We start from the raw sequence: 123,021 nt of genomic DNA on the forward strand, positions 1-123,021 counted from the left end.
TCACTCAGAAAAGAAATCCATTGTACTAAAGCGTATTCTACGATTGTATAACATTAAGAAAAGAGTTAGAGACGTTTAAATCCGCTCTAACAACTTTGTCAAAGAAGGTAGGGAAGGTGAGGGCGCTTGTTTACCAACAAAACATGCAGGATTCGTTACTGAATCGGTGAGTACATAATTCTCCTAACACTTAGAAAAGAAATCAATTGTATTAACGCTTAGTGTACGATTTCACTAGCCCGTTTTGCTGAGAAATGCTGCGACTAGTTCTTTGTACGATTCTTACGATTCTCTCAACTTCATCGTGAGAGATCAGATAGTTTTACTTGGTTGCAATACATCTTGCCTGGATCACTGCATTAAAGAGAAATAAATACCACGGATTCTTGTATCGTTATCCGATCAGTAAAATAGCAGACTGTCGGAGCGGGTGGTGAAAAGCGACACTTTTTGTCAAAATTTTAAGAGAGAAGAAAATTAGTATATTGTACTGAATATTTCATTTTTTATTGATTTTTCATAACCCTTTGTCCAACCTAACTGATAATTTAAAATTTTAATTTACTATTATCGAAATTGTTTTAAGGACACGACCAAAAGTAGACCAAATTAGCTTGGACCTTCTATAGACTATACTCTAAAGCAGGGGTCTCCAAACTACGGCCCGCGGGCCGGATGCGGCCCGCGAGGTCCTCTCATCCGGCCCTCGGAGATCTTTATGTCCGCGGAAAAAAAAAATGTTTGTTGGAGGTGGCTGAGAAAAAAGTTCAAAACAAACTGAAAATGTAGAATAAGGTGCAAATAACATTGAAGTAAATGTGTGTTTCATAAGTATTTGCCCAACGAAGACTTTCCTAATATTAAAACTTTTGCATCAAAGTACCTTTCAAATTTTGGAACAACATACAAACTTTGCCAATAATGAAGTAGGCCTACGTGAAGAACAATTTGAGAACAAACTTGGACCTCGAGTGTGTTGTCGACAGTGTTTCTTTTAGACTTTTTTCTTGGGTGGGGGCACTTGAAATTTATATATATATATATATATATATATATATATATATATATATATAATTCCGTTGGGGGGGTGGCGTTCTTCGGGGGGAGGGGGGGGGGGCTCTGCCACCCCGCATAGATGCCGGGAAGAAACTCTGGCCCCCGAACATATATTTGATAGTTAATGCGGCCCTCGGGCTGAAATGTTTGGAGACCCCTGCTCTAAAGCGGTGGTGCTTATCTTTTAGCAGGTACCGAACCTCAACAGTTTCATATTCGCATTCGCCAAACTCTCTTTAATAGTTTTATTGTCCACACGGACAAAATCCGATCGTTAATCCTATGAGTCGGGTATGTACCTTGACCTCCGCGGAAGCCCTGATTTTTCAAATAAGTTTTATTATTTTCTCCGGACCGTCGCATTCACTTACAGGCACACACACACTCACACATATATATATATGTATATATATATATATATATATATATATATATATATATATATATATATAATTTATTTGTTTATGTATATGGGGGGAGGCAAACTGAAAATTCGCCCCATGCGCCGGTACTGGTCGCTACGCCTCTACTAAGAGGTGCAGATAATAGTGTCTTAAAAGAAAAAAGTACTGACAATTCGTTTAAATTTCAATATACAAGAATTATCTGTCTTTAAACGCTACATTTTAACAGAAGGGAAATTAAACAAACTGAAGCCAGTTAAGTTGATTTTTAATGGTAAGAAATTTGCGAAGGTGTATGAGAACATGGAAGTAATGTGACTTTTTACAAGCTTTTATTTTAATTTGCTTCCTCTGTCTAGATCGAAAATGGGAGAACGAAATTTCGGGCACTTCTTACCGATCAACGTCTCTTAAATTTGACACGTGGGCCAAGACCCAATGACAATGCAATAAGACATTATATACGACCTAATTAGATGACGTTTTAACTTTTTTATGAATTAATTAAAATTTTCTGAAATTAGTAGGCTATCTTGTCCTTTGAGGAACCTCAACTGTTGAAATTATCACAATCTTTGTTTTTTTTTCGCTTGACGCTAGACTTAGACGCTATCTGGTGAGCTTTGATCACGACGAATGTTTACAATCGCCTAGTCGAATTGGTGAAGACTATTAGGGGCAGATAATAAAGATTTTAAACTATTTGAAACTTAGGCAAAGTAGATCACGAAATAAATTATTAATTAGATACGGGTATCTGTCTTTTATAGAGAACATTTAGGTACCGTTTGGTATCAACTTCATTCTGAACAAATTACATAAATGGAAAAAAAGTACAAACAGCTTTATAAAAAAAGCATCTAAAAGCACTGAAAATAAACTTGCTTACTTAGATTCGGCTCGCTAAAATCTGTAGATGATCTCAAGAGCGAACGGAGATTTTATTAAAGTAAGCAGGTTTGGGTTGTTTTTTTTTTGGGAGGGGGGGGGGGGGTTCAGTGCACTGACGGCTTAAAATTATAATGTTTTTACCATGTTTTATAGATGTATCCGTTCAACAAGCTTTAGTATTAATTTATACATATTTACTCACCAAATTACTGAATAGAGTATGTAAATGTCAACCTACCCGATCTAAGGTCAAACATAGCAGTAAAGTAAGCAAAAATATAAGCTCTTGCTTTCGAGGAACAGAAACATCATTCAGTGCCTTGATACTAAAATAAACTGAAACAAGTAAAAAGTAAATAAAATTAGAATTTGTAGGCTTGTAAAATGAAACGGTGGAAAATTAATACGAATATCAAAATTTATATATATATATATATATATATATATATATATATATATATATATATATATATAATTTAGAAATTAGTAATACTTTTCAATCTTTTAAACAAATAATACATTGGAGTTACAAAACATTCGAGAGGCTAAGTTATAAGCAATTATAAGACTAAACTGGGTGGAACAAAACTAAAGTGTTGTATGATGTATTCCAACATTTACCTAACATTTACTTCACGAATATCAATGATAGATTTGAATGTTCGTCGTATATCATATGTAATTGATTGACGTACTAAATGCGAACTGTAACAACAGTAATATCCCTTGTCGTTGTGGGTTCGTTTTTATACAAGAACACGAGCAATAGTAGTAACTTTAAACTATAAACTTTATTTACACTTTACAGAGTGAAATGATAAATCCATAGTAAATACATAGTAGAAGATAAACAACTGGTACAAGTACAATCACGAATCAAAGTGACGTGGTGACATCCTACTTCAAATTCACAGCCACAGTCCAAGCCCCCTTTCGTTCACCTTGAGCCCCTTTTTATACGGTCCATTCTCTCCCCTTACGTCAATGAGCGATCTCACCCAAAAGCATGGAAAAATACATGACGAGTCGCTCAGACAGTCCTTCCGCTAGCCAGGTACTCTACATTCAAGCAACTTCATGTAAAACACAATATAATAAAGATACCTAATAATACAGTCTGTGAAACGAACACCAAATCGATGTACTCATAGCGGTAGCGTAGATACGCTCTTTATTGCCAAAGATAGAGATAGAAAATGTTTATATCTATTCATATCCGAATAAGCCAATCAGCTGCCCAGCTTTTGTTGCTAATCTTCTGAACCCGGCAAAATTGCTTTTTACGACAATTGGTGGGATGATGACACATACCTCACACACAAAAAAAACAGGCTTTCACGTAGACATTTTTTTATCCGGGGTGGGTGGGGGAGGGAGGAATTTGTGGGAGTAGAGATTAGTGGTTACATGAAGCCATATATAACCTAACCTAACCTAACCTAACCTAACCTAACCTAACCTAACCTAACCTAACCTAACCTAACCTAACCTAACCTAACCTAACCTAACCTAACCTAACCTAGCCTAACCTAGCCTAGCCTAACCTAGCCTAGCCTAGCCTAGCCTAGCCTAGCCTAGCCTAGCCTAGCCTACATTAGCCTAGCCTATCCTAGCCTAGCCTAGCCTAGCCTAGCCAAGTCTAGCCTAGCCGAAACGAACCGAACCTAACCTTGCCTAACTTAACCTAACCTAATCTAACCTAATCTAACCTAATCTAACCTAATCTAACCTAATCTAACCTAACCTACCCTAACCTAACCTAACCTAACTAACCTAACCTAACCTAACCTAACCTAACCTAACCTAACCTAACCTAACCTAACCTAACCTAACCTAACCAAACCTAACCTAACCTAACCTAACCTAACCTAACCTAACCTAACCTAACCTAACCTAACCTAACCTAACCTAACCTAACCTAACCTAACCTAACCTAACCTAACCTAACCTAACCTAGCCTAGCCTAGCCTATACTAGCCTTGCCTAGCCTACCCTAGCCTAGCCTAGTCTAGCCTAGCCGAAACGAACCGAACCGAACCGAACCTAACCTAACCTAACCTAACCTTACATAACTTAACTTAACCTAACCTAACCTAACCTAACCTAACCTAACCTAACCTAACCTAACCTAACCTAACCTAACCTAACCTAACCTAACCTAACCTAACCTAACCTAGCCTAACCTAGCCTAGCCTAACCTAGCCTAGCCTAGCCTAGCCTAGCCTAGCCTAGCCTAGCCTAGCCTAACCTAGCCTAGCTTACATTAGCCTAGCCTATCCTAGCCTAGCCTAGCCTAGCCTAGCCTAGCCTAGCCAAGTCTAGCCTAGCCGAAACGAACCGAACCTAACCTTGCCTAACTTAACCTAACCTAATCTAATCTAACCTAATCTAACCTAATCTAACCTAATCTAACCTAATCTAACCTAACCTAACCTAACCTAACCTAACCTAACCTAACCTAACCTAACCTAACCTAACCTAACCTAACCTAACCTAACCTAACCTAACCTAACCTAACCTAACCTAACCTAACCTAACCTAACCAAACCTAACCTAACCTAACCTAACCTAACCTAACCTAACCTAACCTAACCTAACCTAACCTAACCTAACCTAACCTAACCTAACCTAACCTAACCTAACCTAGCCTAGCCTAGCCTAGCCTATACTAGCCTTGCCTAGCCTACCCTAGCCTAGCCTAGTCTAGCCTAGCCGAAACGAACCGAACCGAACCGAACCTAACCTAACCTAACCTAACCTAACCTAACCTAACCTTACCTAACTTAACTTAACCTAACCTAACCTAACCTAACCTAACCTAACCTAACCTAACCTAACCTAACCTAACCTAACCTAACCTAACCTAACCTAACCTAACCTAACCTAATCTAATCTAATCTAAAGTAATCTAGTCTAGTCTAGTCTAGTCTAGTCTAGTCTAGTCTAGTCTAGTCTAGTCTAGTCTAGTCTAGTCTAGTCTAGTCTAGTCTAGTCTAGTCTAGTCTAGTCTAGTCTAGTCTAGTCTAGTCTAGTCTAGTCTAGTCTAGTCTAGTCTAGTCTAGTCTAGTCTAGTCTAGTCTAGTCTAGTCTAGTCTAGCCTAGCCGAAACGAACCGAACCGAACCGAACCGAACCGAACTTAACTTAACTTAACTTAACTTAACCTAACCTAACCTAACCTAACCTAACCTAACCTAACCTAACCCTAACCTAACCTCATATAACCTAACCTAACCGAACCGAACCGAACCGAACCTAACCTAACCTAACTTAACCTAACCTAAGTTTACCGTCTTCGTTTATTAACTTTAGTTGGTATCTTATACTTTATAATTTGTTGTTTTAAAATTATACAAAAGCTTACATTTGTCAAGAAATGTGTTACTGATTGTCTTTGTAACACCATGCATTATTGTGTGTTAAGTTTTACTTTCATACTAAACTGAAACAATGCGTAATGAACATGCCCGCATTCGATAGCCCATCCCTCCTATAGTCTATATATATATATATATATATATATATATATATATATATATATATATATATATATATATATATATATATATATATATACTTGATAAGACCTGCACTAATATGGCCTTATTCTGTTAATCCTGCATGAGAGAAGTAGAAAATATTCAACTGCAAAATTTAATAACGCTTCCAAAAACAATTTTCCGCTACTTAAACAGAAAGGAGATCAAAGCTCTCGTAGATGCAGTTACACGGAACGATTATATATTATTTTTTTATTGATGAGTCTTGTCATGAGTTCGTCGTTTAGAAAATCCAGTGCATAAAATTGTTTTTTATCCCTATGCAGCCAATGCAATAGGTAAGGTTTGGTTTCGTTTCGTTTGGATTAGTCTAATCTAGTCTGGTCTGGTCTGGTCTGGTCTGGTCTGGTCTGGTCTGGTCTGGTCTGGTCTGGTCTGGTCTGGTCTGGTCTGGTCTGGTCTGGTCTGGTCTGGTCTGGTCTGGTCTGGTCTGGTCTGGTCTGGTCTGGTCTGGTCTGGTCTGGTCTGGTCTGGTCTGGTCTGGTCTGGTCTGGTCTGGTCTGGTCTGGTCTGGTCTGGTCTGGTCTGGTCTGGTCTGGTCTGGTCTGGTCTGGTCTGGTCTGGTCTGGTCTGGTCTGGTCTGGTCTGGTCTGGTCTGGTCTGGTCTGGTCTGGTCTGGTCTGGTCTGGTCTGGTCTGGTCTGGTCTGGTCTGGTCTGGTCTGGTCTGGTCTGGTCTGGTCTGGTCTGGTCTGGTCTGGTCTGGTCTGGTCTGGTCTGGTCTGGTCTGGTCTGGTCTGGTCTAGACCACTCCGGTCCAGTACAAAATAATATAAATTTGACATATCTATTGTAATTTAGCGACTTCAATTGGATCCAAACAAGCATCAATATAACCAGGTTGAATCTGAACAAGAAAAAAATAATAATTTAAAAATTTAAAATATATTTTTGTATTTATCTTATCAATAAATCGTTTGATGAGGGTTTTTTCCTAATGACTCATCTTTGTGTATTACTACACCTTTTATAACGTTGTAGTACTAACTCACAGCCGGATTGTAAAACCAAGTTAATTAAAAAGTCTAATGACAATTTAAGCGCAATTTCCATATGTTATCCATAACAATTTTAAATCGTCATCACGTTCAATAGATGCGTCATCACGTTCCATGGCTGCGCCATCACGTTCAGTAGGCGCGCAATGGTTTTTAGTCATATAACTATATTGCTATATAGTACTGTAGTGTATTATGTATAATGTAAGTTTGAAAAAAATTTTGTGACCGAACGAAAGGATATTTTTGAAAACTTTCTTCGGCAATATTGTTCTAAATTATGGCAGAAATTGATAGGTAAATGTTTCAAGTCGCTAAGTTGTATGGTTGCCGAGATATGGGCCACAAACTGCATTTTTTCGAGTTTTTTTTGCTTTTCCGTGAAATCCAGGAAGGAATTCCGGAATTTTTTTGGCCCACTATCATCCTCGTAACTTGCTTAACATAATTGCTTTGGAACTAGTCCTCGATATTGCTTCGTTGAGGAGGAGATACGACTTAAAGCTGCGAACACACATCCATCCATCCAGAAATGACGGGTTAATAAACGCAATTCTCCAGAATGGAAATTGCGCTAAAAATGTCTTGTTTTTTTTTTTATTTAAAACAAGTTACAACAACATTTCATGTGTGTGAATGCACTAGTCTGTTTTGAAAAGCTGTTTTATTTTTAATCTGCCGTAATACTTCTTAAACTTTGAGTCGGTCAAAAGAATATGAAACATGAAATCTTTTTATGTGTAATGATTTCTCGTGTTATCTCTATTTTTATGGGGGGTTTTTTGTATTTGTATTATCAATTTTAAATACATTTCTTTTTTATACTATGTCATTCTCTAGTATGTGTTTTAATTGCTTTTTATTTGGTTTTCTAAAAATCTTTTAAAATTAGCTTATGAGCACTCCTATTTGACTATTTAAAAAAGGAAAATAAGGATGCGCTTCTTTTGCGTACTGTAGCCAAAAGTTGCCTTCTCAATGTTGCCGTCTGTTTTGTGCAGCTTTACATAGCGTTGAAGGGTCTTATAATTAACCCCATAGTTGTATACAGCTTTACGGAGCGACTTTCCTCTAAATTTGGTTGCATCTGCCATCTCAATGGCATGTTTTGTAAATGTTCCTCGTGTTCCCATGCGCTGGTATTGTCTTGGCACTATTATAACAAACGCTGCTCTGCTAGGTGTAAAGCTAGCGAACGTACCGGATTCTTTTTGAATGGTTAGTAACAGATGGCAATAACTAAAGAGTACCAGACACAAAAACTCAACGAGGACTCGAAAATAACTTTTAGGGGAAAGACACGATGAACTCTTGTGACTAACAACAACTTTAATCTATTAATAACCTTTTAAAATGAGTACAAGTATTAAAATATGACTCTAGTTCTATACAAAATATTATAAATATACAAAATGAGCCAAAACCCAACTTAGGCGTTGAAGAAAAAACACTAGGTAACAAACATCACAGATATGGCACTAGGAAACCAACACAGCTTATGAATGATACTAAAAGCACAAATAATAGGGGGGAAGTGCTGCTTTAAACTATAGAATACAATAAGGCATCACACACGGCACTCTCTACCGGGGTGGCTGGTAAGCGGCTGCCTAGAAGACGCGTGTTCTAGGTTTTTATATCACCTCAGAACCAGGGAGGTCACTCTCAAAGTCATAAGACTATTGGTTGGGACATCGCCAAAGTTCGAAATAATCAATTAAAATTATTGGAAAATTTCACCAGATATTGTGATGGAAAAAATGCTGGCGATTGCACCACAGACCTTCCAAGGTCGATTACATAAATGAAAAACTAAACAATAAATAAAATAAGACCTAAGTTGGTCACACGATTCTGTAAAGTAATAAACCGGGAGTGATCTCCCCCAAACTTTCTAAAATACTCTTATATAACACAACTCGGGATATAGACATTATTTTTAATCCATTTTTAATTGCTTAAACTTTTTAAAATATAATAGTAAAAAGAGTTGTGCACCAAGTGAACGCCAAACAAGCTGTGTATATAATATTGCGGAATATTATTTTTTTTTTGAGAAATCTGAAATAGCGTAAATTACTACTTCAGGTCAATGGAAATTAGTCAAAAAATTACAGAACGCAGAGAATTAGATCTTTTACTTATTTGTGAATTTTCGTTTATCTATCTGAAATAGTTGTCAAGTTACAGGTTTTGAAAAATCAAAAGTAGAATAAGTTCCACTTTCGTTTACGGGAAACGACTGAATAGTTTATAAAGAACTAAAAATTTGATACAATACTTGTACATGAAGTTTCATCAACCTAGCTTTAACAGTACTCAAGTTATCGTGTTCACAGACATACATACACACACACAGACATACGGACAGAATTGTAAAGTCCAGTTTTTCTGAATCGATTACGCACAGAAAGCTGAAATTTTAATACATCTACATTTATTATTTTTGTTCGATTGAAATAAGTCCCCTATATTCCGCATATCATGAACTACTGAGGTGTAAAACGATGAAAACTGTGTGCTCAATTTCAATACTTTCTCAATACTCTGTATGCGAGAAAGTAAAAATTACCTAATAATTAATAACTTTGCGTAGCTATCTATTTCGGTGTTCAGGACAAACTATCATTTTTGCGCCCCTCTTCAAATTAGGCCTATAAATAGTTAACCGCGTTGGTGCAAATGCGCCAACTCGTTCCCTCGTTTGGACAGGTTGGGCGCTTTTACCAGTCACTTTGCCTTTTTATTTTGGTGTCACACAATTGATGTAGAAAACAAATAAGTCAACATTCTTTATTTCGACTGTATATAATTTAGTAATTAGCTTTTTTTATATAACGAGCCGACCCGCAGCGTATCATACGCCGCTATTTAGTTGTTTTATTTTCTACTTTTCAGTAATTCATAATTTGTGAATTCGACAGTACCAATGCTTCCACTGGAAATATTTGCTTTAAAACACTAACATCCCCATCCCCCCTTTCCCCTAACCCCGACCCTACACCCCCCCCCCCCCCCGTGAAAGCAGCCTCCTGTTAGTTATTTCTTGGTTACCTCCTGTAAGTTTAAAATCGAACTAAATTATCTGCCCCTAATAGAAACCCGGCTCTACGGCTCTACGATTTGTAAACATATAGCTTTGTAAACATTTAGCGTGACCACAACTCACCAGACCATTTGGGGTGGGGTGGGGGTGGTAGTGATAGTGATAGTGATAGAGAAAGAGAGGGGACTGCAAGGAGGCGCTTGCAGCTTGTTTTCTAACGGCTCCCAGAAGCGAATTATATATATATAGATTATCTACCACATTTGGCGCCCCCTTTGGGTCTGCGCCTATGAGGGATTTTTCTTTTACCTTGATAGACTAGTTAAAAAATAAATCCAATTCTGCAGTGGTTGTTCTTCAGCAAGTAACACTCACCGTAGCGTAGAGACTAAAAACTACTTAAGTTGTAGTATGAAAATTAGAAAAACATTTTAACCACTTCCATGACCTATTGCTCTTCTTTAAATAGTCGAATAGTGGTGCCGATAAACAGTATTTCTTTCAGCCTTTTTTATCAGTGGAGGGGGGGGGGGGTTGGACTCTGTTAAAAAATATTTTTTTAGAAACTCGGCCGATTAAAAAATGTAAATAGTTTTGTACAAAGCAAATTAAAACGAAATACCTTCTCTTGAATATTATTAAACAAAAGCATGATTCCAATTTTTTGACCGAATTACTAAATAAGAAGATCCACTATTCAAATTTTTTGGCGGGCATTAATGAGATTAAGGTTTTTTAAAACTCGATTATTTCAGGCCAGAGTTAGCCTATCTCTGTGTTGTTTGTTGTCTAATCAGTAGCGTAGCGAAGGGGGGCGGGGGTACACATGTCCCCGGGCGCCGACCTTAGGGGGCGCCAAAATGGGTTGGAAAAATAAATTGAATGGTTGAGGGGGGTGCAAATTTAAAGTTTGAGGGGGGGGGGGGTGCAAATCGAAATCTTGAGGGGGGTGCAAATCGAAAGTTGGAGGGGGGTGCAAATCGAAATCTTGAGGGGGGTGCAAACAGAAAGTTTGAGGGGGGATGCAAATCGAAAAGTTTGTCCCCGGGCGCCGGGAAGGGTCGCGACGCCTCTGTGTCTAATGATGGATATACTTTGCAATGATAAAGGTTAAATGGTTATATATATATATATATATATATATATATATATATATATATATATATATATATATATATATATATATATATATATATATATATATATATATATATATATATATATGTGTGTGTGTATACATATATATATCTAAAATATAGGAACTCGAAAAAATTGCGGGGGTGGGGGGGGGTTGGGGCGTTTAAATAAGTTTTGCCTAGGGCGCAGAATAACATGGCGCCGCTACTGTGCATGAGCATGATTCTATTCCGCCTGTTTTAATTATTTTTGAGATACAAACGTAAACGTTAGCGGGCGGGGCTAGGAGCACAGATTTTTTTCTGTCAACTGACGTCACCAGCCTGGAACCGAACTTGTAGTTAAATTATGTTTTAAATATAAGCATTAAAATTATATCCTGTCTAACTGATTAAAAATGTTTACGAACATAATGATACTTTCTAAGTTGTCCTAGTGTTAATATTTCTGCACGGCATCAATCAACATACAATATGTGTTCAAGTTCATCAAAAATACATCACTTATCTCAAGTTATTATGAATAAATAGACTGATTATAAAGTAACTGACGAGCGTGTTAGTTTCTGTTAAGTTTCTGTGGTGACGAAAGATAATGACCAGAGTAACGAGGAAGATAGTACAAAAAAATAAATTTTGGGCGTTGGCTCTAGTGAATTAAGTAACATGCTCAGGTTGGGGGGGGTGGTGGTTGAATGTCCCTTATGTCATTTTCAATTAATTAATTATGTATCACATCACCCCTCAATTACCAAAGTATCAGCGCAGATGTCCAACAACGGTTACACCCATGTTGTGTATAATTTATTAGCTGCTAATTTCGCTGATGTATGCACGGTACTATGTTGGGGAGTATAGTGTCATGTTGGGGAATATGGAGTTATGTTTGGGAATTTGTTGTCGTGTTGAGAAATATTATGTCAGGTTTGGGGAATACGGTGTCATGTTTGTGAAAGTTGGTGTCAGGTTGGGGAAGCTGGTCTCAGGTTGGGGAATATGGTGACATGTTGGGGAATACGGTGTCACGTTGGATAATATGGTGTCATGTGGGGGAATACGGTGTCACGTTGGATAATATGGTGTCATGTGGGGGAATACGGTGTCACGTTGGGTAATATGGTGTAATGTGGGGGAAGATGGTGTCATGTTGGGGATTATTATGTCATGTTGGGGAATATTGTGTCATGTTGGGGAATATTTTGTCATATTGGGGAAGATAGTGTCATGTTGGGAAATATGGTGTCATGTTGGGGAATATGTTGTCATATTGGGGAAGATGGTGTCATGTTGGGGAATATTGTGTCATGTTGGGGAATATGTTGTCATATTGGGGAAGATAGTGTCATGTTGGGAAATATGGTGTCATGTTGGGGAATATGGTGCCATGTTGGGGAATATGGTGTCATATTGGGGAAGATAGTGTCATGTTGGGGAATATGGTGTCATGTTGGGGAATATGGTATCATGTTGGGGAATATTGTGTCATGTTGGGGAATATGTTGTCATATTGGGGAAGATAGTGTCATGTTGGGAAATATGGTGTCATGTTGGGGAATATGGTGCCATGTTGGGGAATATGGTGTCATATTGGGGAAGATAGTGTCATGTTGGGAAATATGGTGTCATGTTGGGGAATATGGTGCCATGTTGGGGAATATGGTGTCATATTGGGGCATGTGGTGTTATGTTTTTTGAAGACGGTGACGTGTTTGGGAATATGTTGTCGCGTTGAGGAATAAGGTATCATATTTGAGAAAAAATGGTGTTATTTGTTGGAATATTGTGAAATATTAGAAAAACATGGTGTTATGTTTGGGATTATGGCGCCCACCTATCTATATAATGTATGGTTTTTGAACGTCTAACACTCAACAAGGTAAATAAAGAGGTGTAATAATGTATGTAACTATTATGGACTTATTTTCCTAGCTGCTATGTAATTTTTAGGGCAGCATGCATAGTTGTGTGAGAATTAAGGCGGTAGTTGAGTTTAGAACAACCCCCATTCCCCCCCCCCACACACACGTTACAACAAAAACACAACTACTTAAACTAAGTTACCATAACAACCGATGCCGTGTTACTGGCATTGCGGTATTAATACCACGCCCTGATACTCTTTAATAATTCAGATACTATTCAGATATAGTAAATAGTAATACTCCGAATAGGGGCGTAGCTATGCGTTTGATAGTGTGTGGAAACCTTCATGTGCTTACACGTCTATAAAACATATGTCTGGTGTAACACACGGTTTTTTTAATTAACTAAAATAAACTTCGTAGTTTTAGAACAAAGTACAGTACAGTACACTATCGTGTAAATATTCCAAAATAATTGTTTGAAAATTGTCATCAATCAGTGAGACGAGTTGGTCTGTTTAGACTCTAAATAGTAGCAAGTACTTTAAGTTTTCTTTTTACAATTGGTGAAATCATTGATATAATTGAAATATTTATTTAAAAATTTTAAAGTGAAACTAACCTCGCTATGATTTGTTGGATACAACACAACCACACAAACAACATGTAATGGCTTAATGCGGGCTGATATTTTATTGTACATTTTTTAATAAATACTTTTACCATTAAATGCTGTAAAAAATAACTGTTACCCAGTCAAAAACACTTATATAAAGTAATTACTCATCGAGTGAGACATAAAAATGGCTAGATACAGTTTTGTATTTTAACAATGTTGCGTCTGTGAACGAAACCCAGTACTGAGCAGTGGTGGATTGAAGGGGAGGCTGAGAGGGCAGCAGCCAGAGGCCCCGTAGTATTAGAGGGCGTCAAACTTTACTCTTTGAAACAATGGTTAGTTTCACTTGACTACATAAACAAACATTTTCTAAATATATTTTTTAAAATGCCAGGCCTAATGAGTGACTAATCTCTTTATTGCTTAAAAATATAGCCACTCTTGAAACCGAATCAGTGATTTTCGTGAACTCTTAAAACGACAAAAATTAAAATCGTTATGTTTGATTTCACTAACATTTTAATTAAGCAACACCTAAATATAATACAAATTACCTAATGCTCAATGCTCAATGCTACAAAGTGATTTTGCAGTTTTGAGGTGTAAAACGATGAAAACTGTGTGCTCAATTTCAATACTTTCTCAATACTCTGTATGCGAGAAAGTAAAAATTACCTAATAATTAATAACTTTGCGTAGCTATCTATTTCGGTGTTCAGGACAAACTATCATTTTTGCGCCCCTCTTCAAATTAGGCCTATAAATAGTTAACCGCGTTGGTGCAAATGCGCCAACTCGTTCCCTCGTTTGGACAGGTTGGGCGCTTTTACCAGTCACTTTGCCTTTTTATTTTGGTGTCACACAATTGATGTAGAAAACAAATAAGTCAACATTCTTTATTTCGACTGTATATAATTTAGTAATTAGCTTTTTTTATATAACGAGCCGACCCGCAGCGTATCATACGCCGCTATTTAGTTGTTTTATTTTCTACTTTTCAGTAATTCATAATTTGTGAATTCGACAGTACCAATGCTTCCACTGGAAATATTTGCTTTAAAACACTAACATCCCCATCCCCCCTTTCCCCTAACCCCGACCCTACACCCCCCCCCCCCCCCGTGAAAGCAGCCTCCTGTTAGTTATTTCTTGGTTACCTCCTGTAAGTTTAAAATCGAACTAAATTATCTGCCCCTAATAGAAACCCGGCTCTACGGCTCTACGATTTGTAAACATATAGCTTTGTAAACATTTAGCGTGACCACAACTCACCAGACCATTTGGGGTGGGGTGGGGGTGGTAGTGATAGTGATAGTGATAGAGAAAGAGAGGGGACTGCAAGGAGGCGCTTGCAGCTTGTTTTCTAACGGCTCCCAGAAGCGAATTATATATATATAGATTATCTACCACATTTGGCGCCCCCTTTGGGTCTGCGCCTATGAGGGATTTTTCTTTTACCTTGATAGACTAGTTAAAAAATAAATCCAATTCTGCAGTGGTTGTTCTTCAGCAAGTAACACTCACCGTAGCGTAGAGACTAAAAACTACTTAAGTTGTAGTATGAAAATTAGAAAAACATTTTAACCACTTCCATGACCTATTGCTCTTCTTTAAATAGTCGAATAGTGGTGCCGATAAACAGTATTTCTTTCAGCCTTTTTTATCAGTGGAGGGGGGGGGGGTTGGACTCTGTTAAAAAATATTTTTTTAGAAACTCGGCCGATTAAAAAATGTAAATAGTTTTGTACAAAGCAAATTAAAACGAAATACCTTCTCTTGAATATTATTAAACAAAAGCATGATTCCAATTTTTTGACCGAATTACTAAATAAGAAGATCCACTATTCAAATTTTTTGGCGGGCATTAATGAGATTAAGGTTTTTTAAAACTCGATTATTTCAGGCCAGAGTTAGCCTATCTCTGTGTTGTTTGTTGTCTAATCAGTAGCGTAGCGAAGGGGGGCGGGGGTACACATGTCCCCGGGCGCCGACCTTAGGGGGCGCCAAAATGGGTTGGAAAAATAAATTGAATGGTTGAGGGGGGTGCAAATTTAAAGTTTGAGGGGGGGGGGGTGCAAATCGAAATCTTGAGGGGGGTGCAAATCGAAAGTTGGAGGGGGGTGCAAATCGAAATCTTGAGGGGGGTGCAAACAGAAAGTTTGAGGGGGGATGCAAATCGAAAAGTTTGTCCCCGGGCGCCGGGAAGGGTCGCGACGCCTCTGTGTCTAATGATGGATATACTTTGCAATGATAAAGGTTAAATGGTTATATATATATATATATATATATATATATATATATATATATATATATATATATATATATATATATATATATATATATATATATATATATATATATATATATATATGTGTGTGTGTATACATATATATATCTAAAATATAGGAACTCGAAAAAATTGCGGGGGTGGGGGGGGGTTGGGGCGTTTAAATAAGTTTTGCCTAGGGCGCAGAATAACATGGCGCCGCTACTGTGCATGAGCATGATTCTATTCCGCCTGTTTTAATTATTTTTGAGATACAAACGTAAACGTTAGCGGGCGGGGCTAGGAGCACAGATTTTTTTCTGTCAACTGACGTCACCAGCCTGGAACCGAACTTGTAGTTAAATTATGTTTTAAATATAAGCATTAAAATTATATCCTGTCTAACTGATTAAAAATGTTTACGAACATAATGATACTTTCTAAGTTGTCCTAGTGTTAATATTTCTGCACGGCATCAATCAACATACAATATGTGTTCAAGTTCATCAAAAATACATCACTTATCTCAAGTTATTATGAATAAATAGACTGATTATAAAGTAACTGACGAGCGTGTTAGTTTCTGTTAAGTTTCTGTGGTGACGAAAGATAATGACCAGAGTAACGAGGAAGATAGTACAAAAAAATAAATTTTGGGCGTTGGCTCTAGTGAATTAAGTAACATGCTCAGGTTGGGGGGGGTGGTGGTTGAATGTCCCTTATGTCATTTTCAATTAATTAATTATGTATCACATCACCCCTCAATTACCAAAGTATCAGCGCAGATGTCCAACAACGGTTACACCCATGTTGTGTATAATTTATTAGCTGCTAATTTCGCTGATGTATGCACGGTACTATGTTGGGGAGTATAGTGTCATGTTGGGGAATATGGAGTTATGTTTGGGAATTTGTTGTCGTGTTGAGAAATATTATGTCAGGTTTGGGGAATACGGTGTCATGTTTGTGAAAGTTGGTGTCAGGTTGGGGAAGCTGGTCTCAGGTTGGGGAATATGGTGACATGTTGGGGAATACGGTGTCACGTTGGATAATATGGTGTCATGTGGGGGAATACGGTGTCACGTTGGATAATATGGTGTCATGTGGGGGAATACGGTGTCACGTTGGGTAATATGGTGTAATGTGGGGGAAGATGGTGTCATGTTGGGGATTATTATGTCATGTTGGGGAATATTGTGTCATGTTGGGGAATATTTTGTCATATTGGGGAAGATAGTGTCATGTTGGGAAATATGGTGTCATGTTGGGGAATATGTTGTCATATTGGGGAAGATGGTGTCATGTTGGGGAATATTGTGTCATGTTGGGGAATATGTTGTCATATTGGGGAAGATAGTGTCATGTTGGGAAATATGGTGTCATGTTGGGGAATATGGTGCCATGTTGGGGAATATGGTGTCATATTGGGGAAGATAGTGTCATGTTGGGGAATATGGTGTCATGTTGGGGAATATGGTATCATGTTGGGGAATATTGTGTCATGTTGGGGAATATGTTGTCATATTGGGGAAGATAGTGTCATGTTGGGAAATATGGTGTCATGTTGGGGAATATGGTGCCATGTTGGGGAATATGGTGTCATATTGGGGAAGATAGTGTCATGTTGGGAAATATGGTGTCATGTTGGGGAATATGGTGCCATGTTGGGGAATATGGTGTCATATTGGGGCATGTGGTGTTATGTTTTTTGAAGACGGTGACGTGTTTGGGAATATGTTGTCGCGTTGAGGAATAAGGTATCATATTTGAGAAAAAATGGTGTTATTTGTTGGAATATTGTGAAATATTAGAAAAACATGGTGTTATGTTTGGGATTATGGCGCCCACCTATCTATATAATGTATGGTTTTTGAACGTCTAACACTCAACAAGGTAAATAAAGAGGTGTAATAATGTATGTAACTATTATGGACTTATTTTCCTAGCTGCTATGTAATTTTTAGGGCAGCATGCATAGTTGTGTGAGAATTAAGGCGGTAGTTGAGTTTAGAACAACCCCCATTCCCCCCCCCCACACACACGTTACAACAAAAACACAACTACTTAAACTAAGTTACCATAACAACCGATGCCGTGTTACTGGCATTGCGGTATTAATACCACGCCCTGATACTCTTTAATAATTCAGATACTATTCAGATATAGTAAATAGTAATACTCCGAATAGGGGCGTAGCTATGCGTTTGATAGTGTGTGGAAACCTTCATGTGCTTACACGTCTATAAAACATATGTCTGGTGTAACACACGGTTTTTTTAATTAACTAAAATAAACTTCGTAGTTTTAGAACAAAGTACAGTACAGTACACTATCGTGTAAATATTCCAAAATAATTGTTTGAAAATTGTCATCAATCAGTGAGACGAGTTGGTCTGTTTAGACTCTAAATAGTAGCAAGTACTTTAAGTTTTCTTTTTACAATTGGTGAAATCATTGATATAATTGAAATATTTATTTAAAAATTTTAAAGTGAAACTAACCTCGCTATGATTTGTTGGATACAACACAACCACACAAACAACATGTAATGGCTTAATGCGGGCTGATATTTTATTGTACATTTTTTAATAAATACTTTTACCATTAAATGCTGTAAAAAATAACTGTTACCCAGTCAAAAACACTTATATAAAGTAATTACTCATCGAGTGAGACATAAAAATGGCTAGATACAGTTTTGTATTTTAACAATGTTGCGTCTGTGAACGAAACCCAGTACTGAGCAGTGGTGGATTGAAGGGGAGGCTGAGAGGGCAGCAGCCAGAGGCCCCGTAGTATTAGAGGGCGTCAAACTTTACTCTTTGAAACAATGGTTAGTTTCACTTGACTACATAAACAAACATTTTCTAAATATATTTTTTAAAATGCCAGGCCTAATGAGTGACTAATCTCTTTATTGCTTAAAAATATAGCCACTCTTGAAACCGAATCAGTGATTTTCGTGAACTCTTAAAACGACAAAAATTAAAATCGTTATGTTTGATTTCACTAACATTTTAATTAAGCAACACCTAAATATAATACAAATTACCTAATGCTCAATGCTCAATGCTACAAAGTGATTTTGCAGTTTTAGCCGTATTTCAGAAGGTTAATGAGAGTCCACTTTAAATTAATTATCCTGATGTTTGTTGAACATTTTTAAATACTAAATAAATATTCAGTACTAATGTCTTGCGTTTGTGCCCACCCACCTAGCCCCACCCTAAACTGAAGACCGTCGTACATTTCCAGTGCCTGATTAATATGAAATCCTTTAAAAACTGTCAAATGTCTGTGATATTTTGTACAGAAAACGCCCAGTGTAACACGCAGATTTTTCACTGCACTATTCATGAGCTGTAAAGGTTTGACGATAGGGTATCAGAGAGGCGTTGGTCATTTTCAATAATGTAGCATGTTGGTGTTGCTATATAACTCAGACCCATTTCACTGCAGTAACAACTCAGATGGGATCTGATGGTGAAGTTTAGTGACAGACATAAACTTTTCAACAATGTCTTTAAGGTTTATATTGATGTGTTTCTTTCTGGCTGTAAAGACGAGCAGAGGTATGTACTAGATGGTATTACCGTATGTAAAACTATAGTTATTTACAATACATCTTGACTGTGTCAAACTATAAAAGCGATTATACATGAAACACACGAAAGAGATTACACATTACTATTGTGTATAAAATAGGACGGCGTGGCCTAAGAGGTAGAGAACTAGGCTACTAACCCGAAAGTCTCAAGGTCGAATTCGGTTCCAAGTGCGTAAACTTCCAAGAGCCTGCCCAGCTGTGATGAATACCTAACTCATGTTAGGAAAAGTAAAGAAGGATTGGCAAAGTGCCCTTCATATGCGAGGTCAAGAAACATATGAACTCCACTTCATCTGCCCAATGGATCGCTATGTCAAAAAAGGATTCATTACTTTAATGCGGGTAAACCTGATTAAACGCGGTCATTAATCTAGAAGATAGATTGATTAGGGTCCCAACTCTGATGCAAATAGCGCCAAAATAAGGCTCAAAACGATCCAGTTATTTAACTAAGTATTACTTTTGCTCGCTAAGAGCAACTCAGGCTTTGCGAATTAATTTCTGGGTGTAACTACCCTGTCTATGGCACTGTCGGCGTAAAAAGTGTAATACAAACAAAAAAGCGTTTGACCTAAACAAAAGTGTGGCAATTAGCTTAGAATGCATTTTGGGCTCGTTTTGGCCAGGTGTAACAGTAGTAAATAAAACACAATCCACAAAAAGAATCTTCATCATTTACGTGTAATTTTCACCAACCACAAGAAAAATATTTAAATAAAACTGACAACCACGTCAAAAATGGTAGAAAATGTCACAACTGTAGGTGCACATTTCTTAACAAGTTCACAATACGAAGCTTTAATCCGTAAACAAGGTCTAGAAGCTTCAATGGGCAAGCTACGGACCATGTAGAGGAACACCAGCCTCATTATATCATGTATCATTGTCGGCTGGGATGCGCCATGTAATACCTAGAACAGAGCTACATGTCCAAGGTTTCTGAATTCAATTTTACCCCAGGTGCGGAATTACCATATCGCCAAACGCAGGGAGGCACATACCGTTGGGGGGGGGGGGGGGGCAAAATCCAATAATATATTTTTAAACCAACAATATCTTTTTAATTTTGTGCCCTGATAAACTAGTGGTTTTGCAAAACAGATATGCTGCAGCAGTGCTAATTCTAGAGTAACTAACACAGACGCTGTTGCATAGACACAAAAAAACAACTCCATGAGCTGTAGTGTGAAAGATTGGCAAACCTTCAAAACACTTAATGTCTATTCGCTCCTCTTATAATAGTTTAATAGGGATGCTTAAACAGCTCATTGAAATAGTTTTTCACTAACAAATTAAAAAGCTATTTCTTCTCTTAATTATTATTAATATAAGGCCTAATAAAGAATGACACAGCTATAAAATTTAGTAAGGGTGCGAAATAAAAATTTTTTCGGGTGGGGGGAAGGTGGGGGATGCAGGGAGGGCTTTTTGTCTAGTTCTGCAAATAAGTGTGCCTGATGTGGTGTGCTTGTGAAGGGGGTGGGAGTGGGTAGTCGGTTACATAAACATGTTTTCTTTACGGTATGGGTCAACGTGTAGTTTGACAAACTATAATAGATCTCTAGATATCTGATCTATAGAATATATGTTGTACTTACCTATGATGTACAGTCATTTTTTTTTAAATTCTTGTTTCGCATTTCTTATTATCTATCTATTTATTTATCTATCTATCCATCTCTCTCTCTCTCCACACACACACATATATATATATATATATATATATGTTACGGTCAAAGCCCGAAGTGCGGCCAAACCCCGGATTGGCCGGCCAATGCGCGGATTGGCCGGCTCTCTTGGCCAAAGCCCGAAGAACTTAGAGCTAAGATCGTATTTCGTACATTGGCCGGCCAATGCGCGCACTGGCCGGGACGTACTGGCCAAAGTCCGAAGTGCTTAAACTTGACAGCATATTTTGTACATTGGCCGGCCAATGCGCGCATTGGCCGGGATGTCCTGGCCAATGTTCTATCTAGACTAAGTTGTGATCGCGTTTTCATTATTCTGGGTGCGGTTTCATTGTGAGTAACGTATTGTTTAGCTCTTGTTTGTATAGCATTCTATATGCAAGGTTAGATGGATCAAAAGGGCCGTCAGACCATGAGACAGATATAGCAGATGGCTGTCAAAAGAAAAAATGCAAATCCATGTTAGTTTCCATATATGGGCTACAACTGTATGTGACAGCCTCCTCCATGATGACGAGGTGAGAAAATCATCAAAGAACAAAATCAAAGACAGTCGGCGTCACCGACGGAACGTTCAAAAGACTTTGCCGCGTTCCTTGTAAGTTGAACAATAGTGTCCAAGCTACTTGAGATGGCGTGGGCGTCAGAAACCATATTTCCCCAACAAAAGGGGAATACCAAAGAAAGCAGACCCAACACCGTGCCTTGACTGGACTGCATGATAAATACCGACAGAATTGCATTCCAGATTTCTTTGCACAGCGGATTACTTGACTGTTTAACACTACGTTTGCTTGATTGTGGAGTCATTTGTGAATCAAGTTATTTCTGAACTAAAGAACATGTGGCCTGAACTTAAACTAGTTCACGGAAAACCAAGACATAGCCAAAGCCAAGGTTCAGTCGAACGTGCCAACCAAGATGTTCAAAACATGATGATGACATGGATGCAAACAAATGAATCAGCTCATTGGGCTGAGAGTCTCAAATTCATTCAATTTATTAAAAAATCGTTCTTTTCATCAAGGAATCCAACAATCACCATACGAAGCCTTGTTTGGATGCAAAGCAAAAGTGGGACTTAGCACTTCTATTCTACCAAGAGAGGCTCTCAATAAAATAGTTACTGAGGAAGATCTTGAGAACATTGAACAAGAAATGGAGGTTGCCATAAATGCAACTACATCCTAAGCTAACACTAAATTTAAAGATGGCGAAGTGGGTGACAATGTACGCATCCGTGTTCCAGATGTTGACAGAGGTCGCGGTGATCCCCGAAGCGTGATAGCAGTTGTCATGAGCGTCGAGGGCGGTTTCTACAAATTAGGAACGGAACATGGTGTTCTAAAACAACTGTATGCTAGAAGTGAGTTTTCAATTCTTCACGAAAAACTGCTCTTATTGTCGTCAGTTGGCACTGTGGAAAAATCACTACGAACCATTGCATATTCACAATTATTGACTGGGGGGCCAAGGCTACACTCGCTGCAATTGCACAACCAAGTGCACAACAAATCGCTGCAAGTGTAAAAATAACAAGCTGCTATGTAATTCTAAATGCCATAAAAGTTCAACTTGTTGTAACAAATGATAATATTAATTGATTGAGACTATAGTTCAATAAAAAATTTGAATGTTTCTGTCATTTACTTTAATTAATAATCAATAAAGACTTAATTTTATGATCCTTACGGCATTAAAAAACCCAAAATCTGCTCATGATTTTCTAATTCGGACTTTGGCCGGTCGTCCCTAGCCAGATGATCTTCTAATTAAGACTTTGGCCGGTCCACCATGGCCAGTCCGCGGACTGGCCGGCCAAAGGCCGAAATCAAGAGCTATTTCAGACTTTGGCCGATCCACCACGGCTAGTCTGAGGATTGGCAGGCCAAAGGCCGAAATCAAGCAAAGTTTCGGACCTATGTGAGGCGATATTGGCCAATGCGCGGATTGGCCGGCCAATCCGCGCATTGGCCGACTTCGGGCTTTGACCGTAACATATATATATATATATATATATATATATATATATATATATATATATATATATATATATATATATATATATATATATATATATATATAATATAAATTAATGTATGTGTGTGTATGTGTATGTTTCTTATGCATTGCTTCACATTTCATTAAACTTTGGGAAGTTGTTGAGAATACTCATAGGGTGGTTTCTGCCAAAAAAAAAATATTATCGATTTCGCAGGGGCGGCGTCCCGGCAGAGGGCAGTTCGGCACCCCGTTTTATCCCGTGTGCGCTATGGCGGCTACGTTCTTTTTAAACAGTGTGATAGACTATAGATCTAACTCTCATGACGTACGCTATGGCATGTAGGCTATACAACTTTCTCGGCCTAAAATAATAAAAATTACTTTAAAAAACAACATAAATACGATTTAACACCCGGGTTTTCAATGGAATAATTTAAGTTTTTTAATCAGTGTGTGCATTTAATATTGTATACAATTTGTTTTTTTATAGATATTGGTAGCCTATGTTACTTTAAATGTATCGGATTTTTAGCTATTTAGTTATTTCTGTGCTCTGTCACTAATTATGTTCTACGTGTAGTAAAGAACATAACTGTTTTAGAAAATAATTTTTCTCAAACAAGTGTACCATTATAAATATAGGCCTATAATTGACGTGAAATGGTACCGACGACTAATTATAAAATGGAATGTAATTGCATTACAACTATCTTATGCGCCATATAAAATTAAAAGTTCCGACAATTACATTGAAAAAAAATGGAATTTTTATACAAACTATACTGCGGTCCTCCATATACTTGCTGCAAAATAATCGTATAAGGAAAGAAAATAAGAAAATTGTTGATGGAATATAATGATTTTTTCTATTATTTTTCAGGTGTGTATTTGACGAACTGCATCGCTGAAAAGCACCATATATTGATAGTAAAATATAATGATGAGAACACAAAACAAGAGTACAGTTTTTTGGAAACATTTTTGAAGAGTTTTATATCAAATACAGATAACGACTTTGAGAGGATTAAAGTTACTTGCATGAAGTATGACCATGGAGATGAAGATTACTGCCCTGAAGGTTGCACGGGGATATTGCCTGACTATAAGTTCAATATGTCTTGTATACCAACTAAGAAAAAAGAATTGCTGATAAATCAAATCCGAGAGACTCAAACAATATCAGTTCACATTTTACCTCAGGATGGAAAAGAAATTGACTTCAATTTTTCAATACACTTGTTTTTGCTATCTAAACACACATTTATTTTATCTCATGTCACTGTAATTGATTTTTTTCAAGGCTTAACTTGGGTAAATCTGGAAACATTTCAACAACATTCTGATCGGCCTACACTGATATGTACTGACTGCAGACCAGGCTGGTCACCATTTATAAACCCCACAACAAAGGCACTTGAATCGTGTTATTTTGTTCAACATTTCAATGGAGGTTTAACCCAAGCTGGCGATCTATGTACAGCTAACCAGGGGAACATGGTGACCATAGAAACAGAAGAAGAGTTCCAGTTTGTACAAGACCTTCTAAAAAAAACACTGAATGCCTCAGGTCCAGAGACTTGGTGTAGACAACAAAACAACAGCGTGTGTCTGGCCTTGAACCTAATTCGGCATGGGAAACATTTTAGGTGGGGTCAAGGTCGACCACTGGTCATACATCCGCTTTGGTCATTAAGCCTTGAAGAAAGTGGAGATTGTGTCATGTGGGTTTTATCACGTGATGAAACTGGACACAGTGGAGTATGGCGTCAAGCTGATTGTGCTGTTCCAGATCGATATGTTGTCATCTGTGAGGTGGAAGCTTTTATAAAACATAACTTAAACTATTCAGTGATCGGGAATGAGTTTGTGGAATACAATCAGGACATTGTTTCTGTCGCAGCTTATCTCGAAGATGACAAATTCTACCATTGGTTTCTTGACAATATGTTTTATATAACCGAAAGATTCAGCTGTGGCGATGAATCTACCAAATCTATAGCTTATTCCTTTGTCTGTGATAACAAACACGATTGCCCAACTGGTAGAGACGAAGAGGGTTGTACAAGAGACAAAACCAAAAAATGGTCATACAACTCAACTCAGAAAAACTTTAAAAGCACAGACGGAAGCAAAACAAAGCAATGCGACACAATCAAATATCCGACTTGTTTTGATCTAAAACAGCTGTTACATGAAATGTGCAATTCACAATCAGATGAATACGGGTTGTTGGAAAACACAATTAACGTAACTAACTCTGTACCAGATTATTGTACGCTAACTTCACTATGGCCTGATATTCTGGCATGCAGTGAAGGTCCTACTCCTGTTAAAACGATTGGATCTAACCAAATTATAACATGCGAGATGGCCCCTAAATGTTTGTACATTAAATCATGTGAAGGTGACGTCATAGGTTGCCTAAATCTGACCCACCTACAGAACTGTACGACATACAAATGTCCATCTGGCTACTCTAAATGTCCACTGTCTTATTGTATCCCAGAGACTTACGTCAATGACGGGACACAGGATTGTCCACAGGGAGAAGATGAAAACAATCTGATGTTGAAGTGTTTCAATACGTCACAGTATGTTTTCTTACAGAACATTTGCAATGGCTACATAGATTGTCCTAATGGTTACGATGAAATTAATTGCAATATTGAATGTTCTAACTTGTTAATATGTGTTGCAGGTACAGCAATTGTCTCTGATACATATTTTTATTTTTCAGACGCAAAAACATATATAGGATTTATTGATCATTCTATTCGACACATTCGTTTTAAAAATATAATTACAAAACCTGAGTTGGCTTCAATAACAATACAATCGGGTAATAAATCAAAACTGACACATATAGATTGTAACTCAATGAATATTAAATCAGAGAACTTTAACTTCTTAACAATATCTGAAATAAATAATATTAAGCACGCAGACTTTAGTTATAATAAGTTTCAAGAAATTACATCAACAGGAAGTTTTTCTAAAATGACAATACTTAAAAGTCTCGACCTGTCACACAACACAGACCTAAAAAAATTTAGTTTGTCCCTCTCATTTCTAGAGAGTTTAGATTTATCTGACACAAATATTTCAAGACTAGATAGGGAAATATTTGAGAACATGAGAAAACTTAAAGTTTTGAATTTGGTAGGTACGAAATTAACAAACTTAAACTTTATCCCTGGCGGTTTTACGCTTGAAACACTTGATATCAGTGGTACTAATATGCTAGGGATAGGATCCAATTATTTTAATAACCTGAACATTACAGGGGTAGTAAGAACATCACAGTATAAACTGTGTTGTCCCCAGGCACTTGGCCCAAACATACCCGTTGAGAAGTGTCAATCTGATGACAAATCTATTTCTTCCTGTACAGACCTAATCAGGGGTGTTAGCATGAGAATTATTCTGTGGGTGATAGGTATTGCGGCCTTGCTGGGGAATGTGTTTGCTCTAGCATATAGGATGATATGGGATAGAAGAAGTTTACACACAGTGTACGGGCAGTTTGTGTCCAACCTATGTATCTCAGACATGATCATGGGCTTTTATCTCATCATTATTGGCGTGGCTGATGAGGTGTATCGGGACACTTATTTTGTCAGAGAAGACGAATGGAAATCCGGGATTGTCTGCCAAGTAGCCGGGTTTCTGTCAACCCTCTCCAGCGAGGTCACGACGTTCTTTATCTGTCTGATAACACTGGACAGATTTCTGACACTCAGGTTCCAAACTGGCAAGTACCGGTTCACCACGAGGACAAAACGTGCATCCATCATCCTCTCCTGGCTTCTTGGGTTCTCTTTAGCTTTGGTGCCAGTACTGTGCCCTGAGTGGGGAATATTCACATCCAACTCCATGTGTTTGGCATTTCCTTTAGACACTGCTGTAAGTGGCGGACGTTATTACGCTGTAGCACTTTTCCTAGGCTTAAATTTTGTTCTGTTTCTGTCTATCATAGTCGGACAGATTTTCATCTTACGTTCTCTCTCCGCTAGAAGAACTGTTTCTACTTTTAGTACCGTAAACAATTCAAGACGAATCCAGGACGTTCTCGTTGCTAGGCAACTGTCTCTTGTAGCCGTGACCAACTTCCTGGCCTGGGTTCCGGTGCAGATATTGGGGACACTTGCACTGGCTGGCATCGACCTTGACAACGACGTCTACGCGTGGACGGCTGTGTTTGTTTTACCCCTCAACTCGGCCTTGAACCCTTTAGTATACTCTTTTCCAAGACTCTACAACCTGTTTCTGTATCTTAAGAATTTTTGTTGTAAATAAAAAACTGCTGAGTCATTTCTGACCTGCGGCTAGTTAAAAATGTTACAGTTTTAGACACGCTTTTGTTCTGATTTTGCTGAGCCGCAGAAGTATTGCACATTTTACACACTATGGGAAAAAATGTGACTGAAACCTACCAATACCAATATCATACGTGTAACTTTTCTTATAATGTTATGAAAACATTAGGTATAAGCTTTCAAACAATAAATTTATTATTAGCTTTATAATAACAAAACAATGAATCTGACACCATTTTATGCTACATTGTTTTATAATATTTTATTGCACAGCGCAGCTGTCTACTAACATCTTTCTTCTACTGATATCGTTTTCATTACTCATCAATATACAATCTATATTATCTGTCATTGAATATATATATATATATATATATATATATATATATATATATATATATATATGTATATACATATATATATATTGTTGTTGCTTCTGTTTTTGTGAACACCCTGTGTCTCATAACAACAAAAAAGTTTATTAGCATATACATTCAGGTTAGCTAAGAAAAAATTGTGGAAATTTAACATTTATTTTTTTACAGCAAGTATTAAACCATTGGTTTTTGCTTAAGTCAAATATCTATAGTTTTAATGTAGCAAGACAAATATTTTTAACTTCTTAATCCAAGTTGGAGTTTCGTAAAACAAATATTTTATGATTTATGATTGATTGGTAACTTTAAATAATTACAAGTAGGCCTACAGTTTCACTCCTTAAACTAATAATAGCTAATCAGCTTTGTGGAGATTTAGGTCATAAGATTATACTTAGGATGTAGCCTATTATAATATATAAATATCTCATTAAAATTTAAATCCTGAAATGTTATTACATAATTGTATATATTTAGTGTTTTTATTGACTCTATTTTACATCATTTCTTGTTCATGTAACATTTTTATATATAACTATCCCATACAATTTTTGTTCCTTACATTTTATTAAATATCTGTATATATTTAGTGTTTTAATTGACTCTAGTCCACATTATTTCTGTTTCATGTAACATTTTTATATATAACTACCCCATAAACTTTAATTCTTTACATTTTATTAAATATCTGTATATATTTAGTGTTTTAATTGACTCTAGTCCACATTATTTCTGTTTCATGTAACATTTTTTTATATAACTATCCCATAAAAATTTTATTCCTTACATTTTATTAAATATCTGTATTTATTTAGTGTTTTAATTGACTCTAGTTCACATTATTTCTGTTTCATGTTACTTTTTTTATACAGTTTTGCGTAAAAAACAAAAATTGAGTTTCCACTGTTATGTAAACTTTAATTAAAGAGTAACCTTTATTTAAATAATATTGTATGTAAAGAAGTGGATGCATATCTCACTCATCATGAGCTTGTAAAATAGGAAATTAAAATTTTTACTCAGCTATGTGGTGGTTAAAGCTTTGATATTTTTCTAACATAATTTTATAACACATAAACGTACATGTAAAACAAGCAATGTAATATATATTTTGTTATCCATATTTCAATATTAAACTCTAAATCTAATATAAATGTTTCAACATAATTATATAAGCGATAATATACCACTTGTACTTACGCATCGTATTATTGTAATGTAGTGGCCATTAATATCTCCACGCCTCTGTATTTGTCCGAACCGATTGGTGTCACGTAAGGTGGGTGTACGCTAAAGTCTTCCTTATATCACAAGTGGCTTGCGACTGGAAGCATGGGTGTGAGAAAGAAGTAATTCTTTACCCCCATTCCAGTTCTCCAGGCTAAAGAGTACAGTATCAGCTAGTTGTCACCGTTCAAGAAGTTAATTTAAGAAAAGAAGATGAGTAAAAATGTAGATAAACGTCAATAATGATGGGTGTAGTTGGTTAAAATAGGGGTATAGCTAATATGGAAAGGCACGTTTTCTGATACGCAATGATTGGTGTTTGTCGATATCTAGCCATTATGTTGTGAAAAAAAATGCAATGGAATGTCTTGTTGAGATCAAGATCGTAGCTAGCGTCTATTATAATTTAGCTTTAATGAAATTCTATTTCTTGGGTGATTTTTTAAGGTTTTATTACAAATACTTAACTATATATTTAAATGTAACAAATAAATGTAATATAAATGTATACATACAATAATATAATGTATTACGCTTTGTTTCACAATAATATACGGTTCGTGTGCATTAATGTACACATTTTCTCTGGAACACATAGTCGTTGATTGTGAGACTCAATAAAATCAATGTGTACTATTTGTCAATCCTAAATTTCTTGATCTATAATAAAATTAATTGGTATTTGTACAAAACAAGTATGTAATTGACTTTCATTTTTAAATGGCTAACTACTCTCAATGAGTAAACTGTTTTATATTTTGTCACTTGCTCAACTTAAATTAGATAATTAAATATATCTAACATACAAAAATATAAATGAACATACTGATACATGTTAGTAATGGTTTGTGTGTGGGATACAGCAGATTTATAGGACGGCATTAGTATAATTTCACTTGTATTGGATATATCATAAACAATGTAGCTAAGTTATATACACAAAAGCACTATTTAGTCTGCAACAACATAGTCACCACACCCCAACTGATATCAAACTATTTCCCCTAACAACAAAATACTACTCTCACACGCCACATCGTTGTGTGCTTCGTAAAATTCAAATTCATTTATTAATATCCATAGGTGCTTTGACCACAGGTGCGTTGACCATAGGGACTTTGACCACAACGGGGCTTTGACCACAGAGGGGGTTAACCATAACATATAGATTTTAAAATAAAAATTGTAAACTGTTATTTGATTTAAATTTATGATACAATTAATACAATTTCATACATGTTTCCTGAGAGTCAATTAATATATATTTACTAAAAAAAGTAATGATTGATATTTTAGTCTCCACATAAAGGCTAGGCGACATAGATTTATTTTAAATATAAATGCAACACAAATAATGCTACAAATAACAAGTTTCACAAATAAATAATGTAGATGTACTTAAAAATACATAGCATATATAAAGTATAAAAAAGCATGCCAACAGTATAGTCAAAGAAATAATAATAGTATGGTTAACTAAATGACAGATGAATTAACAAATTAATATATCCTGCCGCAATTTAAAATATAATTACACAACATTTGAAATTAATCCTTACCATATATGAACAAAGCGCTTGTTTTCAAACGCCAGCATTGGATAAACCACCTGTGATCAAAGACCGTATATGAAACAAGTTAATAAAAAGTCTATTGACAATTTAAGCGCAATTTCCTTAATTAATTTTTTGTGACCGAACGAAAGGATATTTTTGAAAACTTTCTTCGGTAATATTGTTCTAAATTATGGCAGGAATCGATTGGTAAATGTTTCAAGTCGCTAAGTGGTCTGGTTACCGAGATATGGGAGAAAAACTGCATTTTTTTTGAGGTTTTTTGGCTTTTCCGGGAAATCCAGGAAGGAACTCCGGGAATTTGTTTTGCTCACAATCATCCTCGGAACTTTCTTTACATATTTGCTTTTGGAACTAGTCCTCGATATTGCTTCGTTGAGGAGGAGATACGACTTAAAGCTTCGGACACACATCCATCCAGACATGACGAGTCAGTATGGAAATTGCGCTAAAAACCACATGTGATTAAAGGCCCTATATGGACAAACCACCTGTGGTCAAAGCCGGACACAGCGCTTGTGATCAAACACCCGTTGACAAACCACCTGTGATCAAAGACCCTTTGCTGAGAAAACACCTATGGTCAAAGCCCCTATGGTCAAAGGTCCGCCACCCGTTTCCCAACACACATACACTCATGCTCATGCAGTACACTAAAATAAAATTCACAACAGTGTGAAACTCCGCAATAAACTCTTTGCGGGATAGAAAATAAGGGCACAAAACATAAAAGAACAGCTCTTTTGAAATTCCAATGAAAGAAAATTTATTAATTTTGCTAAATCATAAAATTGTTATCAAACGTGTTTACATAGGCCATAGTAAATTATTGTTGCTTCTTTTTGTTTAATTTAATATGAATACCGTATCGCAAAATTGAGTAAGCAATAAAAATATCTGCATTTACGCGTTCTAGGCATTCCAATTTTTAGAATAGACAGAATGCTATTATAAAGTAAATTGTACGAGGATGCTAAAAACCGACTACGCCCTATATATATATATATATATATATATATATATATATATATATATATATATATATATATATATATATATATATATATATATATATATATATATATATATATATATATATATATGTATAATAGGGGGTGTATATCTGTAGGGGTGTGTTTGTGTATGGGGTGTGTTTTATATTTCTAATTTAGCCAGTGCAATTTAATTTATTCTTTTATGTTTATGCCTTTGAAATGTATTCTCTGTACAGTCCTCTTTTGGTTAAGAAATTCTCGAGTTCATATGTCTTTTTAGCTTTCCTTAGTAACTACTTTTATTATGTCTTGATATTTTATAGTGCTAGAATAATTTCTTGTTTGGTCGAGTTACTATTTTCCTAATTAATCATACTAAAACATCGGTAACGGCACTTTTTCCACTTTTCGTTTTTTTTTTCTGCTGATCTTTTTGGGATTTATATTTTTGTTACCACTTTAAACTTTATTTTCATAGCTGTAACTACTGGATAGTGATCTTTCACTTCAGAAGTGGTCAATTTTATTTTCCTTTCATTTCGTATATTGTCAAGACTAGGTCGATTGTTTTGGATTGTCTGTTCAAGATTTATCGTTTTTTAGACCTAAATGACCCAAAAGTCACAGATCTGTTAACTTAACGATTTAGATGGTGTCTTCTATGGGAATTGTCCAATTGTTTAATATTTGATATATTTCATTTTTTTAATTGAATTCTTAGTTTTGTTTAAATTTTATTGTTGCCTTGGTCGATTTTTAAATTTTTATCAGCCTTATCCATTAAGATGTTTGGTACAAATTAACCTTAAGTCGGAAACTAAACTAACCGGGTATCTGGAGCCCTCTAGCTGACATTTGATTGCCGGCTCCAATACTTGAGTCATCACGGTCTTCCTCATCTGTTGGTTAAATACTGATCAATAAAACTTTAACTTACATTTACATTAAGAAGAAATTTGTATTTTTAAAAAATTCAGTACCCATCTTAAAACTGTATCAATTGTAAACTGTTAAATTTTTACTTGTTATCAACAAAAACAACTTAAACAGTTGAAAAAACATCACATTAATTGCTACTGGAATACAAAGCTACTATAACTATTTAGGGCTACAGGACATTACCCCCCCCCCCGTCAATTTCCTCCCCCCCCCCCCGGACATTCCCCCCCCCTTCCCAAGGTCAACTTAAGATCATAATATGTATAGGAGATTGAGAATGTCACTGCTTATGTGGGCTTTTTTCACTTGATTTATTGTGAAGGAGTGGATTTTAAAAGCGAATGACGAAAATGTAAGTCTTAAATAAGGTGTAGCTGTTTATATAGTCTTTTTATGTCCAGTCAGTTTTAACTTTAGAAATCATATAATTCTAATTTTGGAAGACACCATGTGTGGGGAGTGGACTTGTGTGGCAGACGAATGAAATTGGTTACACCCTAAATGTGTTGCCGCTGCTCATAGGGCTTGCGTTTGATGCCCGTCGGTTTGTCTTTTGAGTTGACCGTCGTGCCACCCACGGTTTCGCGTCAAACAAAAGGCGGCTTCTCTTTTGTTGTCTACTTCATAGTCTGTCATTACCGCGGTGTCGGGTATATATTTTGGGTAGACTCGTTCGACGCATTAGTTTATAGATGCAAGACATCTGAAATATTAGATCTCTCTATGATTCAAAATAAGAGAAACTAAATTTTGTGTTTTTCGTATTTAAACATGTATAAAGTTCTTGGTATTTGTGGGTTTCAAAAAGTGATGCACAATGGATATGTTTATGTTAAACAAAAAGATTTAGCAGGAGGTGTGGTTAGTTATGAATGTGAAAAGCGTCGAGGAAATGGAACAAAAATGTCTGAATGCAAAGATTAAAATTAAAAACGACACTGTTGTTGGATTTCCGCATGAACACACACATACATCAGATGTAACACACATACATCAGATGTAACACACACATACATCAGATGTAACACACACATACATCAGATGGAACACACACATACATCAGATGTAACATACACATACATCAGATGTAACACACACATACATCAGATGTAACACACACATACATCAAAGGGCACTGGAAACAGAGGAAACACTCAAACAGATTTTTGGTAGAGAGATGCAAAATATCAGCGAAGCAGCGTATGTGCAGATGGTTCCTATTCCACATATGCGGCGTCATATTCGAAAACAGCGACAAGCTAATCCTGTTCAACATCCTCTTCCAACCGATCGCTCTACCATTGAACTGCCGGATGAATACAAGAAACTATCTAGTGGTGAGAATTTCCTATTATTTGATAGTGGTGTTGGCGACAAAAACAGAATATTAATATTTGGCACTAATGAATCATCCTCTTTATTAGAACAATCTTTACATTGGTTTATGGATGGAACCTTTATGGATGGCGCTTCATCAATATTCTCAAACCCAAGCAAGGTTTTCACAAAGAGGTCATCGGTCAGCGGCTTGGTAGACATCCAGTAGAACCACCAAGAACAAAACATCGTAACATCAATTCTCGTATTTTTAACATCGTTAAGGACTATGCCAACAGAAATCACATGGACTAGTTAAGAGGGATAGCTTACAATATTCAAATTTAAATGTCTGTAAGTTTTCCTCCATTTTCTAATTCAGAAATGTACTATTTTATGTTCTCAGTTTTTTTTTTTATTTTATTCATGTAAGTTCATTTAAATTTTGTTGTATATATTTTTATGTTTGTAAGTTTTCCTATTGTTTTTTTTTTATTTCAGAAAATAAAAATTCAAAAATGTATATTTTATGTTGCTTATTTTAACCTTTTTTCATGTTTTGCATTTAGATTTTGTTTTATATATATATATATATATATATATATATATATATATATATATATATATATATATATATATATATATATATATATATATATATATATAGTTTGGGGGGGGGGGGGGGGGGGTAATTACATAGTGGGGTGAATGACAAGGGGGGTAATTGACAGGGGGGTAATTGCTCCGGGGGGGGGGGAATACGGGGGGTAATGTCCGGGGGGGTAATTGACGGGGGGGGGGTTAATGTCCTGTTCCCTATTATTCATTGTATATACAATTTTGAATTATAGAAAACAAATATTCAATTAAAAAAATTTTAAAAATCAATAAAAATTGAATTCACAAAACGATTTTTTAATCAATGTTTTGAAGAAATAGATTATTTCTGCAATAACAATCGTTGTTTTTGGAACTAGGTCAAGTGTATCTCCTCCTATTACTGAATCCTGCTTAGTATTTTGTTTACTTTAGTGTATTTCTATTTGATTATCTTCTTCGATAATTTTTAACGTCTTTATTAGTTTACCATGTGTCGCCTCTGCCTGCTTGCGCTTGAGCCATTTACTTAATAGATTTGTGATTGTGCTTTGGATATTGTTACCACTTGTTTCCTTTTGTTGTTGAATTTCTGTCCATGGAATGCCCAAATGGATAAAAAGATGTTCCCAGTTAGTCCCGACAACTTTTGAATAACTACTAGCGTCTTTTTCAGTTAGTGGTGTATGCCACACTTTTTCACAGTTTAATTTTTTACTCAGATCTGCAATAAAATTTATAAAACATTGAAAATGTCAACTTTTATATAATTTAATGTATAGTAAATTTTTCATAAGAAAAGGATATTTTACTGCAGTTGGCATGATATAAAAAGTTCAAATAATTTACCTTTTCTTGCTTTCATTTTCCTAGCTAAAGGATTACATCCCGTCTGATTCATTGCTGAAATGACCTTATCAAAGTGTGATTGAGAATCGTTCTCCAAAATTATTTCAAGCAGCTTTCCACAACTTTTCTCCCAGGAATCTATCTGTTAAATTTCATCAAAAGCTTGCGGTGTAATAGCTTTGGCTGCAAGTAAATGCGATGCAACCATTTGGGGATCTAGATTTTTAATCATCTCTTTATTATAAATCTTCAACGTCATCTTTGCTGAATCTTGATAATCTTCAAAATCTTGATCTGTAAGTGTAACTTGTGAGGGTTTATAGCAAAAGTTATAATACAGTAAAATCAAGTTAGGTCTTAAATTAGCATTGAAATACTCAACAATTTTAATTATATTTTTTAAATTTAGGTAAATCTGCTTTAAACATTTTATTTTTAAATATTGTCTAGTACATTTTAAACACTGAACGAACCAGCTCTTTTACTTTATAATGTTTCATAATATTTATATGTGCATATAAAAAACAAGGAAGTTTTTTTTTTGTTTCCATAAAATGTGTACGTTTCATACATCAATAAAGTTAATTTTGTGAAAATTATTTTTAATCAGTTTTTTTTATCTTTATACTTTAATTTGAAACCAAAATTCCAAATTGACAATAAAGCTGTAATTTACATAACGAAAAAAACAAATTGTAACTTTTATAATAATCGATGTATCGTTTTTTTTTTTGGAAAAACAAGAAGAACATGAAGCAAGTTACCCTCGGACAATTCTGTGTCTGAATGATCACTGCAATTGAGAACATCGAAGTCTGTAGATCCTAATTTAAAACATATACAATATTTTAGACATCTAACGTGACGGATCTATGATCACTTTACTCAATTCGTCATTATAGATATAGATTCTTGTTACATGATAAATTGCGTGCGTATGTCAAATATAATAATTTTTTAAAGAAAGTTCGCTTATTTGTATGTGTATGTCATGTACATCTACGTTTTTATGTTTGCATGTGTCTGTGTTTGTGATGATATGTATGTATGTTTCTGTTCACATGTTTAAATATTCACAAGCCAAGAAACAAATAGGCGTCAGCAGTGAAGAGAGAAGTTTCAGCGCATTTTGTTCGTCAATTTCTAAAATTGAAAAAAAAAAAAAAAAAAAAATTAAATGACTTTCTAAAACACTATAAACATTAGAAGATGGTCTGGTACAATTAAATACATAAATTACAGTTAACATTCATGTTAGAATTACATAGAGTCTGCTTTAATCTTGTGATAGACAAAGCGAACAGCTTGGCACACAATACGTAATAATAAATTTATTGGTAAAAACATTGTACCATCTATTACATATAGTGTTTTTAGAGCATCTACGTATTTGTAGTATTTATTATAAGAATTTTAGTAAAAAAAATACCTACGGATTCTGGAGTAGAGTTTACAGTTCCCTGTTCTGGTTCTTTGTGTCCTGAAATAGAATTCAGGCATTTGTCGCATTTGGGCAAGTGTCCATTCGGGCATTTGTCGCATTTGGGCAAGTGTCCATTCGGGCATTTGTCGCATTTGGGCAAGTGTCCATTCGGGCATTTGTCGCATTCGGGCAAATGTCCATTCGGGAAATCGGCCTTCGGGCAAACGGCATTCGGGCAAGTGACTTTCGGGAAAACGTCCGACTCCCACATATATATATATATATATATATATATATATATATATATATATATATATATATATATATATATATATATATATATATATATATATATATATATATATATATATATATATATATATATATATATATATATCTATATATATATATATATATATATATATATATATATATATACATATATATATATACTTTTTTACTTCATATATATATACATATATATATATATATATATATATATATATATATATATATATATATATATATATATATATATATATATATATATATATATATATATATATATATATATATATATATATATATATATATATATATATATGTCACATCTGGAGGGTCGCCGATGTTTGTCGTACCTCTGGGACGCTGTTCTTTCTACGCCTTAAGTTTTCATTCAGCACAGCCTGGGCCTTGGGCGTCTGGAAGTTGTGTGAACTAAACTGTTATAGCAAAATGCTTCAGAAAGTACTACTAATGCATTATAGTGTAGTTAGGAACTCATTAGAAATTAAATTCATTTTATGTTCTTTAGATGACGATCCAAACCTAAAAAGTACACAACTTACTGAGGAAGAAATCTGTAGATTTGCAACTGTTTTTGGCGGGACTGGGAAATATTTCTTATGGTACTTGGTTTCAGTTCAATACAAGTGGAGAATGAAAAACTTAACTGTGGTCACAATGTACAAAATACTATTGCGAGATGTTTAGGTATATGGTACAGTAAGAATCGAAACAAAGCAACATATCAATATATGATTAAAGTCTTGACCAAGGCACGTGATGAGCACAATGTCGACGTCGATATAGCCCTGGCGGAAAGTTTATTCTAAGCTAGAGTTATAAGAGTAATAAAGAGGGAATTTTTCACATGTAAAGAGTATAATTTTACATAGCATACTCTTATTTTAATATAATTTATTTTATTTTATTTTATTTTTTTTTAATTCTTCGTCACGTTTTATTCTTCTTTCGAAAGTATTAAAGTTTGGTAATCTATCGTTTTGGGTACGTAAAATCGCCCGTGGCTATTTATGTACGAAAACGTTACCTCATTGTCAAGGCTTTAATAGAGGTATATTGTCATACTTTTGTGTCATATATTATAGATAAATGAATAATAAACCTAAATCAATGGCTAAATATATCGATATAGGCCAGAAATTAACTTTAAACAGCAGTGTCTGAGAGCAAGATTTGCTATATAAACAGCAGCCATTTGTAAAATAGAGTGGCTTCCCCCTGAATCTGGCGCTAAAAGCTTATAAAAATAAAACTTAGACAAGATGGTTGCTATAGTAAATGAGCATGGTTGCATCTGTTGGAAACATCGCTAGTCTTCATTTATTACGGAAAAGTTTTAATTCAATTGTTTAAAAACAGGTACAAAAATGAATCAAAAAAACATTTTTGAATTTTTTAAAACATAAATCCTCCTCAAAATGTGAAATAATTATTAAAATTTAAGGAGTCACCTGTTTTTCACATTACAAATTGCGGGCGATTTTACGTACCCAAAACGATAGATTACCTAAAGTTTTTCTTGTTGAATTAATCCGTTGATATTCAGTTATTAGCGTTTATAAATAAAAATGGTACCTAATTTCCGATTTCTCAACAACCTTCACAATTTTACAATTTCTTATATTATCGAATCAGCATGTTCAAAGAACTGCTTGCCTCCAGACATTTTCTCGAAAAACGTGATGTTTTCTCACCTACTATTTCTATAGCCCGATTTCACTGGAAACACCATCTCAACTCTTACTGTTATATATGAGTTTAAGGGAGTCGACTCCTGTTTCATATAATAACAGTTTCTCTTAATAATAAATGAATCATTGATTTAGAGAACAGTGATAACGAACTGTGCTTAGTATTGTGGATTACATTGGTTAATGTATTTCCATTTGATTATTGATTTGAATCAAGTTCAATGTTTCTATAGTTTACCACAGGTATCTCCCATCTGCCTTAAGCATATAGTAACTACTTTTTTTTAAAACAAATTCTGTAATGGATCTTCATAAGAATGTTGTATTTTACATTTTACATAATTTTTAACAAATACATTAAAGCTGATTTTTAAAGACACGTTTTTTTTCTAATTTTCGCCTGCTTGGGTTGATGTTATGTTAATAGTGCGTGAGAATGTGTGAGAGATGAAAAGAAAAGTTGTCGATAGGGTGGGTCGCGTGTGAGGGCGTTTGTTTGTGTTTACTGACGATTTTTTAAAAATTTAAAATAAAATGTATTGCTACAGTAACAATGCGTGTATTTGGAAGTGTAGAGCCTTCGTGTTTTATCTCTCTAAATACACTCTTTAATAAACTACTAAAGGAAAATGCTATCAGTATCTGAATCTCGGTCTCTCCATTTCCATCTCTCATTTCCACCGCTCTTTCTCTCCCTTCCTCTATTACTTTCCCAGTCTCTGTCTATCCCTCTTCCTCTGTCTACCTCACCCACTACTCCCTTTGCAATTTTACTCACTTATTTTATGATTGAGCTTAATATCATATAGGCCTACTTTTAATGCCTTTTCGTCTTTCGAATGAACAAAAATAACTTCTTCATTTTCTGCCTCGATTTCAGGGTAATGTAAATTTAACAACGTTTCCTAAATGGGGCGGCGTGGCCTAGCGTTAGAGCAGTAACATTCTAACTCAAAAGTCAGCAGAAAATTCCTGAGACAACCCAGATCTGAAGGGTACCTAACTTACATTAGACGGCTGGGCATAGTGCTGACCACACTATCCCTTCATATGCAGACGTCACAGAAACAGTTGAAATCTATTTCACTTGCCCCATGGGCCGCAAGTTTCGAAAGTGAACTACTGCGTTTCCCGTATAAGTCCTTTATAAGTGAGAAGCTTAATAAATTGAAAAGTACTTTCAATTTAAAGAGTGCAACAGATAGATTCAATCACTGCTGAGTTGTCAGTGTGGTATTAATTTATTATGTTAAAATATGCATCTGAAACAATGTGGATTATGTTCTATAGTCTTTTACTTTGACAAAGACAAATACTAACATCAAAATAATGCCGCCCTTTATTAGGGATTCCAGCGTAAATAAAAATCAGAAAAATTAAAACACTATACTTAAAAAATTGGGAACAAACGTTATGGCGCGAATCGAAAATACGGCTGGTTAGTGTATAATTTTGGATTTGGTTCAACTTATATCACAATAAAGTTCACATTTATTGTGTGAGATTGCATTGGGCTTGTATGTAAATATCGACAGATATTTTTTACTTTTTGTATACTTTCACGTTTAATAAAAAGCATGATATATTTCTCAAAATCAATAGAAAATTGAAAATAAAGCAAAATTAAACCTTACTTGATAAAAGGAAATTTACATAATAAACTAAATAGCGAAACACTCTAAAAAAATAAAACAAAATATAGCATACAACAAGTAAGTATGAAAAGTGTTATTACAAAAGCGCTCATAAATGAAATATAATAGTTAATTCTTGCTTCAATTTTTTTCAAATTAATGATGTTCACTACTGTTTATTTGCAATAATAATATGCTTCAAAATATAATAAACTAAAAATGTTGTAGTTGAATAATTTGAAATATATGACAGGAATGTGAATGTAATAATATATTACACTTTTGAGGCATTTCTGTAAAACCTGTACCTATATTCCAACATAATAGACTACTTGTTTGTAAAACAAATAACTGGGAAATATTTTTTTTTAAATATAGCACACAAGTAAGTATGAAAAGTGTTATTACAAAAGTGCTCATGAACAAAATATGAAAGGTATTTCTTGCTTTTTATTCTTTGCAATTAATTATGTTCGCTACCATTTATTTGTAATAATAATATGCTTCAAAATATAATAAACTAAGAATAATGTGGTTGAAAATGTTGAATTATGTAACAGTAATAAGAATCAAAATATGCACCATCACAAGTACTAATAATATAATACACTTTTTTCTGCCACAACTGTATAATTCAACATGTTAGACAACTTGTTTATAAAAAATTAACTGTTATTATAAAAAAAAAAACAATGTCCCTTCTTTAATAAGCTAGAGAAAAGTACAGACATTTATGTTGTAGAGACACATGTGCATAGACAAATATTCCCTTAAGCTAGTCTTAAAGACCGAGCAATAGAGATTCTAAATATTTTATTCTCAATGCCTGCTTGAAACTTTTAATGCCTAAATAATATCAATCGTGAATTTTAATTCGTTATACTAAATAATTTATATTTTGATCTTTTAAAATTAACTTAAACAAGAGTACATGAGGAACAGGATCTATACGTGGCATGACCATACTCGTGACGACAATAAAATACATGTTTCAAAGGCAAAATCAGATCACAAATCTTTAATCAAAATGTAAATGTATGCTGTAATTTTAAAGCTAAATTCTGCCATGGATCTTGTTGAAAATACTTATCAATTGCATTATTTTATGTTAATAATGTACATGGACAGTGAATAATCAGAGTATCAGTGTCCCCTCTCTGTGTAGAATAAGGCTAGTTCATGTAAGGCACTTAAACATTATACTACTGTATGCTTTTAACTAAATCCGCTTAAGATCGTTTTTGACTAGAAATAAAATTTGATGCAGTTTTTGTAAAAAATTATACCAGCATATTATTTGCACATAAACGCTAGAGTCTTGTCATTCGTACCAGAGAGCTGTTCGTGCCACCCTCATTTCGCTACAGCTGACCGTTAGTAAATTGCAGAAATACGCTGAAATCGTTCTAGAATATTCTAGATGATGAAATTTGTGTGCTGACAAAAATGGCGAAATCGGTTTTTAAGAGAAAAGGTAAATCCGTTTGTGTGCGTTGCGAATTTTCGCTTATATGTCTAGACTGTCTTTATGGCTGGTCGTCCATCAGAAGATTCGTATAATTATTTTTTTAGGGTTCCCACAAATCCATTCTAATTAACTATTAAATCACTAGCCGTCGGTACCCGTTACACGTGAATTTAGGCTTATACATTTAATGTTATACATAATTGAGAAACATATTTTACAAAATAGTGATTGGTCAAAAAGCACACACTTATAAAGAGACTTAAATTGGTCCGTTAAAAACCCGGCTATTCAATGGTATTTATGTTATTTTTTAAAGTAAGTTGTATTACTTTTGGCCGAGACAATTGTATACATTTCATAGCGTACATGCTGATAAGTAGATCTATAGATCTAACTCAAATTTGAATTAAATAGTTCATTTTTTCATATTCTAAAATATGAAGATGACGTCATTAGTTTTGTGTTCTTTGCGTAATTTAAACATGTGACATGTGACGTCATTGTTTTATTGCGTTCTTGTCAAAGTAATAAACACTTTTCCGGTTGCATAATTAAAATTGTATTTCTATACTTGAATATTGATTTATTTTTATTTTTCTTCTTTCAATAAAATTTAGTTTATACATTTAAAACATTTAACATATTATTTTTAAAAAGTCAGTATCAAGTTCTCCATATATTGCTGAAGATACTGATAGTTTCTGAAAATATTTTGTGGACAGAGAGAGATAAGTTGCACATGGTCTTTTATATATTAGGATATTTCGGTAAAACAATATAACCCGTGGCAATCAATGCATGTCAAGACTCAAGCAAATGGAAGTAGAATAAAAGAAATCCCTTACAACGTCAGTCTTTACCTACAGATAACATCGGAAACAAAAGAACAAATATAACGTTGAGGAAAATTTTAGAGGACAAATAAATCACACTATGAAAACAGACCCGATTATTTTATCTAAATCTACAGATACAAAAAAAACAATCAAAAAACACAGCTCTAAAGAGAACAAACCACACAGGTAGGCCTACTTAGTGAGAAGGACCTTCAAGAAGATATGATATCATTTTTAATTTGTATAATATATTTATTGATGGGATATGGCTATTTATAGTACAAAGGTAATTTAGTACCGCTTGGACTCACCATATGTACTATTTGGCCGCTTTTGGGGTTAATTAAAACCGTTTGTTAATTTTTTTCTCTAACTTATCTTCCCTTTCCATATTAAAATCTTGAAATCATGATACTATTTTTTTCGTTAAATTAAGTTTGCTGTAACGTTACAAAAACACCTTCTAACAGCGTTTTTTTTTTACTTTCTCGTATACGAAGTATAGTTGAAGTATTATAATTGTGCAAAAAAAAAATCGATATTTTTACAAATCTCGACGATTTACACCTCCTTTAGTCGGTAATACGTAGTTTTGCAACTTTGTCCGTATGTCTGTGTGTATATGTGTCTATGCATGTGTGTGTGTATGTGCGTCTGTGAACACGATAACTTGAGTACCGTTACAGCTAGGTTGATTAAATTTCATATATAAGTATTATATCAAATTTCATATAAGCGAAACTTATTCTACTTTCTATTTTTCAAAATTGCTGTTTCTGATAGATAAATGAAATTGCACATGTAAATAAAACATCTAATTCTCTGACTTCTTTCAAATTTTGAGTAATCTCTGTTGAACGGAAGTAGTAATTTACGTGATTTCCGATTTCGCAAAAAATGAATATAAATTCATAAAATATTCCGCACTATTATTCAGATATGTTTGGTACGCAATTCTTTTCTTTCCGAGATTATATAATATTTTTTAAAGTTTAAGTAATTAAAAATGGATTAAAAATTGTCTATATTCCGAGTTGCCATCCCCCGTAGTGTATAAGAATATTGGCGAAAGTTTAGGGGAAATCACTCTCGGTTTATTTAATTATTCTACTTATGGGGTACTAATTACCAATTTTCCACCTAAATTTGTCTTTATAACTATCAGTAATAGGTGTTTATCTATTGATAAAAAATAAAAATATACATTGAATAAAAAATAACCATGTTTTGTTCTTCTTTCACCGATTTACAGAACATATTTACACTAGGAATATTTTCTAAAAACTCTACTGACATGCTCCAAATCAATTTCAATCTTGCTGTACTCGATTGTTGTGTTCAGTGTTTCTAAAAATTTACCGTGTGTCGCTTGTTTGCCTTCACGGTGAATCCATTTTATCAGAAGGTTGGTAATTGTTCGCTTTTCATTTTTCCTGCAGGCTTTTAATTCTACATCAATTTCGTTTTTTGTAAAGCCAAGATGAAGAAACAGATCATCCCAGTCTTTTCCCAAAGCGCTAGCGTAACGACTTGCATCTGTTTCCGTTAAAACTGTACTCCAAAGTTTAAGGGATTTCATATTATTTTGTAGATCTGGGGATAGTTATATTTTTAGACAGTAAATAAATACATTCATAATATAAAAATTAGGGTTTAGATTATTATTAGTATTCATCTACACTTACCACTACTTGTGCGCCTTACGTGCATGTTAATGTACATACATACATGTATGTGTACATGTGCATAGTCATGTACATTTGAATGTACATAGACATGTACACAAACGCAAACGAGCATGCACATGCCCATGCATTGCACATACACGGTCATTGAGTATTTGTATATTTCTAAATATTACCTTCTGTTCCTCTAATCTTCTTAGCAAGAGGTTTGTAGCCAGCTAACTCCAATGCTTTTATGAAGTGATCACAGTGTGATTGTGGGTTGTTTGCCATTATTATTTGAAGCAGCTTTTCCGTTCTTTTTGTTTTTGTAGTTTCAGCTTCAATCTCTTTCATCTCCACTTCCGTGATGACGCGATCTCCAAGCAAGTAATGCACTACTCTTCTAGTATCTACTTCGTCTACTATGTCCTTGTAGTGCTTTAGTAATGTGTTGTCTTTGACGGAGTAGTTATATTCGTCGTAAACATTTTCTGTGTTAGTAAATTTCTTTTTTAATTTAAGGATTATTGATGTAGCTTAAATTTGTTACATGTTTAGTAGACGCTGTCATGAATAGTATCGAATATATCGAATGGTTTATAAAATATTTTTGTTTTAAATCATTTGCGATGTTATAAAAATAATATGGTTATAAATATTTTTATGAGGTTTTTAATGGACTTTACTATAGCTTTTTGGTGTTTTTACTTTTTTAGTAATCAAACAATACTATAAAATAAAAGTCCAAAAACAATTTTTTTATAATTTCATCACTGGAAATGGCTGAACTATGTCTTGTTTAAAAAATTAAAAATTTTATCTAGAAAATTTTATCGGCAAAACTTTATTACAAATTACTATGAAGTTCTTCATGAAGTGTGGTATTCAGTATATTAATCACTGAGTCCCTTTACATCAAATCATCGACTGTCTTACAAAAGTAAAACTTCAGGTAATATTTTAGGCTTGAGAAAAATAAATAAAAGGTAGCGTTAAACTAAAAAATGAACTTCAAATTCTTTTGAAATTGTATTACATTGATTCTAAAAAATATTAAATTTCTGAATTCTTGTTTAGCCTTAAGTATTTTTTATTTTTTACGACTGTTTAGTTGACAAAATCTAAAATTAACACATCAACATCAAGGTCAATAATAATGATGATGAAACCCGATTAGTCAACTCGCTTATGTCCATTGTCATTATTTTGTATGAATTAAATGGATGTTATGTTGATTGCGTAATAATACATATAATACTAGATAATAAATTTCTAATGGTGTTATTTTATCTAATCAGCCCTAAAAATGAAAAATAATGCGATATATTTCCTAAGCAATTGTTATTGTAATTTATCTAAGCATTGTTTTTTTGTTTTTTATTTTGTTAAGTGGCTTTCAGTCACAATTTAATTTACAACAATATTGCTCTTTTATTTTTTAAGGAAAATCATAAACATTATTTATTTTGTGCAAAATACACTATGAGAACAAAATACAATGTATTTTATCTACCTTCGGGTGTATCTGAATACTCATCACCACTAACATTCACAACATTTAGAAAATCTGGAAAGTGTAACGTGAAAGTTATATTCACAATACTAAAAACGATAACTACAATAATTATTTTATAACAATAATTTTTCTTAGAGCATTTACAACATATTTTAGTGGTTCTTTTATTATATCATTTAAAAAATAATGAATTATAATACCCAAATTTTATTTATAAACGATCAAATAATATTTTACGTAAAAGATTCAAACGCATACCTTGAAATTGTGGGTTAAAAAAGTCACTATTTAGAAAACTGTACCCTTTTTCAACAATATCTTCTGATGAGCTAGAATCACTTCCATTAAGTACAGTTCCGGTGATTAATGAAATATCAATTTCGTCTTGCTGACTTTCTATTAAAAATTTAAAAAAAACAAGATGACAAAATGAACCTATTAACCGAACAATATATGTTCTTAAGTTTTTAATTCTAAACATTATTGATGTTACCATAGTATTTATTGAGTTATTTTATTTTAAAATATAATTTAGGTTATACTTCCGAGTGTTAATAGTTTTTTCTTCAGTTCCCTGGCAGTTGGCCTATCCGTTGGCTCAATCTTACACGCGTAGAAAATCAGATCCTTTAATTTTTGTGGGAAAGTTTCTGGTAGAGTAATTTCTAGCTTTCTCTCCTTTGCTGCAATGGGGAATTTGTGTACTGCTAAACTTTGAAATGGGATTTTTCCAGTACCCATCTGATAAATAGTGCAGCCAAGGCTCCTGATATTGGAAGACAACAACATTTAATAAATCATTAAAAGTACTAGAAATTATTGTGTAACAGGTTTCGTTGCATTTTATCGACATAATCTTTTACAATGGAATACGAATCTTAAAACAATTTTTTTTAAATCAGTGAATATTTTTTGTCCATGTGTTTATTTTTTTATTTTATTTCGGATATACTTTCTGCCTTAAAAAAACAAATAAATAGATTATTAATCCTAAACCAAATTTTTTTCATAAATGCTAAAACAAATATTGTTTTAAAAAAATATTGTACCATATGTCAACCTCGTAACTGTGTTTTACTTCTTGAAACAATTCTGGTGCCATCCAGTTGTATGTGCCTTTAGGATCAGTTCCTGCAATTGAAAGTGTTTGAAACATCTCACTGTGTCCAAAGTCTGCTAGCTTTATGTTAAATTCATCCTCCATTAAGATATTCGAGCCTGAAAAAAATAAAATATAATGCTCTTATTAAAAAGGGAAACATATAAAACTATTTTTTTATATTCAGCGAAAATTGTTTATTTGAGAGACTTTAGGCAAAAAAATGTTTAGTTATTTTAAGTTGTCTCTATGTAGCTAGCCATCATTACCCGTTGCACATGAATTATAGGCCCTTTTTTTAATTGTATACTTGTTTGAAAAATATATTTTATAAAATAGTTATTGGTCAAAACTCAATGTACTTTACCACACGTTTAACTATATTAGTGACAAGGCAAAGAAATAACTAAATAGCTAAAAATCCGACGCATTCAAAATAACATTAATAAAAACCAAATTATATACATTATTAATTAACACAACACCATAGTAAATTCCCAAACTGATTAAGTGACTTAAATAATTCAGTTAAAAACTCAGCTATTCAATGATATTTTTGTTCTTCGAACTAATTTATTTATATTATTTTTGGCCGAGAAAATTGTATAAATTACATAGCATAAGGCTTGGTAAGTAGATCCATAGATTTAAACCAAATTTAAATTATTAAAATTGCCAATCGAAATAGTATATTTAAAGATTAAAACTCACTTTCGGTAGACATTGTAAGTGGGCTTGTCGAATATAAAACAATCCTAACACAGTGGGTGGATCTATCTAGATAAAAGGGCTAGCTCATTTATAGATAAAAAGACTATAAAAAAACCTACACAGCTAGGTAGCCGCTCGCTTTGTTAGCCTAAGGGAGAAAACATCAGCTATCCTTGGACCATACAACAATCATCTAAAGTCAGTAGTTATATTTCGGTCACACCTCTGAACAGGTTACACATATTTAATTAACGACCGCGTACATTGTGGAGCAAAGTTATTGGTAGTATGCATGCAAACTAAGCACCATTACTGATAATAACTCATCAAAGCCTCCTTCGTTACATCGCAGAGAGGTAACTTCACTTTTAAGAATCAGTTTTATTTTATTTGTTTTATGCATTTTCATGTCTTATACTTTAATATAAAAATATTATTTAAAAAATTACGTTTACTTAGGTTTGTCTTTTGATGCTTTTTTAATTAAGTTTAACTCATTATGCCTACAAAAAAAGTAAATACAATCCATAATATGACATTCAAATTTTTTTAAATGTTAAAATCGACTAAAATCATCGTAATTATTATAATTATTCTGTCAGATATTTTGTCTATGATATCATTTGTCCTGATAAATTTTGTCCTGGTATCTTTTGTCCGTGAGATCGTTTGTCCTGAAATCATGTGTCTTTAAGATCTCTTATCTGGGATATTTTGTCTGAGGTCATTAACTCTGAGATCGTTTGTCCTGTCGCCATATATATATAAATATATATATATATATATATATATATATATATATATATATATATATATATATATATATATATATATATATATATATATATATATATATATATATGATTTATATATATATATATATATATATATATATATATATATATATATGTATGGATACATAATCTATATATAAATGCCTTTTATATCTCTGTGAATTATCCTCATATCGTGTAAGTATATTAGCGCCTCCAGGATTTGATGTGTAAATGTCAAAGTCTTTTCCTCTGAGAGAAAACCACCTGGTTGGTTTTTAATGTAGGTTGCCAAAGATCCCTGTTGTATTAATAGCATATTTTAATTTAAGTAATTTTAAAATAAATTATATTAGAAATTAGCGTTAGTTAACGACTATTATAGAGTGATACATATTTGTTTACAAAAATTTTATAGATTGCAATGCTTTTATCTTAATGAGCTATGCTTATTTATGTCAATTATTTAAAAGCTAAACATGGAACTTTTCCCTTAAAAAACATTAAGTTAAAAATGCCATAGTATTGTTATTATTTTTGGATTTTCACTTTACTTTTACGACTTTAAAAGACAAAAGATGGTTATCAGTATAATTTCGATTCTTGGGTTAGTTGTATTTTAATACAGTACTATCATTCAATTTAAAGACACACAAGATGATCGTATAGAATAAATGACCTTCGTCACTTTGAATTCTTTATTTTCTGTAAATGTATAAAAACCTAGCAGCCAGTCTCTAAAATATAGGTGCTTCCGACACATTATTGATCAATACGCGTTGCATGTTGTCATTATATTTCGTACCTGAATTATTTCTATATTACTGCATCGGTATGTGTATAAATATTGTATTCTTTCTAACACAAAATGTTAGTATGGTATATTTAATTATTTACGTTTAAATTGACAACTAGATGTTCTCAAAGCCTATATATATATATATATATATATATATATATATATATATATATATATATATATATATATATATATATGCATATATATATATATATATATATATATATATATATATATATATATATATATATATACATTAATGACAGAAATAACAGTTTTTTTTTACTATCTCACCTTTAGCATGCATTCCATGAACAAAGATATTGTGTGGTCAGTCTTGCTGTATCCATACAATTTAATAATTCTATCGTGTCTCACTTTTTCTAATCCTTTTATTTCGTTCATCACACTCTTCTGTAAAACAGAAAAATGTTATGTAGTGGGTCACTGAAATGTGTTTACTTAAAATATCGTAGCTTTTTAAAATACCCACCCAGTGGTGAATCAATTGCGTAAAATAGCTATTAGTATATTTATTTTTATAATATAAAATAATGTAATATAATATATACTATTTTATAGTTTATATAATTATTAGTTTTTTATTTCTCTAATCAAGTTGGCCAACAATCAACTTGATTATTTTTTGGATGACCACAACATGTAGACAATATTATATCTATTTATATAGATTTTCTACTACTAAAACTCAAGTTTGTTTACATGTTTGAATTTTTTTTTGGTCCGATTGGCTACAGGAGAGAATCTGCACTATGTGTAGAGCTGTAAAATAGTAAGTGGGTAGAGAACAATTTTTTTTTTCAGACAGACTGTTAATCACAAATTTATTCAAAAAAGTTAATCAATGTATTGATTTATTCATTTGTAGATGAACCACATTAATTTTGAAAGTTCTAAACATTGACTTGACCTAGAGTGAATAGTGAAGTCACATGATTTATATACTTTTGAAAACAACACTTGCGGGTCCATCGAAGATTGTGTTGCCTATTCAGATATTTAACGGGTTCTAAAGCAAATTTTCTGTCCGATATAACTTTAACAATACGTCCGTTTGCCTTTTTTATTTGGTTTCAATAGTATTATCAATTTTTTAACAGTTATTTTTGTTTTAGTAGGCCTATACACTACATTTCTTAATATATAAAGATCAGCTGTCGAAGGAAGAAAAAAGTTATGAATCTAGTAGGGTTGCCAGGTGTCCAGTTTTGAACTGGACAGTCCAGTATTTGAGCAGACTGTCCAGGATAAAATAAATATAAATACTGGACAAGTATATGAATAATACTCTGTTACCCCCCTTCTTCTGCTTTGCGGCATACCTGAGAAGGGAAGGATGGAAAGGTGTCCAGTATTTTCGGAAAAGGTATCTGGCAACCCTAGAATCTAGCTAGATCTATTCTAGATCTATGTCACTAGAGACTAGACTTAACGTTAGTTCTAGATATAGACTTAATGTAAATTCTACATCTAGAATCTATGTCAGGCCTTAATTATTTTATATAAATCTTTGTTTAGCTTCAATGATCATCTAATTCAAGAATGCATGTGATTTGTGTGTCTATCTAGGTTCTAGGCAAAAACTAGAATTTAGACTTAACGTAAATTCTACATCTAGAACAAGAATATAGATCTATATATACTAAACTATTCTAGGCCTTAAATATTTTATATAAATCTTTGTTTGTTTAGCTATGGAATTGGCTAATTTGGGATATAGATCTAGGCCCCTAATTAAATTTAAAATAATAGGACATATTCGCGTAATTGGTTTCTTAATTTGCAGCACAATATAGGACTAATTTTACATTGGTTATTCAGTGCACCTATAGCTAAGATGATAGTGGGATGGCTAACATGCGGATGGTACGGGTTCTAGAACACATCACGACAAAGTATTTTTTTTTTCAATTTTTTTTTTAAACGGTCCTGATGAATTTAACTATCAGGACCTCGCGGGACACAGGGAAGGTGAAGTAGAGTTCACCTGTTTCTTTGTCTTCAGCATATTAAGGGATAGTGTGGTCAGAGACATGCTCGGCCGGAATCGTTTTTTTTTTAAACGATAAAACCATGTTGCCTGAGACTTGGTGGGACACTAGGCAGGTGAAGTAGAGTTTAGTAGGTCACCTGTGACGTCAGTATATGAAGGGATAGTGTGGTCAGACCCATGCTCAGCGGAATTTATTTTTTTTCAAAAGATAAAAAAACGCCTTTTTGAATGTGGGTTCTGGTTATTTTGTGATGATAAGTGACAGACCTGATGTCATTTATGGATGACCCCCGAAATCCACAGTTATTTAATTAGATAACGGGTAGTCTAGTAATACATAAAAACATTAATTTTTAAACTAATCTTACCACGTGTAATGTTGAATAATTTCCATAGACCAAAGAATCCTTAAGACATTACCCACATTCAAAAACGATGACACAGATAATAACACTATACACATTTTATGGTAGGTTGGTATCTATCTGGTCACTTCTTTATTACTTTTCTTAAAGTGCGTACTATCTTGGTTCATTGAGAATCAGTAGCGTACGCAAGTAACCTTTGCTTGGTTTATCAGGCTCAATTCAGCCCTACCTCTTTTATACGGTAGGTCTATTAACTTCGGGTTTTAAGACCTGTCTAGAAACGTTAGATAATCCTTTACGTAAAGTGTGCCTCGCATAATTTGATATTTCAATGCTAGCAGAAAGAGATACTGCATGTCTCTTGCCTATCGGCTGATCTATAACATTTTCCAAAGGCATCTTGTACAGATTCTCTTATTTTTAGGTGGATTGTGTTAAAAACTCTATGTAAATAAATGACGGGGGAGGGAAAGCTGAATAAATGTACAGAAAAATAAGCACATTCTCACACAACTTCAAGACCGTTAGTATGAGTAAAGACGGCCAGTACGTACATATGTCCTTATCGAGCCAATGCTTAAATACTTCGGAAAATTTAGTTAAAACAATATAAAAACACCGCGGATAAGAGTAAAACTGACAAGAAAAGATGAATAAGCAAACTTCAAATAAAAATTAACTATATTTTAATTTATAATCAGAATTATAGCTTTTGAAACAGGTAAAACGGTGAATATTGTTTTTGCAATTACCAGTAAAGAGGTGTGTGAGCAATACAATCATCTAACCCATATCTTACCATTATGTTAAGAAATAATCTTAAAAGAACACAAAAAGCAGTAGATAATTCAAAAATGTAAAGATCAAAAAGTTTAACCCAATCCAGTCCTATTCAGAACCGTGACGACATTTAGAAAACTTTTACACAATTATTAATAAAGATAATAATTATTTGGTTATTAGTGTATGCAGTTTATAAACTAAAAGAAGGTTGAATTAAATACATCTTTGTTTTATTTAACACACAACATTTTATTACTACTATGCATATTCTATTATTTTTTCCTAATATGAAAACATACCAAATAGAAATACTAGACATTTTTTAAAGTAATTTTAATTTTTGTGAGTTATCAGTCTTGAAGAAAAATATTTAATTTGTACGATTTTTGTCATGAAAAATTATAACTTTTGTGATAAATTATAAGTTGATCTACTATAAACATATTGTTATTTGTACATCAAATTAATTTAAACGTTTAGTTGAAAAATTACCTATTATTTAAGCATTGATTAATCTAGAAAATTTGTAATCATATATTTAAATATATGTATAAGAATCAAAACCTTATGAATATAGCACAAATGATCAAGTGGAGATTTTTACTATAAGCATTTCCGCTTGCCACACAGTCCTTTCATCTTTATTATATAGTTTGTGTCAACCATACTTGAAATTAAGGTTTAAATAAAATTGAATCACTGATCCTCTTGAATTATGCAACTCTGTTTCGAAACGGTATAGCTTCTATAAGATATATTTTGTAGTGAAACTCTCACTGTAGAACTAATAGATATACTCCAGTCGTAATAATGTTATTCGTAGATTCTATTTCACACAAAGCCAACTCTAACAATCAAACACTGAGCTCGCCATCACAACTCTACCCCCCCCCCTTTGTATGCTGTGTTAGTTAGTTGTTATCAATTTATGGGGGACGCTTATGTATGTGTAAAGGAGATGTGATACGTGTGCAGAGGGAAGGTGGTTAAATTTTGTTTTTTATATGTAAACGTCATAAATGTATGATCTTGATAGTTTAGAGGCCCTTAAGTCCAAAATGCAATTGTGTGTTAACCACACTTGCCTGTTGTTAATAAATGGAAGTTTGGAGCTTAGTAATCTGGGTATTATGTTATATCTGCTATAGTGATTTTAGTAGCCCCACAAAATATTAGATCATGGTATATAGCCCAATTTACTGTCTCGCAGTAGCAAATAACAATCCGGAAATGAGCTAGTACTACTAGTTATACGGATTGAAGCTTGACTCAAGTTTTCTCTTGCTTCTGTGCATTCCTTATTGCCATTTTAGTTCTTTTACGTGAAAATGTATTAAGGTTGAAAATATCGCAAATATAAATTACGATTATTATAATACAAGTGATTTAATTTAAAACCATAATTAAATTAGGTAACAGCTTACCACCAACTCCGTAGGCGTATCATCAGAAATACTGAACTGTTTGGCTGCATATTTTGTCTCGCCCACTTGATAAACAGTTGTTCCATTACCACGACCAAGACATTTTCCTTTTCTCCAGTTAGACGACCTGTCCTCGCCATCTATGAGAATTAAAATCTTGAACTACCCTTATTTTTAAAACAAAATTGCTTCATTTATTAATGTGTAGGATCATACAACAATTTGGTTTAAATAATTTCTAACAAATGTTAACACTATTCTCATTTACCTCCATAAAATGGTCCAGAATGTTTCATGCTTTATAATACTCCGTTTCATAACAATTAATTTAAGTAATTTACTGTGACATATATTCGAAATCAGACATACAAAATCCGTGTATGTGCTACAATTTGTTAGTCTCCCAAAACCTACTCTAGTTTTGAGATCAAAGAATTTAGGAAATTCCCGATTGTTTCGTCAGATTGCGTGATAAGTAGGAGTAAACTTTTTTTATGTTGGTTAAAATAAACAATTAACAATTTAGTAAATAAAATCTATAAAACAAGAGTTTATTCATTCACATTGGTGTATGAAATATTTTAGACTTAGTTCTGCATTGCAATAAATTAAAAGTACATTTCATGACCAGATTTTTAAAACATACGTATTTTTTAAATATTAAATTTCAAACCTTCAATATAAGAATATTTCTTACAATAATATTTAATCTAAAATTATTGTCAAATGTCTGACACATTAAATTCCGTGCACAGTGTTTCAGAACATTTAATTAAAACTCTAGATTGTCGTTTATTCGAATCGCATGACAAATAAAAAGGGAAATTCAAATTCTGACTTAAAACATTTTCAGGAAATAAAATATATTACATATTTAATGGTAATTACGTTACGTTTAATATACTAACTATGTTTATAATTATAGGCATATTGTATACGTTAATATAGACTACCACTATTCAAAGTTGTTATATACACTACTATCGTAACCGTGACACGTCGTTGCGATGTAGTATTACACACCAAAGAGACTAAATATCAACGCGTTACAAATCATGTATTCTTGGTAATGATTAAACTTACTTTTTAAAGATTAACAGCGGCGGCCCAATAGTGAATCTTAGGTGTTGGGAGGCGGGTTTTTCCACACAGCCAAGACTCCCCTGTGTGCGCTGTATAAACGCCGTGGTGTTGCAAGCTTGAGTATCACCCCATATACCACTGGATTCTCCCCCCCCCCCATCCACACGGAGACAAATATGTATATCTATTTATATATTGCTGCGTTATCACTTGGTGCCTTCTCCCACTCTTCCGGTTGATAACTTTAAACTGTGCAAAGATATTAGTAACATTGTTCCTCTTTAGTCGGATGTAGCATGGTGTTCTCTTTAATTAGCTAGTTTACGTCATGATGCGCCCCCACCCCCAAAAACACACACTACTATTTAACTGTAATCATTAATTAAACTTTCTTCTATATATTTTACACTTTATTGCCTTGGTTGCAACCCCGCCAGCCACCGAATGGTGTCAACCACCTCCCCACTCCCCTAACACACCCCAGGTACGACGAGAAACGCTCTCGAAAGGCATAGGTTCCATTACTGCAGAGGCGCCGGGTTCCTCCCCTGGTTTGGTTAAGTCACTGAACTTGGGAAAGTAGGCCTCCTTTAAAAATAACACACAATTTATATATAAATACATGTATATATATATATATATATATATATATATATACATATATATATATATATACATATATATATATATATATATACATATATATATATATACACATATATATATATATATATATATATATATATATATATATATATATATATATATATATATATAAAGCAATGTATGTGTGTGTGTGTTTTTGTTTGTTTGTCTGTCTTTTATGCATATACCTTTCATCCGATCTCAATGAAACTTTGGTGAGTTGATAAGAACAGTCCAGGGAAGGGTTCTACAATATTCATATTATTATTAGGAAACTAAATTTTGAGACATGATCATGTTGTTAAATGTAAACTAGATAAATCGCCCGTTGATATAGAAATACAACGATAGACGTTCTTCAACCGGGGGGGGGGGGTCTCTGCTACCCTACCCAAAGAGATGCTTGAAAGAAACTCTACATGCAGAATACTTTTTTAAATTACACAAATAAATTTGGCGGTAGTGTCATTGTCTGTTTTTGAGTATCGATGACGTGACTTTTAATGTTCTTTTTCTTTTTCGTGTATCTTTGTAAAGTTTCGTTTTGTTTGACTGTGAAAGTTTGTTTTCATTTAGTTTCCTCTATAGCTTTCCGGACAGACAATCATACAGACAGACAGAATAGCGAAACTATTAGAGTTATATTATGAAACAACTATCAGATCTTGAGACTTATAAATAAATTAGAACAATTTACTCTCCGATAAAACTTTAATTAAGTTGGAAAGTGTTGCCAATGTTAAATCTAAATTTGCATATCAGATACTGGGTGGAATTGGCATACACATAATTCATTTATCATAGTTTTTTAGAAAAACGTTTCCAGGCGCTCCCAGTCAATATGTGCATTATTATTTTTTTCAGATTCTCGAAATATTTTAATTAAATTGTTGAATGTTGCGTTTCTCCCACTCCGTTGCTTCCATTTAATTAATGTGTTGCTAATGGTTCTTTGTGCGTTGGATCCATTGGATTGAAATTCTTGGTCTATTTGAGCTTTTCTGAAACCTAAGTTGTACAAGACACTTTCCCAGTTGTTGCCAAGAATGGTTGCTAGGCGACTGGCGTCAATCTCAGATAGGATTTTATTTTTTGTAGAATCTGGAAGCTCATCAAACCAAGGAGCTTAAAATAAACAATAATTAGAAAACATATGTTTTTACTGTATGTCAAAAAATAAGGTTAAAAATGAAAATAATTATATTTTTTTTTCCTCATTGAACTAAAAAAAAATTATTTGTTTCAAATTAATAATACGTTACTTTCATTTTAAGATTAAATCCAATACTTTTAAAATTGTTCCATTTGCGAGTTTTTAAACACCAGAAAGCTGTTATTTCTAAATGAATTTTTTAGTAACTCTAAAATTAGAATTAAGTTTCTTTATAAAATTATCCAAATATAATTTTACAACCATCATCTCTCACTTACCTGGAAGTATTTCAAGCTGAGGCTTTTGATCTGTGTTTACTATAGAGTCGAAGATATCTGTGTATCCAACTTGATGTAAACTTTCAACAAATTTTGCACAATCCGACTCCTTTTTACGCATCAATATTCCAAGAAGCTGTATGGCACTATCCCTTCTTGCTTTTGGTCCTAGCTCTTCCATTTCATCAAATGTTATCACATCTTTTTCAAACAACTGAGGTAAAACATCTTTTGGGTTCAGCTCTGCTACTAATAGAGTATAGTTAGCCTTCAGTTTTGCTTTGATGTCAATGATCTTCGAGATCTGAACACTATCAAATTCATCTGGAAGTATACAAGACCGTATTATGTCATATGAATTAATGAGGTAAAATCTAAAGAATATTCAACTTATTGCTTTACAATTTTTGTTTTTATTTTATTGTATGTGCTCTTTTTCAGATAACATATTTAAAAAACTAATCCACATATGGCATTGTCTCATTTACATTTGTAAGCCAATACTGATAATAAACAATACTAATTCATTAATTACATTTTTATATTGTATTTAATATATTCTATTCATACTTAAATATAAATACCTAAATGTCAAATACATTCACTTTTTAAGAACTAATAAAAGAAATACTTCATATTTTCAAATCTTTATTCCTTAGTTAAAAATGTCATTGTTTTTGTAATGAACAACAAAGTATAAGGGTCAATATATTTATGTAGAAGCTACTTCAAAAATGTCGCGTAATAACAATATTGCTAAAAATTTATAATTACATTTTTGTTTAATGGATTTGAAAACATGTTTATCTTTTTTTTAATTAGAACGACATGTCATTAGTGCTCGTTGAAGGTTTACTATCTATCCATAATATATTCTTAAACCATATACTACTTAGGAAACACAATCTCAAACACGGAAGGTTTACATTTTATGTATATTTGATTTTAATTAATACATACATCAGCATGAAGTGGGAAGATATAAGTAAAAAATGAATTAAATTAATCAGTTTAAATCAGTATGTAAAACTAAAAATTTTATGGAAATCTCGTCTTCCAAAATTATTTTGTGAGTGTGCATATTACTAAACGGTTGTCAAAATTATTTCAGCAAGGTGTGGGTATGTTTTTTGTAGTGAAGCAATAAAAACATCAAAGGCAGCCCTTCGCCCAGCTCATAATTGAAGAGTTTTTTTCGCCTTAACTATATCCATGTCTTCTTTAAAGATTATGTCATGTTGATACATGAAGGGAAGGATTTGTTTAGCGTCCAGTTCATCCAGTAGAAGAGTCAAGTTTTTCTGTATCTTTTTTTCATGGACTGGGTTAAGTTTACATGCAATAGGGGCGTCTTGTCTATATTCAGCAATCTTTAAATTAGAATTCTAAACTATCCATTTTTTCTAAATTGTTCGAATTGTGCTGTGATCATATGGGTCGGCAATGAACTGAATTTTAAATTTAACTTGATAAATGAAACGTTAGTTTTATAGCTTCCAATTTCAGAACAACATTTCAAGCAACTGGTATTTTATCATTTTCCAATGAAAGGCGTGAAATTTTCAACAAAGATACATATTTTAAACTTATTTACCGTGATGAAAATTATTTTGCTGAGCTGAAACGACGGGATCCTTTCTTGTACCGTCCACTTGAGCACTTGAATTAAAACTGCCAGCTTCCAAAAAAGACAATATAAAAAAGCATAACTAAAATTTCAGTATTAGCTAAACAATGAAGTTAAATAACAACAACTTGTTTTTTATTATATTCTGATGTGATTTAATAACATTGAAATATGAACCTTGTGATTGATAACCAATGCCAGACTCTGCTTCACTTGACAAGCTTGTACGATCTACTACATCAAAATTAACTGAAAAAAACACCACATTTGAATAAAAATGATAATTATAGTCTTATCTACATGGTCATTATGTTTACTGTCTGCACTGGTATCGAGCATAAATAAATGTTATTTTCTTAAATATGAACGTATTTAAAAATGCAAAATAGTTTAACATACTCTAAGTAATAAGTTTTCCTATTTTCTATAGTTAGAATAGAATAAGTTACCATCTTCTTGGTCAAATGGTATTTGTATATCTGCTTTCATCACTGATGTTTCTTCCGTGTTTTCTGTTGGACAAATGATAAATTACTTTAATGTGGTTTGTATTTAGGCTATTTCTTCCATAAATTCTTACAAACAGATACACATCAATAGTATACTTTTTTACTTACCTGTTTGGTATCAAGTATATAACTAAAACTTAACTGCATATTATATATATATATATATATATATATATATATATATATATATATATATATATACACCATAACCATTAATATATTCCTATTTTAATTTTCACCTGTAAAAAAGAAATGCAGTAATTAAAATTAGATCTATATGTGACTTAGATATCTTAGATATCTAGTGCAGAGGGTGCGAAAAGAAATGTGGCACATATTTGTCCCGCTTAAATAGTCTGTTTTTGAGGAAAAATAGAAGACAGAAAAACAAAAAAAGCAACACTACACGCTATTTTATTACTTTTATTTTAAATAGGTTAGTGACTTTCAATTATATTGCAACACGAGCAATTTTGCACCGTCTCAAACAAGATATGTTAAAGTTATATTAATGAAATCTATTTTTAGAATCATCGTCTGGTGTGGTGACCAAAAAAATTAAACTGAAACAACTACAATTTGTAACCATAATGAAACCAATCAAAATGTATTTAATGTTTGTGTATACCTCCTGCTGAATTTCTGTCATATGATCCTGAACTAGCCATATTTCAAACATAAATATATTTTAAATCACCAGATAGCTTGTTTGAGAGGTCCTGTTGTAGTTTCATTAAACTCTCCCCCTTTAAAGTTTAACAGGACGAACAACCTTTGTTAGAGAAACAAAATAGGTAAACCCCGTTATTATTTGGTTAACGTTTTGAACAAAAAATTGTAATGACGAGTGTAAGTGTAACTGCAATTGTACACGTGTGCCTTACACATTATATAATGTATACAATTTTTTTATAAATTAAAATTACAAGATCTAAATGCGGATATAAAAAATAAATATACAAAGAAATGGGAATTCCCATTTTAATCTCCCTTCAGTATATATAGGGTTTATAATTAGGTATATGCTGTGTTAGAATATCATACCTCATCCGGAAATATTTTAAAATATGAAACAAAATATCTCAGATTCATTATTTCAATTAAATTATCTTCAGAAAATAAAATTTTAAGGAATATATATTAGTATGTTTAAGAGATATTTTGTTAAAATAGTACTCTTATAAAGTAATTGGATATTTTGGTTCTTTTCTTTGTGTATCTACGTTTTTAATACGTCGATTGAATTCCAGTTGGTAGCATTTATATAATATCGACGAAAATGTAGACAAAAAATGGGAGCCGGACTTTTTCCCGAAAGACACTTGCCTGAATGCCGTTTGCCCGAAGGCCGATTTCCTGAATGGACACTTGCTCAAATGTGACAAATGTCCGAATGGACACTTGCCCGAATGGGACAAATGCCCCAATGGAGACTTGTCCGAATGCGACAAATGCCCGAATGGACAAATGCCCGAATGCAACTGGCCCGAAGGCCGTTTGCCCGAAAAAAATGTAAATATTAAATAAAAAATTGTATTACCAAATTAATTAGACATTCTCAGTTAATTCAAGTTTGATAATCATCACAGTTCTAAGCATAAAAACAAATTTGTTTATATTTTTTTAAATTAAGCTTTTATCTTTTTAAATATGAGAAAATTGTGTAAAATAAAACTGCTCTATTCTTTAATAAATCATATGTAAGGTGACGTTGGTGGCGGTGTCTTAACATTCTTTTGATGTAAGTTTTGAACACCTTGTTTAGCCGACGTGATGCAGTCGTTAGATAGCGTTTATGACGCAGTGTAGGCGCGGCGTCTCGCAACATTGATCAGAGGCGCGTTTGTTTGATTTATCTTATTGTGCTTAACTTGTATGGTGATCATTTAACAAAAGAATGAGGCGAGGTCTAGGCGAATTTAAAAACTGAAGGAATTCTGTTAAGTTTGATCTCCATTTAATGCACCTTGTTTAGACAATGTGTTGAAGCGATTACTAATAAAGAAAGTGCGATTCATTTTAAAAAAAATCTGATAAACTTTTGTCTAATTCCATAGATAGAAAAGGAAATATGTTTATACACTTTTTATATAGCAACTATAAATTATTAAGAATTTCTGCGAGGATATATATAATATGAATTATTTTCCCTTTATTTTTTGTTTAGATATGTATAGTTTATCAAAATTTCAAATTTAAATTGATTACAAATGATTGTTTGGTAATATATAATGTTAAAATTTTTCGGGCAAACGGCCTTCGGGCATTTGTCGCATTCGGGCATTTGTCGCATTCGGGCAAGTGTCCATTCGACCATTCATCGAATTCGGGCAAGTGTCCATTCGGGCATTTGTCGTATCCGGGCAAGTGTCCATTCGGGCATTTGTCGTATCCGGGCAAGTGTCCATTCGGGCATTTGTCGTATCCGGGCAAGTGTCCATTCGGGCATTTGTCGTATCCGGGCAAGTGTCCATTCGGGCATTTGTCGCATTCTGGCAAGTGTCCATTCGGGAAATCGCCCTTGGCCAAATGGCATTCGGGCAAGAGTCTTTCGGAAATTTGTCGTAGACCCATATGACTTACACATAACTTACAACATTCCGTACTGGGCTATTGAAAAAAAAAAGTAGAAAGTAACTGCATAAGTAATACTTTGTCAAAATTAGATTTGCAATCAATAAATGCTCTGCGTGTAATTGAAATGTAAAAGGGTGTAAGTGTAAAAAAAATTTAAAACGGGGACAGGAAACGTATGGGACTCGGGGTGAACTACTCGAGTTAAAAAAAAAACTAGTTACCTCTCTCTTTGACAGTACAACGAGTATAAGCTTTAGAGATGAGATGTCCATTCATTTATTTAAAAAAAGTTTTGACAAAACAGGTAGATGCGACATACAACTATACTGCATATTAAATAGTGGCAATACTAAATGATTAATTAATATTTAGGTATTCAATAGTGAAAGATGGTGTAAAAAAGTAATTAATGTAGGCTTATAAGTCTACCTCCTTGCAACATCCAATCATATTCTCCTTGGTCATCCATTCGAGTGTCACAAGAGCCTTACTTTTGAACCTTCATTTTATACAAAATTTTTAGTTTTTAAATACATTTTAACAAAGCTCTTAGTATTTCACCAAAGTCATCAGACGGAAGCGTGAGCCAACCAAAATTGATGGATTAGGTTATGGGAGAAAAAAAAGAAGAAAAAAAACACTACTTAATTAATAAGCCTATTTTATTTATTAATTTTAATGGTATTTCGCCATACCAAATTTTGATAACACGAAAAAAAAATCGCTAAAATGTAATTAGCGTGTGTGTAAGGCATAAAGATTTTAAAACATGAACGTCATGTGTACACATTGATTCTTTTTCATCCATTCACACTCGATTTTATAACAAGTAAGCTTAACACTTCCTTTATTTTAAAATAAGATCGGTAATTCCCGTTATGTTCTAACACATTAAGTTTTTAAGGGCCCCAACATGCTTTGTAGGGGAGGTCACCGCCGGTGTTTCTACGCCCCACCCCTCCGATCCCCAGCCGATCTAAATACGATCTCCGAAAGTCTCAAGTACCCCCCCACCCCTAAATCGTCAAAATAAACACTGGAGGCCACGCACCCTAATTACACTATAGTCAGAGGCGTAGCGAGGGGGGGGGGCGGGGGGTGCGGTCCGCACCGGGTGACACCATTTAGGGGGGGGGGGGGGTGACACCAAGGCAAAAAATAGCAAAATATATAGAGAAAAACTTGAGGGGCGATGCAAATCGAAAGTTTGAGGGGGGTGCAAATCGAAAGTTTAAGGGGGAGGGTGCAAATCGAAAGTTTGAAAGTTTGTACCCGGAAGGGTCGCTACTCCTCTGGGGGTGACACCATTAAGTGCCTCACAGGGTGACACCCGACCTCGCTACGCCACTGACTATAGTATAGGGGAGTCTAATTTAAAAATAAAAATTATCTAAACATGCAAATTACCATTAGAATTTATAGTTATAGTGATATTAGTTGGAAATGTGTGACGTCATTGAAAGGAGAAAAATGTTCATGTAGGCTATTTGATATTTCCATGATTATGGTTGGGGGGGGGGCGGTGTACAAGTCAACTCTAATAGTATTATGTCATTTCCTGGTCACTCCTAACCAATTTATTCAACAATTGATGTAGGAGTAAATTACTTGTGTGATCCAATGTATCACATACATAATTGTGTATGAAGTTACCCCAAAAGCTTGATGGAAACTGGTTTCATTTTTCAAACCCAAACACGTCTTGAAAGTTCTTGATCCTGAGCCATACTTTCTTTTCTGTTTTCAGGTGTAGCCTATTGCTATCAGCCTGGGGTTATTCTAAGTCAGTTGGCGGGTTGGGGAGGGGGGGGGGGTTTGTTGTTGGTGATCTTTATACCCTGTTCCCCACCCATATCTTCACTTCCTTACTGGACTTTGGCCAAAGGTTGGCACTACTGAGGTGTATGTAACTGAAGGCTTCCTAACTGTATAGTAAATTGCCATGTCTGAAAACTCTTAAGTTAACTAACTGTAATTATGTAAAAACTATTGATTATGTAAAGAATTTGCTGTGTCATGTTTTCATAAGACACAATGTGGCATTACTGACACAAATTATTATTACTTATTACAAATATGTAACAGTCCATGTTACTTGATTACATTAATTAATGCCATGTTTAATGAAAGCTTATATAAAATTATACAACACAAACATAAGACTTTGTTATCCAACCCAATCGATCATACACAACACAAAGAAACCATGATTAAACATACTTTTAATTTTTGTTATGATCATATTTTATAAATAGCTGTTACTGTTAACTAAATAATAGTACATAACATAGTTCTAAATTTAATTTCCATTCTTTTAGTCTAGGTACTGAGACTTAAATAAGTTTTCCTTGGACAAAACATTTGTTTTGTTTAGAAGGTTAGCACAAACCTAGCTCTAACAGCTATGTTGAATATGATTCAATATTAGTAGGCGGCTCCCGGTCAAAAACCCCCTGGACATAAACCCCCTGGACATAAACCCCCCGACATAAACCCCCTGGACAAAAACCCCCCGCGACAAAAACCCCCTGGACAAAAACCCCCCGCGACATAAACCCCCTGGAGCAAAACCCCCCGCGACATAAACCCCCTGGAGCAAAAACCCCCGCGACATAAACCCCCCGGATAATAACCCCCGGGCTGAGGTTTATATAAAGAAATAATAACGATGATGTGAACCAAAAAATTAAAAAAAAAATACATTATAAAATATACATCATTAAAAATACATTAAATGAATTTAATTTTTTACGACTAAGAAAATAGTTTCTACCTAAAAATAATGCTATTCGAAATCAACGAGTGACCTTAGTTGTATTTGATCAAAGATCGGGCACAAAGGACAACCTTAGGTTTTTGGATGATAATCAGCACTGGTTTTTGGATGGTACAAATACAGGACTCTGGCATTCAACAACTCTACCAAGTTGATAGTGAATTTGCTCTCATGCTCAGAATGCTACCTGCGTTGGTTTTTGTTCCCATTGAACACATAAGTTATGCCTTTGAAAAATTATTGGAAATTTTCCCCCAAGAAGCAATGCCAATTGCAGACTACTTTGAGGACTACTATATTGGCAGACCACAACGTCGAGGTCGGAGACAGCCTATGTTTCTACTTGATATGTGGAACATGCACACACGTGCAGAAGACCATATGCCAAAAATAACCAACTCAGTTGAAGGCTGGCACAGAAGTTTCCAGTCGAATATGGGATGCTGTCTCCCCAATATTTGGAAATTTATTGACTTTATTAAAAAGGAACAGATTAATTCAGGTCACTGTTTACTAAAACAGAAAAAAAATATTGATAGCAGCTCTCGAATTTTAACTGTTGTTAAAAATTTTAATGAGTCCACCATTATTGAGTAGGCTATTTGCGAGGCATCGCTCACAATCTGTCTTTTTAAAGTTATAATAAAAATAAAACAGTTTTTTTGTAATGTTTTTTTTTATTCATATATTAATTTTGGTTCTCATCATCATTGGTTTTTCCTTATATAAACCTCAATTGGGGGGTTTTTGTCCAGGGGGTTTATATCGCGGGGGGTTTTTGTCCAGGGGGTTTATATCACGGGGGGTTTTTGTCCAAGGGGTTCATGTCGCGGGGGGTTTATGTCCAGGGGGTTTATGTTGGGGGGTTTTTGTCCAGGGGGTTTTTGTCCAGGGGGTTTTTGACCGGACACCTTAGTAGGCCTATCCATCAGATGAAATAACTGTTAAAGAACAGGTTTTAAGAAATAACTTAACTAAATGTAAAAATATTAAAGTTTTATATTATTTTTTTACACTGAAGATGTTTAAAAAAACTTCTGATGTTTTGTAAGGATTTAACACAATAGGACAGAGAAAATACATTCTATTAACTTGGGGAAAAAATTATTAAAACATTAACTTATTACAGTCAACTGTTGGCTATTAATAGCAAGCACATAGCACTCATTTAATTTTTTGTACAGGTTATGTTAAGCATTCATACTTATACTCTGTATAAAATAAGGTACATAAATGATAGTTAAAACATAAAGTTTCTAATGCAAAGCTGAACATAAAAACAAAAATTATTAAGTATATGCAAATAAGCATACTTGATATTTTTAATTATCACATATCTAAATCATTCATGTAACCTAACAATTTTGGTAAACTAAATTAAAAGCAATAAGTAGCAACTAAATTTGTTGCAGCTTTGTATCAAAAAGAGAAAAAAGAGCTATTTATGTTAGGCGCATGAAAACTGAAAATATTTGCTATGGTGATACTCAACAAAGTCATACATGCATTATTTTATCAGACAATAAATTATACCCAACGCAATTCAAAATTATAGGATATGATAAAAAAAATGAATGTAATTGAATACAGATGTTTAGAAAGCTTAACGTTTAAGCAATAAGTCTACTCAAACTAATTCTAACTTCAATAATTTCTAATATATAATAGGGTAATCATCAAAACAGTTAAAACATTGTGTTATTTAAAATAGTTTCTGGTCACACATTAAAATTCACACACTCCCTCCTTATCAGAAGAGCATTAGCTATGTTTACTCAAAGCTTCATCAAACACATCCCAGTCTATTGAAACAGAATGGAGCTCCTCCGCATCTTTGAACACTTTCCTAAGGTTTTCAAATGTGGCATCTTTTCCTACTCTCTGCCGCCATTTTATCAACAAGCCTGGGATTGCCCTGTTCACATTGTGGCCATTGTTCTCCAACTCCAGCTCAATTTGAGCTTTCTTGAAGCCAAGTATCAGCATCACACTTTCCCAGTTACTTCCAAATACACCTACCAGTCTACTGATATCAGCGTTTGTTAACAGACCAGACATGATGTTAAAGTGAAGTGTGTAGATTAATATCGAATCTTCAATGTATATATTATGTCAGGGTGTTTCACTGTAAACAAATGACAGAAAAGTCCATACATGAAGATGAAGGAGAATGTATCTGTTTTAATAAGGTCTGCAGTTATCACCTTGCACAGCCACTTTATTTTTTCCTGTCAGGTGTAAGTGATGTTAGGAGAGTCGACTCAATGGAACAAAACTGGTGAAAAAACAAAATTGAGTCGAGTTAAATACAAGTAAAATATAATATATTTAGGTTTATTATATATACTATGCTAAAATATTTATTTAAATATTGAAAGGCTAACCAAAATACTATTAATATTGGGTCTATACTTAATCACAAATAGCTTATTTAAATTACATAAGAAAATTAAGTCAGCTTCCTTATTAAAAACCTTATAGAAATTTTACAAAAAGAGAGTTACCTGCCCTTTCTTAAGATTAATCCTATTGTTTTCTCCCCTTTTAATATTGCATTTTGTAATCTTTAAATTTATTTTAATGACTAATTCATTATCTAATTTAATTCAAAATTATTCCGTTGTATTCAGGGACTAATATTTATATATGTGTAAAGATTATAGGAAATCACAATACCAATAGAATATAGTCAAAATTGAATAACAAGATTTACAACACACCTACAGACAAACTAACAGACATTTTAAAATAAATTCTACTATCTACTTCTATAGTAATAATACTCATAGAGTATTATTTGCATTACTATAATTACTGATCAGTCTCTATTAATTTAATATTTATATTAGGGTGAGCCGCGTGAGCCTTTAAATATTTTTATCAATAAGTAATATTTAGTAATCAAGTTTTATTAGTCTTAGTCACTCATTAGTGTTTAAGAAGATAACCATAATTATTAATTAATTAAATTAATTATTACATAATCACATTATTCATAAATTATTATTAACGAGCCGACCCGCTGCGTATCATACGCCGCTATTTAGTTGTTTTTTTTTCTACTTTTCACTAATTTATAATTTGTGAATTCGACAGTACCAATGCTGCCATTGAAAATATTTGCTTAAAAACACTACCCCCCCCCCCACGTGAAAGCAGCCTCCTCTTAGTTACCTCCTCTAAGTTTAAAATCGTTTCAAACTAAATTATATGCCCCTAATAGGCTAATAGCCGTCACCAAACCCGTCTCTGTGATTGTAAAATGTAAACAGAGTGAACACCGCTCACCAGATCATGTGGGGGTGGGGTGGGGGCGGTAGTGATAGTGATAGAGAGAAAGAGAGGGGACTGTAAGGCGCGCTTGCAGCTTGTTTTCTAACTGATCCCAGAAGAGAATTATATATATAGATCTAGATGATAAATAATAAATACTAATAAGTAATAATTAGGCCTAAATTGAAAATTGCCTAAATGAATAAATAATGATAAACGTAGACTATGTAATATGTATGTATTACTATTTACTATGTACTATGTGGTGTACTATACTTAACTATACATAGTATTAGTAACATACTACTATCTTACTAAACAGTTTAGTAACTAAACTAAATTTAAAATTACTAATATAATATAAATAAAATAAATATTCTTAGTTCTTATTAGTTCTTAATAAAATAGTTTTAATACGTTTATAATTTAATAAATGTTATTATAATATAATTAAATATAATGGTACTAGATCTACCGGTGGCGTAGCTACCGTAAAGCTAACGTGAGCCTAGGCCAGGCCTAATATTTAATAATTTAATATAATTTATAAAGGTAGGCCTACAAACAATTACATTTTTCTTTGAAATCTGGATTTGATCAAGTTTATTTTTCCGAGTTCGAAACCGGTTAAAGTTTTTGATTTGGAATTTCCGATTTTTACTGTTCTAAAAATAGATCATAAAAATTCCGATTTTGAAAATAGTATAAAATCAGGAAAAGTTAGTATCCTCACAAATTAATAAAGACTGGGTTCGCTTCTGGTAAAAACGTCTTGTCTAAAAAAAAAACGTCATCATATCCGAAAATTGATAAATGTCGCTTTAAAATAATAATAATAGAAGTTACTTTATATTTTTAGAAAGAGATCGTAATTTGGGCAAGGGATGCAAAGGCACGGGCAGTGTTTCTTCCAGACTTTTTTCTCCGGGGGGAGGGGGGCACTGGGAGGGGGGCACTTGAAATTTTCGGGGGGGGGCGGTAGACTTTCTTCGGGGGGGGGGCGGACACTGTTAAAAGTATATATTTTCTATATAAATTATATACATTTCATTTCGTTTGGGGGAGGGCGGTAAAAAAATTTTGGGGGGGGGGGGGGGCTTCGCCCACCCAAAGAGATGCCCGGAAGAAAACTCTGGGCACGGTACTCTTTTTGGGGGGAGAGACTGGTTTTTGTGATGACGACGACGTGTGGCGTTGGAAAAGGGTGGAGTTAAAAATAAAATAAAAGCAAGCGTGACTCCAATTAGACTTTTGCTTTAACAGTTTTACATTGGGGAGGGGAGGAGGATTGAATACTATTTTTAACGAGCGTACCCGTCGTGCGCGTTGTGGGGATGTCAGAAGAAAAGAAATTTTGATAACATTCACTTGTTACCAAATATTGATATTTAGACAAGGGACCTAATTTTCTGTTGTTTTTTACTATCTCGTATACAAATCTCGACATTTTCCACATCCCCGAGTCGGAAAAATATAGCTTTGCAATCTTGTCCGTATGTCTGTGTGTGTGTATGTGTGTATGCTGCTTGGAAATGCAGAGCGCCCATTTAAGCTCTACTGCTCCCAGGCGCGTCAGGTTCCTCTTAGTCAACGACTCCAGTAGTCCACTGTATCTATAGTGTATGACTCTTTTAAAAAACAAACAAATGCGTCATAGTGCTCACAATACATGGGAGCCAAGGGGCGTATCAACTGACTTGATCACTTGTGTAGTTTGACCAATTAATCAAACAGTAAAACTGACCCCCGGGTCCTAAGACAGCCATTGAGGACCTGTTGGCGCAAATGGCACCCTACTGCCCCCGGCCCCCAGAACAAAATGAGTTAATGACAGAAACCTCACCAAGAGTATTCTTAACGGCTTCCAAAGTCCTATGGTGATTAGATAAAAGATGTGTTCATGTATAAAAGACAGACCATAGACTTTCATATATATATATATATATATATATATATATATATATATATATATATATATATATACATATATATATATATATATATATATATCTGGAAATTTATTTATTTATTTCAGCTAGGAATTATCACAACTGCAAGTGTATTTTACTTGATCATTTATACAAAATTTAGGGACACTGTTTACCAAAGATTAATACATAGTATTTATAACAATGACAGATTATGTAACTGTTTAAAAGCAAAGCATTTTGAAATTGTAAGATAAATAATCTCGTTTCACTTTTAAAATGTGCCTTACGTTTGTAAAATAAATGAGCATTTAATTTAAATTACTGGATTTAAAAAGTTTCTTCCTATTTAAACGTCAAAGCGTTTTTTGCTTCCAGGATTTCCATTGTGAAAAGAAGAGAGAGAGAACACTGATTTGGTTCATGAGGACATTCAACTACTCCAAATATGTGGAACTTTCTAAACCCTAGGATGCATCCAAAAACTTGTAATTGAAATATTTTTAAAAGTCTTTTTTTGAATAAAAAACAGCAGTCAGATTAATGTAAAGCAATTTTTAATTGGCATAACATTGTAGCAATATCAAAAATGTATTGTGTCCAGATTTTCCTCATATAAAAATTAAACTTTTTATTCAAACTAGGATATACACAAACTGGCTTTCAATTTAAATAACAAGTACATGAATGAAGACGCAGTCTCAGGACTGTAGTAATTCTTCTATATAATCAACAGCTTGGCTAAAATTGTCAGCAACTCTGTAAGGAGCTGGGTTTATCTTTGATTCATCTCCTGCTCTGTATTTACCTGAAATGAATCAGTACAATGACATATCAACGCAATGAAAAAATTATATTTGTTTTGCTAAGCCACTACTAGTAGTGGAAATAGCAATGTACCTTCTTTTAATATTTATGAAAAAAATTGCCACAAATGAAAAATATTTTCATTTAGATTTATAAACTTATAGCAATTGAGCTGAGATTAAAATAAGTTAGTTAATTAATTTAATTTAAACAAAAACTGAACATGAGCTTTTTTTTTTTGCAGTTGTTTAACTGAATTATTCATAGTGGTTATTGTATAAAATCTCAAACATGAGATTGCGCAGGGATTAGACCTTTGTAATCATGTGCTACATGGCAGAAGGTGTATTGGGAATTAATAAATGTGATTAAGCATATATCTTACATATTTAAAATGAAAATGAAAAAAATGTTTAGAATTTTTAATATTACTGGCCGTCGGTACCCGTTAAACGTGAATTATAGGTCTATATATTTTAATGTTATATGCCTACATTTTTCAGAAGAATATTTTATAAAATAGTTAATGGTCAAAATGCAATGTTACAGGTTTAACGATATTAGTGACAACTCAAAGAAATAACTAAATAGCTAAAAGTCCGACACATTTAAAATAACATAGGCTACTAATACCTATTAGAAAGAAAAAAAAAAAATTATATACATAATTAGTCAACACAACACCATATATAGAATGTGCACATTAATTATAAGACTTAAATGATTCTGTTAAAACCTGGCTTTTCAATGGTATTTATGTTGTTTTTTAAAGTAATTTGTATTAGTTTTGGCAGAGCAAATTGTATAAATTTCATAAATTAGGCCTCGATAAGTAAATCTATAGATCTAAATCAAATTTTAATGAAATAGTTCATTTCTTAGTATTCTAAAATTGGAAGATGACGCCATCGGTTTTATGTACTTTCCGTACTTCAAATATATGACATGTGACGTCATCGATATCGGCATTCTTGTCTCAACGATAAACGCTTTTCCGGTTGCATAATTAAAACTGATTTTTTTTTTTTACATTCGAATATGCCTTTACTTTTTACTTTTCTTATTTAAATAAAATTTTGTTTATACATTTAAAACATCTACCATATTATTTTCAACAAAAGTCCGTATCAAGTTCTCCATACATAGCTAAAGATTCTGATGTGATATGCTGCGAAAATATTTTGCGGAAAGAGAGAGAGAGAGAGAGAGAGAAGTGCGCACATGGGCTTTTATATATTAGGATTATTATAAAATAAAAAGGAAGAGAAACACATTTAAAAGGGGGAGTATGATGTTTAGCAAAAATGTGTGACAATGATGGTAGTAGTGTGGTATGAAAATCTTCTAAAACTGTGACATTGAGTATGGTTTACCACTAAACTGTTAAACAACATGCAGCTTGTGTATTATCTCACCTGTCTTTACTAAAAATGCCATTGAGTATGGCTGACGAATATACTACATGCAGATTATCTCACCTGTCTCCATTAAAAATGCCACCAAGTAGAGCTGACCAATAAACTGTTAAACACATGTAGCATGTGTATTATCTCACCTGTCTTCTCTAAAAATGCCATTGAGTATAGATGACCACTAAACTGCATGTAGCATGTGTGTTATCTCATATGTCTCCACTAAAAATGCCATCGAATATGGCTGACCAATAAACTGTAAAACAACATGCAGTTATTGTGCAATCTCACCTGTCTTAACTAAAATGCCAACCATTCCAACAGTCTGAGCACCTTGTATATCATCTCTCACATCCTGAAAAATTAAAATCTTTATAAACCAGGGCTGGATAGCTGGTTAGTAGCACATTTTTAAATGTATTTTTACATCTTCTTGTTTTCTCAGTAGGTTGATTTTGTATTTTATAGAATATTTTTTGGTAAAACCATTAGCAAAACAAGCGTAACTCTATTTGACAGATGCATCTTTACAGTTATCTGCCTGCATTATAAAATTAATAAAAGTTAAATAATATATTCTAATACTAATCCAATCCTAATTTATAAAACCCCACGTTCGCACTTCTCTCTCTCTCTCTGTCTGTCCGCAAAAAGTCTACGATGAGGGGGTCAAAACTGACCTCGACTGACCGGCGCCTTATATGGGCGAATTGATTAAGCAAATTCTCAATGTTTTCGAAAGCCTAAGCGAAGCTGGGCAGCATGCCTAGTCTATTATGTAGGTAGAAATATGGCCAAACTTTTGTTTTCTATAAATCAGACCTCATGAAAAAAATGTCATCATTGATTTTTCTGACAGATAAAACTGCTCTTTATATTTTCTTCTTTAACACTAATTATAATTATTCAAAAATATATATTTTTTAAAAATAAAGATTAGTGTATAGGGCATTCAATTACAACTAATTTACATATGTAATGAATGGGTTATTTTAAATAAACTGGTAAAAAATGTGAGTCTTTTTGCACATAGGTACAGAAAAAAAAACTCCAGTAAAATGTGTAAACAGTTCTGGTCTTTTTGAGTTATACATGTTACAAACAATGTGTTTGTAACAATACTTACATCACCTAACTAATTTATATATGTAATGAATGGGTTGTTTTAAATAAACAGGTAAAAAAAGTCTTTTTGTACATAGTTACTGAAAACAAATTGAGTGAAAAAAAATAACAATTATGGTCTTTTTGAGTTGTACATGTTACGAACAATGTGTTTGAAAGAATACTCACATCACCAACCATGACACACTGAGCAGGTTCACAGTCCAACTCTGCTATAGACGAGAGGAAAAAATTTGCTTCTGGTTTGCCTACAACCTCTGCTGTAACGTCTGTTGCATACTCTAGAGCAGCAACAAATGGGCCTAGAAATTCACAATGTAGTAACTAAATATAAGATAGTAACCTAACAGGTATTAATGAGATAATTAATAAAGAGATTATTAATAGACTATAAGAAGATATGTGACAAGGAAGGTGTTATAGCATAGATAAATATATATATATGACTAGACATAGGGATTAATAAGAACGATATAAACTTAGTTGGTATTGACGTTAAGTGATTTGGTTCGAGAGTATGGGCGCGTGTTTGGTTTGTTTAATAGAATATGTGTAGCGTGACTGAGACGTGACAATGATATCAATGACGTAGGACACAAGACTGAAGAGGCATTAGTTGTTGGTAGTAAAGTTTCTGAGGAAATAAGATAGTGTTCACATCCTCATGACATATCAATGGCTGGAGCGACAGAAATATAATTCATTCAACATATCACTCATTCATTCATCCCCCCACCCCCCTTACCACAGAAAGCTTTACAGTTAAAAATATTCTGTTAACACTTAAAACAAAGAAGACTTTGAAGTTAAGAATATTCTGGTAACACTTTAAACATATACTTTTAAATATCTACCTGGCCCTAAAGCTAAGCCATCGTTTCTTTTATAATATCTAGCTTTATGAATAGCTATCAATGAAGCTCCATTTTGAAGCAGCCTGAAATGCAATAAAAACTAATTAGCTTCTAATTACAGAAACAGTTGCTAAATGTGTCTCTGAAAACCATGATATCATGTCTAATTATAACTATCTTTTCTTTTAGCAAAGATGGTTGTGCATTTTACATAAATTATTAAACATATTCTTTGTTATTTGTCACAATGGATTATTAAAGTACCTTAAGAAAAGTGAATATTGAAAAGGGCAGAAGCACTTCATCATTTTGTTTGTGAACTCTGTGTACAAAAGGATTGACTGTTCAGAAAGAATATCAACTTTTGCTTGATTTCCATTGACCTACATCAGACACACATCATAGCTGAGTGCATTCAATGACATCCTAGGTTTGCATTGGAATCCAATTATGATATGTCCAGACTAGCAGTGTTGTGCTTAATAACTCAGCTACCCAGTGTTTTACAATACTGACAAGAATAACATAAAACCCAGTCAAAAACTAGAAAATAGTTTTTTGCTTAAAGTTACATACCTCATAGCTTTGTTCATGTTCTCATAATTAAATTCTTCAGGAGCCAAGCCAATCAACACAGCATTAGGATCATGTGTTGGCACACCTGAAAAAAGTTTTTAAAAAGGTTATGTAATGTAAGTAAATATTTTTAAACAAACAGTGATATAATAATAGTGCATACAACATTTTAAAATTTTGGGTAATTTACTATTTACTATAAAAAAAATTAAATAAGTTTGATATCAGCAAAGGGTTTTATTATTCACTTTTAACAAACATCACACACAATCTTTATTTACTAAATATTTAAAATGTTTACAAGAACTTAGTTTGCTTCCTTACGAACAGGATATCAAAGGAAAATTCATTACCAAACCTTCAAAGTCTTCCAAAGCATTTTTGTCAATCATAAAAAATGGACGAAGCTTCTTGTCATCAATTAGTTTTCTAGCTGCAGACAGTGAGGTATACACCTGGTCTCCTGTCACACTAAAACCAATTTTGTTCAGTCTATTTAACAGAAAGTTTTTACTCTCCTTTGTTGTGTTGGTCACAAATTTTATGTGCAGGTTTTTATTGGCTTGTAATCTGTAAAAATAGAGGTAAATACTTTAATTTGATAGACATCAATGAAATTCAAAAGATATTAAATAATTTGATTTAATTTTCTAACAAAACAGAAAGTATGTTGAGAGCCTTTAAAGAAATAAAAGTTCATAAGCCAATGAATTTGATGTAGAGAGTTTTATTTTTTTGTTTCAAAACATTATGAAAGTCAGGTCAATCAAATCACAAGCAACAATTACTTAAATGTTGTCACATAATTTTAGCTGATTTTTACACCCTTACAAATGACTAATCATTTTTGTTTTTTAATAAGAGATACATAATAAAACAACCTCCATCCCTCACTTAACATTTCATCAAAAAATTCCAAAATCCTCCCCCCCCCCCTTCCACATACCCTAGGTGTGTGGTATCCTTTTTATGGACAACACTGCTGATCATTTTGATTCATCAATATTCAAAGCAGTAAAGTTAGAAAATTATTTTTTGTTTCATTATTAAATACATATCATACAAATGATTTAACAAAGAGTAAAATAGGTCTACCTTTTTAATGCATCAACTGCACCAGGTGTCTGATCATCATCAATATGTAGTGTTCCACTTAGGTCAATAAGGATAGTTTTTATTTTCTGGCTTGCCATTCTAAATGTTTTGGTGAATCGTAACTGATTCCTATTCAATAAGTTAACCACAAAATGTGTATAAAACTATCCTTTTTGTGATTATAAATTCCTTTCAATTTAACTCTCATTAAATCAGATCTTTGCATTTCATTTAACTAATATGCCAAAAATGATCTCTCTAGATTCCTAAAAAGACAGCTCAGTGCACATGACTCAATAATATAAACTGAGTATGTTTAACTATTGTTTAACTTAACTTTTACTGTTCATTCACTCACGAGTCACTAGGCCCAGGTCCTAGCCTAGGCACATACAAATATAATATTAGCCTAAATAATATAAACATTAAAATTTGAAATTAGTGTTACAGTGTAAAGTTAGTAAAGTGTAATATTATGTTACTGTGTTGAGTGTCGACTACTCATTCATAGTCATACCATATGATGACTTATATTTTTTTTGACTATGCTTTTTTATGCTATAATTCTAATACTCTACTACTCTATGCTATGTCATGACTTATGGCTTAGACTTTAGTTTAGAATTTTAGACAGACTGCTTTTAACGTTCTAATTTATTAATACATATAAATTTACTATTTAGGTAATCTAAATCTATCATTTTAGGTACCTAAAATTGACCAAGGCTAGTAATGTTAAAAAATGGTGACTCATTAAATTTTAGCACTTATTTCATATTTTTAGGAGGATTTATTTTTTGAAAGTTACAAACATGTTTCAAAGATTCATTCATGTACATGTTTTTAATCAATCGCATTAAATATTAAAACTTTTCAGTTAGGGCCTATAGGTAAATAAATACAAGTGATGTTTATAGGCCTACTTGTATTAAAAGCCTTTTAAAGTTTAAAGTAACTTTAAAGCCATTCTCATATTATGATATTATTATATAGGTCTAAATAATACTAAATATAAATTATTTTAATAGGCCTAGGCTAGGGAGGCTAATGATTCTGAAGGAATGATAACAACAACGAGGCAACTTTTTTTCACATTACTACTACGTACTAGATCTAGCCTCGGCCGATTTTACTAACCTAAATAATAAAATATATATAAAACGATAGATATTAGATTACCTACATTTATTCATATTCTAATTTAATTTTATAAATCTAACATCTATGATCCATCAATAACTAGTCTACAAGCCACTCATTGTAAAGTTCACAAAGAAGGCTTACAAACTTTCATTTATTAAAAAAAAATTATTTAGCCTATTTATTTCTTATGTAAAGTTGATCTATCTTTTGAATAGCTTAATAGCTCCAAAAAATAAATCTGTTCGAATACGGATTAATATAAATTATATTCTAGAATATAAAATTAAAGTTGACAAAATCATACAAATACTAAATTTAAATAAATGAATTTTTTATTTCGGTTTTTCTTGTTAAATATTTTATTTAAATAGCTCATTAATTTTAGTTTTCATTCGATCAAAAAGTAAGTAGGGAATTTTAAGGTTCTGTGACTTGCAAAGTTGAGAAAATGGCGTCAACGGGAATGTTTGGAAATGGATCTCCTGGTGCTCTCTGGTCTGGTGGCCCAACGCCTGGACAATTTTATAATTTTCCTGGTGGTAAAAACATGCCTTGCAATGGATCTTCAGAGCGCACGCTGTAAGTAATTAGGCTATTTAATTTCCGTCTAATATTCTACAGAATTCTTTATTTTACATTTCAACCTGTCGACTAGTGTCGACTGTCGTTAGGCTTTTTGATGAGAATTAGGCCTACAGAATGATTTTTTTTATTAAAAATGTATCAATAATAGCTTGAACACTAGTAAACTAAGCTAATTTAGCATATTTTAACTTTCTGTGCAAAGTCATTATTGCTGAAAAAAATTCCAAAGTCAAGTCAGCCTGTGGCACCCTCCACTGAACTTGACAGGAGGAAAAAAAACTTGACCCGTGACCCTCATTAAAACAGAATTTGCTTTTGTTTTATTTTTAGTAAACATGTGCTTTATCTTACCCAATAAGTGATAAAAATTTGAAAATTAATTTTAATTACTGTTGTAAAGTGAGATAAACAGCTTAATAAACACATGTTTTCTTGAGGGGGTGTGACCCGGGTGTGTCACATCGCAATTGGAACTTTATATTTCTGTGTTTTATGACTATATTTGTTTACAATTACCATGCTAGGCTTTTAAAATTGATAAAGGGTAAGTATACCAAGTTACAAAATCTGCAATACTTTCAGTTTTAAAAATAATAAAAACTATCATCAACGAAGAAAGCGTAAACATTCTATTTTTAGGTGTGACATAAAAAAACAGTCATAAATCTAGCCAAATGATTGGATTCTTGCGCTGCACACATTTTCAGCGCCTCGTTTTCACCAAACAAGATTATAATAAAATGGCATTATTGGTGGTGATCGTTTGCCCACGAACACATCTCATAAACCCAAGAAATTATTACCAGTTAATTGTAATGTGTGTTAAATTAATAGTTTAAAGTTTTCAAGGAACATAGGCTGGTTTTCAAGGAAAGCGATAGTTCAGAGTTATTTGATTTAAAAGACAAGAATACATAGAGCTATTTTCACTTACGCGCCGCTTGCGAGACAAACAAAGAAATTAGGTCAAAAGTACATCTGGGAATTCTTAAATAACAGACTGAAATAGAAACGGATAGTTCTGTTTTCTAAAATTAACGATGGCATCGTAATCAATAGTTTTATCCCTCTACCGTTTAGAGAAAGCGAAACTGGTCGCCATTTTAGTAAGCGCATGAGCCGTGAGATGCCACGAAAATGACAAACCCGGAAGTGTTGAATCGAACGGCCTACTGTCGTCACACTGCTTTTTGTTGTCTAGGCCTCTCTGTTCATTGTTTTTCAAATCTGAAAATTGAATATGAGTCTAAAATCTAGTTTTTTAGCTAGATAGTAGATTACCAGGTAATCTATTGTTTTAGGTATGTAAAATCAGTCGAGGCTAATAATAATGTGTAAAAAGGTGACTCATTAAATTTTCGAAGTGACTAAGCTACTCTAAAAGTCAAAAGATGTTTTGGCAGAAAATGCGAACCCATTAGATTAGGAATAGGGTTATGGTTCTGCTGTTTTTTGTAAGCACACGCATGCGCAATACCATCAAAATCGTCGCAAATGAAGGTGGTAGTTTCTCTCCATTGCACATGCTTATCTTTTTCAGGCTTGAATCAGCCCTTTAATTTTAGAATTTTTTTTTTTACATTTGTAGGAGGATTTATGTTTTGAAAGTTGAAAGCTACAAAAATGTTTCAAAGTTTCATTCATGTACCTGTTTTTAAACAATTGCAATAAAACTTTTTAGTAATAAATAAGGATGCATCTATTTGGACCCGGGTCCCAAAAGCCATGGCTGCTATTGGGTCCCATGTCCTTATAGCCTCGGCCGCTATTCTGACCAGCCAATAACATTATTAAGATTTAGTTAAACAATTATTCTTTTAAGATGCAGAATATAACTTTTTTTCACATTTCTAGCCTCGTCTGATTTTACGCACCTAAAAACGATAGATTACTGAGTACTAATCAGACAATTAACTTGTAATGAAATATAAATGCCTAGATTTACTAATTTAAAAAAGGAAGCATTTACTTTGAACAAAGTATTACTGTAACTGATTTTGAGTGAGTGAGTTTAAAGAAATTAATGCTCTTCCGATCTATTGCAGGAAAAATGTAACTTTTTAGCGCAATTTCCATTCTGGAGAATTGCGTTTATTAACCCGTCATTTCTGGATGTATGAATGAATGGATGGATGGATGGATGTGTGTCCGCAGCTTTAAGTCGTATCTCCTCCTCAACGAAGCAATATCGATGACTAGTTCCAAAAGCAATTATGTTAAGCAAGTTACGAGGATGAACATAGGCCATAAAAATTAAGGGTTTCTTTCATGGATTTCCCGGAAAAGCCAAAAAACCTTGGCCCATATCTCGGCAACCAGACCACTTAGCGACTTGAAACATGTACCAATCGATTCCTGCCATAATTTAGAACAATATTGCCGAAGAAAGTTTTCAAAAATATCCTTTCGTTCGGTCACAAAAATTTTTTTTAATTAATTAAAATTTGGACCGAATTAGTAAGCATATTTATCCAACCACACCACACGCGGCATCACGTTCAATAGCTGCGCCATCATCACATCAGTAGGCGCGCAATGGTTTTTAGTCATGTAACTCTATTGTAAATAAAACATGTAAAATACTGGAAAAAAAATTACTAAAAAACGTTTTAATAACCAACCAATGGTTTTACTAACCCTGCTCTTGATTTACGCTACGACTGAGCTATTTTTAGATAACATAAGGAAATTGCGCTTAAATGTCACTAGACTTTTTAATTAACTTGTTTGTTTTTCCATGGACCATTTTTTAACACTACTTGGCATATTTGAAACTTGAATATTCTTCTCTAATAACAATCTAACAGTTTTAACAACCTTTTTTTTTTAAAAATAATTCTTTTTTTTTTCAAAACTTACACAATGGATTTTGAGAAGAAATGCACTGTTTGGAAGAATATTGTTAGAAATAGCCTTTTTTTTTTTGTTTAGCTTCTTAGGCTTTTTTTCTGTTGTTGTAAATCTATTTTCATAAAGCATGAATTAAAAAACAATTGGTCCTTGAAATTAAAATTTACACCTTACATTTTTCTTTCCAGGAACCCCATTGTTATGGGATCATCTGTACTTGGGGTTCAGTATAATGGTGGTGTTGTGATTGCTGCAGATATGCTTGGCTCATATGGTTCCCTCTCAAAATATCGTGACTGCCCTAGGCTTCTGAAGGTGAACGACACAACAGTGATTGGAGCATCAGGAGATTATGCTGATTTTCAGTATCTTTCAAATATTATTGAACAACAAGTGTAAGTTTTACATTATAGTTAAACTTAGCATTATTAATTATTAGTAGTAGTAGTAGTACGCCTGTTATCCGACTAGAACAGACAAGTGCATTCCAATGATTCCGGGCTATTTTTTGCTGTGCCTGTAGCCCCAACTACTCCAGTGATGACTACTTTCCTTGTGACATCCTCCATTGTACATTTGTCTGCCTTTTATTTTTCCTACATTTGTTCACTTCTTCAGAAGTATTGTTCCTACTGCTCCACATGGTAGGTTTTAAACCATTGCTATTAAATTAGCATGTACTTACATTTTACAAATGTTTATGAGGTTAAGAATTTCACAAAATTTATTTTACCTATCTAAAATAGGGATGTGTTGTATTTTACAGTATTGATGAAGAATGTCTCAATGATGGGTTTGGCTACACACCAAAAAGTCTACATTGCTGGTTGACAAGAGTTCTGTACAACCGCCGCAGCCAGTTCAATCCATTGTGGAATACATATGTCGTCGCTGGTATTGATGAGGGCAAGCCGTAAGGACTTTTGTTAAACATCTTGTTGTCCATTGAATTATTTTTTTAAATTTAAAAACAAATCAGAAATTGTCAGCTACCTCGCAATGAAATCACTATACAGTTGCTTGTGTTGTCTCTAAAAATATCTAGAGTTGGGTACTCAAATTTTCCAATCACTGGAATATATACATTTTCAGATTGATGGTTTCTACATTCCTTAGATATGTATAGCAAATGAATTACCCCATCAAACTAAGTTTAGCCACTTATTTTGTGTCACTGAAGCATTATTAGATGGAATCTCCTAGAAATCATAATACTCTATGCTGAGATTGATTATTCTTACATCAGCTCATGAGTGGTTTATTTAGTAGAAAGTCTTTTTTTTTAAATCTGTTTTTTTTTTAAACTTTGATAACTGTTTAATTGTGCAAATATTCAACTCAAAACAATATACCACATTAGAGTGAGACATTAATAAATCAAGGCTTAAAAACATCTATAGTCAAAGCTTTTTTTCTGCAAAGTCAATTGATATATTTAACATAGAAGGGTCTGCTATCTAGTCTCACATTAAGTCAAGTAAACATGAACAGCTATAATAAAAAAGATGGACTGCATGGCTCCCTTAGTTAGTTGTTTTATCCTGTCTTGGAGTCAGTCCAGATCTGTGACACCTTTCAAAACCAAGTATTCTAATGGCACTGTAACATTGTGGCCATTTACATTTTGTTCCTTCTGCACCACCAGCTATCACCTCGACACATATGTATATGTATATTTGTGGCATTGTGAATTTAGTGGGCTGTGGTCTCTGATGCTTTCAGGTGTCCAAAAAAAGATTGAGTGTGAACATGGATGTCATATTGGTGAAGGGGTCGGCGTGGTCGAGTCGGTAAAGCTCATGGTTGCTAAACCGAAAAGTCTCTAGTTCGAACCCTCGGGCAGATGAGGCTCGTTAGCTGGGGACAGACGCTCTTCTAGGAGAGACAACTCAAAAATCAAACAACTGCTGCCTTGTAGTTTGTTCTTGGTTGGACAAAGGCTATGGAAGCAAATCCAAAAAGAAAAGCAGGCTGAAATCGGAGTCAATGGCCTCAATGGTGCATAACCAGTTGACACGTAATCCTTAATTGTGATGGAAGCATGGTCGAGTCGGCAAAGCTCATGGTTGATAAATTCGAAAAAAGTCTCGAGTTCAAACCCTCTGGCAGATAAGGCTCAATCCCTCCCAACACTAAAAAATTAAGAACGAAGAAGAAGAATCTTGGTGAAAAACCTTGAGTAAACTGTTTTGAATAAAATGGTTTTTTTTTGTGACCATGTGTTGGAGGCCTAGAAAACCTAAGTATCAGTAGAAGTTTCCTATGGCAGCAGATCAAAGTGTAGGTTGTTTTTAGAAGAGAAGGCAGAAGAGGAAGAAACAGATGACACTAGAAAAATGGATTGTGGCAGCATATCTAAGTGTAGGTTGTTTTTAGAAGAGAAGGCAGAAGAGGAAGAAACAGATGACACTAGAAAAAGGATGACAGCTTGGTGTTTCAACTATGACAGAAACTTGAGGCTAATAGGCTGAAAATACCAGCAGCCATAAATGATAGAATCAAAAACAATGTATTAGTCTTCACAAAGCAAACAAGACCAATTAACCAGTCTCACTTCAGAAACTCACTTTGAAGTAAAAGTAATTGCATTTTTAATATTATTTGTTTTTAGATACCTGGGTTATGTTGACAAAATAGGAATGGCTTATGAGGCTCCATCTATGGCTAGTGGTTTTGGTGCTTATCTGGCTCTGGTAAGTGGATTACTTTTCTTTTTCTAATAGTGCAATACTTTGTTCCATTATACTTAAAAATATGTCTATTTCAAGTATGTTTCTAAAATATTTGAAGTAGGTTTTCTATAAACATTGGCATCTTAAAATCAGACTTTGTTTTCCACGCTCTAGAAACACATTTATTGATGTTTCACCTGCTACCTTTTCATGCTGTTTAGCATGTTAATATTTTTAAATTATCAAATATAAATCTTTGAAAAGGTTTTTAAATTTTAAAAATTTATGTTCATTTTGTAGTGTTTATATCTTCAAACTGTTTTTTTTTTAAGGATTTTGTCATTAATTTTTGTAATTCATTGCTAAATTAGTACCAACTATTGTTAAGGCTGCCTAAATGTATATCATACTATGCTATCCACTGTATTTTCTTGTCATCTTTAATCACCAGCCCATTATTCGTGATGCCATGGAGAAGAAGCCTGACATGACCAAGGATGAGGCCGTCCAACTGATTGACAGGTGTATGAAACTTTTGTTCTACAGAGATGCCAGGGCCCTCAACAAGGTAATGTCCTTTAAGCTCTCATCACTGACAGCTTCATTTTCATTAGACACTCTATAACAGGAGAGGTGGTGTAATACTGTCTACCTTTCTTTGTAAATAAACTTGGTTAAGAAATTAATTTTTACCACTCTTAATTTTTCACAAGAAGTGGAGTAAATGCCCCATACATAATTGCATAATGTATGTTTGTATGTGATAATTAATGCACAAAATCATGTTTTAAAGTGAGTACTGCTAGGAAGTCAAAATTTGAGTTTTTTTTACAATATTGAGACTGCTACTTGTTTTATTGGGATCCCCTCAAGTTAATGCTAAACTTACATTCCTTGTTTTGATCTCTACAGTATCAATTAGCCGTTATTACAAAAGAAGGAGTGGAACTTAAAGGACCTATTGTATCTGATACAAACTGGGAGATTGCTCATATGATCAAGTAAGTTTAAATTAATGGGTTTTTTTATAAAAATACTTTGGTGCCAAAAGTGATTGAGTTTCTTTAATAAATACTTTTTTGTGTTTAACTAAGAAACATCCATTTTAATACTAATTTCATGTATATTTATCAAATTCAAGGTTATGATACAATTGCTCAATGATGACATTTTAATTTGGATTAATAATCCATTGTAATATTGCTCTTTTTTATTCGAATTGGTCAAACAGATTTTTTCCTTATTTATATTTATTACTGTTACTATCTTGAGAATAGCACAGCTTGAACTAAAGTAATTAAAAGTTTATATATTCCATTATCCCATTGTCTAGGAGAAAAAGTAAGTTTTAAAATTGTGACTATAGTAAAATTTACTCAGTAGAATTCCCTGGTGGTGGTTTAAGAGTAATTATTTTGTTTTGTTTTGCTCCACTTCAATATTTTATTATCAACATATACTGTCTAGATCTTGTTTTGTTCACCTGGTAAGGTTGTAAATAATTGTTTTTTCTTTTTTCCCTATTCTGTCTATTAATTAATTAATCTGCCGGGAGATGCTGAGTACTCCCAGCATTTTTTTTGTAAAACAAAGTCAAGTTCTTTTTTTTAACTTGACTGTCAACAAGGCAGATGAAGCAAGGCCCATAATTTTTACGCCTACATGTGATGGGAAAGTGTGGATCAGCAATAGGCCCAGCTGTTTTTACTTTCCTAGACTTAAGTCTGTTTCAACAATGTCATCCTAACTCCCTTTGTTTTGTTTATCAGTTATTACCCAGTTTTATTTTGTACTTCTTGTACTTTAGTTTTCTTTATATTGAAATGTTGGTACTTTCCTGTTTAGTCATTAGTCTTGGTTGGGTTAAATTAAGGATTAGGGCTTTATCATACTGTAAATGTAAAGTTCCCTTTTAAACCTGTCAACCCACATATTCACCTGTTTCTGTGACCTTGGCATATGAAGGGATAGTGTGGTCAGCACTGTTCACTGTCTCCTACACTTTCTGTATTGTAAGTTGGGTGGACTCAGTGATGTGCTACAGCTCAAGCTAGTGACCCAAACTCAAGACTTTCTGGGTAGCAGTTAAATGATCTAACATTCAACAACGCCATCCCAGTTTATCTATGTTAGGTATCTTAAATGTCAGTGCAGGTTGTGTCTTTGTGTCCTTGTCTTGGATTTCACAGGAAGGTACTAAATTCACTGTAGTGTAAAAACATTTTATGGGAAAAGTGAATTCTAATGGCTTTTTTTTAATAACAAAAAGTTGAAATATTGTTTTCCCTATTTGCCCTTTTATTTTTTCTACTAGTACATGCACTAGCTCTGAGTTTTTGATTGATCAATGATTTATAGAATACTGATGTGCTCACTGCAGTAATTTAGACGCCAAGAAATATCTAGATTTTTATGTAAATAAAACTCACATGACACAAGTGTGATCTGTTTATATGTAACATTATTAATATCAGGCTCATCATAAAATTTTGTCTAAAATGTTTCAATATGAACTGCTGGATCAGCCAGCATGATTAGCCAGTCATATGGCAGTGACTTAGCTTAGATCGACAACTTCAGATTGGCACATAATAACTAAAAAGCTGGTATAATTTAAAAACTAAAATTTAGACTATTTATCATTCAAATATTTTTGCCCAGGAGTGTGGCTTAAGTTCAAGTGTTTTGTTTTTTGTTAACTTATTTCCCTTGTTTGTAGAAAATTTACTTGGAATGAGGAAAATAACCAATATTCATTACTATTTTTACTAGTTCATATTTTACAACGAAATGTGAGCACATTAGAAATAGTTTTCTAATGTGCTTTCTAACCTAACCTGAAGTACTTGCCAAAGTCTTATAACAGAATCACAAAAATACAAAAAAGAGCTATAACATTAAATGTGAATATCTCAAGCCTCAGCTCATCAAGTTGTGCACAACTTTTACACACAACATATATTTATAAATAACTATATTTAAAACAAATTATTCTATCTACAGAGGCTATGAATAGTCTGCCACAAGCAACAGAGTGAATCATCTTTCAAGTTAATCCACTTCATTGAAAATTAGAGGAAAATATATGTTGTTTTGTAATTAAAAGTTATGTTAAAAATGTGTATGTATGGTGTGTGGGTGGTTTTATTAAATTGAACCTTAAACTGCATCATGTCTTTGTCTTATTACATTACAGGGTGAATTTAACTAATTTTAAAATTTGGTCTTGGCTTCAGTTGTAAATAAACCGGGAGTGATCTCCCCTAAACTTTCTCGAATATTCTTATATAAAATAACAGGGGATGGGAACTCGGGCTATAGACATGATTTTTAATCCATTTTAAATACTTAAAGTTTTAAAAATAGAATAAAATCTCTTAGACAAATTAATTGCACACCAAGTGAACGCCAAATAAAAAAGCGCATAATGGTGCGCAATATTATTATTACTTTTAAAATTTACATTAGTTTTTTGAGAAATCGGAAGTAGCGTAAAGTACTACTTCCAGTCAACGGAAATGACTCAAAATTTAATAGAAGGTAGAGAATTAGATCTTTTACTTACATATGAAATTTCATTTATCTATCTGAAATAGTACTCAAGTTATAGGCTTTTGAAAAATTCAAAGTAGGAAAAGTACCACTTCCGGTTATCGGAAATCGCTCAAAAGTTGATACGGATCTACGATTTTGATTAAATACCTATATATGAAATTTCATCAACCTAGCTGTAACGGTACTCAAGTTATCGTGTTTACACACGGACAGACAGACATACGGACAAGATTGCAAAATTATGTTTTTCCGTATCAGTGAGGTGTGAAACGTCGAGATTTGTAAAAATCTCGATTTTTTTTTTTTGCACGATTACAAGACTTTCTCTATACTTCGTATATACGAGAAAGTAAAAAAGACTAAACTTAGTCAAAAATGATAACTAACTAAAATTTCTTTTCTGTGATGCCCAAAAGTTGATACACTCTGGTTTTTTAAAACCTGTATAAGTTGGTGGTAACCACTGGGAAAAGTGGGCAGGTCTAGAAAATCATGGAGAACTGCTGAAGATAATGTGTGGGCACACATGGGCCCCGTAGAAAAACACTGCCCAAAACTGTCAGTTGAAGAGGTCTAGAATCAGGATTCATTGGAATAAGTCAAGTTTATTCCTTCACTCAGTTTGGTGGTATCGTGCCTTATGTTTGTGTGCTCATACAAGTTGCCCACACTACCACAGTTGGATAATGGTTACATAGTTCTCTCAGGAGTATGTACTGTGCCAGATGCTTACACTGCACTAACAAGTGCAGTTTTTAGTGTGAAATAAATTTTTTTTGCTGGTCTTAAATTTTTACCTCACTGTTTCTGCAGACATGTATGTTAGTTGTGAGAGAAACAAAAATATACAGAATTTTTTTTTTAATCTTCAGTGAAACAATAGTTTTTTATAACTTTTCATTTGCAAAATTAAGTTTCAAATCTACATGACTGTTAAGTGGTATTATTTTCTTTATTTTTCACCACATTTCTAGTGAGTTGTGAAGACTCAAAAATATTTGCACACTTGGATTAGGCTACCGTTGCACAAGAATCATAATCATGAAAGACAAAACAGGCAATTACCAACAAAAGAAATAAGAATACTTTCTAATTGTAACTAGTAACATCTATTTTGTAATTTATATTTAAAACTATAGAGAAATTGTTCAAATATTAAGTTTTTTAATCAAAAAGTTAAAACGTTATTCTGTCAAACAACAAACAAAATTGACAAAGAATAATTTATCCTTGTTGGCCTGTTGTCAATCATACCGTAGTATGTGGCTTATGTTTTGCACGACTTCCCTTTCTTACTGTAACAAGGAAGATTAATTTAGTATTCATACGTATAAAGTCTATACATAATATTTGTTGGCTCGGTCAGGTGTCACCCGGTGCAGTAACTGACAATTTCACCCCACCTCCCTCCAATAACAGTGCATTTCTGGTTTGGTGTTACCCTTCTAACTCTACTATTTCATATATACATATTAATATATATTTTTTTTATTTATATGTATATACATAATATATATTACATATTAATATATATGTATGTATATGTATCTACATATTAATATGTATATGTATCTACATATTAATAAATATATATACATATTAAAAAATATATATTTATTTATCTAGGTATTACTATATATATATATATATATATATACATATATATATATGTAAATATATTGACTGTCTGATTGCTAAGGATCAGTCAAATCTGACCTGGTTTTTTCTCACATCTCTGTGATATCTGATAGAGTACCAAAGCCACACACACAGCTACGATGATTCCATAAAACACTGAGCTCCTGGTCTGTAGGGTGGTGCTGTAGATGTCATTTACAGCTGCGCTTATGGCTAGGTTTTCAAACACTGTTTCTAGAGAAAGGTGGATTTTGATTGGATAACTAGATTCTACATTAGGTTTTTATGATTGGCATGTTGAAAAAACATTAAGCATGAGTAATTATGAAGACCAGAAAAAATTCGCACAGGGAATTTATTTTAAAATCGATAATTTAACGAAGATAGCCATGAATGACCACATGTACATTGTAGAATAATAAAACATTTTTTCCAACATTTCAAAATGAAAGTGTATTCGTATCATGAGTTTGCATTTGCTCATTTTTCTATGTGCGCAGTGTTGGTGCGCGTATTTTTTTGGGAAACGTAATTTCTACTAATTTGGCCTAGTTTACCTTCTACATTAAAGTTTAAGATTAATAAAAGTAAAGAATGCTCTTTAGACCAAACGGTCCATTGGCCGGATGAAATAGAGTTCATATGCTTCTTGCCCTCAGCATATGAAGGGAAGGCGTGGTCAGCACTTTCCCCTGCTAACTTTACTTTCCCCAACTTGAGTTAGATACTCATCAGAGCTGGGTAGACTCAGGTACGTTCTACTGAATTTACCCCAGATTTGAACTAGAGTCTTTCGGGTTAGCATCTTAGCGCTCTAATGCTTAGGCAACGCGTCCCATAAAGCCTAGGGTTTGGGTCTAAAAATATTTTTTTTTTAAAATGAATTTAATGTAATTTGGTCTACCTCCAAAAATTTCAACCTCGCAAACATTCAACTTCTTGTTGTTCCAATGAATGTCTGTTTGTCTGACTTCACGGTTTACAAACAGTAGCACCGGATTGTTTCCCTTGCTCTCCACTGTGAATTCAAATTTTTTGTCCTCCACGTCAGTTCCCGACACTTGCAACACTATCTCCTCATTTTCGTGCTCTGGGGAATACAAATACTGGCTGAGATCAGTGTTTCTTTCAGACTATTTTTTCCGGGTTGGGGCACATGAAATTTTCAGGGGGACGACACATGTACAAGGTTTTACTATATAAATAGTATCTCGTTGGAGAGGGGGGGGGGGTATCACATGAAATTAAATTAATGCTGATGGTGTTTGATGCCCTACACCCAAATAATATGTGTAGTGCAGCTCTATTACTATTTACACTGTGTTTACAGGTCTACATAAATATAATATACTGTGTTTACAGTTCATCGAAAAGTGTAAACAGAAAAATGCATTGATATAAATTCACTTGGTCATATTTTGTGGAAATATATTTTACTATGCTATGATGTATATGTAATCATTCTTTGCTAAGGTTTTAAATGATGGATTTGAAAATTTTTAATTCCAAATAAAAGTAACTAAAATGTTCCAAATATTGGCTTGGTGTCACCCTTCAAATGGTGACCATAGTGCAGACCACGCACTCCGCCACTCATTTCTAAAACAGCACTTCACATTCAACCCAAACTCAGCATAATAATAAGAAAGTCAATCTTACCTTTCAAATAAATCTCTACTTTAAAGATATATTTCCATGAAAAAGTCAGGACACTGAATGTACCAACACTACTGAAATCAACACAGGAGCTGCGTCTATTGCCGTCCCTGAGCTTGCTGATGACGCCTTGTTCTATGTTCTCTCCCATGTAGATACTTGCATGCTGTTTTAGCCTATGACCTGTGGAATAGATGAACACCTGATGTAGTACATACAGGAGGATGTAGTACATTACTGAAAAAGTTTCGTCATGTTGATAGTGGCGTTACAAGTAGTATTACTACAGTAGCTTTACATCAGTAGCTTCACATTAGTAATGTTAAAACAGTAGCGTCACGCCAATAGCGTCAATAAGAGTAACATCACAAAAGTAGCGTCACAACAGTAACTTCACACTAACAGCGTCACATCGGCAACAATACATCAGTAGCATCATAACAGTAGTGTCACAACAGTAACCATATACAAGTAGTGTCACACCAATAGCGTCACAACAGTAGCGTCACACCAATAGTGACACAACCATAGCATCACAACAGGAGTGTCACAACAGTAGCATCACAACAACAACAATATACAAGTATCGTCACAACAGTAGCATCACACCAATAGTGTCACACCCATAGCGTCACAACCATAGTGTTACAACAGTAGCATCACAACAACAACAATATACAAGTATCGTCACAACAGTAGCATCACACCAATAGTGTCACACCCATAGCATCACAACCATAGTGTTACAACAGTAGCATCACAACAACAACAATATACAAGTATCGTCACAACAGTAGTGTCACACCAATAGCGTCACTAAGAGTAGTAATACAACAGTAACGTCGCATCAGTATTTTTACAAGTAGCGGACACCAGTATTCTGGTATATAAGCTATAAAGTTATAAACACATTTGTATAATTTTCTACCCAGATTTTATATAAAATCATTATGAATTATATGTTATTTATCTAGATCTAGATAATCTAATGAGTAATTAATAATTAATTACTAATTAATGATTGAAAACAATTCAGTCAATTCAGTACTCAGCAAACAAAACAAATGTTCTGTCACATTTGCTGTCACTCTTTTGCAGGCCAAGCATACCCACCCACCCCCTTGTGACGCCACAGTGTCAACTGTTACATTAAGACGCTCACCTCCATCAATATACAAAGAACACAAAAGCAGGTCCGTCTTGATCTCCACAGTGAACTTTCTCAACTGGACCGGTGAGATCAAATTGACCACCACACTTTGACTGTTGGCTTTCTTCACAGCCAGAGCCTGTGCTGTCGTAGAGCCGTTGGCTGGATCGGTCAATACACTGACCAGGAAGGAGTCTTCTTTGACCGTCTCTTTGACCAGAACAGTTAGTTTTATAACAACATAACATTGAAATTTTCAGAGAGGAAAAGTTGTTGTTAGATATTCCCAAGAAACACGTGTAAAGTTCTTTATTGTGTGGGACAAAAGAACAGTTTCTCTCAGGCTTTGGGGGGGGGGGGGGGGGGTACACTCCCCAAAAATGCACTTGCACCCCCCCCCCCCCAACATCAAAAGACAGTGGCGTAGCCCGGATCGTCTCAAGGGGGGGTCCAATTTTTACCCGGGGACAAACCTTCGATTTGCACCCACCCCCCTCCCTCAGACTTTTAATTTGCACCCCCCCCCCCTCAAACTTTCGATTTACATCCCCCTCAAACTTTATATATACACCGAGGGGTATATGGGGGGCTATGACCCCCCCCCCCCCAACCCCCCTGCCTACGCCACTGTCAAAAGAAATACGAAAAAGATATTTTATCTTTAACTAGTGACACCCCCCCCCCCCACACACACACACCAGAAAGTCAGCATGTTTAAAACAATTCTTGACGACCATATTTCATCCGCCCACAATCACCACCACTAACATCACCACCCCCACCTCCCCTCCCCCAGCTCATCCCCCCCCCCCACCACATTAACTAGAAAGTACCAAGTCTCATGAGAATCCAGTGTAAATGATATGACATATATATTCCACCCCCATACCAGCACCCACCCCCACATCCTTTCTCCCCCCTCCCCCATCACATTAATTACAAAATGCCAGTCACCCAGCACATCGAACTCCAGTGTAAACGACTTGACGAGCACATCCTGTGTAAAGCTCAGCTCGATGCTCTGGTTCAGCGTGTTGACACATGTGTAGTCCTCGCCATCAAACAGCTCACAGGGGAACACATCTGCGGCCAACCAGCTCATGTCTTCTAAATAGTACAGTAAATATTCATTTTTAGGGCCAAGCGATCTTAGCAGATAGGTTTCAAATTTTCTTGACTGACCTCGGCATATGAAGGGATGGTTGTGGTCAGTACTTTACCCAGCCGTCTTTACTTTCCTCAACGTAAATCAGGTACCCATAAGAGCTGGGTGGAAGGCCGTACTACAGCCTTTAGTCCGAATCGAGATCCGAATTCGAGATTTTCGGGCTAGTAGCCAAATGCACTAACACTCGTCTACGATGTCCCTCCATATCTTCTACATATTTGTAAAAGTATTTTTTTTTTCGTAGAACATATTTAAAAATGAAATGCACTACGGAAAAATGCACGACCAAAAACTGCACACGAAAATGGAAATAAAAGGTGGGGTTTTTTTTTTAAAATAGATCATTTTAAAACGCTAGCAAAGAATGATTACATGTAGATTTTAGAATAATAAAACATTTCTCCACGAAATAAGATAAAATGTAAGTGTATCAGAGGCGTAGCGAGGGCGGGGCGGGGCGGGGGGTGCGGACCGCACCGGGTGATAACATTTAAGGGTGACACCATGGCAAAAAATTGCATAACATACCGAAGAAAAATGCTTTTGTTTGCCAGTTCCATAGATGATTAATGAAATTGAAATAGTCTTTTAAGTACAAACCAACAATTATTACAAGCGGGAGGGGGTGACACCATGACGTAAACGAGCTAACTATAGAGAACACAATGCTACATACACCTGTGTAATTAATAGACTAAAGGTAAAACACATATTTAAATTATAGGACTATGTAGGCCGACACTCGCAGGCACACACACACACACACACATATATATATATATATATATATATATACAGTGGCGTAGCGAGGTCGGGTGTCACCCGGTGCGGCACTTAATGGTGTCACCCCCCCAGAGGCATAGAGACCCTTCCCAGGGACAAACTTTCAAATTTTCGATTTGCACCCCCCCCTCAAACTTTCGATTTGCACCCCCCCCCCCTCGAGTTTTTCTCTATATATTTTGCTATTTTTTGCCTTGGTGTCACCCCCTAAATGGTGTCACCCGGTGCGGTCCGCACCCCCCGCCCCCCCCTCGCTACGCCCCTGTATATATATATATATATATATATATATATATATATATATATATATATATATATATATATATATATATATATATATATATATATATATATATATATATGTTTGTATGTATGTATACTTTGCTTCTCAGTGGGGATGGGGGGGGGGGATGACACCACAAAGTGCCGCACCGGGTGACACCCGACCTAGCCACGCCATTGAAGTGTATTAATATAACGAGTTTATATTTGCACCTTTTTCTGTTTGCGACAGTTTTCGATTGCGTATTTTGTTTTCTGAAATTCGTTAATAACGTATTTCCATTGAATGACGTCACACTTCTAGAAGGAAGGGAAGCAGTCGGACTTTTATGAAGATGTGTGATAAGGGTGAGAGGTAAGGTGCAAAGTAACATTTTGAAAGGTTAGGGTTAAAAAAAAACCACACGAAATTTCGTTATTTCGCGTTTTCAAAAGACTTATTTTTTGGGAATTGTGATAAATATGTCGTATTGATATTTTCAACTTTGACGAGCTCAGTTAATATTTTAGAAAGAAATCGCTGCTTAAAAGAATTCCCTTTTGAGATGGGTGGTAGAGTGAGGTGTGATTTCATTTTAAATGGTTATATCTCTTTTGTGACGAAGGGGAAAGGGGAGGGGTAAAAATCGTTTTAAGAAGCGTAACCACGTAACCTAAAACTGCGCAAAGAGAAAAATGCGCAAATAAAAACTAATAATACTAATACACTTTAATTTTGTCATCTTTCGTGGTATTTTGTTTTATTACGCTACTATGTACTTGCAGTCACTCTTTGTTAAGGTCTACAAATGATGCTTGATTTAAGAAAACAAAAATGTCCTTGTAACATTTTTAGTGCGCAGGTTTCCATTGCGATGTTTTTCTTTGCCCATCTTTCCTTCCCCCCCCCCCCCCCCCCCCAAATATCCAATGCCTCCAACACTCACCACCCAGTGGGTGAAAAAAAAATCTGCAAGCACTTACCTCTCTCGCAAAATAATCCGAACGATCCTTGCATGCACATCAAGTCATCGCAAGTGCCATCAGCACGGCATGCATATTTAGGGCAGTGGCATTTCAGTAAGCAGTTCTCTCCGTAGAAGCCCTTAGGGCAAATAGAGCGGTCTACGCGAGGAAGCAGACGATTTATTGGTTGTTATATTTAGTATAGGGTTTTAGGACAACATGGCTGACGTTGGGCTACACATGATCTGCATGGCTAAGGTTGGTCTACAAAAACAATATGCCCAACTTTGGGTTAAATTAAACAAAATGGCCTACATTGGTTCCTTAAAAGCAATATGGCTGACATTGGCTACGTTAAATAGCTGACATCGGGCTATATAAAAACAATGTGGTCGACATAGCAGAGGCGTAGCGACCCTTCCCGGCGCCCGGGGACAAACTTTCGATTTGCACCCCCTCAAAGTTTCGATTTGCAGCCCCCACCCCTCAAACTTGCAATTTTTTTTCCAACCCATTTTGGCGCCCCCTAAGGTCGGCGCCCGGAGACATATGTCCGTCCCCCCCCCCTCCCTCACGAAGCCTCTGCTACATTGGCTTCCTTTCTTTCTTTACACACATCACCGACTCAGGAGGTGTCTCCCATTAGCCAGGCAGGCCTCAACACGGCAAACTTCGACTAACTGGTTTGTATATCGGTTTGGTTACCGTGTAGCGGTCGATTCTGTCCTTGGGTTCTCACCAGGCTTATCTTCCACCCCACTGAACGCAGGTACCCCGCCGTCAAGCACCCGGCCCGACCTTAGGGGTAGTGGGGATCTAAAAAGTTTGAACCAGACCTTCCCGTCTCCACTGGTACATGATACCGCCAGTGTTTCTTCCAGACTCTTTTCTCCGGGGGGGCAGTTGAAATTTTCGGGGGGGGGGGCGGTAAACTTTCTTCGGGGGGGGGGGGGCGGACACTGCTAAAAGTATATATTTTCTATATAAATTATATAAATTTCATTTCGTTCGGGGGGGGGGGGGGGGGCGGTAAAAAAATTTCGAGGGGGGGGGGGGGCTTTGCCCCCCCCCGAAGAGATGCCTGGAAGAAACTCTGGATACCGCCCGGTTCGCGAGGGCGTCAATAACCGTGACGCAAGCGATTTTGGCTACATTAAAAGTGGCTGTCATGCATTGGGCAACATACAAATAAAATGGTCAACATTAGCTACATTAGATGCTAAGTGGGAGCAATAACGGCGTAGTGGGGTTTATTTCAAGGGTATAGAAAATGAATTTGTGAGGCTTAAGCAGTGGCCGATTGGGGAGGGGGGGGGGGGAGTACCGCATATATTTTAGGGGCTCAAAATTACCCCTTCACTCTTTATGGTTTTTATCAACAATTGCATAAAATATTTTCCTACCGTTTTTAAAACAAAATTTTTAATGAATGTTTTAATGTTCAAAGGAGAACCACAAGGTTATTGATTTTCTGTTCTAAATTTAGCATCGTTTTAAGTCGTTTAATCTTTGGACACTTAATTGCAAAGTCTTTAAATTTAAACCTAATTAGTTGTATTTCATTACTTACTATCACGTAAACATTTTTTACCAGATACCAGGAACAGCTTTAGGAAGAAAACAATCAGAACAACCATCTTTCAAAAATATGCACAATTAACCATTCATGAACTTCCTTTCATTTAAGGTCCAGCTCAATGCTTGTCTGTGCATTTATTATTAATACAAATTTCTCGTAAAATGATGCGCTCTATTGTAATGTATGGTATATAGACAATTTAAATGTTGGTGACCAATGTAGACTAGATTTAGTAATCTATGTAGGAGACAAATGCAGTATGTATGTCTACTTTTTTAAGTTGAAATCAAAACAACAATTATTTAATAACATCCTTAACTGACTCATTGCAACATTTCTCATTCATCTATTATATTCCAAATGTTTGAATGATATATTACTGCTATGTGTTTACAACTCCATTGCTTTTTACTACTTACCTGTTATTATGTATTTTATTTTTATTTTATTTTAAACTGCCAATGTAAAAAAAAGGCATCGTGCCTACAGTTGTTACCGTAATTGAATAAATGAAATAAATGGAATACATTGCCATTGGCAATAATAGACTTTAAATAGAAGCTACCAAAACACTCATGCCAAATGTCTCAAAACTAGAATGCAAATATTATTTGAATGATTTAGCATAATATTTTGCACTATTTTGATTTTGGAATTATATTTTTAAGCTCATTTTTCTCGACAGTGGCGTAGGCAGGGGGGTTAGGGGGGTGCAAATCGAAAGTTTGTCCCCGGGTAAAAATTGGACCCCCCCCCCCCCCCTTGAGACGATCCTGGCTACGCCACTGTTTCTCGAGATTATTGTTTTTTGGACATAGCCTACTGCATTTGTCTTAAAAATGCGAATGTTTTGCGATTACATTAATAATACAATAGCATTGTTCAAGAATTAAAGCAAATGTAGGGTTTAATGGGTTAGCTTACGACTACTAGATCTAGATCTAGATCTAGATCTAGTCTGAAAGTCTCGAGTTCGGATCCCTGGCTCGAGTTTGTTGGACGTCCCTGAGTCCACACATCTCTTATGGTCAATGCTGAAGGACTCTACGGTATCTGTCCCATGAGTCGGGCACGAACGGAAAAAGCTGATGATGCAAATGAATGTGGTTAAAATGTAGCCTGCGTCAAATACTTAAATAACGATGCGGTTTGTAGTCTCCGTCAATATTTTCGTTGGGCCGAAAATCGTTAAATAATGTTCGCTACTCGGCGAGCCGTTGTGACGATGGCACTTTTCGTTATTTAGCCAACACCACTTGGAGATCTAAATCTAGATCTAGCAGTTAAAAATAGATACGTTACATAGGGTTACACCACGCAGGCTTGAGGTAACATGGTCTAGACTCTAGACTCTAGACTAGATCTAGATTTTTTCTAGATCTAGATCTAGATTCTAATTTTTACTAGATTTAGTTAGTAAGGCTAGAACTAGAATCTAGGCCTACTAACTTTACTAAGTTAAAGTTAGTGGTAATCTTCTATCGTTTTGGGTACGTAAAATCGCCCGCGGCTATTAATGTACGAAAACGTTACTTCATTGTCAAGACTCAAGGCTTTAATAGAAGTTAATTGTCATATATTTGTGTCAAATATTATAGATAAATGAATAATAAACCTAAATCAATGGCTAACTATATCAATATAGTATAGGCCAGAAATTAACTTTAAACACAAACAGCAGTGTCTGAGAGCAAGATTTGCTATCAGCCATTTGTAAAATAGAGTGGCTTCCCCCTGAATCTGCGCTATAAGCTTATAAAAATAAAACTTAAACAAGATGGCTGCTATAGTAAATGAGCATGGTTGCATCTGTTGGAAACATCGCTAGTCTTCATTTATTACGGAAAAGTTTTAATTAAATTGTTTAAAAACGGGTACATAAATGAAACAAGGAAACATTTTTGTATTTTAAAAAACATAAATCCTCCTCAAAATGTGAAATAATTATTAAAATTTAAGGAGTCACCTGTTTTTCACATTACTAGTCGCGGGCGATTTTACGTACCCAAAACGATAGATTACCAAGTTAGTAAATAACTAGAGATCTAGATCTAGAATCTAGTACAGTAGTAGAAATCTAGTAAGTAGGCCTACTAGATTCTAAAATATTAAGAGTAGGCCCAATCAATTTTATCAATATTTCAAATTTGACATTAAAATTATAAAATATTTGCTAGATCTACACATGATGGTAATCTATCATTTTAGCGTAATCAATTCGGCTGCAGTAGATGACATTTTTATTGATTTAGGCTAACCCTTAAATGTGGTTTAATATTCAATTATCTTTAGTATTTTAGTAGAATATGCAAAAATATATTCATATTTAGGCCTAAGCCATATTTATTAGTTACCTTATCCCTACATTACTAGTGACGACGGAATTTAAAACGCTAAAACGATAGATTACCCACATGATAATAACGGGGTCGGCGTGGTCGAGTCGGTAAAGCTCATGGTTGCTACACCAAAAAAGTCTCGAGTTCGAACCCTCGGGCAGATGAGGCTCGTTAGCTGGGGACAGCCACTCTTCTAGGAGAGACAACTCCAAAATTAAACAACTGCTGCCTTGTAGTTTGTTCTTGGTTGGACAAAGGCTATGGAAGCAAATCCAAAAAGAAAAGCAGGCTGAAATCGGAGTCAATGGCCTCAATGGCGCATAACCAGTTGACACGTAACGCTTAACTGTGTTGGAGGCGTGGTCGAGTCGGCAAAAAGCTCATGGTTGATAAATTCGAACAAAGTCTCGTGTTCAAACCCACTGGCAGATAAATCTCGATCCCCTTCAACACTAATAGTTAAGAACAAAGAAGAAGAAGAAGAAGATAAGCTGTTGTTGCTGGCAAAAGCCAGGCAATCAAAAAAAAAAGTTAAAAAGGTAGGCCTAGGCCTATTAGTAATAGGCCTAGGCCTACCTTTTTAACTTTTTAATATTACTATTTTAAATTTTGTTTGTTAGGCCCTTAACATTTATTTAGATCTAGATAGAATCTAGATCTAGTGGCATTTAGATCTAGATTTTAATTAAATCATTTCTGTAAGAGGCTTTGTTTGCTGTTCATGTAGTGTAGCCTAGGCCTATTGACATTATATTTTCCATCCTTCTTTGAAATTTGAATAAATAATTAAATAGATCTAGTACATTGACAAAGTGGGTCTAGCCAAGGTTGATCTAGTCATCAAGTGGTTATCTAAAACTAATCCTAATGATATTAATGTAACAGGCCTAATATTAGTAATATCTGTGGATGTTTTCAGAATGAAGCTGCTGCTGGTACTAGATGATGATGTCACGCAGGAAGATCTGCTGCAGCAGCTGGAACAAAACCTAACTGATGAGGAAGAGGATGATGAGGACGATGATTCATCAACCTTATCTCCGGCTTCCAAAGGTTCCAATGCAGGACTAGGAGTGCGTACTCCAAGAAGAGACACAACTTCTAAATTACTTCCATCTGATTGTAAATATGGGATTTTGAGAAAAATCAATGGTGGGCCAAATAATCAAAGTGAGTTACCATCAAAACAAGACCAAGCCAGTTTTGAAGGTGGTTGTGTCAATCATAAGAAACTCTATGCTAAAAGTATACCTGATGATGCTGACAGTTTACGACAAGTTTTAAAAAGAAAGTTAAAGCCTGAAAGCAAATCAAGTAGTTGTACAGATCTTTTAAATGGGGTTTCTTGCTTGTGCAAGTCGGCTAGTGATTATAGTTTTCAGTCCTCCAAGAATAAAAATATTAAACTATCGACATCCCTTGTGTGTTTACAAAGCAAGAAAAACAATGGTCAAAGCTTGGAGAAATTTCAGCCAAGTTTCAGTACAAAACAAAACAAAAGGAAGCAGGACCCACTAAACACAGGGAGCGTAAAGAAATCAAGACGAGGCAGTGAGCCTGCATGTATTAAGGAAGCTGGAGAATGTTCTGTGGGTGGACAGGACAAGCTAGTGTCAGCGTCTGGTGACTGTGACCTCTACGACCCAAATGAACCTACAAGCCTGGTTGAGGAAAAAGACGGCCCGATTATACCCATACAACTGTTTGATAGTACAGACACAAGTGTTGACAAACAGGAGTTGGCAGTTTACACTAGTCCTTCCAGGTAATAAATTTATTAAAGTAAAGTTCCCTTTTCAAACCTGACGGTCTATAGGACAAGTGGAGTAGAGTTCACCTGTTTCTGTGACCTCGGCATATGAAGAGATAGTGTGGTCAGCCTATGCCCAGCCCACTTTACTTTCCATAACGTGTGTTAGGTACCCATCAGAGTTGGGTGGACGCAGGGACGGTCTACTGATTTGAACCCGGATTCGAACTCGAGACTAACGGGTTAGCAGTCCAGCTCTCTACCTCTAGACCACTCCTTCCCATAATAGATTTACTAATCACTTTATATTTAGCTTGGAATGACTCTTGAAACAAATGTAAAAAAATTCAAGCATTACCAGTCACTACAGTACAACCTAAGGCTAAAATGTTTAAGTTTAATAATTGAAATAAAAGTTAGTTAATTATTAGATAATTTATCCTAGTGCTGATAGTACATAATCACAATTTTTTGAAAACCCAAAACATAAATACTCATTAGTGCTCCATTTAGATGTGATCTACAACTGTAAGCTACAGGTAATTGTGCTGAAGTATGTAATTCACTCCATCTTTTTAAACAATCATGCACATTTTATTAATAGGCTAACTAATGTTTATTAATTAATTAATTTTAGCTCTGTCTTCATACAGTCAACCTACAACGAGGCTAGATGTTTCTTTTTATGTAATAATGAACATTCTGAATGATTTTTTCCTTCGCTTACATTTCCTTTTATTCATAGTAAGAAGTGGATCATACAAAAAGAAAATAGTATTAATCATTGCACATTATTTTTCCTAATTTCTGCAGGAACGTTATATGTCAGCCAAGCTTAGATATACCTGACTTTCTGTATGTGGCAATAGACTGTGAGATGGTTGGAACAGGCTTGAATGGGAGGCATAGCGTTCTAGGTGGGTCTGTGTGTTTTCTAATTAAATACAAGTTTACTATCATGGTGGGGTGATGTGGTGTGGTGTGGCACTCAATTGCTGGCCTGATGGAATCAAGTTTGGTATCAGGAGCGGATGTCTCAGCAGTAAAAAGTACCTGGCACCAGTTGGGGAAGGTAAAGATGGCTGGGTATAGCTCTTAACAAAGTATCAAAGTTAGACCTAAAGGTTGCTATTCTGAAAGTGTAAATGATTTATTTAATTATAAATTAAATGAACTATTAATTTATGCCAAAATTATGTTATATAGTATTAGATCATTGACTTAATCTAGTTGTGTAAAACATCATGGTATTATAACAGGGTGACAGGACAAGTTATCCCAAAAAAATATCCCAGACAAAATATCATGGACAAATGATATAATTGACAAATGATATCAGACAAAATATCCCTCAGTAAAATGTTTTTAGTATTTGGGATTTTTCAGTGAATTTTAATATTTTATTTATTGTCAGATGGATTTTATTTGCTTTTTTACATATTAATTGGAACCAATAACATAAATACTCCACTGAATTGTATTAAAAAAACCTAACAACATTGATATGAACACATTTTCATAGAACTGTATGTGTATGTTACAGCTCGCTGCAGTGTAGTAGACTACAATGGGAAAGTGCTGTATGACCAGTACATCAGGCCTGAGGAAACCATCACAGACTACAGGACAATATGGAGTGGGATACGACCCTCCCACATGAAAACTGCTGTACCCATACAACAAGCCTTACCGGACATCAAGAGAATGCTAGAGGTAGGTAGTACTCTCTTGAAGCTAATGATCATGCTTTCACATGCATGGTTAATTTAGTTTTTTAATTTGAATTCATAGTGCTTAAACCAAGATTTTTATTGAGGCTTTACTAATTTTTACAAGTTTGCTGTTTTTGATCTTTTCCTATAAAAAGATAACTAACAAATCCCTTTTTTACTTTCTCGTATATACGAAGTATAGAGAAAGTCTTGTAATCCTGCAAAAAAAAATTTGAGATTTTTGCATATCTCGACGTTTAGGGTTCCCTGAGTCAGAAAAACATAGTTTTGCAATCTTGTCAGTATGTCTGTGTGTGTGTGTAAATACAATAACCTGGGTACCGTTACAGCTAGGTAGATGAAATTTCATATATAAGTATTATATCAAAATCGTAGATACGTATCAACTTTTGAGCGATTTCCGATAACCGGAAGTGGAACTTTTTCTACTTTCAATTTTTCAAAAGCCTATAACTTGAGTACTATTTCAGATAGATAAATGAAATTTCACATGTATGTAGAAGTTCTAATTCTCTGCCCTCTATCAAATTTTGAGTAGTTTCCGTCAAGCGGGAGTAGTGATTTACGCTATTTCCGATTTCTCAAAAAAACGCATGTGAATTTATAAAGTACTAATAATATCCCGCACTATGCACATTTTATTTGGCGTTCACTTGGTGTGTAATTCTTTTTATTTACGAGATTCTATTCTATTATAAAAAGTTTTAAGTAATTAAAAATTGATTAAAAATATTGTCTATGTCCCGAGTTGCCATTCCCGGTAGTGTTATATTAGGATATTCAAGAAAGTTTAGGAGAGATCACTCCCAGTTTTTTTGGACATAAAACACCATGTCAAAAATATGCTAAAAATGTGTTAGCAACTGTAGTGTAAAATACAATGATCTAAAAGAATTTGATCAAGTCTAATAATGGGCAGTTGTTTTGAAGAAAGATAAACATTTTACATTTTTGAACCATGCTGAAGAAAAGTAATATTTTACTCCTGATATTGAAAACTGTAAGCTACTCATACCTTCATAGGCTAAAATGAATTGATTTTCTAATTAGAAACATTGTTTACTGACCCATTCCTGGCTATTTGTGTAAAGTTTAGTGTGATCATACTCTATGCTCCCAAAGCTTTCAGCTAGTATTTCTGAGTTCGTATTGCCTTTTTACCACTACATTTGATGTAGATTTTTAGTTGTAGTTTCAGATTAGTGAAAATACCATTTTCTTAATGCAACTTTTTCTTTCTGCAGAACAAAGTAATTATAGGACATGCAGTGTATCATGACTTTAAAGTACTTGGCTGGGTGCCACCATATTTTATGGTGCGAGACACATCGACGTGTAAATTGTTGGTAGAGATGGCCAGTCTGCAGGGTCGAGGAAACAGTTTGAAAAAACTCTCAGGGGCACTGTTAGGTATCTCATATTTCTTTTTTGATAGCTCTCTAAATTGGTTGATTAAATGTTAAAACTTCAGGCATAAACATAATAAGGAACACATTAGAAAACAATTATGCAAGTATATTTTTTTATATTTTAAATTTAAATAATTTAAGTGAGGTTTAAAGGGAAAAATGAAGGAGGCCCAAAAAAATTGTCATTTTATTTTAATGCGTTTCTAGCTAGGAAAATATACTATTAAATCAATCCTATGTAATTCAGGATATTAATATTCTCTAAGTATTTTAAAAACATTTTTATTTGTTAGTTGTGTATGACAGAAACATAACCAAAAGCTGAAAAAAATCCCTTTTTATATCAATTTTGGTCATAGCAGTTTTGACCATGTGGTATTAAATGAGACCCCATTCAAATCTGCATCTCACTGACCTACTTGTGAACTTTTTAATTGGTAAAAGTCTAATTTGAGTAACATTTTACCCACAATGCATTGCTTTTCCATATGGCAATTGTTTACTCATGAGATTATAGAAGTTGTCCAGTTTCATTCGATCAGCTCTACATCTCGTTTTTTGAGTATTTCTTCGCCTATTTTATAAAATTTGAGACAAAAACAATATTTTGAAGGTACGTAAAACTGTTAATTATTTTTTTAACTTTAATTTCTACCAGGCTCTCCTATTTAGATTCAAAAGAAATCCTGTAATTATTGTTATTGTCATATCTAGATTATTCTACTAATTTAAATGTAGGCTTACTCTTTAATGTTTTGTCAAAAGGAATGTAGAATGTAGTAGATCTACGGCACAGCTATTGTTACTTATTAGATCTAGACTCTATAGTTTATGTTTTATTCATGATCTAGCTTTGTTTTAGTTTATTTTAATTTATCCTTTTTTAAAAATTTCAGATGCCTAAAAAGACCACAACATCAAGCATGAGGAAAAACATTGCCAACATGAATGTCGCTCTGCCACAGAAAGTGAAGGAGGGGTCACTAAACATCCTGCCTCTAGTGTGGCTCCACTTTCACCAGTCACTCCAAACATTTCATCTACACCACAAGCATTGAACATGTCTTCTCATGACGCAAACTTACATGTAAAGGCACTTACTGTATAGTCAGCTCTACCCACAGCTAATGTTGATTTGAATTGCCTTCAAGTTCTAGTACAGGGCGTTGTGTGCTCAGATTGTGGCAGCAGTGACCTCAAGCTGCAGTGCTATGCAGATCATATTCAAGGACTGGCAGTACCAGTAAACTTTACTATGGGCAGTGTGAAAGCATTAGGTCACAATCCCACACCTCATAGAAGTGTTCCACGAAAGTGTGTCAGTAAAACATTGTGTTGGCATCTTTGTATGCATGCATGGGATGCTCACACTTGGCTAAATTTTCTGAGGTCATGGGACTGGAAATGCTGACCTGCCACGCATACAATGACCATGTCAAACAGATAGAAAAGGCCAAGACTGTAGAGCTCAATTCAGTTTTCAATGAGTCTGTAGAGAAATTCAAAGTAACATGAAAGTGAAAACCCACACAATGTAGCTGTCAGTTATAATAGCACATGGGCCAAGTGAGGACACACCTCAAAGCTGGGTCTTAGTGTTGTCATGGATGTTAAAGATACGCTTTCAATTGACTCGCGTGTTATGTCAACTTATTGCCCGGTATGTATTATGAGTGAAAGAGGAGAATTTAAAAAAAAAAAATGTCCTTGTTTAATTACTGTTAAGATTCAATATTCTAAATTCATTTTATTCTATCAAATCAGCAATGTGCAACAGTGGTTGATAACCTGAAGAAATCTGACACAGAGGCACATTCTACTTGGTAAGAGGGAAACAAGTCAAAGTGCTCCAGAAATGTCTGTGGTTCTTCTGGCGCCATGGAAGTTGGAGCTGCTAAGAAGATGTGAGGCAGATCAGAGGCTCAGCACCAGCTCAGATACACAACAATTTGTCTGATGGTGACACAAAAACGTATTCTGCTCTGCTTGAGAGCATACCATATGGGCATATGATCGAGAAACAAGAATGTATAAATCATGTGGCCCAGAGGCTCTACAACCTGGTAAATACAGAAAAATACAGAGAGTTGTTAGATTAGGAGGAGCTGGCCTTGGTAACCTGACACAAGTAATAACTACAGGAAATACAGTTGTACACCCAAACATCATAAGTGCCCAGCGGGCGATGACTCTTGGTGCTTCTATCGGAAGGCCATGGCTTGAGGTTTGTCTGTGCCTTCTCGCAAAGGTAGGCTGACAACCTTAACGACAAGGTTGCACCTTATGTCAAAACAAGCTATAAAAAATTGACTGAGCCAGTCTCTTGAATAAGAGAGCCTTCATGGCATGATCTGGAGTCGCTGCTACAAGCATCTCTTTTCTGGTCTATTAAGAGTTACATTAGCCACTGCTTTCATCACTGGGGAGTTCAATCAGGGCTCTGCTGCAACCCATAGATTTCTAACAGCAGTGGGTTGCAGCTTGTCTCAGCAAGGTGCCAGATTGGGCAGTTATTGGACCAACTGTACAATGAAAAAAGAGTAAAAAAGATTTGGCTATTGAGTGTACTAACAAAAAGAGGAGGATAGCCAGACAACTGGCACAAACAAAAGACAATAAGTTCAAACAGGTGGAAGAGGGAGTGACCTCTTATATTGCAGGGTTATTGATTAATTTGATATTTTTTTCCTATCAATATTTTTTTAATGTATTAATTTCTAAATGCTTGCTTATTTGTATGTTCCCTTTCAACATGTATGTTTTAAAACAATGTTATTGCATCTTTCATTCAAAATATTTATTGTTCCTGAAAAGTTTTTTTTTTTTTTGGAATTTTTACTTTTTTTTCCCTTTCAGGAAGCCATGGTTTAAAATTGTAAATTTTACCATTATAAATTGATTTAATTTACTTATTGATCTCTATTTATTGTCAGATGGTTGTCATTGATGAGAAATTTAATTAGCAAATTCTTGTTGTTGAAAATTAAAATAAAATTATATTCTGACTCATTTTGCGTCATTCTGTTACACATATTTTACTAATTTTAAAATAATGTTCCCAATATTCAGATAATTCAAGAAAAGTCATTTTGGGATTTTTGTTACTTAACAAATTTGTCTCACTGTTAGTTGTTGAGCACTACCCAACCATGCCATCTCAAACTCTTAGATATTTCCAGTTAGCTGTTTTTTGGAAATGTGTCACACAGTTTCTTTCAGACATTTTTCTGGGGTACTACTGGTACTTGAAGTACTTAAATATACGGGTTGAGGGGTGGGGGTGGCTGACACTGTTAAAGCATATGTATTCCATATAAAATATTTTTCTATTTCAATTCGTCCCCCCTCCCCCCACCCAAAAAAACCAATACCTATGGTGTCAACCCCCCCCCCCCTTTCACCTAATTATATTTTATTTAAAATATTAAAATTAAATTGTGCTTTACCAAATAATTTCAGACAGACACATCCAAAAGAATAGGAAAGGCCATTGTTCTGTAGAGGACAGCCGGGCGACCCTTGACCTTTTTAAACTAGTCCGCCATGAGTGGGAGAAAGAGCTGGTTGCCAAGTGGTTGAAGAAGGATGAGAATATCGTGGGGTTGATTAACTCCATGGTGGAGAGCGCTGTCAGCAAAGGGGCAGTAAATCTGACTGAAGACTTTTTACACGACAAGTTCTGGCCTGACCAGATTGAATGAGAGTCTTGAGTGTAAGAAACTTGGATTTGTATATAGGTTTTAATGAACTTGTTCTGGCCTGAGAAGATTGAATGAGAGTCTTGAGTGTGGGAATTCGGATTTGTGTACAGGTTTTAATGAATATGTTCTGGCCTGAACAGATTGAATGAGAGTCTTGAGTGTAGGAGACTTGGGTTTGTATACAGGTTTTAATGGACAAGTTCTGGCCTGAACAGATTGAATAAGAGTTTTAGTGTGGGAATTTGGATTTGTATATAGGTTTTAATGAACTTGTTCTAGCCTGAACAGATTGAATATAAATCAGTGTAGGAGACTTTGATTTGTATACAGGTTTTTATGAACAAGTTCTGGCCTGAACAGATTAAATGAGTATGTAGGAGACTTTGATTTGTGTACAGGTTTTAATGGACATGTTGGTTTACAGCCAAGTACTCTCTGTGATTTAGGTTATGTGCACCATTAGTAAATAATTTGCTAACATATAACTTGACTTTTTGTAGTATATGATATATTTATCAGATGTTAAGTGAATGCTGTATACTTGTATACAACTGTGGTCTTATTTGACTTTAAACATGCTTGTGGACATCAGACTGAGACATATAATTTATGTCAAAAATTAAGATAGTCGAGAATTATGATGAAACCAGTGAAATAATAAATTTGAAATTATTTATTCATGTGTTTGTATACTTTTTTTTTTAATCAATCGCATTTGTTCCTGACATGTAATACACTAACATCAGCAGCATTAATACTTTTATGTTGTGGTATGAGTTTTGTGAAAGATATTATTAACCGTAAATTATTTGATTGTGGTTATACTACCTAATCTTTTTTGTTTTAACCTTAGTGTATTCCCAATCATCTGAAGAAGTCTTTTTTTTTTCAACTGATCAAATCTCCTTGGCTTGTTTCAAACTGATTTCTTTTTAGTACTTTAACTGTGATTGGTAGCGGCATTATGTGTATTTCACCTTTTTTTTTTTCAACATTAAATATCTGTAAATACACAATTCTTATCCTACTGGAAAATTCAAATTAGTCCTAAATCTGCTCACAAACATCTACATCCAGACCATTTTTGTGTAGATTTAGTCCAGTGATAGTCAGGCTGGTAAAGCTCATGGATGCTAAACCAAAAAGTCCAGAGTTTAAACCCTGGAGCAGATGGGACTTGATAGCTGGGGACAGCAACACAAGTAGGAGAAAAACAAAATAACCAAAATCAAACCACTGCTGTCTCTCAGAATTTTATTGGATGGCAAAGCATATGGAAGCACACCCAGAAAGAAAGATGGGCTGAAATCAAAGCCAACAAGCGATGAGGCGCAAACATGTTGGCACATAATATAATTAGTTATATTCAAGGGAATACTTTCCAACATTATAATTATAAACGATGTAAAAAGAAAGTCCAGTGATGATGGAAAGATAAACAGGTCATGTATGGTGCTATTATTAGTTTCAATGGAGGTCATCAAGGTAAAGTGCCAAACATGAAATTCTGACAACCTAAATGAGGTCATCTTCTTACATGTCAGTCTTAAACAGTTTTTGAAATGAAGAATGAGTTTTTTTTATAATTCAAAATTATTTGTAAACAATGAAGACAACTTGTAATTAATAATATGCAAAAATAGAGTAAAAATTAAAACGCAAGATACAAAAAAAAAAAAAATAATTTTAGACTATTTTTAGACCATTTAACAATTGGATTGACCTAAAATTTCAACATTTTAGTATTGGGCAGGGTAATTATTTTTAGTTAAACTATTGGCCTTGGTTGTTGAACTGATGGTTGCTTAGGTCCATAACAATTACACGGCCTAACACTTCAATACTGAATTCCTTTTTACCTTTGTCTATTGCAAACCCGAAAGACTGGTTCAGATCTTGGAATCGAATCAATAGGATGTCCCAGAGTCCACACAGCTGTGAACAGAGGCGTAGCGGACCGCACCGGGTGACAACATTTAGGGGGGTGACACCAAGGCAAAAAATAGCAAAATATATAGAGAAAAATTTGAGGGGGGTGCAAATCGAAAGTTTGAGGGGGTGGGAGGTGCAAATCGAAAATTGAAAGTTTGTCCCCGGGAAGGGTCGCTACGCCTCTGGGGGGTGACACCATTAAGTGCCGCACCGGGTGACACCCGACCTCGTTACGCCACTGGCTGTTAGGAGTACCTGACACTTTAGCCAGTTTGAGGAAGTAAAGGCTGAGCGTGGAACCGACCTTTTATTCTTTCATATGTCGAGGTCACTGCCCCAGCAATCGCCAGTTCTGAAAGTACAATTCAGTATTTTTTTGGGATGATGTAGCGTGTCGACCCTGCGTGATGTTTAGGTATTCACTTGTTCACTCACATGTAATCTACCCCGCTAAAGTTATACAGCGTGTTCGATCCACTATGTGTGTGTAGCGTGAAGGTGCAGCCCAGCCTGTACACATACGCACCGCTACTCCCTGGGCATGAACACGCTGTGTACGTGTACCTAGTGTTGTCGTACTTCAGCATCTGCTTGTGTACCCAGCGACCGATGGAGATACGCTTAGCACAGCCGTGCGGATGTGACACAAGGACCACTAGTTTGTTTACATCGTCGGTTGCTTCGTACTTCGCGTTTAACTTTTTTAGTTTCTCACGCCAGCGAGCATACATGGCGTCCAATCGTCCAATCAGCTGCTCGTCGTGTGTCACGTGGGATAAGCTGCACCAATCGCCGTCCGTGTCGGGGTTATTTATAGTCCAGCCTTCCAGCGTCACCACGTCGCTTTGCTCGTCGTCGTACCAAAACCGGATGCTCGTGTTGTCCGCTTCCTTCTGGTCAAACACGACGTGCCGTGCCGTGATGACGTCAACTTGACCCCAGACTCTACACGGCTGACCCGACTCTTTGCACTCCTCACAGTGGCACGGCAACATCTCATCGTCGTATTTCGTCGCGTCTTCAATCCGGCCACTTCCGGTCATCATCACATCTTGACCCCTGAACTCGGAAAAAGGGTACGGGGTATCGGAATCCGGTATGACGTCAGGCCTGTCCTTGCTGACCCCAGCCACGCACACCCGGACAGTGATGTCAGCTAGAGCCTGCACGAACTTGAAAATACTCTTCTCTCGGAGGTCCGCAGGCAGGTGGTCGATGGTGAAGTCTTGAACTGGAATAAACCCGGTGTGGCCGGGGTTTTTCTTACAGTTGACCATGTGCGCTGGTGGGTTTGATTCCATCTTACCAGGCTCAAACCCTTCGACCTCGTGCGTACCTTTTGAGAGTACAAATAATATTATAGGCTGATGTGTCTCGCTTCCCCCCCCCCCCCCCCCCCCCCCCACCCCAAGAAAGTCTACCCACCCCGATCGAAACAGAATTTATATAGAGAAACTAATACTTTTACCAGGGTCACCCCCCCCCCCCTTTAAGAGGAAAAGCGTGAAAGAAACTGGTGGAAATTAAGTGGAAAATGATGTATTTTCACTACAAATTATTATTATCTCTTCGTTCAGGGGGGCGGGGAGGTGAACGTGATTCGGGGGGTTGGGCAGAGTCTCTCTCTCCCCCCCCCCCCCGTTCACACGAATATATGCCCGAAAGAAACTGGCTACATTTTATTCCAGATGAGCTAAATACAGCCATTTTTTTGGTTGGTTAGATGAGAAGTGTTATGTGTGTGTTTAGCAAGACAGCTTTGTGTCTGTATGTTTGTTAGTCATCCAGTGCGGCAGTGGTGGTACGTCGGATAGGCGGATGGTTCAGTGGCCTGCGTACAAATTGTACACTTAGATGGCTCTTCTTCTACGCTCATGTATTGGATTAGCCAAACATGTCGTAATATCAAAGCTTAGCACAAATTCTCTGTTGAGGGGGTCGTTTATAAATGACGTCGCAATCGTAGGAGGGAGGGGGGGGGTCAATTTTGTGACGATGTGTGTTTGCGGTGAGGGGAGTGTTTAGATAGTGTGTTGTCACACTTTTGCATTTTAAAAAAGTAGTGTTAGAAACTACATTTTAGCGATCATTTTGTGTTTTAGAAAATTATTTAGAAATTAATTAAAATACCCGATATTTGACCGAGATCTGTCAATATTTTAGAACAAAAATGATCTTTAAAAAAAGAAAACACACATAAAAATGCAATTTTGAGAGGAAGGGGAGGGGGGGGGGGGTGTTGTAGGCTGAGGTGTGATGTCATTTTAGGGTAGGATCTGTCTTTTCGGGACGATGTGTGACGGGGTGAGGGAGGGGGGGGTATAAATATGGTCGAAAAATCTTGACGTTATCTATGGATGATCCCTAAGTAATTGACCCCTTTTGCAATGCTACTATTTTCCATATTTAATTCTCAACCTAAGAATTTTTGCCTTAATGAAGTTAGCTGAGTTGTAGTGTCGATTAACGTACTATTTTTCATTCACAAAAAAAAAATCGATATTGCACAAGAGGACAAAACTAATAGACCTTCTCGTTACAAACATGGCTTACACGTATCATGCCGGTGTATTTTGTATGCTTTAAGCATAATGGTCTTGTTAACTACATGGTCTATGTGTATGGTATGCATATAAATATTAGCCTACGTTATTTTAATGAAAAACCAAACAAACAAATGCTTTAAAAATCGATTAGGCCTGCACTATGCAATAATACGAAGTGGTTTAGATACGTGTAAGTGTTTTTGAAATAGAGGATATTGATTTTTATTATGCCATAATTATGGGCATACTACAGGAGTATAATAAAGCTATACAAATACATATATCTATAATGCCATGGAAGGTGAATCAAAAAGCACACACCAGTAACCCTTACCCTTAAAATACACAGAAATATCCTCGGTGGGAGAATTAATGTTGTGTGTCTCCATGATGCTTTATAACACGAATAATCATAAACACAAACGTACACGCTAACAACTAATATGTGAGTTCAGCCATGTAAACGTGGTGGTGGTGGTGTGCTATTTTTAGACGAATGGCTTGTTGTTTACTGCTAGACGCTCAGGTCACATGACCTGCTGTGTTAGCGCAGTAGCTGTGTAGCACGAAATGACGTCACTGGTGTGGAGGACAAGGGAGGGAGAGGGATTATCGAATAGATAAGACTAAATGAGAACACGGTTCTAGGCCAGCGCAAAGATAGATCGATACGAGAGAACCTTGCTGTGAAAGCGTAGTTTATGTGATTATGTAATTATAAAAATATTATGTATGCTTCTCCGTTAGCAGAACTAGATGCTAAAGTGTTGGGAAACACTGTAGAGCAACGGTTTATTAACAGTGTTTCTTCCAGACTTTTTTCTCCGGGGGGGCACTTGAAATTTTCGGGGGGGGGGGGGCGGTAGACTTTCTTCGGGGGGGGGGGGGGGCGGACACTGTTAAAAGTATATATTTTCTATATAAATTATATAAATTTCATTTCGTTCGGGGGGGGGGGGGGGGGGGGGGGGCAAAGCCCCCTCGAAGAGATGCCTGGAAGAAACTCTGTTTATTAATAGCTTATTACGAGTTGAGATTATTGCGTTAAGCTAGTTTCCTGCTCGGAATCGATATGCTTGAAATAGAAACTAACGGGGACTATCCGATGGTAAAGTGACTAGTGTATAGTTAAAGAGAAGTTGCTATTTGTTTTCATATGTATATTTGCATTTTATTTCTGCAAGTCTTGTGCTTTGATCTCGGTCTGGGCACGGGACTGTAGTGTAGAGCCCCCCCCCCCCCCCCCCCCGGAGAAAAAAGTCTGGAAGAAACACTGCCGTAGTGTAGGAGGTCTCTGGGTTTACCCAGCTCTAATGGGTACCAGACTCACGTTAGGAAAAGAAAAGGCGGCTGGGCATAATGCTGACTACACCATCCCTTCATACGCCAAGAAACATAAGAACTCTACGTCATCTGCCTCATGGATTTTAAAGTCTTAATGAGAAGCTTTACTAGTATTTGCATTTATTTATTAATCTATTTATTTGCGAATCTGCGTCTACGCGTTTGATGTAATAATACAACCTTGGCTTTCTTCACCGTCCAGCTTTGTTTTAAACCTGTAATCACGTCGACCACTTGCCACTACAAATAACATTACACACATTACGTGTTACACATTTATCTTTAGTTAGGTTTTTGTTGTATGCCGTGCTTTAGTTCAATTCTCCAATGTTTATTTAAAACATGCATCATTTACCATTAGACGTGACGAAACGTTTCGCTTCATGTACTAGATCTAGATCTACCAGTATCACCTTAACACCACCCATCTGTTTCATACATCTAAGTGGTGGTTAACTTGCTTCACGTTGTTGGGCAAAGCAAAGATTTTATTCAAACTACTCGGTTGTACACATTTACGGTTTTAATGTGCAGGCCTGTACTGTTTTCTTCTAATAGAAGACACGACACGTTCATACAGTAAAACTAAAAACTTACCTCATTGTTTACTCGATTTTAGTTTATTATAAAAATGAAATTCTACAGGAGCAGACAATTGTTGTTATTGATAAGTCTACAAAAAGGTTGAGTGAGATTTTAAAAACATACTTGTGTATGTTTACATAACAGTAAGAGTTGGGACTGCACTTACAGAGGTTTTTTTTCAGTCTTCGTGAAAGCTCAAATCTACCAATGAATATAATTATAATTAAATATTAACATTTCCTAACCTACGCTAATCGTAGTATGTGACCCAAAAGCAGTATCATACTTTGTTAAGACTAGATATTATAACACGTTTTAGTAGCAATAACATTTTTGTATTTTAATGTTTGCCTCGGTTTACGTCGATTGCTTTGGGTTTTTCAAACTATTAGGAAACAGACGGTGAAATTACAAAAGAGGAAGTTATGGCCAAGATGTGTGTATGAGTGATGTACTGAAATATTTCATTGTTCACCAAGTGACTGCCGTACGTGGGTAGCAGGCTACAGTTTATTAGGATATATCAATTGGTTAGGAAGAGAGCGATAAAACGCAAGTTCAGCCTCGCCAATGAACGTACATCTGCCTATAAGGAGTAATGGGAAAAGGTAAGAGAAAAAGGACATGCCATATACACTAAGATACATGACTTGTTGCCGACTAGTTTTGTTGCAATATTTTTTTCTGATGTCTTGTCCGATTGTATCAATTATAAGATCGAAGAGATTTCCTATATGGACACTTTTCTTGTGCATTATATAGTCTAGGATTAGTTCTAATGTGAACTCTACCAGCAGGAATTCAAACAATGATTTTGTATTTATTAGTTAGTAATACATTTCCCAATGCCAACATTAGTATTCATCACCAAGTTTCTTTTCACATTTTTAATTAAATTAAGCTTAAAATTTTGCCAATTATTTCCATACGTATACAAATATTTCACTGAGCTATATTCAAGATAATAAATCAGACAAAAAACAAAAAATCAGACTAATCTAGCGCGTATAGATATTTCACCATATAGCTACCAATTTTAACTCTAGTTTTTTTTAACAAAAAAGTTGTAGACTATACTTATTAGTGTCCAGTACAACATGTTCCAGATAGCAATATTTGAACTAACATACAACATTCATTCTATAGCAACACAACACGAGTATTTATTCAATTTTAGTTTACTGTCGAAATGAATTTCCAGAAATGTGTACAAAATAAAAATACACAGTTTACAAAAAAGAAATGGTTTTACAATAAAAAAATACTTACTGCAAATTTTAATTTAAAAAAAACTGAATTTTATTTATTTCTAAAAATATTGTTGTTGAGTGAAAGCTATAAAATAAAATAAAACATTTTAATTAAATATTTTTAAAATTTTCTTTTTAGAGGTTGTCTTGTTTAAGATGCCTCCTATACGGGCAACTTTAAGGAGATGTTTTCTACCTAGAATGTAACAATAAACCCAACACATATAGCTTTTTATGTTTAATCCAGTGACCAGATTATGATAGATTTTTAAAATATATTCAAACAGAATTTTAATCTTCGAAATATTGTATTTGAACAAAAATGTTCTTTCCATTAATAATAACCAAAAATGTGCAGTTCTTAATAAATATTTTGTAATATTTTTCGCATTTCTAGTACTTTTACATTGTGTCTATTGGGTTTGCTATATTAGCATGGTAACAATCTCAGAGCCCCTGTTACGATTTTATTCTTAAAAGTGTTATAAATTAATGGCAAATCGTTTGAAGTAAACTGATTAATAAATTATATTTTCTGAAAATAGCAATAAAGATATGATTAACTACTATAAAGATCACGACTAAGGAAAAAACAAACAAAAAAAAAAAAAAAAACGTTAATAAACCATTCCTGAATGAAATAGAAAGAATTTCTAAAAATTAAGACAGTATATGAGAAACATTTTTTACAGAATACAATAATTTTTAAAACATTTTTGCACATGAAACTCAAATTTTCTCTACGATACTGAGTAGTACGTTAATAAAAATTTTAAAATATTTTAAAAAAAGTCATTTTAAACACTAAAGAGTATACATTTGCAAAAATGCATTTGAATAGTAAACTAAAATTGAATAGTTAATTTTTTTGTAAATAAACATTTTTCGTTTTTTTTTCATTTTTAATGGCTCTTGTGTAGCTGTATTGAAATATGGCTTTTATTTCAGAATTTGAAAAGAAACAGTTATGTAATTAAATGTCCTTTGTACACATTTTATTTAATTTTAAGTTCAGTTTTTAAATAATTTTTAAGCAATCGTTGCTCTTATTAGAGTGAATTATAATTAACGAAATTTATTTAAATATTTAGATTATGAATTTTTAAAGAGTTTGAACTAAATCGTTAAAGCACGTGATTCACATATACACGTTTAGTTATTATAATTTTTAAAAGGTGCCATCTACTTCTTGTTTTCTTTTTATGAGATATTACGGTCATTTTAATAGATTACGATAAACAAAGTTTAAAAAAATATTTCGTTTCTAAAATATGGGTTTTAAAAAGAGGAACTCATTAATAACTTGACACGATCGTAAATAAAACATGCCTACATGATTTCTTTAAAAAATGACTAATTTCTTAGCTTCTTATTTTGTTTGAATAATCGAGTTTAAATTGCAACACAGAGCTCTTAAATTATTGTTCTTTCTACATATTATAACAATATCATTAATACCATGCAACTTTTTTTTATAGGACCTTTGCTTTTTCAGGCGTGGTCAACTGAGCGGGAGATCTTCCCCGTAGTTCACCTTTTAGAGCTGTGTAGCATCTACACAGAGTTGGATAATTCAGTTGTCCTTTCTTAGGTCGCCGCTACCGCATAGTCCTTAATGTGGTTGCTACAAAAAACAACATACAATCGAATCGTTTGTGTAAGCATATTTGTTAGTACGTTATCTAAAAGCCAATTACAAAGAAAAATATATTTAAAAAAACTTATTTAATTCCATTTATTTATTTCAATACTAATAGTTTCTTAATTTCAATTGTTAGCTCCGAATGTTTTCTACAACTTAAGAATCATTAAATGCAACAAATCGAACTGTATAAACACAGGCATGCATTTATTTTTAAATATTCCAGTGTAATCATTAAACGTCATTGCGCTCATGGAATGCGATTTACATGTAATTAGCCAATTAAACAGCAATTAGCCGCTAGAACACTATCACGAAAAATGGTTAACAATGCACTATAGAGCAGTAAGCTAATATTTTGTAATTGCTAGAGATGTTTAAAAAATCGAAGAAAACAAAACAACATACAAATAAAATGTGCCGGTAAATAAAAGTAAATTTAAAAAGTTTCAAATCAATTGTACTTTTAAATGATGCGCGGACCTTTGACCACAGGTGCTTTGACCATAGGGGGTTTGACCATAGGGGGTTTGACCACAGCGGAGCTTTGACCATAGGGGCTTTGACCATAGGGGGTTTGACCACAGCGGGCCTTTGACCATAGCGGTGCTTTGACCATAGGTGCTTTGACCATAGGGGGTTTGACCATAGGGGGTTTGACCACAGGTGTTTTCTCAGCAGAGGGTCTTTGATCACAGGTGGTCTATCAACTGGTGTTTGATCACAAGCACTGTGTCCGGCTTTGATCATAGGTGTTTTGTCCACATAGGGTCTTTGATCTCAGGTGTTTTGTCCACATAGGGTCTTTGATCTCAGGTGGTTTGTCCAATGCTGTCCATATATGGTAAGGATTTATTTTAAAAGTTGCTAAATTATATTTTAAATTTCGACATGATGTAATAATATGGTCAAACAGATGTACTGACATATTTGCGTGCTATAGCACATCTGTCATTTAGTTAACCATTTTATGTATTACATCTTTGACTATATTGTTGGCAAGTTTTGTATCATTTTTTATCCTTTATATATGCTATGTATTTTCAAGTACTTCTACATTATTTATTTGTGAAACTTGTTATATGTCGCATTATTTGTGTTTCATTTATATTTAAAATAAATCTATGAGGTCTAGCGCCAGCCTTTAAGGCCCGCTGTGGTCAAACCCCCTATGGTCAAAGCCCCTATGGTCAAAGCTCCGCTGTGGTCAAACCCCCTATGGTCAAACCCCCTATGGTCAAAGCACCTGTGGTCAAAGGTCCTAGGACCTTTTAAATTTACAGTTTTTATTATTTAAATTATAGAATTTCATTGTATTGTTTAGAAACTGTTCTGAAATGACGACTTATAAAAACAAAATACACCATTAATTCGAACAACTTACCTGTGTGCCAAATGCGATTTCCAGTGTTTTATTCTTTTCCTAGGCGAATTAAACGTCGTTTTCGTGTTTGCCTTTTTACTGTGTGACTGCTGCTGATCGTGACGAATCCTATACACAAAATGTATATTCATAAACTTGGTTAGAAACAGCTGAATAACATTTACTCTCAAAATAGTGTGCGATTTTTAGTATTCTATGTGTTTAACGATGTCTTACCTTTCTGTGGAGATTTCGCATATCGACAATACTTCTACAGTCCCAGTCAAGCAGATTCTAGCTCTTGTTTTTTTGAACATATCTCTTACGAAGATGTGATTTTGTTTCTCTCTTTTTTGTTTACACGATTCTTAACAATAATAGTAAATATTATAATAACGAATGATCATATTATACACATTAAGGTTGTTTGGGAAGTTCTATTAAATAATAAAACAAGCAAACATATTGGCAGATAAATGCAATCCCCTCCCTCAAGATTTCGGTTTGCTACCCCCCCCCCCCTCAAACTTTCAATTTATTTTTCCAACCCATTTAGGCGCCGCCTAAGGTCGGCCCCCGCCCCCCCCCCTATCTACGCCTCTGATCGTATGTTCCCATACTGAATCTTCCGTTAGATTCAATCCACACAGATATACATAAACACATTTTCAAATACTGCCAAAGTGGACAGTTAAGAAGTACAATTCACTCCTTTGGTAAAACACATTGCTAAAGAAATAAATATATGGATTGTTACATTACACAAATTATTAGGTCTATTATTGGTAAGGATATTTGATGCAAAGTTTTGTATATATTATTATTAAGTTATTTATCTAAAGCACATATGATGTAACCATAAATATCATATACATTATCAGTTACGTTTCTAACAATTCTCATAGGAAAAAGACTTTTTGGAAAATGTGAGAACACTACTAAGTTAAGAAAAAAAAAGAATTGAGAATTAAATACTGGAATTGAGGTCTAATCCTATAACCACGCGAAACAGAAATATACAGCATAGCTACTTCTTCTTCGTTCTCAATTTTAGTGTTAGAAGGGATTCCCTCCAACACAATTAAGTATACATGTCAACTGGTTATGTGCCATTGACCGCGATTTCAATTACAGCCTGCTTTTATTTTTTGATTTGCTTCCATAGCCTTTGTCCAACCAAGAACAAACTACAAGGCAGCAGTTGTGGCTGTCCCCAGTTAACGAGCCTTCTCTGTCCGAGGGTTCGAACTCGAGACTTCTTCGGTAAGCAACCATGAGCGTAACGACTCGACCACGCCGACCCCAGTATCACTACAATAACGAGGTTCTTGCCTGAGCGGTTATTTACGTAATGTATTGTATAAAGAAAAACAGCATGAGTGAACTCCCCCAAACTCTCTCAAATTTTCTTAAATAATCTTACATAATAATTCCTGGGAATTTTAAGACAAGTGAAATAGGGGAGATAATCACTCTCTTAATACTTAATATAAATATGTATATATCTACAAATTTGATTATAAATGTCAAAAAAAAAAAATAATTACTTTAGAATATAATGAAATTGTTTAACATTATTTGTGTTTACAAAATGTTTTGTCTATAATCAAAATTTAATATATCGTCATCATAAATGCTAAAGTAATACAGCATAATGAAAGATTTTAAAATCAGAGTTGGTATAAAAGCTCGTTGTTCTATACAAATGAACCACATTCGGAATAACAGCCTACATATAACTAAATATAGGTCTTTTAGTTCAGATCATATATTTTTAATTAACTACTGCTTCTTTGTGTTCTTTAAAGATCATTTTTTAACATCGTGATAGGTATGGGTTGGATCACTGTATTGATCACACACCTTTTTACTGGTAATTGCAAAAACAATATTCACAGAGTTTTACGTTTAAAAAGCTAATTTTCTGGCGGCATTGTACTTTGGTACATCATTACGCGTTTTTCTACAAGTACTTAACGGATCAGTTCGGGGGTGGGTTGGGGGGGGGGTTCAACTTCATTCACCACTGTCCGGTCACTTTAGGTCAATTATCCAACCCAGTGTATACCTAGGTGTGACATTAATGTCGCTTTACACAATTGTGGTGGTGAGGTGGGGTTGAAACTGTTTCATATAATTTGTAATCGTAATCACTACTACTTCATCGTGATGAAGTTGTTGACCTTGTCAACATTTCCCCACCGCTACGCAGTTTGCTCATAGGTAGATTTAAATAGAGGTGCAACATCTGTTGTATTTGTTTCTGTATTGTAATTTTTTTAAATTAATCACACGATTCAAACTTTATATATAAAGTAATTATGTGTGAAGTTTTATTAAGAATACGAATCAACATATTGTTTTCGATACATTGTAATGATATCATTCAGAATAATTGCGCCCATATTGATTTTTACAAATAGGAGGAGCATGCTTTAAGTAGTGTTAAAGTTAAAGTTTTTAACTCTGAGTAGAGCTTTCTTTAAAGTAATTGGGAGCACATGCAGAGCCAGTTTTATTTCAGTTAATAGTAGAGCTATCTATAGAGTTATTGAACCCATAATGATGTAATGAAATGTGGGGATGCGGTGTGGGTTTTTAGGCTATGGAAGCCGTTAGTGGAACTAGACAGACGTACTTGGGTGTTAAATTAGTGAAAACGCGTCCAAGCCTAGGGAGGGTCTGACATAGCATAGTGGATTTTTAAACACAATCCGATGTAGAAATGTTTTTTTAAGCTGGCAGCTTTAGGGGTCATCCATTTATGACGTCCACACGGGGGGGGGGGGGGGGGGTCCGTAAAAAATTGACTTTTGTGGACGCGTGTGGACAGGGGGAGGGGGGTTGGCCCAATGTGGACGTCCACACATTAAATCTAACATTATTTTTGGTAGTGTGAAAGAAAAATATTTCCTAGCGAAGCTAAAGTTCAACTATCCTATCTCTCTGGCCCTTTAACCACCCAGCTTGGGCCTATGCCCTGGCTTAACCTGGAATACAATAAGATATCCAATTACAAGTGTCCCCACATTTGCATCCCAGGTCAAATACCAGGCGACCACTTCTCTAGGTAGGCGGGGTCATCCCAGTTCAGTTGTGAGACGGGAGAGGGGTGGAGGGGGGGGGGTTAGCACGCTGTCCCTGTTCAGGTGTGGGACACGAAGGACAATAAAACACATTTGTACCAGTATTTGTAATACTATATACACTCAGAGTATATACACACTTAATGCAGTAGCTTGAGTAATAGTGGAAGAAGATTATGCAAAAACTTATAGTCAGTGTGGACGTCCACGGGATGGGGGGGGGGGGGCGTCAAAAGTGGACGTTTGTGGACAGGGAAGAGAGGGGGGGGGGGGTCCAAAATCCAAAAAATGTGTGGACGTCATAAACGGATGACCCCTTAGCCAACCAAGGTACACTTCTGTTATATTCAAGGTTAAGATAGTTTGAGAGTATCTAGCTAGCATCACCTTTCTCTTTAAAGAGTTGACGTTTTGACCAAGTGGTTTAGAGAGAAAAATCTGAAACATCTCTAGTTCAATGCACACTCTCACCTGTATTAGTTACACTATAGGAATTCCTAAACAGGCCAAGAGAGAAACATCCCATTAATAAAGGCGTATCTGACGCCCTAATTGCAGACACGGACAGCGTTTTTGTCCCTGCGGTCCCGGGTAGTAATACAATACCGGATGAGACTCTTTTGTAGTGCATCACAGCCCCCCACCCTCCCCACCACGACCCGTCCCGCAATTGTCTCCCCCCCCCTTCTCCCAAGTTCCAACCATTCATTCCATTTGGATTTAGCTGGCTGTAGTCAACGTTTTCATCTCAATTAAGACAAGTACATTTTTTAAAATAAATTATATATATATATATATATATATATATATATATATATATATATATATATATAAGTATTTATGGGGGCATCTTCCGCTTGATTTTGCCCCGGGCATCTACATAGGTCTGCACGCCACTGGATAGAGATAGAGATAGAGATAGAGATAGAGATAGAGATAGAGATAGAGAAAGAGATAGAGATAGAGATAGAGATAGAGATAGAGATAGAGATAGAGATAGAGATAGAGATAGAGATAGAGATAGAGATAGAGATAGAGATAGAGATGCAGATGGAGATGTAGATTTAGATTTAGATTAGAGAGCAGACGGACTAACTATTGGTTGTATATACATTATCTTTTGAAAGAAAAGTATTCGAACCACAATCTAATATTATTTGCAATATCTTCAGATATGGGGGAGAATCTTGAGAAAAGAAGAGGTAAATATATATAAATATAGATATAGATATAGATATAAATATAGATATAGATATAGATATAGATTTAGATATAGATATAGATATAGATATAGATATAGATATAGATATAGATATAGATATAGATATAGATATAGATATAGATATAGATATAGATATAGATATAGATATAGATATAGATATAGATATAGATATAGATATAGATATAGATATAGATATAGATATAGATATAGATATAGATATAGATATAGATATAGATATAGATATAGATATAGATATAGATATAGATATAGATATAGATATAGATATAGATATAGATATAGATAGAGATAGAGATAGAGATAGAGATAGAGATAGAGATAGAGATAGAGATAGAGATAGAGATAGAGATAGAGATAGGGATAGGGATAGATATAGAGATAGAGATAGATAGATATAGATATAGATATAGATATAGATATAGATATAGATATAGATATAGATATAGATATAGATATAGATATAGATATAGATATAGATATAGATAGAGATAGAGATAGAGATAGAGATAGAGATAGAGATAGAGATAGAGATAGAGATAGGGATAGGGATAGAGATAGAGATAGAGATAGAGATAGAGATAGAGATAGAGATAGAGATAGAGATAGAGATAGAGATAGAGATAGAGATAGAGATAGAGATAGAGATAGAGATAGAGATAGAGATAGAGATAGAGATAGAGATAGAGATAGAGATAGAGATAGAGATATAGATATAGATATAGATATAGATATAGATATAGATATAGATATAGATATAGATATAGATATAGATATAGATATAGATATAGATATAGATATAGATATAGATATAGATATAGATATAGATATAGATATAGATATAGATATAGATATAGATATAGATATAGATATAGATATAGATATAGATATAGATAGATATAGATATAGATATAGATATAGATATAGATATAGATATAGATATAGATATAGATATAGATATAGATATAGATATAGATATAGATATAGATATAGATATAGATATAGATATAGATATAGATATAGATATAGATATAGATATAGATATAGATATAGATATAGATATAGATATAGATATAGATATAGATATAGATATAGATATAGATATAGATATAGATATAGATATAGATATAGATATAGATATAGATATAGATATAGATATAGATATAGATATAGATATAGATATAGATATAGATAGAGATAGAGATAGAGATAGAGATAGAGATAGAGATAGAGATAGAGATAGAGATAGAGATAGAGATAGAGATAGAGATAGAGATAGAGATAGAGATAGGGATAGGGATAGGGATAGATATAGAGATAGAGATAGATAGATATAGATATAGATATAGATATAGATATAGATATAGATATAGATATAGATATAGATATAGATATAGATATAGATATAGATATAGATAAGATATAGATATAGATATAGATATAGATATAGATATAGATATAGATATATATATAGATATAGATATAGATATAGAGATAGAGATAGAGATAGAGATAGAGATAGAGATAGAGATAGAGATAGAGA

At 34.3% G+C, this 123,021-nt stretch overlaps 7 protein-coding genes and 1 long non-coding RNA gene across 18 annotated transcripts; 2 read left to right on the forward strand and 6 right to left on the reverse strand.

The window, feature by feature from the left end:
* Nucleotides 1–41,742: 41,742 nt before the first annotated feature.
* LOC131943275 (mitogen-activated protein kinase kinase kinase A-like) lies at nt 41,743–54,375 on the reverse strand. The gene is made up of 10 exons (XM_059303298.1): nt 54,106–54,375; nt 53,838–53,977; nt 49,543–49,662; nt 48,615–48,750; nt 46,916–47,084; nt 46,409–46,632; nt 46,125–46,262; nt 45,864–45,917; nt 44,545–44,841; nt 41,743–44,276 (listed from the first exon to the last, which is right to left on the reverse strand). Exons 1-10 carry the CDS (start codon nt 54,131–54,133, stop codon nt 43,948–43,950), a joined length of 1,635 nt encoding a protein of 544 aa, XP_059159281.1. The 5' UTR covers nt 54,134–54,375; the 3' UTR covers nt 41,743–43,947.
* A 1,882-nt stretch (nt 54,376–56,257) lies between these two features.
* Nucleotides 56,258–62,518, reverse strand: LOC131943289 (death domain-containing protein CRADD-like). 4 transcript variants are annotated; one of them, XM_059303319.1, is made up of 7 exons: nt 62,405–62,518; nt 62,139–62,208; nt 59,073–59,135; nt 58,801–58,872; nt 58,591–58,674; nt 56,997–57,320; nt 56,258–56,690 (listed from the first exon to the last, which is right to left on the reverse strand). In XM_059303319.1, exons 2-7 carry the CDS (start codon nt 62,176–62,178, stop codon nt 56,374–56,376), a joined length of 900 nt encoding a protein of 299 aa, XP_059159302.1. In that variant the 5' UTR covers nt 62,179–62,208; nt 62,405–62,518; the 3' UTR covers nt 56,258–56,373. The 4 variants fall into 4 exon arrangements, with proteins under 4 accessions (XP_059159302.1, XP_059159300.1, XP_059159301.1 ...); XM_059303317.1 differs by lacking the exon at nt 62,405–62,518 and adding an exon at nt 59,761–59,904 and having other exon boundaries at nt 62,139–62,153; XM_059303318.1 differs by having other exon boundaries at nt 62,139–62,518.
* A 7,690-nt stretch (nt 62,519–70,208) lies between these two features.
* Nucleotides 70,209–76,887, reverse strand: LOC131943274 (haloacid dehalogenase-like hydrolase domain-containing protein 2). 6 transcript variants are annotated; one of them, XM_059303297.1, is made up of 8 exons: nt 76,844–76,887; nt 75,556–75,684; nt 74,819–75,030; nt 74,461–74,545; nt 73,885–73,967; nt 73,199–73,332; nt 72,197–72,260; nt 70,209–70,494 (listed from the first exon to the last, which is right to left on the reverse strand). In XM_059303297.1, exons 2-8 carry the CDS (start codon nt 75,651–75,653, stop codon nt 70,388–70,390), a joined length of 783 nt encoding a protein of 260 aa, XP_059159280.1. In that variant the 5' UTR covers nt 75,654–75,684; nt 76,844–76,887; the 3' UTR covers nt 70,209–70,387. The 6 variants fall into 6 exon arrangements, with proteins under 6 accessions (XP_059159280.1, XP_059159274.1, XP_059159276.1 ...); XM_059303291.1 differs by having other exon boundaries at nt 76,739–76,882; XM_059303293.1 differs by having other exon boundaries at nt 75,556–75,937; nt 76,739–76,882.
* Nucleotides 76,888–77,113: 226 nt separating this feature from the next.
* On the forward strand, nt 77,114–85,974 carry LOC131943297 (proteasome subunit beta type-4-like). Its single transcript, XM_059303328.1, has 7 exons — nt 77,114–77,277; nt 80,322–80,528; nt 80,900–81,046; nt 82,745–82,826; nt 83,257–83,373; nt 83,718–83,806; nt 85,809–85,974. The coding sequence occupies exons 1-7, from the start codon at nt 77,147–77,149 to the stop codon at nt 85,819–85,821; spliced, it is 786 nt and encodes a 261-aa protein (XP_059159311.1). The 5' UTR covers nt 77,114–77,146; the 3' UTR covers nt 85,822–85,974.
* A 1,302-nt stretch (nt 85,975–87,276) lies between these two features.
* Nucleotides 87,277–95,667, reverse strand: LOC131943287 (uncharacterized). 3 transcript variants are annotated; one of them, XM_059303312.1, is made up of 8 exons: nt 95,553–95,667; nt 94,001–94,141; nt 91,759–91,911; nt 90,817–91,014; nt 89,658–89,837; nt 88,903–89,088; nt 88,077–88,232; nt 87,277–87,655 (listed from the first exon to the last, which is right to left on the reverse strand). In XM_059303312.1, the coding sequence occupies exons 1-8, from the start codon at nt 95,617–95,619 to the stop codon at nt 87,609–87,611; spliced, it is 1,128 nt and encodes a 375-aa protein (XP_059159295.1). In that variant the 5' UTR covers nt 95,620–95,667; the 3' UTR covers nt 87,277–87,608. The 3 variants fall into 3 exon arrangements, with proteins under 3 accessions (XP_059159295.1, XP_059159296.1, XP_059159297.1); XM_059303314.1 differs by lacking the exon at nt 95,553–95,667 and adding an exon at nt 95,386–95,531 and having other exon boundaries at nt 87,279–87,655; XM_059303313.1 differs by lacking the exon at nt 94,001–94,141 and having other exon boundaries at nt 87,278–87,655; nt 95,553–95,645.
* Nucleotides 95,668–96,816: 1,149 nt separating this feature from the next.
* Nucleotides 96,817–107,142, forward strand: LOC131943286 (uncharacterized). Its single transcript, XM_059303311.1, has 6 exons — nt 96,817–96,889; nt 98,820–99,665; nt 100,464–100,567; nt 101,194–101,363; nt 102,628–102,793; nt 106,252–107,142. The coding sequence occupies exons 2-6, from the start codon at nt 98,821–98,823 to the stop codon at nt 106,491–106,493; spliced, it is 1,527 nt and encodes a 508-aa protein (XP_059159294.1). The 5' UTR covers nt 96,817–96,889; nt 98,820; the 3' UTR covers nt 106,494–107,142.
* Nucleotides 107,143–108,762: 1,620 nt separating this feature from the next.
* On the reverse strand, nt 108,763–111,442 carry LOC131943277 (uncharacterized). The gene is made up of 2 exons (XM_059303300.1): nt 111,306–111,442; nt 108,763–109,761 (listed from the first exon to the last, which is right to left on the reverse strand). Exons 1-2 carry the CDS (start codon nt 111,358–111,360, stop codon nt 108,857–108,859), a joined length of 960 nt encoding a protein of 319 aa, XP_059159283.1. The 5' UTR covers nt 111,361–111,442; the 3' UTR covers nt 108,763–108,856.
* A 2,602-nt stretch (nt 111,443–114,044) lies between these two features.
* Nucleotides 114,045–117,513, reverse strand: LOC131943288 (uncharacterized). The gene is made up of 3 exons (XR_009386876.1): nt 117,393–117,513; nt 117,177–117,284; nt 114,045–115,774 (listed from the first exon to the last, which is right to left on the reverse strand). It is a non-coding gene; the product is annotated as an uncharacterized LOC131943288 (long non-coding RNA).
* Nucleotides 117,514–123,021: the final 5,508 nt, after the last annotated feature.

This window comes from Physella acuta, unplaced genomic scaffold (genome assembly GCF_028476545.2).
Source record: "Physella acuta isolate Inbredline_101_S28 unplaced genomic scaffold, ASM2847654v3 ptg000450l, whole genome shotgun sequence".
In the NCBI taxonomy this organism is placed as follows: domain Eukaryota; kingdom Metazoa; phylum Mollusca; class Gastropoda; family Physidae; genus Physella; species Physella acuta.

Coding starts and splice junctions, on each gene's coding strand:
- LOC131943275 (XM_059303298.1), bottom strand. CDS start 54,133: ATGAAACATTCTGGACCATTTTATGGAG. Junction 46,633..46,915: donor AGTTACGAGGTTGACATATG/GTACAATATTTT, acceptor TTCCAATATCAG/GAGCCTTGGCTGCACTATTT. Junction 44,277..44,544: donor GAAGATTAGAGGAACAGAAG/GTAATATTTAGA, acceptor AACTATCCCCAG/ATCTACAAAATAATATGAAA.
- LOC131943289 (XM_059303316.1), bottom strand. CDS start 61,985: ATGAATGGACATCTCATCTCTAAAGCTTATACTCGTTGTACTGTCAAA. Junction 58,873..59,072: donor ACCATTTGACCAAGAAGATG/GTAACTTATTCT, acceptor TGTTTTTTTCAG/TTAATTTTGATGTAGTAGAT. Junction 58,675..58,800: donor CATTGGTTATCAATCACAAG/GTTCATATTTCA, acceptor CTTTTTTGGAAG/CTGGCAGTTTTAATTCAAGT.
- LOC131943274 (XM_059303291.1), bottom strand. Junction 74,546..74,818: donor TGCTTTGGAAGACTTTGAAG/GTTTGGTAATGA, acceptor AACTTTTTTCAG/GTGTGCCAACACATGATCCT. Junction 73,968..74,460: donor AACATGAACAAAGCTATGAG/GTATGTAACTTT, acceptor ATTGCATTTCAG/GCTGCTTCAAAATGGAGCTT.
- LOC131943297 (XM_059303328.1), top strand. CDS start 77,147: ATGGCGTCAACGGGAATGTTTGGAAATGGATCTCCTGGTGCTCTCTGG. Junction 81,047..82,744: donor GGTATTGATGAGGGCAAGCC/GTAAGGACTTTT, acceptor ATTTGTTTTTAG/ATACCTGGGTTATGTTGACA. Junction 83,374..83,717: donor ATGCCAGGGCCCTCAACAAG/GTAATGTCCTTT, acceptor TGATCTCTACAG/TATCAATTAGCCGTTATTAC.
- LOC131943287 (XM_059303312.1), bottom strand. CDS start 95,619: ATGGTTGTTCTGATTGTTTTCTTCCTAAAGCTGTTCCTGGTATCTGGT. Junction 89,838..90,816: donor TTCTTTGTATATTGATGGAG/GTGAGCGTCTTA, acceptor TCTATTCCACAG/GTCATAGGCTAAAACAGCAT. Junction 88,233..88,902: donor CGAGGTTGAAATTTTTGGAG/GTAGACCAAATT, acceptor ACCTTTCTCTAG/AAACAGTGTTTGAAAACCTA.
- LOC131943286 (XM_059303311.1), top strand. CDS start 98,821: ATGAAGCTGCTGCTGGTACTAGATGATGATGTCACGCAGGAAGATCTG. Junction 99,666..100,463: donor GTTTACACTAGTCCTTCCAG/GTAATAAATTTA, acceptor TAATTTCTGCAG/GAACGTTATATGTCAGCCAA. Junction 102,794..106,251: donor ACTCTCAGGGGCACTGTTAG/GTATCTCATATT, acceptor AAATAATTTCAG/ACAGACACATCCAAAAGAAT.
- LOC131943277 (XM_059303300.1), bottom strand. CDS start 111,360: ATGGAGACACACAACATTAATTCTCCCACCGAGGATATTTCTGTGTAT. Junction 109,762..111,305: donor TATTTCTGTGTATTTTAAGG/GTAAGGGTTACT, acceptor TACTCTCAAAAG/GTACGCACGAGGTCGAAGGG.